The sequence below is a fragment of the Prorops nasuta genome, unplaced genomic scaffold (genome assembly GCF_024137725.1).
Source record: "Prorops nasuta isolate Cenicafe-Biocafe unplaced genomic scaffold, Cenicafe_Pnas_1.2 PNAS00005, whole genome shotgun sequence".
In the NCBI taxonomy this organism is placed as follows: Eukaryota; Metazoa; Arthropoda; class Insecta; order Hymenoptera; family Bethylidae; genus Prorops; species Prorops nasuta.
Window position 1 is genome coordinate 6,720,065 of NW_027116802.1, and position 144,179 is coordinate 6,864,243.

At 40.0% G+C, this 144,179-nt stretch overlaps 5 protein-coding genes across 11 annotated transcripts in view; 3 read left to right on the plus strand and 2 right to left on the minus strand.

The window, feature by feature from the left end:
• The first annotated feature begins 35,244 nt into the window (after window positions 1-35,244).
• Fas2 (fasciclin 2) lies at window positions 35,245-108,561 on the plus strand. Of its 4 annotated transcripts, XM_066726807.1 has the most exons (11): window positions 35,245-35,517; window positions 95,532-95,697; window positions 96,273-96,296; window positions 97,805-97,977; window positions 98,079-98,344; window positions 98,611-99,670; window positions 99,904-100,359; window positions 106,428-106,559; window positions 106,804-106,873; window positions 107,405-107,530; window positions 108,420-108,561. In XM_066726807.1, the coding sequence occupies exons 1-11, from the start codon at window positions 35,460-35,462 to the stop codon at window positions 108,559-108,561; spliced, it is 2,673 nt and encodes an 890-aa protein (XP_066582904.1). In that variant the 5' UTR covers window positions 35,245-35,459. The 4 variants fall into 4 exon arrangements, with proteins under 4 accessions (XP_066582904.1, XP_066582906.1, XP_066582905.1 ...); XM_066726809.1 differs by lacking the exon at window positions 107,405-107,530; XM_066726808.1 differs by lacking the exon at window positions 96,273-96,296.
• A 2,824-nt stretch (window positions 108,562-111,385) lies between these two features.
• On the minus strand, window positions 111,386-115,016 carry GlcAT-I (Glucuronyltransferase I). 3 transcript variants are annotated; one of them, XM_066726812.1, is made up of 4 exons: window positions 114,554-115,016; window positions 111,971-112,497; window positions 111,609-111,905; window positions 111,386-111,525 (listed from the first exon to the last, which is right to left on the minus strand). In XM_066726812.1, the coding sequence occupies exons 1-4, from the start codon at window positions 114,561-114,563 to the stop codon at window positions 111,427-111,429; spliced, it is 933 nt and encodes a 310-aa protein (XP_066582909.1). In that variant the 5' UTR covers window positions 114,564-115,016; the 3' UTR covers window positions 111,386-111,426. The 3 variants fall into 3 exon arrangements, with proteins under 3 accessions (XP_066582909.1, XP_066582908.1, XP_066582910.1); XM_066726811.1 differs by lacking the exon at window positions 114,554-115,016 and adding an exon at window positions 112,844-112,985; XM_066726813.1 differs by lacking the exon at window positions 114,554-115,016 and adding an exon at window positions 112,629-112,709.
• Window positions 115,017-127,311: 12,295 nt separating this feature from the next.
• On the plus strand, window positions 127,312-138,595 carry LOC136773477 (protein FAM135A). Of its 2 annotated transcripts, none has more exons than XM_066727185.1 (15): window positions 127,312-127,437; window positions 128,130-128,206; window positions 128,332-128,545; window positions 129,220-129,354; window positions 129,536-129,565; window positions 129,773-129,854; window positions 130,577-130,774; window positions 130,855-130,992; window positions 131,123-131,363; window positions 131,622-132,317; window positions 132,397-134,107; window positions 134,274-134,580; window positions 134,780-135,029; window positions 135,136-135,363; window positions 135,433-138,595. In XM_066727185.1, exons 1-15 carry the CDS (start codon window positions 127,361-127,363, stop codon window positions 135,636-135,638), a joined length of 4,590 nt encoding a protein of 1,529 aa, XP_066583282.1. In that variant the 5' UTR covers window positions 127,312-127,360; the 3' UTR covers window positions 135,639-138,595. The 2 variants fall into 2 exon arrangements, with proteins under 2 accessions (XP_066583282.1, XP_066583283.1); XM_066727186.1 differs by having other exon boundaries at window positions 130,577-130,771; window positions 134,379-134,580; window positions 135,433-138,594.
• A 21-nt stretch (window positions 138,596-138,616) lies between these two features.
• LOC136773821 (kelch-like protein 10) lies at window positions 138,617-142,029 on the minus strand. The gene is made up of 9 exons (XM_066727732.1): window positions 141,851-142,029; window positions 141,425-141,762; window positions 140,961-141,292; window positions 140,664-140,842; window positions 140,294-140,505; window positions 139,703-140,038; window positions 139,465-139,587; window positions 139,232-139,399; window positions 138,617-139,142 (listed from the first exon to the last, which is right to left on the minus strand). The coding sequence occupies exons 1-9, from the start codon at window positions 142,027-142,029 to the stop codon at window positions 138,922-138,924; spliced, it is 2,088 nt and encodes a 695-aa protein (XP_066583829.1). The 3' UTR covers window positions 138,617-138,921.
• Window positions 142,030-142,663: 634 nt separating this feature from the next.
• Window positions 142,664-144,179, plus strand: part of LOC136773866 (15-hydroxyprostaglandin dehydrogenase [NAD(+)]-like) — a 3,656-nt gene continuing 2,140 nt past the window's right edge. The window contains exons 1-2 of the mRNA XM_066727794.1: window positions 142,664-142,980; window positions 143,674-143,798. Coding sequence (XP_066583891.1) covers window positions 143,706-143,798 — 93 coding nt within the window. The 5' untranslated portion in view covers window positions 142,664-142,980; window positions 143,674-143,705. The remainder of the gene's footprint in view (window positions 142,981-143,673; window positions 143,799-144,179) is intronic.

The window sequence follows — 144,179 nt, forward strand, 5'->3', positions numbered from 1 at the left end:
CGGTTTCTAGGGGTTGAAGGAGGAGGAGGAGGAGGAGGGGGGGGGGGTTATCGCACGCACGAAGGTCGTAACGACCAAGTCGACCGACGCGAGCAACGCGACGACTCGGAGTGGCTCGGTAGAATTCAGAGGCGAGGCGAGCCAAAGCACCAAAGCAGCTAGGAGTGTGCTAGGACCACCAGGAGGCAGCAGAAGGCTCCTCGGTTAAATGAGGCTAACACGCTCCGTGTCCCGTTTCGCCTTTATACAACCTATCCCTATATCCTCCTGGCCTCTCTGCGACTCTGCGAGTCGAACTCTGCTGGGCGCGGCCCAAAATCGATTTTGGAAAGACGAGGAACGACGAACGCTGCTCGACGCTCGGATGGAGAAAGATGCGATACAGATTACGAACGATGCTCGCTCTCCCTTCTGTTTGAGGGGGGGGGGGGTGGAAGGTAAAGACCTCTCTGTCTTTCTCTCTCCTATATATTATATATATATATATATACCTATCTCACTCGGCGTCCACGCGCTTCCCGCGGGACTCTACAGAACCCCCCCCCCCCCCCAGAAATCGAACGTACGTGGGATATACGCGATCCTCGATAAGTCCTCATAATTGCCTCTTTCTTAACGAAATTTCATCTCCAGACTTTCTCCAGAAAATTATGATTTATTAACTTCCGGCAAGAGAATTATGGACTCTTCGGATCTTTTTTCACGTCGCTCCGTCACCCTAATTTATTATTATCCCGAGCCTTGACAAATATACGTTTAATCCTTATACAAGTTTTTTTATTTCCAACCTACGGCGAGTTTTTAAAAGTTTTTATCGAAACTTTTAGTTTTCCAATATTTAAGAATTTTAATGATGTTACTAAATCGCTCGATCGGGAGAAAAGCGTGCATGGTGTATATTGATTTATGTGGAAATGGAAAAATGGATGTAACTTTTGCTTCCCTTGCAACTTGAAGCTGAAAGTAGATGACTCGACGCACCGGGACGAATTCTCTTGTGCGGTTAAAAGATAAAGGGGTGGGAGAATATAGGTACTGCTCTCGTATATTCCCCTGAGAGAAGAAGGCTTACGCGTGTTTACTCGAAAGCATCGAGCACCGGCGGTACTGAATGAATGCAATGAGCGGTTAGGCGATTCAATTATTTCCAAACATGCTTCGCTCACTGAATACCGCAATCATCGAACCATCATTGAACCACCAATCAGCCAACTCTATACCCCACTTTACCCAAATTCAATGTTTTTCTTTCCATCTCTCTCCACTCAAAGCTACGAATAATCAACGAAGGAGCTATCTCCACCAAAATCGTATAGGATAATGTACAAGCATTCGATTCTTCGATCCTGTGCAAACAAGAACATTGAACTAACTTTTTCCACAAAAATCTGTTCGTCTTTGGTTCGTGCAAACCTTGATGGAGGACTGTGATTTATTTCGAAGGAAGAATGGTAGGAAGGAAGGAAGGAAGACAAAAGGAAACGAAATAACTGTTAAGTCAGTATATGAAAGCTGTAGCTTAACTGTTAATCCTAAAATGAATGGCCATCCTTTCGACAAAATTCAATCGTTCGAATAGGAAAATCCATGTATAGTATACGAAAGTCGTGCACTTTCGCACAAGAGAGATTTCCTTTATTCGAGCTTAAAGGGAAATCTTTTTTCTCTGATTTACTCATATAGCACGTCCCACCGTCCCAGCATAAGCTCAGAGAGAGAGAGAGAGAGAGAGAGAGAGCACGACGCACCAGCTGTAATCTGTATCCACTGCGCCCACCACCCAGCGAAAAAAAAACTTCAATCAAAGGACTCATATTACTCGTACAAAAACACAGTCGAATTAAAAACCTCTCCATTTAATTGAAAACACGAGCAGTTTTCGTATCTGAAAGTATTATTTTCTAACAAATGTCCTGTTGGCGTCTAGTATCAACAGGATAATAAGAATAACGTTATAATCTGTCAAAAGTTACTTATAGAAATGTATCTAAAACGTGTTTATACGAATAATGTATTGTATATATAAAATGTAATATCATAAAGGAAATATAACGCGCGCGTTGATGGTTTAATGACATTCCTTTGAAGTTTGAGGCCTGAAAAGTTGGTTTTTGACATGGCGCGCGTCCTTCTTCCTATCTTTCCGCTACCTATCCACCGACCCTCTTATGAGAAACGTGTCTAGCATGGTATATTTCCGGTGGTAATTAGATTGTCGCGCCTATACATCCGGCTGACGCGGTGAGCAAGGCGACGTTGGATTACGCAGGATACCCCGTCTCATTTGAAATCAATTCACGTGGCAGTACCCTTATTTGAACTCGATTCGTTACCAGATACCCCCTAATTGAGCTGCCTCTCATCGCCATCTAATTCGCTCTTTAACATTATATCGACCCTTTTCTATTATGACCAAAAGACCATTTTCCTTTTAAGCAAAAACTCATCTCTAGCGCTAATTATGCACAACACACGAAGAGAATAACAGAAGAATTAAATTAGTATGACATAATGGGATGGAAATTCTTCAAGAAAAATATTATTATTATTGAAAGAGGTCGTTGAGACCGAATTCTCGTATAGAGTAAAATATTCACGTGACTCGACCCCTAGACTCTCGGTATACTATAAGCGAGTGAGGCTCGGTCCGTACAGAAAGGTTGTTTTTTTAGGAACGTTGACCCTTCGTTAATTATTAGCAAGCATCGTCAGACCCAGCTTATTCGGGACGGAGGCTTTTTATCGGATGTGTTTTTCCCTTTTTTTTTCGTTGAATAATATTGCACAGGAAGAGAGCAATCGATTGGGTCTGAGGAGGACGAACTCGGCCAGTCGACAATTCGCATTACGTCCCTGACACTTTACGCTCCTTTGTTGGTCCGCGTCCAAAGGAAGCATAGGATCGATAGTCTCTCGCTCGCAATTTTCGCCTCTTTCCCAGAATTCTCGAGCGCGAGCCTGGCTCACGTTGTAATTCGACATGTTTTAGGATCAGGGGTCAGCCGTAAAGCGTATACAGGGACAGCCATAAAATCAGCCGCAAAACCGCCGACCCACCTCCGCCTTTTAAAACCTTCACCTATCCTCCCCCCTCCCCTTGCAACACCATGCAACAACCACCACCGCGCTCGCCTCGTCGCTCTCTCACTCGCTGCCTGGATGGTCCGTTCACTCTCCATCGACGATCGTTCTCTAATTTCATATACGCCCTTTTTATAGTCAACCTACGTGCTCCCGTTAACGCGGCTTATTACGCCCTATACATAAATTATATTCTCGCACTTAATTTGTTGAGCTCCGTTCGAGCGGAAATTCCATAATTGGCTTTGCGGCCCGGTTCACTCGGCTAGAAATTATTCTTCCGACAGTTTTCCCAACAGAATCGTCGAAAACGTTCGATGAGCTTTAGGTTCTTTTTATCGCTAAGTCAATTATACGAGTTGTCTTCTCTGTTGTTTTTGTATAAACGTACTCGAGCAGTGGTATTGTATGTTATGTATATGTATAAGAAGAAAATTATGCAATACTGATTGTTTACGTGAAAATTTATAGGAAATTTCGAGGTAAGTATATTCTAATGTAACATATGGAACAGCTGCTTTTTAAAAAAGTATCATATGGGTTTCTTTATTGGAATAAACATAATAATACTGAGACGCACCTTATCCTGTATAATAATAATGTTCGTATAAGAAAATACGCCAAATGCAAAAAATTCTAAAGTTAGGGTTTATTACTATATTGGTTGGACGAATGTTTAATATTCCGTGGCAGTAAATTATCGAAATGCTCCTGCGCTGGTGTGTCACGTCCCAGATCGACTGGATCCGTTGAAAAGGGGATGACGCCACGCAGTCCGTTGTATTAGGGAATTCCTGTAATTACGTCAAGGCCGATCGATATTCGAGATTCCTGGATCTCGCCTGACAGTGATCGCGACTCGAAAATCTTCATATCTGCAAGTAGTACCTCTATATATTGTCTTCTGTATGTGCCTGTGTGACATAATTTATTACATAATCCGTTATACGCGAAGGCGTCTTAAAGCTACGACACGCGATGATCTAGCTTATCATAGGAAAACATCTCTTGAGAATATTAATTTGCGAAGCTTCCCTAATTATATGCCTCGTCCAAAATTTATGCCCATCCCGGAAAATTTGGCTCTATCGTGTACAAGGTGTATAGGGAAAATTCTGCAAATATAAAGTGAAAATAAACGAGGAAAGATTAATTGGGATAATAGTAAAGAAAAAAAACTTTGCCGAGGAATTTGCTGGCTGTTGCTGGCTTATGGTGAATTTTTGAAAGCTTTGAAATTTATTGGGACAAAAGGGAGCTGCGGCAGGGACAGAGGCGTGACGTAATTTATTCTGTAGCATCGCTAACAGAATGTTCCTGCAGTTGCTTTTTACGAGGGCAATGTAGCATAGCTCTCGAAACGAGATCGACACTTCGTCGACGCCACTTCATTAATCATCCGTTCTGTTGTTACTGAGCCGTTGTGTATATCTTTCTACAAGATTCTCCGCACGATATCACCGTAAACCATAAGCTAGCAACGTGGACGTAAAGATCATCTCGTACAAAAGGTCATGAATATTTAAAAAGCTACCAAAGTGCTGAAACCTATAACCGAGCCTTTGCTTAAAACTAATAGTCATCAATCAAGTCTATATATATATATATATAATCGACGATTATTCTTCTCTAATGTAACTGTCCAACGTAGCTACGCCACTGGAATTTTTAATTCGGTTTCATTATTCTTCCATTTCAATTTCCTCGTTATGCATTCTAGTATTTTTATATATATACGTTATACTCTCAGGAGTATAAGTTTGATCAAAAGTATAGAAAGCAAATAATTCGCTAGTGATTTGCAAGAAAAGATGTTTTCGCAGGAGGAAACGTGACGAAGGTTCCATAGACTCCGGGGGATTGCAGAGATGTTTTCTACGAAGGGCTTTGTCGAACGATAATTAGATCACCCTGCGGAGAGAATTCGCGAGTGGGGAGGTCGAGTGCGCATAATTAGGTAATTGGACCGATAACCCCTTGTATCGATCTGTTCTTCAGACACTTGGACTCTAATTTTCTTTTCATCCAACAATTGGCATGCAAAACTTTCTCTATTTCAAAACTTACAATTTCATTAACAGCTTCTTTCTCTCTCTAAAAACAACGTAGATTAGTAAACTAAATTTCATTCTATCCTCGAATTATCTCTACAAAATATTTGCTTTTGTCTTTTCATGTTATAGTCTGTGGTATTCGCATGGAGACTTAACTGATTAAGAGATAACTTATGGAAGAATGATGCTATATAAGTACATAACATATCTTTCAGGAATATTTCTGAATAATATTTCCGCATGAAAAGGTATATTTCACTGGAGCACAATGCTATTTTACGTGCCGCATTACCGTGCATTGTTATGACATTCCAGTGGAGGATTTACCGGGGATGTACGGAGTTTCCGGTGATATTGGAGGGTATGCGTCACGTACAAATAATGAAAAAAAAAAGGAGGAAGGGAAGAAAATGGAGAAGAAACAGGCGCAAATATGATTTGAAGCTACAGCGAGGTGAAATTTTCGTGAAAAATTTGATGGGAAGAAAAATAGATTCGGTGAAGAACAGTGGCTTATTGGCTGTACATATATATCAGTATGTGGATTTTGGCTATATATTCATAAATGCATTGACCGTAGTAGGGGCTTCATTTAATCCAGGGTTTAACGTACGAGATTGGTCCTGCTTAGTCCTGCTAATGGAAGGTTAAGCCAGCTGATCCTGATCTTACTCCGAACACGTATAGGAACAAGGAAAATCGAACATCTTCCCTCTCTACTGTATATCCCTTTGGCGTTCTTCTAGATCAAACAGGTGTTTGTCTTTGTGAAATCTTCGGTAAACCATCGATCCAATCTTTCCTATACATGCGCAAACTTCTCAACATTCAACTTGACTTTCCATCGAATAATTTTCTATTTAAACGAACAGAAAAAAGGGTTCTCGATAAACGTGCAATCGAATCTTTGCCGTATAATCGTAGTTTCTCGGGTTTCGCAGAGTATTATTAAGTAGAACGATCGGGACTATATATATATATATAGTCCCGATCGTATAGTGTGGAAAAAAGTTTAATCGAGGTCTGAAACAAGTTAATGTGTAATCGGGAGGATTCCGGCCGATTGAATTCTGCAAGAGGAGAAGAAGAATATAGCCAGAATGGCTTACTTTCTGATATACGAGACTAGTGCCGGTGATAAATTTCTCTTAGGTGCAGGTGTACCCAAGCAGTTCTTGACGTTGCCAGGGTAATTTGCGAAATAAATGTACGTATCCGAGTTTCGCCCTTTTCGCGTACCTTATGGCCACGAGCTTTCGACTTTCTAGCAATTTAAGTCCTCCCGATTTAACGCTGCCGAGGAGGAGGCCGCGAGTCGACTACCATACAACAGAGGAGAGGAGGCCTGTACGAGGGTAAACTTGCTATTCGTGATCAACGGTCCGCGAAAATTTCTGAGCCTAATCGCTCGAACAACCATGAGTTTCGTTTCATTCGCTTTCTGCCCTCTTTCGACTCACTTTCGGTGATCATCCTCAAAATCTGACGGTCCAACCGGAAGCTCCTCGAGATCTTATCGAATCCACCACATTTTTATTTCGCTGATATTACACACCCTCCTGTGACAACTCGTATATAAATCCAGGAAGATTGTATCCCCGTATACCGGCAAATTGTTATTATCTGCAATCGTCAAAAAACGATTTTTTCGTCGGTATCCAAGGGACATCTTGAAACAATCAACGAAAAATTTATGGCTATAACGCAGAGCCAAAATCCAGAAGATCTATATTTTCGTTTTAGAATATATACGCCTTTAAGATTTTATCGAACGTGGAAGGGACCTTTTCTGTTAATAATGCATAGGCTCCATACAAGTTTCGTGAACATAGCTCTATACCATATGTGTGTCGTGCGTCAGTTACGTCATATCGAGAGTTCAATGCTCGTCTATTTTCTAGGTTTCTGGTGCATCTATAAGCAACCGCATATAATAGTTGATTTATGCAGTGCGCGATAATATAGATGAAGAATCTTTGATTTCCATCTATTATTCATGCCATGTCTATCGATGCTCGAAATATTATTATAATTATGTACTCTCGCCGAATCACGGCAAATCATCGCCAGGAGGCCATCGCATCACCGCCGCAGCGCATGACGTATCGTGTGAAAATTATACCATGAAATCCTATCTATCTATGTATCGCTGCCAATGATTATATAAACTGTATATGTTGGATAGGGCAATCTATCGATGGTAATCCTGCAATAACAGCTCTATCAACTTTCGAGTAATGCTCGCAACGCGTTTTTCCTATGAATTATATGTTTCCAGCAGAGTTCCGGATGGTTTCCTGCAGAGGCACTGACCCTTTTAGGGGGCTGATGATTTTTGTTCGGTCGTTGTCACTGTTTAATTTGTTTGTAGTGACAAGAGGGTCGGGGGGGGGGGGGGGATGGCATTAGGCGAGAATGGTCCAATGTGCCATCGGTGAGATTTATTTCGCGTGCGATTATCCGGAAGATAAAAATGGCGTTGGATCACACAGCGTTGTAATATCACTGGGGTGAGAAGGGGTGGGAGGTGGTCTATGGGGGATGCATGAAATTTATCACCCATCGGCCCGTGCTTAAGTATCACAAGGACCATGCAAGGTTAGGAAAGTTTTGTAATTGTTCCGTTGCAGGCTTCGAGGCAAACCACGTCACCTCCGTCCTTTTTCCACCCCTGCTTTCTTGGCCACCCTGGCCAAATAAACACCGATGGGAACGTCCCGGCCTCGCAGCTTCACGAAATTAAACGGTCAGGAGAGGCCGGAGGTTCGTGTCGCTAGTTAAGACTAATGGAACCCTCGCCGCCCTCTCTCTCTCTCTCTCCCTCTCTCCACTAAATTTCCTAAGATGGAATTAAAAGCTCTCGACTCTCTCTCTCTCTCTCTCTGTGCGTTGCTCCCGCCGACGGAAAGCGCCAAAAACAGTGCTTCTCCTCGCTTGAAAACCTTAATCTACTTACAATAGACCAAGCTTCGTTTCTTTCTCCTCTGCACACTATTATTTCCTTTTTTACTTCTCAGTACAGACGTTTGTTACTTTAATTAGACTCGTACGCTTCTCTTTCAAGTCTCACTGATTGGTTTAGCCACGAGAGTGCATTAATATTCCAGGACAGCTCCTGATCTTAAAATTAAGCGTCTAGGCGTTTCCAAAAACTTCTCAGTCCGCTTAAGAATAATGGAAGCTGTAGTGAAACTATAAAGTACATCGAAACTTCGTTCGGTACAAGCGGCATCGAAGCAACTTTGGTGAGTGCAACGAAACTCGGTTTTCCTTTAAAGGTTGAATTAAGACGGTGAAACTCGTAAAAAAATAAGAGGGAGAGGAGGGGGAGGGGGGGGGGGGAGGATATAAAGCAAGAGTCTGATATTTTCATTAATGCGCGTTGTGGAAGCAGAAAATTTGACAGGCTCTTTGATGAAAATTGAAAAAGTTTCGTTGCCCTTGATGAATTGATAGGAAACACAAGGTGAAGTTTTATCTAATTGTTTTGTGTGCGAAACATTGAATATTTTTTTAAGAAGACGGAATTTTTTCGGAGAAACGGCGCGTCAGAAGATTCGCTGAAATTTGTATAATCGTCGCATTGCGACTATCTCGCTGACTCTCACCCCTGTTATTCCAACCCTCGGCAAATAAATAGCCGTGTGCGGAAAGAGCGATCGACCTCGTTGCAGCTTCCCATAATTAAAAGGTTAGGCGTGCCCGTGCTGTTCTCGTCGCTAAAGCTCGAGTACAGCTCGAGTGGATGCTGTATAACAATAGCAAAACGAAAGCCTTAAATTATCTTTTCATAGCGTAAACAAAGCTGCCCCGGTTAAATGATAAATTAACAATGACGAAACTCATTAAATAATAACATTAAAATTACATAATTATACTTTTCTCACGATTAAAATGGTACTATGGGGATCAATGATAATAATATATAGTAAAAGAAGAAAAAGTGATAACAATTTTTCTAATTTATCCTATGAAATAATTTTACTTAACCTTGGTAGAAATTTAATGGAAATTTCTAATTTACTAAACAGAGAGCCACTTTGTTTATATAAATCAATATAGTAAATTGGTTTTTTAATTTTTGTATCTCCATTATAATTCGATATTGCGTATTAAAAATAATTGATATTATTTTGCACGGTAATTTATATAGGAAAAAAGGAGGTTTAAACAAGTCGAATATTCGAGAGAGACTCCGTAGTTTTTCTCCGGTGGCGGTTCGTAGCTACGAATTGAGCGAGCAAGGTGATACCAGGCCAACTCCCAAAAGTCGTAATCGCTTCTTCGATTGATCGCACGGTGGAGTAAGGCGAGCGTTTACGCACGTGCCACGTAAAAATTACCCCCTCCCACGCACACAACAGCTGTAATTCGAGAACAAGGCATAAGTGCAAGGGAAGAAGAGAGAGGGTCTTGCAAGAAAACTGCGAGTTCTTATAATGTTTTTCCAGAATAAATGGGCTTTCGACGGTGCTCCGGTGGCGCTGCTGCCGACTGTCTATGGGGTTTAGTTTCCATGGCAACCCCGTAACGCCATTAAGCGGGCACGCCGAGGGTTTCCAGGAGCCCGTTCGAATCCTGCCGCTGCTGGATGGGGCGCGAGGGGGAGGCTGTGGAGTAACGAGAGAAACCCCATAAAAATAAATAACTCGCTCCTAGGAGTATAAAGGTGATACGTGTGGCGTGTTACCCCATGGCCCACCTACCCCCTCCCCTCCTCTCGCTCTCTGAACCCGCCGCGCGTCACGAGCTTTCGCGAAACTTTTCCTCGAGGAAACATACCATACTTAAGCTCGAAACGAGAAAAATAAAATCAAATTGCTTCCTTGACATTTATCGTTCGAATGAATTTCAAACAATTCGTTCATAAAGTCTTTAATATACCTTCGGTTTTACACAGACGATAATAAGCCTTTTTCTCCAATTATCGCGATCACTCTTCTTCTTCCTTTCCATTTCAATAAGCACAAGTCTCACAATTGCACGATTCTATCTTCTTGATTTAATTGTCAAAGAAAGGGAAATCTGTGAGATTAAAGCTTCAAGGCTCTTCTACATTGCAGCGTCGACACCGTTGGTTGGTTATTTACCTGTAAGTGAGGTATTGGAGCTTTGGCTGCTGTGGACGTGTCATTTGTAGGAAGATAAAAAGAGTACGACGAGAGAGCGAGACTCGTTACTCAGCAACTTGTTCAGGAAAAAAGCGAAGCTTTGGCGCGCATACAGATGCTGCCAAGTGTCTATTTGACGCGTACACATGGGGAAAGTGGCGCATGTGCATTTTATATTCAGCGAGTGTGCGGGTATCGGTCAATGTGTTTTTTCGATGACGACGTCGCGACGAGGAGCGACGCGTTGCAGGAAAAGCTATAGACCCGCGGAGCTTGCGCGCTGGGAAAAGCACCCACGTGAAGCGAGGATTCGCGAGAGATTCTACAAGTCTCTCCTGTAGGATCGATACGCTCTATTATCATATGCCCGCTAGAATAGTGCACTATCTTGTTTCCTTGAAATAAAAATGCCTCCTTGTATATACTCGTGAACCCACCATGTCGATATTACACAGCAAAGTATATACATGATAAACTATATATGTTAAACTATAAATGGTTTATGCACTGTTTATTTATAAACAATATTTTTCTTAAATATATATATATATATATTTGAAATTTGCATTGATTGTTCAGAAAAATTACGCTTGATGATTATATTAAAATGACATGCGTAGTTTGAGAAATAAAATGTTTATTTATCAAAAAGTATATATTTTGGTCGTTGAGAGCTTCATACCCTCGCGAATCGATGAGCTTTTATTAGCATTGGTCCGAAGGACGTGCAATATATGCTAAATATTTTGTTCGGTTGTGAATTACCGCTCTGTACATTTGAACCGTATCGTGGTGGGCTGTAAATGTTTTTTCAGTGGTAAATCACGAGGAATCGCGAGATGATTTAAGATAAACTTCGTAACGAATATAACAGCAGAGCGCTCGGAATCGTAACGGGAATAGTACAAAAATTTGTTCGTGATTTACAGTTGACCGTTTCATTAAAACGTATCTCTTGGGATTAATTTTTTTTTCTACGGACGAGAAAATATTTCGGCGAGCCAGTAATTAACGAATAATTATGCGGGAATTATACGGATAAAATTTATACTGAAAACATATATCGGAATTTGACGAATTGCACCGTTCATTTTCCGAATAATATGAATTACTTGGCTCTCTCTGTACAGTATTATATATACATATATATATAGTATACAATACTTTTACATCTATGAGTGCATAACCGTGGCTTTTCCAAAATTTTCCTTTATTCCCTTTTAACGCCATTTTACTTTAAACAAATGTTCTATTGATATGATGAAATTCATTCAAAATAACTGTGCTTCACCCCTACTCCAAGCCACTACCTAATTACTCGTTCACGCATCATCTTATTAAAGCTGGTTAATAAAGTGGACGCTATAAAACCGTGTATAGTACACCGTTACGCACGGAAATATATATATATATGTACTCTTTAGGGAATTGTTGAACGCTGTTCTAATAAGGAAAAAAGTGATAAAAACGGAGGATGTTGTAAAAACGAGAGTAACAGTGAGATGGATAGAGAGAAAGAGACGAGGGGGAGGGGGGATAGGGGGGCCATTGGGTGTGAAAAAAGTGAAATTTTGCAAGAGTACGTCGTTGCGGGAGTCCGCAAAAACCCCTTGCGGATAACTGGCGCGTCAAAACACCGGGCAATTAACCCTCGAGGGGATTTAAAAGCGGGGACCACAGAACGAGAGCCGCATATATGTCCCGTAGGAGTTCCCGTGGGGTACTAGCAGAGTCCCCATCGCAGGCTCCTACGCGACCACAAGGGAATTACTAAGGATTACATGAAAATTCTATTACCATCTTGCGCTGCCACCTCGTGTACGTCTCCACATACTCTGCGAACCCACGAGGATGAACCAAGAGCTAATGTCACGTTCCGATCCTTCTTTTCTCTGCCATGCCCTTTTTCTTCCCTCATCCTCTACCCTTCCATCTCCCACTCTCGCCAACACCCCGTGTCGCTCGCCAATGCAGAAACGCGAAAGAACAGCTGCGCTGAGTATGCATAAATCAAGCCGATTCACGTAACGCCGCGAGCCTCGCAATCCCCCACACGATACAATTTTTCATAAACAATTTGAGCAACGCTGTCACCTTGTCCCAAAATTCTCATTAATTCCCTTCAGAGACATCCCTTGCGAAATTTCGATCCAGACTGCCTCAAATAATCTCCGACGGTATATATCACCCAGTTATTTCTTTGTTTACAGTGAGAAGAGCTTTTCAAACACGTCAGTTTTTATTAAAACATTTGCAAGCTTGAATATTCGCGTTGAAGCAGTGATAAATTTTGCAGAAAGTTCACCCGAGTGCTTATCCTAGGAGTATTCCTGGAATTCCTGAGGAGAAGCTGGAAAATGGTCGGGGTATTTTAAATAAATTAATTCGTGGAATAAGGGGGTGGGGGCTGGGACAAAGGTATTTTAAGAAGTGCTATTTTTCGTGTTAATTTTGCAAAATAACTCTCAAATTTGTTTCAGGTAAATAAGATAAAAATATGTAAGTGAAGGGGGGGGGGGGGTGGAGCAATTAAAGATAGAAGAGGAGAGTAAAGCAATAAGAGAATGCGTGAGAGAGAAAAAGAGATGAGGAGGAAGCAAAAATTAGGAACTTGTTGAAAAAGCAGAGTTGGGGAATAAATGACTATAGTGGAGGGAGACGCATATATGCATTTGCTGGGCATATGCGTCGCTATGTATCCGGCTTTATAAGGGCGCGTGCGGTACAGAATTGGAGAGCAAGCTGAGTGGTCGAAGCCACAGCCAATTACCATTCCCTCATTAATCCTGTTAATTGAGGATTACACGGAAAGTCTATTATCGCCTTACTACGTCCAACGGTCAAGTTTACGAAATTATTCGACGGTTCATCCACCAATTAGTTTTCTTTCTCGAAAAATCAGAAGAACAAAAAATCTCTTATTTATTATTCGTATAATCCTTCGATCGTGCATTGACCTTAAAAGTCTCGGTTCCATAGCGATTGCTTTCTCCTCCAAGTGAAATTTATTATTGGCTACCAGCCAATATAGTATATATACGTATAATAAACAGAACTCATATATATATATAATGGAACGTCTAGCGAGAATCAATCTTGAGCCAGTCTTATCGTAAAATGCGTAAACTGAGTAAGCAGCTTAGTAAGTATGAAACACGATCAAATAAGAATACGTATTTCATGGAAGCAAAATAAAGCGAATAAGCTCGGTAATTTGAATGAGGTCAGCGTTTATTAAAACAATGTTTAGAAAGAGTTTAATTATGCGCGCTTGTTTATTGAGAACACAGTTAAAGATCGAGTCACAGCTATAATTACCAACCAGTATACTTAGTTATTTCTGAACAATTTCTGATGCATATATATATATATATAGCCAACGTATCAAAGTACTCTCGATCTATATCGAATCATGTTCGAGAGATCCAATTAAAGGCAATCTTATTAACTTCGTTAATGCAAAGGCTTCGATGGAAACAGTGAAGAAAATATCATCATTTAATAATTTGAAACTGTGCAAAATAATGTACGAGATAAACAAGCGTGGTGTAACTACCTGTTTATTAAAGAGTTATCACGACACCAACCAGCTCTTTCTTATACTTGTACTAAAAGAGTATTATGCATCTCGCTAATTAATGCTTGTATCAAAGAAATAATTAACACGTAGGTTGCTCTCAAGTACAGCAATTAACATTCACGGATCGTTTGTTCGGACAGCGGAGCTCCACGCTAATTACAATAAGTATAATTAACTGTAATATTTGGCAATGTGTTGCAACCGAAGTAAGACTCGAGTGATAATAATTCAGATGGGACGAAAGTGTGATTGCAAGGTGTGCTCAAAGTGCCCAGGGCTGCTTTTCCACGACGAGCAACACAAGTGTACGACTGGTTAGCCAGCGTATTTTCCGACAATTAACTCCAGTGATGCAGTCTCTCCTCTGGCTTTTGCCTTGTAGCGCACAGCAGCTACGACTATACAGCTGGTATCGCAACGCTCCACAGCCCCAATTGATTGGCCACAGCCAATTACCTCGCTCTCGTTAACCCTGCAGGTAATAATCGTCCGCCACGTTCCTCCCCACCATCACTTCACAGACTCATCTTTTCATCTCTCCATCCAGTTCTTGCCTGGCCCTGGCTTCATCATTGCATATGTTTAATATAACCAGTCTCGCTTTTCATCAGCGGCGCACGACCGTGAAAAAGGACAGTGGCCATTGGCGAAACATGTGTACGCAACACAAGTTGAAAGCCTGGATGAATCATGGCATCAGAGAGAAAGGAGGGGGGGGGGGAGAGGCTTTATCCGCTTTTTCCAACAGCTTTATATCCACCATAAAGCATTTACATGCAAAAACCTTCTCAATTGGACTCGAAGCTTAACCGTTCATCGATCAATTATGCAGGTATTTGTGCATGTACAATTGTACATGGATATTTTGTAATTGAAACGAGCAACGAAAGCTTTTCAGCGATTTTCAATTCATTTTGAACAGCTGTGAATATATAACACGAGCTTTGCTGTGTATTGTTATAAACTTATGATCCTCGTTGCAGTAAGGGAAGATTGCTCGAAAGCATTAAGCTACACACTAATTCAGCTTATACACAGGTGAAGCGCGTAATTAATTAAAGCTCCTTTTAACGTACGAAGCCGAGGTTGATCGATTTAATTACATTTTAATGATTAACAAGAGCGGAGGCTCCGCGGTGTATAACAAATGAATTAACGGGAGTAATCAACGAGGAGAGGTTATTAAGGTTGTTATTATTGGAGGCATTAGCGCTAATTAGGAGGCCGAGGCGATAAATCGATAAATCTGCCGGCATATCCGTGTGTGATCAGAGCCACGCTATAGACGGAGGAGAGCGCGGTCTGGCATGACAGTGGGCACAGGGCAGGCGAGGGCAGACAGGAACATTCGGTTTACCCTTCTCCCAATCGGGATGATGATCAGAGGTGGATCAGGCATTGCAGGGCTTCGCTCTGTTCTCGACAACCGCGATTGGTCAGCACCCAAACAGGAAACTGACAATCCCAGCTAACATTGTCTGCGAAGCGAGTCGAGAGAGCCGACTGTTCGAGCTAATTTTCATTAAGAAAATTAAGCTATTTATTGGCAAATTAACTTGACTCATTCAACCAGACGTCTTATTCTCCTCTTCTCTCATCCTCGATGCACTTGGAGCCCTGGCACCCCGATAAATAAATTCCTCCTCGACTCTCGCGCACAAAGCCTGACCCTGGAGGACCCTCTCACCGACAAAGATCCGATCTAATTGCAAAGGGAACTTTATTAACGCGAGACGAAAACGTCGATACAAAGAGCGACCGAATTGCCCATTGCGATAGGACTCGGACTCGACCTGATATATATATATATATAGTAGACTTGGAGAGCATTTTATCCAATGTACTGCAGTATACTATGTATTCGAAAGTAATAGAAGTACTTTAATCCGTAGTTTATCTCTTTTCTTATATATAATAATAATAATATGAAATATATACTGATTTTTTATGTGTACGTCTATATCTGTATATAGAAATTAACATAACCGATCGATCGTGTTCATCTCTATGCTATAATACCGACCAAGCGGAAGTTATACCATAATAGAGTCAGGACGTTTGCCGAGTCAAGGATAATTCAGGGTTTCTTGAAAACGAGACTCGCGTGACTCTCTTCGGCCAGCTAAATCGATTTGTACCCCACCCCGGTCTACTCGCAGCTAACTTCATCTCGAGGATCTAGCGCGTCAAGTAAATGTAATTGAAAAGTTTGCGGCTTGGAATTTCAGGGGACACGTATATACTTCGTGGACACGCCGCATAGGTTTTTCATCGAAAGTTTTCTTCCCTATTGTGGGACTTCCGGTCCTGTGGGATATTGAAATTTTTCCGCCCGTGCCTATCTTGGCGTCAAGGACACGGACCTTATTGCGTGAAAGGGGAGAGGAAAGTAAGGGAAGAGTGGAGGGGGGGGGGGGGGGGAGAGATGGTTGTTTTCCTTTTTATGGGGTGCGTGCAACTGTGAATGGAATATACATGAGGAGTCGCTTGGAATGCGAGGGGTGGTCTATACTATATGCCCTTAGCGAGAGAGACGTTGATAATAGCGATGGTGGCTGGAAGCCAAGACTGCGTTGGAGCTGAGCAAAGTTGGAGAAGCACCGAGCAAGGACGCAAGGACCTTTTGGCAGATGCGACCCTCGAGGATGAGAAGCCAACCCAGGACGGCCCTTAATTTCGTACTTACGCCCGTTTGCCTACTCCCGACCGACTTTCCATCGAGAAATCTCTCGCGGGACTCCTGTGGAAAAGCAGTTAAGCTTTCTCCGAAAAAAATCCTCGTGTCACTGACTCGGTCAGTCAGCCGCATGAACAAATAAATCTCCCGCATGGCCCGTGGGGATCTTCCCAAAACTTATTTCGCAAATTTCATACATGCCAAAACCCTGAGAAACGTTTCTTCCTATAGATTTTTATTGAAAAAACAAAATATCTTACGTGTTCAAAATCTATACGCTTTGTTTAATAATCGTGATATTATTTAACATATTAAATTAAAAACATAACGTATATATAATTGTTTTGGTCAAACCGTTTCGTCTTGTAGATATGTTACGAGCTGAGTATGACGTAATTAGAGCTAATTGCAATATCGAGTTTCGTGTTTATCGACCAACTGCCAGTTATTCGAGGCGTAGGATTTTTATCGCACCTTGAGAGGCCGCTTGGTAAGCCTCCGGTTTGTTTCTTATTTCTTTCAAGGGCTTTGCGATAAGGGGAGTAGTGGGGTGGGGAGGGATGGGTGTGATGCCCGAGAAAGAATATTTACAAGTTATCGAAGTTGGCGAGACTGCACAAGGGTTTCCTCGTCAAGGTTGACGTCATCAGTTTTGTTGCAGGGAACGAAGCCAAAGTACCTCATAAGTGGTTTCCGTTTAATGTTTAGGCTTCGAAAGGAGAAGCCGGTCACGTTCCTGATATCGTAGGCGCGACTCCATCCAAACTTTCTCTATACACAGACGTGACCTCCCCCTTTTCAACGAGAAAAAAATTATTGGCCCAACCAGTCATTTGGGCTAACGCTCCAGTAGTTCCTTTGTACCAGAGAACACTCTTATATTATATATGTTATTTATATCTGTTTATACATATGTCTGTTTATATATACACACTCTCATAATACCACAGCCATCAAATGTTCATTCACCAACAATATATTACGTCCTCTTATCAAAACCAGCTTAGAAATTTATAAATCTGTCAAAAGCCACTTGATTGAAATACTTAGTTTCTCGCTTACACAGTAAACACCATCGAGGCCTCTTTTTCCATTTATAACCAGCGATATAAATTCTCTTTAACTGCCTCGAAATACCTCTTATACATTCTCCGTAATATTTGTTATTGTTTCCCCTAAAAAAACTGCAGCTTTATTAAAACGTATATTATCGTGCATTGCAGAAGAAATTTCCTTCTCGACGATCGAGCAATGCTCTCAATAAGGAATAAATTTGCGAGGATATGATCAGAGCTTGAATGTTAATCCGCAGTATACTCCAGTGTTTAAAAATAGATCTCCTCGAGATATATGCATCTCTACGCGAGAATGTGCTTTGGAATGTGGAAAAAATTTGCCCTAAGTACATATATTTTATATTGGTATATATAGGAGCTGGCTTCGAATGTAATAGCCACGGACAATAAACGTCAGTCATAAGGGGAAATAAAGAAATATTTTAGGCGTCCGATGACGCGCGTTTCCCCATTTCTGTTTATAGCTGATATATCAGGCAGCGTTGCGGTGCGTCGTGGCATATGGATATAGGCGCATCTAAAATATTCAAATAAACCGCCCTCGGTTCTCCCGTGCGGAATTTCATCGCGACTCCCTTTAGCAGGGAGATTTCCACGCTCGTCAGCGAGAAATCGGTTGTTCCATCGACTGGTTGGCTGGCGTTTTTCCCGAATCGCGAGAGGACCCGCGATCCACCTATATAGAACGCGGGCCAGGCAGAGCCCAGCCCCAAAAGCCGCAGATTGATGCGTCGAATTATATTTGTCGCACGACGCAGCTGCTGTCTAAATTATACGCTACATTTAGCCAGGCAAGCCCTAACACTCGCCCGCTCACCCGTTCCAGCCCCTGCTGTACCTTCGATCCCGATGGTAGCTGCTGCCCCTCTTCCCCTCATTGGCTTTGATGTACTTGGAGACTCCAGGGAGTTGATGAATTTTATTCCACCTTTGCGGTTGTCAAGAGCCATAGGGATCCGCGTATTATTAAGTGCATTGTAACGACAGAAATATTCAAGCCCCAGCCCTATCCTGTCCCTATTCATTGCCAGCCTCTTCTTCCAACCCTTTAGCTTCACCTTAAATTTCCTCTTCTTCCAACTTTAATTGCTTCAATCGACTCGAATCACCTCTTTGGCACGGCACCGCTCAAACTTCCCAAAGCCATCGCGCAAACTCTTCCAATCGAGTGAAATAAAATTGCAAGCACGCGTTACTTTCATTTTCCTCGTGCGCGGTATTTACACAGTACAGGCTCTTTATTCCCTCTGGAGCTCGACTCGCTCAAAAGGAGCAAACAGTCGATTTATGCCAATTCCAATCTCATTTACTTATTTTCCCGTCCAGATGTACAAACAGCCATCGAGCTATATATACATATATGCATTTATCTAAATCACCTGCGATTGTCAGGTTAATTAAATTGATGAAGCCGCAGGGTATATCACTCTGATTAGATTGTCGCTATAGAGAGATGTCAATGGGAAAGATAAATCTTTCAGATGTAGTATATTATTAACAGAGATTCAAGTTAATCCCTTAGGAATAATTATCAATTCTTGCAGTTTATTCGAGCACAGTTTATTTTTATTTTTAGTCCAGAGAGAATAAATTAAGCATTTACAGCTTCCAGAACAAAGTACAAATTTATTCATGGTTTTTCATGGAATATTCAAAAGGTTCTTAGAAGGGATAAATATCAAAGTCTAATATCGTATCTGAAACGAATAAAGCGTTCTCCATATGTTCCGGTCGTTTATCTTGACACTTGCAATAGCTGGGAGCTTTCACACATATCAGCAGTGAAACTTTGAGAATCAGTAACAGTCGCAATGCCACAGTTATTGGCACGCGGTGGCTCGCGCGAAAACTTGGCAGGGCCATTTTCAATGCATTCCAGAGGTCTTTTGTGGAACCCCCCCCATTTTTCAGATGACCCGAGGAGAGAAGGCCAATGCTGTGAGATCCCAGTGACACAATTCGAAAGATACAAAGGTTTCGAAGCTGAAATAATATCAGAGATATCATTTGAAAGTCAAAAAGGACCACGAGGGTCAGCCCCCTGTGACTTGGACTTTAAGATGATTTTTCAGTGACGCGTGTGATGAAACTTGAGCCAGATTGATACGATCAGAGATTTTTCTTTGCTTCGATTTGCCTACGAAAGACTCGAGTTGATCGATAAATATAATAAAGTGTATCTCACGAATATTTACAAAAAGACAAATAAACAGTGCTATATATAAATATTGATATAGATATAAAAATATATTGGATCAATTAAAGCATGAGCGGAAAAAAGATGTGGAGCAAGTATCTCGTGGTAGCGGGTGCTTGTTATAGGAGAGGTCAACGAATTTTCCATGGTAGCGAGAGAGAGAGAGAGAGAGAGAGAGAGCGTGGCGGGGATTCCATGGGGAAATGCGCCAAGCCAAACTGCACAGACCGCCACGCCACGGTTCGATACGGGACGGGACGGGACCCTCCGTCAGACCGACTAGCGAGTATAGCGTCTACACGTTTCACGCGCGTCTGCCTGCTTCGTCTTTCTCCTCTTTTCTCTGCTCCCCCCTTCCTCCCTCGCAACGCAATTCTGCTCCTCTCTCATTCCTTCCACCACTACGTAAACAACGTGTCAGTGGAGTACCCTCCTCATCACTGGCCGCGCCGCCCGTTATCAGCAGCTACGAGAAAATCGAGTCACGTCGTCTCCTCTTCAAGCTCGGCCTAATCGTTCGTGATGCTAACGAAAATCATCTTCTTTTCTCCCCCAATGACGTCATGAAATCATTTTAAAATCCCAAATGGCATCTCTTTGCCATTCGAGCACCACTTTTAACGCACTCCTTTCCCATGAAAACCTTTTACCATCTTATCACCAGCACTCGAGAGAATCCAATTTTATAATAGTGTATATATAATACTATAGAGATTTCGATTAACTGCAATATTCTCGTCAAGTTTCATTCGCAGTGCGATTGTATTATTCCTGATGCATATATATAGTTTTCGATATATTGCCGATATAATTACCTTCAAAAGCACATGCTTGCACGCATAACAAAAATTTCTATACGAACAATACAAACCTGTAATTTCTCATTGGTTAATATAATGTATTATTCAATAACAAATAAATTGAATTACCACGCAATTAAAGGAGAACGAAATTTGTCGAATGCGTGCAGATCGTATATTAGTTATATCGAATCGATGAGAACGAAAAATGCAGATTTTTTATAAAATTGGAAAGAATATAGTGTCTCACAAAGAATACGTGGGATGTTGAGAGTGTGTGTACAAATAAGCGAATTTTATCGGTACTGTTAAAATACGTTTGTCGTACGTATATTATCTTCAGATTAGATACATTTTACTAGCTATTTTTATTACACACATCTGGAGGTAGAGGTGCAAGTTTTCCTACTAACCACATTAACTACGTTTCTGACTGAGTTCGTAATAGCCGCTCGGACTTTAGCAAATAAACTTTCTTCCGTTCAAAGCTCTCTCGAAAAAGCGCTTCGCGTATGTACCTCTGGTGCTTCGCCAGTCAGACAAGAAAAATTCAATAGCTCTTCTAATTTGTAGTTTTAAAAAGAATATAAAAAAATAAGAATGAGTGGGAGAAAAGAGTTGGGTAGAATTTCGAAAGAATTCGAGAGTTTTCAGGATAAAAGACTCGTTCTCTCTGTATAGTTGCAGCTTATCGCTAAATTATAGCCGTCCTTTTGCTCACATATACGCGAAGAAGGAAGCATGTGTACCACAAATCCTAGAGTATACGGTAAAAAGCTCGAAGAAGGAAGGTGCTATTGCCAAGGTGGCTTGTAAATCTAGATTTTTACGGGATCGTCCTGCACTTTCGCGTGCTGGCTATCGATTAGAAAAATCCTGATGGAAAGCGCCGAATTTTTCCCATCTAATTTACAGCCTGTCAAAGCTACGCGCCACCCCATCACTCAACCACTCATATCGCGGAAAATATAAATAATTCATAGACCTCCCTATACCACCTCCCCTCCCCCCTCCTCCCCCTCTCTCGCCTACCCCTAACACTTCCCGCGCGTGTACGTTGCACTATATAATATTCGATCGAGGTCGAACGAAACGCTCTTCAGTTCCGCGATCGCCCACTTGAAAATTCGCTTCTCGTCCGATTCACTCGTCGATTCGAGCCTCATGAAACGGAAATTACCACGTGATGAATTTCATACAGACAACTTTTACTTTATTCATTTCAAATATATAGTTTTTATATACATACATATATTTATTTATTTGATTATTTTTAGACTCACACTCAATGTATTGCAACACTCTTATTTACTGATTTATAAACTTATATATATATATATATATATGATTTACATATATCGCTTGAAAGGGTTTTTCGGTAAGTTACTGGAAAAATCATTTTTCGCGAGCCAATAATAATGCTTTGTTGAATGGAAGGAGTAATGCGTTCGCTGGGAGAGACGGTTTTTCAAGATTTTTTAGGGAAATTCGAGGTTCGAGGAGAGAAAAGAATCTTTTGGGTGAGATGCTGCGACAGGTTGCAGCTCGATGCGTCCCAGAAGCAGCAGATCGCCCGGGAAATGGCAAGCGGCAAGGCGTATGAAGGAAAAATCGCACGTCAAATCTCACGATAACAACTTCCGTATGTAGCAGCGCAGCCTCGTGCATGTATACGGGTTAGGTATACACGCATGGGAACACGTATGGGACACGTTCAGTTCACGCACGTGTGCACCTCTACGCGTCGCCAACCAATAAGCGTAAGGCGTGAAATATTGCTGATCTGCTTTTACTAGAAAACCTGGCAAACGAAAATATGTAATATTCCAGTAGTGCAATTTTATAAAAGCAACACTCGCATGCACTGCTTATATTTGAATAACTTCTTCGATGATAGATCTGTATATATATGAATTTGCACGATTAAAATATCAAATAATTGTATAAATTATAAAATCATATGGGAATAAAATGTACGTTTTTAACCTTTTAAACACGAGTCAGATTTTTCGTGTAAAATTTCTTTTTTCTATATAGAAATTTCAATTTGATTGATATTTAATATATGGAAATGTGGCTTTGATGAACTATACGTGTGGAGAATAGATGCTTATGGAGATTCCTCCTAGCAGGTCAGAGGAGTCGTTTCTCCTGTGACAATGGCCGCTTCACTGTGGAGCTCGTATAGGCTTTCAGAAATACGCTTTGGAACTTTGACCCTGCTCCGAAAGGACGAGTGGACAATACACGGCAATACGTACTCAATAGCTCGGATGTGCTGTTCATGAAAGTGAATTACCCAAGATTACCCCGAGCTACAACAAACCCGAATATTCCACAATAGTGCACGTACGATTTAGCCAGAATTGCTGGTGACATATAGCCAATGGACTGCTCGGTTTCAGCTATAATTCTCCTCTACACTCTTCGATAGTCCCAGTCTTTTTTTAACCTATACGACTGATTAATTTCGACATAATTATCGGTATAATTAAATAATTTTCTTTTTAGAAATTCCTGTGTACATATATGTTTTGAAATAAATAATTAGTATTTTTTGTTTCTAAATTGTTCAATTTATTCAAGTTTCACTCGGTTGATACATTATCTGCGTTTGAAGGGAAAATGGTGATCTCACTAATTGAAATGTTAGCCGTGGAAAATTATCGAAACCCAATACCCTCGGATAAAGTACTCCTTGACGATAAGGGCAGTCATAACACGTGGGTTTTGATGGATCGATATTGCCGAGCTGCATCTGTCAAGTGTACCCTACCGCGAGTGGGGCTTATCGTAATTGTAGCTCGTCACCAGTCGACGAGATTACACCCTTTGTCCCTCTCTTTTACGATTCACGTTGAACAATATGCGAAACGTTATTACCACGTATCACAAATTATTACGCTAAACTAAGTTAAACTACTCGCCATTCATCTAACCCACATGACGCCTATATAGTCGTTCTGACCCAGACGAAATGTTTCACGCTCTTCGAAAACTCACTGATAATAAAAATCTTGTAAAGTATGGAGTATATACAATTTTTTTTTCTTTAAAATAGAAAGTATGTCGAGTAGAAATTTCTTTCAAATATTTAATACGATTTTAAGAGTCGATTGACAATAACAAAAATCAGTTTTTCTTTTTATAAACACGAAATATATTTTTATTCTTGTATATTTTGGCAACTACTATGCTCCGTGAAGCTAAATACGAGATGGCCGTCTGTAAATATAATAAATATTCGAATGCGAGGTACATGAGTCGAGCTGAAAGTAGAAATGGCGCAAGCGCGCCTTATGGTACGGAAACTGACGTTTACGCAACAGTTTGTGTCCCTTTAATTATAACTACATATATGTCTGCTAAATGTATTAACTGGATGCATGTATTTCGGAAATGGTATACCTTCAAGTGTGCCACGGCTAAATGGAACGCTCTATGTCTACATTGAGAGATAAGACGAGCAAAGATACTTAATTGGTGGAAATTTCAGTAAGTTGCATCATCAAAAGATATTGTAATCGACCTCAACACGACAAAAATATTACGTTCAGAATATCATGGAGTATGTATACGTACAATATAATTCTCTCCATAATCTTCCTCGGAGCTATTCCACTTGATAGAAAAACACGAGAAATTTTTATAAATATATATATACTCTGTTAAAGAATTTTTCATCAAATAAAATTTCATAACTGAAATGCATCATGCAATATTTTTAATATAACAGTATTAAAAAGATTTCTTTCCTATACCCTGTAAGCTATGGACGACGAATTTTTCCTATTTTTTCAGATTTTTTGTTGTTGTTTTACTAAAATATATACATAAATCACTGTCATATATTTCCTCGTAATGCAGTTGAATAAATCTTACTCAAAATCCATGCAGCGTACTATTTTCAGCTAAACTAAATCCAGCAATCCATTTATGATGGTTAACGCAAGACTACACATTTTTGTACTTGAAGCGATACGTGACCCGCTTAATAACGAAATTTTTGCATGGATCGGATTAGACGGGAGATAAAATTTCGACTACCAAAAATACCCATATAGCATTCCTTTTTTTAGCGCTTTGACTATCATAAATGTAAAAAAAGTAAATGCCAACCTACCGATTGCGTGGACTCGTTATTCCCGATAAAATGCGGCGGCAAGTCGTATCGATTTTAATGACACCGTTTGTTTTTTCTCTTGAAATTCACAGCGATGCATTGTTCGCGAGAGACTCGGAGTGCCTAAAAATTATGCACAAGCGCATTGAAAAAAAAAATGAAAGTTTGTGGGAAAATGGAGGCGTTGTGAGAGAGCACGACGAGGAAACGTGAGAATTTTTGCTGAGTCGGTGTATTGTAGGAAAGTTTTCGCTGGGAATAAATAGTATCGATTTGAGATTGTGTAAGCTTTGAAGCCAATTGGTTAGAGTTAAGGAGATGTGGCGACGACACGGTTTCACGACGTTAACCCAGATCGTCCTTGGAGATCGTCCAGACGTCGGGGTCGCCGTTGCCAGGAGACCAGACCAGGAGTCGCTTTCTCGCGCGAACACCGTAGCTATGTAAAGGGAACGCGAAGCTTTTTGCTGGGAGACTCGTGAAGACTCCGCTCTGAAACATCCAGTCCTTGCATCCGTAAAAGGGATCAGTCTGATTTTCGCACGCTGCACAGGACACGTCCTAACGATCCCCTTATTTCCCCTCGCTCCCCCCACTTCCTCCCAGATGCCCATCTACCGAATTGATCTTTGACCAACTATAATATAAATAGAGGACCCTTCGCGTCTTGGAATAACTTTACCCTAAACCACTTATCGCGTGACTCACACTTGTTACTTTCTGCCATGAAGCGATTAAAAAAGGACGTGTACACTCTCTTGCTATTATATACATATATATATATATAGAGGAGGAGGGAACGGTCGAGTATGCAGAATCTCTTTTGAACAAGTTGCTACTTACAGGGATTAAACTCAGTTTAATAAAAGAGAGAGAGAGAGGGGGGGGGGGGAGTGCGCTAAACGGACCACCCGTCACGAAGAGGAAACTAAAATTTAATACGCAAATGGAGGTAATATTGTAAGAGCAATAATTGCATTAGAGCAGCAGTCGATATGTGTGCGCTCATAATTCAAGAACCCATTGGCCATCTATTTAGGCGTCCGTGAACGACGGGTTGGCCCTTTATTTAAGTGGCAGTCGCCCCTGGCACTTTGTGTTCTTCCATCCGCGACCGATCGAGAGCATTCGACGAACAAACGACGGACATTCGGAGAAATATTTATCTCGCCAACTTCCCACGAGCCTTAAGCTTCGACAAAATCAATGCTTTGTCACAATCCTGCAAAAATAACGAGACTTTCAACAAACATCTTTCTCACTACTCCCATTAATCTCTCAAACTTTTCTTCCTTGTCGAGAAATAACAGGAACGCTCTTACGTTGCAAACTCGAAGGTACATTGTTAAATTTCAAAATAAATGTTTCGAGAAACCAAAAAGCTCGTAAAGTATATAACCTCTCCTAGGAATATTGAAAAAAAGTGATAACAAAAAAAAAAGAAGCAGATATTATATGGCTAGGATCGAAGCTGATTCAGCAATTTCTCCGAAGCTCTTCGGGCAGACCAGCGTTGATTTAACGAGAGGGTACGAGGAAAAGGAAAAGTTTACCAAATCTTATTTAAACCGTAAATCACCATGATCAAAGATAATGAAACGTTCCCCTCGTGCAGTCAGGAACAAGCATTTTCGCAGTCGAGAGAAATTCGTAGAAAATAATTGTTAGCAATATTGATACGTTTTAAAATGGGATTTGCATTGGGAAACGAGTAATTTAATAGAAAACGGTGATTAAGAAGCAAAGAGTGTGAGAGAGAGAGAGAGAGAGTTTTATCGCTGCGCAGCTTCGTGCTAAAGCCGCTTTTCACGGATAAGCCACTTAGAATCTGGCGGTGGATGGGAGCTTGGAACAATTACGTCTCGTTTAACGGTGATTTATGGCTGCTCTAGGCCAGATAGAGCCGTGATTATTTCGATCACGGAAACGCGACGTATGTTTCGCAACGTGCCGTCATAGTCCTGATGCTCGAAACGGGGTTGGGAAGGGGGGGTGGCCAGTGATCACCCGTGCAATCGCCGTTCTGCCGGATGAAAAATACGTTTGGCGTTCGTTATCGATGAGGAGGAAGAAAAGAGTGGAGGGAAAAATGGCAAGGACTGGTGGAAGATAAGGGAATTGTTTGAATCGGTTGATGGGAGGATGCGAGGCTAAACTGGACAAGTCGTAGGCTGGTAGCGGAGATAACGGCCCAGGACAAATTCCTGCAATTCCGGGTTACGACGAGACAGTCCTACCTATATATCTATATGTATACAATATACGCGTGTGCGAGCTTTGCTACCTATATATACCTACTATATATACAGAGAAGGGTAGACGAGCTATCGAGAGATACATGCTTCTGTTGGATAATCTGACAGAGAGTATACACATGCACATATATATAGTAGAAGGTACAGCTGAAGAGGGTTTCACCCCGCGGAAAATATCGATCTAGCAAAGTCTCTGGGCAACGTTTAACAAGCGCATTACGCTAGCCCCTTTTAAAAGATCGCACTTCTAACTTCAATGGGCTATGTAATCCGATTAGGATCTCGCGGTACAATGCGTCCACGTTGCAAATGTGTTGCGTTCGTTGCTATATAGACTCCATCTGGCGATGCCTCTGGCCTTGGCGCATATGTCCACTCTCTCCTATCGATACATGCACACACCGAGAGATCTTGTTACAGGCGTGTAAACGCCGCAACAAACGTATTTGGTTTCCCAGCAAGATAATCTTTCGAATGCAATCAGAATCTTTATTGGACGATTATTGTTTTAGACCTGATGCATGCTTCGCTCTTCGGAGCCCCCACCCTACCCCCAGCTCCTCTACACCTCTTATCCTCGTTCGCCAAATTGGAATTTACCCCGATTTCAATTCAGTTCGCCAAGGATTGAAAGCCACTCGTGCTAAAAATTCGCCTCGGCCTGCTGAATACCGCTGCTGCTTCACGTGCTACCAGCTCTTTCATGCTATATTTATAGTATATGTGTGTATATACCATAACCACACTGGCTATATCGAGTTACCACAGCGACGTATCAATTAATGAATTTTCCTGCGTGTGTCCCTGTGTTCTTGTGTGTTTGCGCGTGTGCCATCCGTTAAGATCCATTTGCATTACCCACACACACATGCACACATCATATACATAGGTATATAGCCTCCCGCATCAGTCCCTGTACGAAACTCTACCATACATATACGGCATAATGCATAGCGTGCTGAAGTTGTCCAAATGCGGAAGGGTACTGAGCGAAATGCTACCGGTCTTCATCAGTCATTGTCAATTCAACGAGGAACGCACGATTCGTCCTGGGTGGTCGCTAATTATCACAAGAATCTCGTATGTCTTCACTCTCTTTCTTTCTCCATTCCCTATACCCTCTCGACTTATTTTATATATATACGTACCTCTTATTCCTTAAACGCTGCTTTATTATTTTTCACTCGATTCCTTCAGTTTCAGACTACAATTTCTCTCTTTTATCCTCTCGAATTATTCGCTATATTATTATCATGCAGAGAAAATTACCCGTGCGAGGATTCTTTTTATGAAAAACAATATTATGTTTGTACACTATTGTCGAGCTTTTTGCTGGAAACTACGCTTGGTAATGTAAATTGTAGGATCGAGCTGCGCAAGGCGATCGGTTTGTGTCACAGAGCAAAGTTTCTTCGAACGTTTTGCTCCTTGCAACTTGGGTATACACGTATAATTCCTAGTGGTAGTTATATCATTGAGTATTGACGAGGATGGCTGGGCAGCATACTACGAATGGGTTGGAATTCTCATACATTGGTTATATTACCGAGACGAGTTGGAGGACGGTTTTGGTCCAACTTTCGTTTGCTGGTATATTAGCGTGGAAAGTTTCGTCAGAATGCTTAGTGCGAGGGGAGGAGGAGAGGGAGGATCCGCACAGTGGCTATTCGTCAATCAGAGGTGAAATACGAAGGCGGGTCTGCACGCTCATCTGCATCTTGAGGTAGGAGGCAAACGGTGTAGGGTAAATCCCTGGTCTTTGAAGGGAACTTCCGACTTCCGGAAGTCACCGAGTGTTTATGCTCGGAAGTGAGCAAGAAGCGGGGACTAAGATAGCGCAAAAAGCCCATGGCGACATAACCGCAAGCCCCGCAACACTGTGCCGACCTTTTGCGATAAAAACCAGTTACCGTCCGTGCGTTTCAAAGTTTTCTTCTTAGAAAGATGCCAGCACCTTCCTGTTAGGGAATAAATGTAACCGCAAGCTCGTTTCTCTCTTTTCTTCTCCTCCTCTACTATTTTCTCTTTCTCTGCACAGAGTTCGCTCTGTCCTAGCTGCCATCCCAGAATCGCTTTCCTGCTTTCTTCAAAAGTTGCACCAGCGATATTTCGCGACTCGACTGTCCCGAGCGGAACCAACCATATCGATCTGACTTCCGCTTTACTATTATTCCAATATATCCACCATGTCGTCTCGGCCACGACGATTTATTCGCATCCTATATATTTATATCTTTGTATATATATATATATATATAGGATTCATCCAAGCTCGTCCATCATAAATACAACGAAGCACCCCGCGTACAACTCTCAAATTACACTTATATATATATATATCCACCTGTCCTTTTCGCTCCATCCCTCGATATGCCACCTACCATCCGCTGAAAATGCCAAAAATCCACGAGCAAAGACCGATCTCTCCTGTATTATCGACTTTTCCACTCAGCCTCTCCCCCATGAATCAATTACAATGCATATTCGCAACTTTGTCAAAAATTTTCACAGAAACTACACGATTATTAGAGGTGTGTTATAAATTTTTATAAAATTACAAGGTCATTCGTGCAGGGTAACTTTATTATATATCGCTAATCCCCCACTGCTGCTATGTAAATTTACATTTGTAATTTTATAAAATTCATACTCGTAGTAATAATTACCAAGTTGATCCTTTGTGTAGTCCAATGTAAATTTACAAAAAAGAAATGTAGGTTATTAAATAATGTAAATTTATATTTGTAATTTTATAAAACACAGCCTTCTAGTATTAACTATTAAGTTGCTGCTTTGTACACAGCCCAATGTAAATTTACAACAAAAACTGTTACAAAGCTGTCCGCGATTATCGTCCTAATTTTAAAATAATTTTCACAATCAATGTATCTCATCGTTCGTAAAAGAAAACATTATCCTCCCAGCGCAAAAATAAAATTAGTTGGTTTGATTTTTTTGTCACTTATCAGTCTGCGAATTTACGAGATAATAACCATTCCACGTAGCTATCGTATAAAAGTTTGGCGAGTGAGAGACGAAGAGATTTTGCAACTCTCCTGCACTTACTTTGAGAGAATTTAACGAGTTCTCGGCAGGTAGCGGTGATTCCCCGTATATATATATAAGTCCTCGTTCCCATCGCATTGAAAAACATTGGAAAGAGTCTCCCGATTGGTTTTTCTTCCCATGAAATATTGTCATCGCGTTAAGATTTGACTCGGTATTTCGTGAACTTTCGGGCATATTTATATCGATTATCTCGCAATCGGCTCTCCACACACTCTTGCAGACTCGCTCCTCGCATTTCTCTTGTGTATATACATATATAAAAATGTTCTGCTATTTTTCCTGTCGCGTCCCGAAGCTCGTCGCATTTGACTGGAAAGCGTTTGAAATCGCACAGGCCGCTCTCGTTTCTCATGGTTTGTCGTCGAGTAAGTCGCGTGGAAAGAGCATTTTCTTCGATGTCTATCATCGGATTCTCGCGCTACCGTCCAAAGGCTTTCTTTCTCTGACATTTGGAAAAGCTGCCAGAGTATTCCAGAAGCACGTTCCATCTCCATCAGAATGCACTTTGGTCCCCGCGGCGAGTCCCTCTGGACCTTCTCCTCTATTCCGTAAGTGGGACCCAAAAGGCATGAACGCGCATCCTTGTAACTCTGGATTTAGGCCGATGCTTAATATTTCCGTGCATTTCGAGAGAACGTTCGAGATTATTCCGGCGTGGATGCGTTGCTCTGTTTTTCGCAATTGGAGCATTGGAGGGAGGCGGTGGAGGCAAACGAGGATGCGCAACGCCGACGCTTTCCTCGGATGCTGTTGTCCTCGTTCGGTCAACGTAAAACCCTTTCAGTGTCGGCGCCCGCCTGGCTGCCTGCTGCTGGCTGCCTCTGCCTTCTTCCAGGCGCCGGCGAACCTGCTCCAATACACACAGACGCTCTCTCACTTGCGTGCTTGTCGCGAGAAGAGAGACGGGGGCAGATTTAGAGATGGATGGATAAATTGAGAGAGGGAGAGAGCAACTAATACCTTCAACAGCATCATTCATTTTTCTCACATATTCAGCCACCCCAACACTATACCATCTTCTTAAACTTATCCCTCTTATTCTTTATCTATACTCTATTTCTACAACTGCCTCTACTTTTTCTCTCTCACTAATCACTCGCTCGTTTTCCACCTCCTCCCCACATCAACTTTTCACTAGCATAAATATTTTCTCAACTCTAACTCCACTTCCGCGCTTCGTATATATATATCTATTCTTTTCTCAGCCCTGACCTTTTCCTCGTTGCTAACGCTCCTTGCAACGAACCACGCGAAACTATAAGATTTTCGTTTTTTCGTGATATATATATATATATATATACATATATATATAGATAAGGTACAAGTACAAGCGAGGCTCTCTGTCTCATGGGGTTATTGAATTTTTCTCTCCACCGCAATTTTTCTTAGCATTCCCGATATGTGCTTGAATATTTTATCAATCACACTATATGCATATATAGTATAGTTATCTTGCATTTTTAGGATATTTCAATATATATATTTTGTCTGCTGCTTCTCGATATTCCGAGTCGTCTTTTCCAAGCCGCATTTTTTTTCCAACCACCTTCTCTTAGCTTTCACCCCTCCTCGCTGAATCTCGAAAATGATTTATCAGGCCAGCTCGGCCATCCATTTTCCCGTCGACCGTTTCCCCAGCATCAACTTATTTGCCTTTTTTCTTTTAATTTCGCCAGACGAATTTTACGTAGTAACTTTAAACCGTAAAAGAATTTCAGTAGAGGAGAGAAGAAAGCGAAAGTGCACTATTACATATATATATATATATATATCTTGCTATTGAGATTACAAATGGATATTAAATGTTTTGAACTTTATTTACGTACATCGACACTTATACATTTATATAGAAAGCAGTTTGATTGAATTATCATCTTAATACTAATAGCCTTCGTCTCGCCTCTCTCGAATAAAATATTTCGTTGGAGGAGCAGACAGCGCTGCTAGCGATATCGTTCACGACTCGTAAATTTATTTACTTGCCACTTGGCAGTCACTCTAGTCGAGTAAAGATCGCTTTCTTTCCTAGTTGTATTTATTTCATCGTAAAAAGCTCTCTCGGCGGTGCTTTTTTATGCACCGAGCAAGATTTAAGTATTTAATAACGAAGACCTCCAGGGTCCGACGCCGATAGTCGCTCCCACGACGAGTGCTCTTTACGGGTTTTCATCTTTTCAACCCCACCCTATTCCGCATGCTTTTCAGCTTTTCCGTGAATCGAAGCTGCAGGAACTCGAGGGCGAGAAGGGTTGGGGTAGAGAAAGAGAGAAAGAGAGAGAGAGAGCTTATTAATCATATAGTCCTGCGTCTGTGGAAGTCGCGCCATTGGAAATCGACAGGCAAAAGAGAGCAAATAAGAGTCAACGATCTCGATAGCTACGTGAGTGGAGATAACACGGTTTATCCGAAAAGAAAGAAAAGCTCGAAAAGCTGCAGTGAGAAAGAGTGGACAAGCCTGCAGAATCGAGATCCACTTTTGCTGTTTGCAAACATCTCGCGAACTCTGCTAACTGGCAGGATATCCTCTCTGATTTTGAACCGCTGCTGCTGCGACGAGAATTCCCTCTCGCGCTCTTCTCGTCAAGCAAAGTACCTATAAGTCGTTCTTAGCGAAGATCAGACGAAAAGCGCTTCGAGCCACCGAAAGAAAACTAAAAAAACCCTTGCAGCAACCGTCTCGTCGGTATAAAGAATGTGGGGGCTTGGCAAACTAAATTCTTCTCACGCATCCAAACCAACTCTTTTCCCTCACTTTTTTCTCCTTAATTTTACCAACTATTATTTATCTGGCTAATTGAAAATATTATTATAAAGAAAATTCTTCTTTGAGAGCATTTTTTATTATTCCTAGCTAGGGCCATGGCAGAATTTTTCACTTAAAAACTAAATTTTTTTACAGAATCTTAATTTTCTTTCAAACTCACAGATTCTTAATAATAATCAGTCAATTATATTTTATAGTAATATCAGTAGAATTGTGCCTTTTATAGTGGTCACAGTAGATTGCTGTGTATAATTTAATTTCTCAATATATGGAAGAAATGAAAGAAAATTATCTATATGCTACGTATACGTAGCAAAAGTATATACGCATAAAAGGTAATAAACCAAGTCAATGTCTGGGGCGAAGAGAGATGTTACCACCCAACGGGGAGGACTCATCTCGGTGTAAACAGTCGAATGACAAATGACAAACAAGAGCCCTCGTTCATCACAAGTGGTTTCGACGAGAGAAGGTACACGCCAAGGCACGTTGCGTCGCGAAACGTAGGTCGGTGGGATAGGAGAGGGGGGGGGGGGGGTGAGCAACGAAACAGTGGATAAACCACGCGGAGAAGTTTATTTGAAGAAGAGAGTCGAGCGCCGGAGGAAGGCGAGAGGGCCGAAAGGGGGTGACTCGAGGATCCTGCACAATGGTCTGTTATTCTACGCAAAACAGCGAAGGAGCCATTTTGCGGATAACCTATACATGCAATATTATATATACTACAAAATACATGTGTGAGAAACGTTTCTGCAACGTGGCAACGTGTCAAATTGATACCTGGAACGTTTTAGGAACGTTCCTGACACTATACATACGTGCTACATCGTACAAATTTATACAGAGGACTCTCCGTGTGTCGCTCTGATACCTGCGAGCCAATAATCCCTGAAGTATCGTCGAAGAATTCAGCCGTGAACCAGCACTATACCCTTTCCAATTTATCGAATCCAGTTCACATACGCGACTGCTCCATTCCAACAGTATATTGCATTTAATATTTAGATTGGCAAGTAGAGTGAAACGAAGAGGGCCTTTGTCGAGAGAAATTTGAACTGTGGCTAAGTTGAAGCAGGGCGTAGAGCGATTAGTCTCGCAGTTACGATCGGCAAATCCAACCGGTAAACACAAAGTTGGCGTCTAGCAGAATTGTACTTGCCACGTTAGGTAGTCAGGCAGGCAGACGAGCCGAGTCTTATCTGCTGGTGGTTAATTACGCATCGAGCTGTATCATGGGAATATTTGCTTTGGTCCGAAACGACCTCATCAATCTTCGCTGTGCTGCGATTCGCGCGACCAAAGGAAAAGGCTCGAGGATCGGCTTTGCCACATAAACGTCAATGTCTCTCTCCCTCTCTGGATAGGTATATGTATATATAACGTGGTACGCGGTGAGCACCCGAGCGAAAATGTGGCCAGGATGCCCTCGTAGTTTTCAAACTGAAAATTCTAAAATGCGCATCGCTGCCTTCCCGGTCACGGATGCGCGCTTGTTACAGATTTTTTTCACAGTTGTACAATGGCCCAACTATATATATATATATATATGCTTTACGTTGCATAAGTCCGCGCCCGAGCACGCTTACCTTATCTCCGGGCCCATCGCAGATGATAATCGCACTACCTGCGATATCAGGTACTCCTCATACCGACCCGTGTACAACCCATTGTTGCGCAAGCTTTCCTCATAATCCAACCTTTTTTTTCCATAAACATGCTTATTAATAATCCATTTTTTTATTTCTATCCTATTATTTTCCAATGGTTTCTATATACAAGCTATAAATCGCAATCGCCTTTAGAATTCGAAATTAGCAATCGTGCGAAGAGATTTATAAACGCGCTATACTGTATCATTACTATCGATCGCTATTCTACAAGTATAATACTTCTTACTCTAGTTATCTTTCAGGACAGGATAGTTTATTTTTCTATTTCAATAATTTATTTGCGAGCTCCTGCAGGCTGTGACGCTGCTTATTTGAAAAATCTTTTTTAATGAATTGTATAATGAGAGAGAGAGAGAGAGAGAGAGAGAGAGGTAGATCATTTATGAACGCAAGGGGTTAAATAAAAAAGTTACGAGTTATGGTAAGAAGGAAGAATGAATAAGGGAGATTATATAGAAGAAAAAGGAAGATTTGCGTAGAGTCAGAGTGGAATTGAATTGTTGAATGGATGAGAATCGAGAGAGAAATGGCTAGATGCTAGATTTAGCCTTATAGCTATAGCCACTTAGCTAGGCATATAGCTATATAGTTCTGTAGCAGCAGCTCGAGCTAGGCCAGTCTGGGTGTAATATACCTGTGTGGCTGTGTGTTTTATCGTATCGTGACGTGCCGACTGTCGACATCGAGTGCCGACGTGGGGACCGAAAGGAACCGAGCTCGGCCGAGCTCGGCCGAAGGTCGAGCCGAATGAGTACGACCGACTCCCCGCCACAGTCTGAAATCGGCCTGCGTGACGATAGGAACGGACCTTACAGCGCACTCGGTACTACACCCAATGCTTTATCACGCCTAGATCCACGATCTAGATCGTTGAAATCGCGGTCGCGCCTGGTGTTAGTGATCTTTACCGCGTGTGACTCTTTAGTGCAATTAATAGAACGCTAACAACGGTTAATTAGATCATCGCACCGGTGATAGTTGATCGACGCATCCTTGGACACAATGGCAGTCCATCGTTTTACAGCTTTCGCTGTTATTTTCCTTCTGTCATTCGCCAAAGGTGAGTCTCCTACGTACATATATATATATATAGCATACCGATAACCAGCCGAACGAACGATCGGCTTTGGCAGAAAGGCGCGAGGCGCGACTCGTTGCATTGCAAGCGGCCTTGCTTTCCTCGATGCACGTGGATCTTTCCCACGGACCTTTCTGCAATGGGACGGGCGGTACTGCACTCGCTGCAGCAGGTGGTTTCCTGTGCAGCGTGTGCCGGTCAATTCAACCATTGCACACAAGTCATTTCGAATCGCCCGCTATAAAATTTAACCGCGTTCCAATTCTACAAACGCTTTATTCTCTCTTCTCTCTCTCTCTCTCTCTCTCTCTCTCTCTCTCTCTCTCTATACTCGCTAATCCGCTAGAATTGTGCGATTGGAAAACGAACGTTTGCACTCGGGAAATTTCGTCGAGACGCAGCGTGCCGTGGCGCGTTAAAGCGAAACTCGAACGGATCGCTGAAACGCGCGAAGAGTCAAAACCCGTTTTAGTTTGTGCCAACCGTCGAGCGTTCGAAAATATCGGCGCGTTGGAGAGGTTAGCAGGAGGCGAGCATCGTACGCACGAGGCGCTCTTACGATTTTAGCGTAAGGTGTATATAGATTTTTGCGAGGGGATAGGAGTGAAAAATTGTCGAGCACGCGCAACCGATCGCGTGTTTAGACATCGCGTGATTCCGTGACTGGAACTGTCCCCAACGAACCAACCGCTGGACTTTCGCTTGCACCTGCGATGCAAGTTCAACTGCTAGAGGGCATGGGAAAGGGACTTCATTAACGTTCCGTCGGAGCGTATACGGTGTCAAAATACCCGCGACAACCGGCCGTGCCGGTAGATCTACGATGCTGAAACTCTCCCCTCCCTCTCCCCCCTACCCGCCACTCTTTATTGCTCCTCGGAACGCTTTATCACCGCTGACTCATTCGCGAAGAATTATACGATGCTGAGAGAAGGAAATGCGAATTCCCATCCTGTCATACGATACCTCTTTCCATCTCGCTATCTCCCTCTCACCTTTCACAACTCTTTCTCGTTCAAACGGCACGTATATACACCTGATACTCGTCCCAACCGTGTTTAGACAAAAATACGACGGTTGAACGTACGAGAAACGGGATACACTCCAACAGTATAATTTCTCATAGTTATCTACACCCTGCTACCGAATATTATTTTTCTCTCCTTTTCCAATCGGTAGATACTCGGCTCCGCCACTGGTATGCAATTTTTATTTTAAAATAGGAGAGGAATTCTCTCGGCTCTTCTCCATGAGAATCCGCAGGTGCGAACGCTTCGTTACCTCGAGTTAAGATATTCTCGAAGATTTCTTCATAAAATCTTGAAGAGAGCGTAGTTTCTGGATGAGATGGGGAAAAGATAGAGGCACCTGTGAAAAGTGTCCTACACCTGTTTCAAGGTTTTCAATAGGGTACGAGAAGCAACAAAGACCTGACTTTTAGGGGCCAGTGAATCCATCTGGCTTAAAGAAAGCAAGGATGGTCTCTTCTTGCGCCGGGTAGGCAGGTAAAAAGGGGGGAGGGGGGGGGGGAAGTTTACCCGAGGTTTCTGGCTACGGTACAGGCAAATGTAGTCTCTAATGTGCTTATGCGAGAGAGAGAGAGAGAGAGAGAGAGAGAGTGACATCGTCGTAATTGGCGATTTGCCGTGACACTGCAGGTTAGCCAACGCTGCGCGAGAATTACACAGGTCATCGGATATTTCTGTCAAAAAATGTTTCCTGGATCCCCGCTTGGTTTACGACGATCCGCATTCTGGATGCTCGAGGACGCGCGGTCAATGTTTTTCTCCTCATCTCCCTTATATTTCTTACTCGACTCCTTCTCACGCCTTTTCTCAGGCTTCTCCCGGTCCGGTTTTTCGACGAGCGAGCGAGCGACGTTTCCTTTCTTTTTCTCACTTTGTCCCTTGGTCTCTTAACCGTGCTCGACTACTCGGCGGCAGCGAGCTATAGCTATAAGCGAGTGGCGCGCGCGGCCGCGTCCGCGCTCGCAGGCGAGAAAGGGAGACGGAGAAATACCGTTGGCTGGACCGTTTCACTTTCGAACGTTCCTTCGGGGATACCGTTCGACTCTCGGATGACTAAACGCCTGAGATTCTTTGTTAGCCACTTTACGAGCGCCACTTAATATTTCTCACCGGCGAAAAAAGGGCTAATATAACTTTTATTCCTTTCGTCGCTATTTTTTCTTCTGTTTTTTAGCTCTTTAAAAGCCAAAGACGACGGCGACGACGACTCGTTTGGCGCGAAGTGTTAAGAATCCACGGGGGTATCGGTATGTGGCTCTGAATGCGCCAGTTATTCGTTCCGCTGATGAGTTCTTCGAAGCTTTAACAAAGGAGGAGGAAAGGTGGTAAGAAAAAAGTTACGCGATGCCACCGAGATAAAAGCTTGCCTCAACGTGAACTCTCTCTCTCTCTCTCTCTCTCTCTCTCGCAAGCCGGGTCTTTTCACTCGGACACAGCGTCACGAATAACGAGTGTACGTCGATCCATCTTTTTTTCTAACCCCCCCCCCCCCCTTAGTTATTCTATTTCCTCTTTTTTCCTATTGTTGCACGCCGAGCTCTGTGCTTACACCCACACAACTGGACCGCTTCTAAAATCTACGCTCTGCGCACATACACACGTAAGTGTACTGGTGTGCGAGCGCAACTTCTCCCGTTCTCCAGTCGTTGCGCAAAACCCTTTTAAATCACACACAGATTTAAATAGACGCGTGATATTTGAACGGAGATACACACGCGTGATGTTTGCGATCGTAGATACAACTCTTTTGTATTTGGCGATACAGAAACTGGCAATAAAAAGCTGATAAGTTGGCGTTTATTGCCAAGGCATTTTCTTGCTTTGAAATTTTCCATTATTGCTCCGGCGCCGCTGTTGTATTTTAGTTTGCACCGGCATTTTCTGCTCTTTTTACATTTATCGTATACCGGCGCTGTCTTCCATAGCGTATTCTTGCTTGGATGCAGCTGTGGATCGTGGTAGGCGTGCACCCCTCCTCTCTATATGAATTGATATCGGCCACCACGTTGTAAAGTAGCATGGATTATTGTTGAAAGATTATTGCTATTTGGAATACTGTTATTCTTGGATGGAGCGTTTCTCGCGGAGGAAAATACGAGGAAGGAAAAGAAAGAGTGGAGAGGAAACGGATCGCGCGCCGCGCCGGGCCCCCGGGCCGCTTCGGGGCCCTCGCGAGGATACGATACTTTAGTATGATTAGCTGCGAGAAACCTTTGATTATGGGCGCATTGTAGCTTGGTAAAAAAATATATATATATATATACCGGGAAAAGCTTATAAGGAGTGAACCGACTGGCGCCGTTTAACGAGCCGTAGCGCAGAGGCCCTGTAACTAATACAACTATGCGCACATCGTAAAAAAAGAGAGAGAAAAACCCGACCCCCATATTTTTCTATTTTTCCCTTATTACAACTCTATTCATCCAACGCTCGAAACTCTCGAAATGATTTATAGAGGCAACGCGCCGCGCCGTGCCGGCCGTTCGGTTAACTAGAGTCAACACACTGCACTGCGTTACGCAGCAGAAAATACTATAAGACAGAGAATTTTATGGTGGAATTTTTGTCTGCTTTAGAATTTATTCATAAGACGATCGAAGCACGCTTGGCTTTTAGCCGTGTGAATACACTCGGTGCCCCTCTGCAGATGCATATTGCATAAATATAGAATGTTTCTTCTGCTTATATCGAAATGATAAAGCGGAAAATAAAATCACGAACATCTGGCAGATTTTAACGGTCTCGGATGTAGGTAAAAGCGCTGCAACTCTCCGGTTTGTTTAGCCAGCTCTCTTCTCTCAGCCTTCTTATCCATGATTTCTTCGCGGAATACCTCAATAATGGCATTGTATTCACGATAGGGGACTGTGAATTTATTGTATATATCCTGCAGCGATATCCGCATATATTTCCGGGGATTTGTGTAAATATACGGATATATCCATTTCCAGTGAACCGATAGAGCTGGACGCCAGACACATTTTCGGTATAAACGTCGGAAAATTTGTGGAAAAAAAGTAGATAGAAAAAAGAGAAATTGAGGCGGTTAAATATTTATTTATTTCAGTAGAAATGTTAGAGCTATATATGCCTTTTATTTTGAGCTAATTTTCTTCTTGGATGTATATTGAATATTACACAGTTGGTATAATTATTACTAGTCATCTTCTTAGAATAAACTGTTGAATAAATATTTCAGGCTAATGAAACCTTGGCGTACGAAAAAAAAAAATGTTATTTTCGTACGTCTATTGTTCTTAGTGTCAAATTTGCTGGCAGTGTTTAAATATCGTAGCGGGTGTGTTACAGAGCTTATACAGTGTGCTGTAATTAAGAGTGGGAAACGTTATACCGTGTCATCTAATTTAGCCTTCGAGAATGATTAAGTCACAAGCTTGTTTGAGCTCGAATTTGCATAGGTTTGAAAAATAAAGATAGGAAGCTGATGTAAACTTACTATCAGTTGTGTGCGTGTGTTTGGATAAGGCGATGTGTGAGAGGAGTGTGGTGGGATGGACAAAAGATTTTTATTAGCAGGGTTTTTAGAAAAGAAAGAACGATTCGCAGATTACGTGAATGCCCTCGGTACGTGTTGGGAGAACACAGGGCTATAGCACAATGGGAAACCGTAACTGTCGCCTTCGTTTATTGTTGCGAAAAGCGCTCGTACTTTACGCTTTACTGCAATCTACGCTATTACGTCCTTCATGACATAATGTTATTTTCCCAAGGATCCTTCATCATTTATGGACACGCTGACATCTATATTTACTGCTCTAATTTAAATGATACTCTCTAAGAAAATTAAACATTTGCGCAACGAATAATAGCTTGTTTAATGTGATAGGTTTCCAGGAAAATTACCGACATCGAAATTTTTAGGTCGCAATCACGTGGTTTATTATAATAATCAAACACTGCTCGCTCTGTCAAAAACACGCTGCTCGGAGGATCCGAATACGTGAGAGGAATTAGGAAACTCCAAGTGTTAATTAAAACAGAGGCGTTTAGATGCTTCCCTGGCACGTGTTGCTTTCGTGCACGATAATTGGCCCACCTGCTTTCGTTCTTGCGGAAACCAATACAGTAATATATACGATATACAGTAAGCCAAGCGTACTCGTATCTTATCTTACGTATCTCCTCCTCTCTCACCGAATGTAACTGCACCGATAACCGAAATCGATGAATTGCGTTGATTTGACGGGACATTGGCGGATCTCCTCTCGTTCGAATCTCAAATAAATTCACAGGGATACAGCAATTTGGTCTCGCTATTCAACATTTTATTTTTATCATCCTGTCCAAATTAAACCGTCGATTCTGATAATGCTCGATTTTGGTACAAGAGCATTTTATCGCTGTGTACAATTTTTGTTAAAGCTAATGAAATAAAAATAAAAATAAAATACTCAATGGAAGAGAAATTGTAGGAATGTTTAAACCAAGTCGAAGATTCGTCGAGTGGGTGTTGTGGATGGATTAATTTAGCCCTTATGGGCAAGTTCTTACGTGGGTGTAAATTTAGTCGAAGCGTCACAAGAATATTTAATCGGTTAATCCTATGGGTAGCCTAGGTGACGTCATCGAATCCTTCAGGTCATTAAGCAGTCTGACAGAGCGATTGTCGAGGCAACCGGGAGAAAGCGCGTGTTGCATCCTCCCCACAGAAGATTCCGTTCATTCATCTTAAGCCACTATATACGGACTTGACAAAGAGGCACCACTCGTTCTGCTTTATCTGTCAATGCAAGCGCGACTTGGAAAAAACCAATGGCGTCTCTGATCTTTTAAGCCGGGTGCTTTCTTCCTATCTGACTTGCACAAACATCAAACGGTTTCACTGCCAATAAAAAAAAAAAAAAAAAAAAAAAAAAACTCGTTCACTCGGAGAAATGCCTCAACAAGTATAAGCGCCCTTAATATGCACACAGATCCGACAGGAATTTCTTCCACGAACATTTCAAGTACTTTATGAAAATGCTCTTATCAAGACATTTTCTCGTATTCCCCTTTGCTTCTGATAATCTAATAATATTTAACGTCATCGAGTGTTTTACTCATTTTTTGTCTCTTAGTATCTGTACAAATAGAAATTTTATGAAAGAGAAACGTTTCTGATAATGAGCTATTACGGTAATGCGTAAAGGATCGTTAAAGTTTAGGGTAATTTGAGTTATTCTCGCATTTGGATAGAATTTATTATAGACACGGGTAGATATAGCGATCTTGCGATAATTGAAGAAAAGCAAAGAAACTTTGAACAATCTTTATTAAGTATAGATTAGGCGAAATGAATGATCGCTATCATTCACGCGGTCCTATATATTACATGATCCGATTGGCACAGCACATATTTGCTATATACAGGAGCACGTGCCTTTAATTGGAAGAGCGTTAAACTTGGACACGCGATTCGTTCGGAAGTCGAGATTAGAGTAGACGGACGCAGCGAAATCGATTTCGGAAGTTTTAATTAAAGTGAATTTCGTCGATAGTAATATTTTTGTAAAAAAGTCTCTCTCCAAGTCCCTGCGGCGTGGCGTGGCGTGGCGTTTTATGGCACTCGGAGAGAGTAGATGGAGAGATGAGAGAGAGAGAGAGAGAGAGAGAGAGAGAGAGAGAGAGAGAGAGAGAGAATCGTATAATGCCGTGAGCGTCCGGAGGGATCGTAATTTGTCTCCTTTATGAATGCACGATCGTAAAATGGATCGCGAGGCACATTTTGAAATCACCTTTTTTTCTTCCTTCCTCCATCCAAACTTTCGTCCACCCCTCGCGGCCACCCCACATTGACTTTTTATGGGAAAAAGCGAAGAGGACGTGTCATCTCTCTATGAACACGAACCTTTATTATGCTACGAGTAACGCGAGCAATTGGAAGCTGATTAAAAATTGTTAATAAATACGAATGAGGATAGCGGCGAGATTTAATGAAAATTTTAAAACCTCCATCAAAGAGTGATCTAATGAGATATACTATAGAGTAAATAGTGCAACAAAAAGTGGAAGGATCGTTAAATACCAGCAGTTATGATTCGTTACACATTTTTAATAACGACTTTGTTTCCGTATAGCATCTGCAATGGGTAGGGAGGAGGGGGGGGGGGGCGCAGTAGACACAGTACCGTTTTTAATTAACTTTTAGTCCGTCGGAAATTTAGTTGAAAATGGATTTTTGATATTTTATCGAGGGTGTATCCAAAGTGTGATGAATCGTATGGAAGGATCGGATTCAGTATGGATGGACAACAAATTTGAAACGCACGTGTGGTTCACGATTTTTAGGACTCGTCAAAGTGACAAGAGTGTATACGAACGGTCATTCCGCATTGAAAGGGCCTCTGAAGGTAGAAAAAAGACTAATGCGAGAGAGAGAGAGAGAGAGAGGCGAGGTAAATCTGATTGTTGTTCATCGCACGAATACGTTTTTTTCTTAGAGTTAGCCAAAGGGAGAATAATGGGGGGGGGGGGGGGTGGTATGCGCGTAAGAAAAGGGTCTTACGTTTCGTTGAAACCTGTTCGCGACTGGCAGGAGCCTACCGCGCTCGCGCGCACCTGTACAGACAAAGAAGTTCTTTTTCGAGCGCAAGCAGAGACTTCTCTTTGAGCTGATATGCCCAACTACCGTTACGACGACTCGCTCGTGCACTTTTTCCACCCTGCAAACCACAGCATCCCGCTAATAAACGCCAATCATATTTGCCCTGCAACTTCCATATATGCGTATATACACACACATACACGTACTGTATTATAGAAAGGTCGAATAAAAATCACAAAGCCACTATTATCCGTGCAGGAACTAATGTCAATTTAACAAGCATCGACATGTATTAATTCACGTCTCTCCGTGCCGTATATATATATATATATATATATTTGTAAATGGTCTGCGTGATTGGAAGGATCATCAGTCATTCTCCTAATCCTATTTATTTTCCATCTCGTTTCATCACTCACCTGCATATATATATATATATGAATGTAGAAGGGATGCGATATCGAAGGTTTGATTGGATAAAAAGGTCAATGGTGGAGGCTTTCCTGGGGTTAGGTTATTTTAATGGTCGATGGAGGTTCATCAGAATTCGATTTAATTGGTCTTTGTTGAAGTGGCTGATAGTCCAATTCCCACGGAAAGTTGCGCGCTCGTAGGGTCGGTGGCCAACTTCGTTCTAATCCAGTTGACGCGAAAACGAACCTAACGGAAGTTGCCGCCCGGATGGGGGGAGTTACGGCTGACCTACCGTCTTAATGACGGACCCTGCGTTAAGCTTCTTCTCTATTAGGGTTGGCCAAGGTGAATCTTGAAGGACCAAGTCAGCGTTCCTCCGTTTACGACGTCCCGCAAAGGACGTGGTCCACCAACCGTTCTTTTTTTCCCTTTTTTTTTCTACGGAAAATTAAACCTGGACAAGAAATCTACCCTATATATATATATATATATATATATATATATACAGACACACTTACACGTACATGCCACTATATCAACGAACAGAGCAGCTTAAGGGAAAAGTCGATAAAGATTTTCTCTCCAGCTCTCTCGCTCTCTCACTTTCTTATTGACGATAAAATTTTACCAGCGTTAAATTAAAGCAACAGCTTTGCTTCGTATTAAGCGGAAAATATCCCTCGGGCATATGATTATAAGCCGAATATTTGCTTTTAAATGGAAAAAATATGGGAGAAATGTTGCTAGACCAACTTTGTTAACTTATTAAGCGATGCGTTATAAAAGGAAACAACAAAAGCACAGGTGGTGCAGGAAACAACATTCGGAGAGAAATTGCGCGCAGATTTCGATCGATTGTAGCGCGAAAACCCCTGTTTTATGCAAATTTCACAGACGCCGGTATAAATTATTCGTTGGCCCGTCCCTGTTACAGGTATACTACTTGTTGTATTCCGTCTCCTTCTGTCCTCTTTTATCCAACCCTTCCCTTCCTTCTCCTCCTCCTCTGTCCTCTATCGACGATATTATTTTCCAAATATTTGCTATCGAGCGTCCAGATGCCGAGATAAAGTATTTATCAATCGCGTCTTATGGGTCTTCGCCACGGCGATCGATAGATATCGAGGAAATAAAGTCCCTTAAAATATTTTCTTGCCTTTTCACCGCGTAATCCCTCGTCGAGTCGAAATAAAAAGAGATTCGCTCGTACAGTTTTCAGTAAAAAGTACTCTCGAGCTTTTTCTGGATATTCCACGAGTAAAGTTGCGACTGGAACACAAAGTGCTTCGTACAGCAGCAGCTTTGTACGGTGTATGTGTGTTTGTGTGTGTGTATAGGCCTCTGTGCATCAGTGTTAGGATTTGTTGTGCCACTGAAAGTGCGCGGAGCATCGAATAGTAAAATTTTGAACAGCGTTCGAAGAGTCAGCGAGGTGTCTAAATGGAAAGTGAAATTCGCTCGAATGCGAAATTTGCAATAGGCAAGGTGTTTTGCCCGATTGGGTTGGTAGCGCAAGAGGGAGTGAGAGTCACGTGACTTTGTCATTATCGATGAAAAAACAAACAGCGATAACTGGATCGCGAGCTATAATCTCCGGAGGATTTTTCCGCGACGCGCCGTCGCGACCGAGCAAAATTTGTTAAAAGAGAGAGAATTATTTTGCGAGTTTTCCCGTCACTAATAATCGTACGTATACCTACATATATACACTGCACGATTAAACACATCGAGTAGTGCAACGTAAGCTGATTTGGCCCAAACGCTTGAATTAGCCGGTATAAATAAAACGTGCTTGGTTATTCTTGCGGAATTAGCGGTCTGTTTTAATGGCTGAAAAACTCAGACTGTATTAATTGCTCTGCCAGTGACAGGTAAAAAGTTCTCATTTTAGCTGAAATTCCACGAATTTCTTGACGCGTAACTAATCTTTGATTGCCGCTCTCCATCTTGCAATTATCCCATTGTTTTTCACATTCCTCCATTGCGTTATTTATTTTATTGTATAAAGGCACTAATGAAATAAATATTTAACCCTTTCACTCTCACCCATGGAATAATTTAAATTTATCTAGAATTATGATCGGTTTATTTCGAACGGTGCGTGTGTAAACGCTTCCTGACCCTGGCATCTATTAATAAATTAACGTCCGTGCGGTTCGCGATTATTGCGAAATTTAGCGATGTTCGAGCTCATAGTGCATTCGCCAGGGTACACGTTGGTTGGATCACGCATTTGTCAGGACTTGTAACAAAATTTGCAGACTTTGTTCCGCTACTGTACGAATAGTCCAATTGGATAATTAGATTCTAGAAATAAAATCGTAATTGCCCGTGTCTCTGTGTTTAGCCATAAACCGAGTGATTTGTGGCTGTTGCACATACACAGTGGTCAATCAAAGGAAGAGAGAGAAATTGCAATGCTATTATTAAAAAAGTTGTTTGCGAATTTTCAATGGAAATAATTAAATTGCAATTATTACGAGGAATTACAGTATTTGCAGCTCGAGGATAAAGAATAAATATTGTTTATTTATTGATCGAATAATCTTGATTGATATGTAACAATTAGTCGTAGGACAGCTACATGGCCTACGCATACGCAATGCCAAATTTTCGCAGAGAAAATAAAATCAGCAATTCGTGCAGTCCAATTTTCTCGCGTCGAATAAGCTCATTCACGAAAAAAGTTGATGGGAAATCCTGTTTACGTTCCATTCGGCAAGCTAACGCGTTCAATCCTGTTATATATATATATATACCAGAGGCGTAGTTTATTATAAAATATTAAATACTTCCATCGTCGTACCTCGCACGAATGGTACAATTAAGCCCATAGGCATGCAAGCAGATTAATAAATCAGCAGCACTCGTTGACCATGGTTACATTACGTGTAATTATTATCGGGCATCAATCCACGTCCAGATTGCATTACACGGATGTGTAAAAGCAAATCCCAGAGAAATAAATATGACAATCGATGTACAAATCGTGCAGGAAAAAGTTGAGTACACACTCGTACAGCTGAAATAACCAACTAACGTTATTGCAAATGGAAATGTATTTGGCAAAAAACAAAAAAGAAAAATATGCAAAAAAGGGATTTAAAAGTGTAAGGGAGGATCGATTGATTGTGGTTGAACCAAATGAAAAAATCTGGTATCATTCGGAATGTAGGAGAGGCTTTTAAGAAGAGTGCACTTGACTGTTTGGGATGTAATCGAAAATGGACTAGTTGTTGCGCGGGAGAGTTGTTATTCTGACATCGCAACAATGGATGAGGCCAAATGGATAGAAATCGAAAAAAAAGCTTAACTCGATAACGTTTCTCGGGATTGATCGATACGTTCTGATTATTTCTAACCGGTCGACGAGAATCGGGCCGTAGCGGGGAAAGGAATAAAAATCCGAGCAAACGGGACCTGAATATTTTATATAATAAGCCTATGTCGAAGTCAGCGAAATAGGCAATCAAGAACGGACACACCATTCGATATATAATGGATTTTTTCACGTGTCCACTAGCGAAACGTTCCAGATGCAAGGACTGATGATTTTAGCTATCCAACTGGAAATATCGGAGGAAAAACGGAATAAACTCTCAATGTGCTACATCAAGCGAGATGTTTGTGTGCTCTCTTTAAATACTACTCTACTCTAGAGTACATGTATACAGCTATTTATATATATATATATATATATATATATATATATATATAAAGATACACTGACTTTAAACGAATTCTCGGAGACCCGAGCGACTCCCGATAACCAAAGATCGCAAACTCCTCTCTCTCTCTCTCTCTCTCTCTCTCTCTCTCACACAATGTTTATTTTTCTTTTACCAGAAGCCCCGAACGCCAGTTTTTACTGGCTGAAAACTTTCCTTCCTTCGTTTCGTTTCTAGAGAATATCCACTCGAATGACGCGATATTCCATCAAAGCAACTTGTTCAAGTTTATACTTTGATTTTTAATTCTCCTTTGTATTATCATTATTATTAATCTATTCGATGTAATTCCACAAACGTATTTTCATTAAAGCCTTTTCTCGTCTGTCGCAATGGCAATGGGCACTAATGAAAAGTGGAAAAAAGCAATCTCGGCATCTGCTTTAAGCGCAATAAGTAGCCAAGTCAACTGCCGGACTCTTAGGATCTGACCCCGTGGTCCCGGTGCTGCCATGCCTCCTGTGAAGAGGCTGCAGATTCTTCCACGGTTCGGGATAAACGATTCTCGAGATATCCCACAGCCTTTAACCGCGAGGGACATTAATTCAATTGAATCGAGCGCAGCAATTAACCGACGATTGGAATCACACGCGCGCAAATGGCAATTCACAGCATTTTCTCTCTTTCCCTATACATATATATATATATATATATTACTATTTACAGTCACGGCTCTGCATAATGAAACTTGGCAAAGCGCGTGTCGAACAAAGGATATCGAAACAATGCAAAATTATCCGACAGTGTTTTTCCAGCGAAGACTTACAAGGGATGAGCAGGGAGGGGGCCCCCCGTTGGATGGAACTGCACACTGAGTTAGGGGAGGGGGGAGGGGGGGATGAAGCCTGACAAATTAATTGAGAAACCGGCCTCCAGACGGCTACAACCCTTCAATCTAAATTCAATTATTTGCCGTTGAAGCATCGGAATCTCCCAACGTAAATATTCTTCCTGGCTGCACGCTCTTGCTCCCAAGCCTATATATGTATACATTAATCGCCGCAGGGGAATTGCAAGATTTCGCACAACTCCTAGTATTACCGGCTAAGAATCACGGATTAAATACGGGGTTCGTTAATACGTTTAGCAGGCAAAGTGCCTCAACTTTCAAGAATGAGAAAAGCACTCTACAATAAAATAACTCGAGTCAACCACCAAACTTTCGTCAACTAGCAGGATCTAATTAGCGTTAATGAGAATACTCGTCGCCTACCACGCCAATTTAGCTGTGTGTGTGTGTGTGTGTGTGTGTGTGCTTTTTCGAATGGCGAGTCTGCTGTTTCAAGTATATTTCCAACAATACTGTCGTTCGAACCTGCGTATATTTCTACAGTGATAACGAGTTGTTCAATTATAAGATAAATTATTATTCTTTGTGTGTGTGCGTGTGTTTTTAAAGACGCACGAGTGGTAAAATTAAACGCTCGCTGCTTTGATGCTTTCAGACTCTCTGTTTACTTATACGGGGAGATTTATGAAACGCGTTGAAATCCAAGCTTGAATCAAGTGTATTTCCGTGTTCCTTGTTCACGCTCCACGTCGACTTCCCACGTAACGCCACTTGAATACATTACAACACACATCATATGGTCCGATCGCCATGAATAGTATAATTCTGGTACGAAAGACGGATTGGAAAATGCTGAAAAATAATAGGGCTCTCGACGCACTGCCAGGAGAAACCGTGCGGTGGGTGCGGCACACACAAACACGTATTTTAATTCATACAAATTCATTGGCTTTCCACTTTCACCGGGTGCACGTGAATAATCGTAAAGTTAGTGGTATCTCTTGGATATAGCGGGACTTTCATTATTAAGAAGAACCATCCGAAAGCTGACGACGAGTAATGCAAAAGTTAAATCTACATTATTCTGGATATAATTTTTCAAGGCTTTTCACAAAACTCTCATTGCTTAATCCTCGCTTAAAAGTGCACTTTTACCACTTTACAACCTTCCGCGGCTTATACTTTAACAGTGCTTAACTCTTTTGCAGAAATTATTCAGTTTTCAATTGGTCTTTACGGTAGATTTCATAGCTTTTGTTTAGACAAAGTTATGGATGGTCTTTTCAAGTCTTTTACAGAGGCTGTGACTATAGACATGAAAGGGTAGAGGTGGAGCGAAGGGGGAGAGGGTGGTCATAAGCGACCAGCGAGCTTAAATCGATCGGACGTAATTTCCTCGTATGGATTTCGATGTTTGCTCTCGCCGGTGGACCACCCCTGTTTACCAGTATTGGTATACATTTATCCTGCGCGCAAAGTAGATAAATAGATGATGCGTTTGCCCGCGCGTGATGACGCAACTCTGACGATCCCAAACTCTCGTTTCAATTGACAGCCTATGTAAATTGTGCCGCTCGCGTTTTTTGTTCTTCCACCTCGACGATCCCTGAACACCACACAATCCTCATTATTCGCCAGGACCCTGAAATACCTCGTTTATTAGCTCGTCCCTGCAGACCTCCTCTTTTCTCGATATTATTCAAACGAGAAGGAAGCATGAAACTGAACATAATTAAGAAAAATTTGCCACTTGCAATTATTTCGTGCAATAATTAAGCTTAACGCGTAACCAAGTCTGATCGACTAATTAAAATTTACAACGATTAAAAAGCTTAGAATTCATAACTGTGTCATTTCATTTATCACAATATAATTATAATATTAGAAAGCAGATATATATATATATATATATATATATATATATATATATAAAGAGAAATATTAACTCGTTGACAAAATTGAAGATTCTTTTTGCAGACAAGAATCGTGTAAATTTGTCAAAGTGAACGGATACATGGAAACGTATGCGATTAATGAGAAATTGCCCTGAGATAAGAGTAAAGTCCTACACGTTCCGCGTAATCGTTGAAACGTAAAGTTTTTAAGAAGCAGAGAGCCGCTCGACTAAGACTTAATTGATGACGGCGTTGGTGAATATTCCGGGAACGATAAGTAGTAATCGTTGAAGACTGCTAATGCGACTCGATCTTACACGTAGGGGAAAAAGATGGAATAGGCGGGGGGAGGATAGGGAGACACGCGATAAGTTGAGTGCGTTTCTCTGTTGTTGGTAAATATAAACGGAAGCGGGCGGGCTCGTTGCGGACGAATCCCACGGGAGGTCAGACAGAGATTCGTCGAAATTCCCGGCTGGCCCACGTTTGGTGATCCATCAAAAGGTGCTCCGCGCGCTCTCCTCGCCCCATTCCCCTCCGGCCTCAGTATCTTTACCGTGTAATCCCCCCACCCACTACCTAATTATCCCACGCCGGACCCGTCTCCTCATATACTCGGACTACCGCGAGCGGTACACCGCAACTCCGGATGATCCCCGGGAATCAAGGAATCGCAATACCGGTGAGGGTAGCTAGTCCCAAAAAAGGGACGATTGACCTGCACGATAAATTAACGGAAACCTCTACTATATATATATCTATTCAATTATATAGGGATCCTTGAAGAGGGACAAATGAATTTTTCATTGGGAAACTCGAGGAACGATCGAATTGACGAAATGCAAAGGATTCTCGAGGGATTTCTATAAATTCGATTGGTATAATTGGCGTATTATAAATGACTTTGTAGAAGGAAATCGACACGCTTGGCAAAAGCTTGTGTGTGTGTGCTTCGAGCGCAGGAAGAAATAATATATATCATACGTGTATACGGAAGGGGAAATGGTGCAAGCTTCGTTAAGGATAGCGGGACGGTTTTTTTTCAAGGTTGTGGTAGCACGTACCCTCCCTTATACGGCTTTCGTCATCCCACGCAATCCATTTCTGACTATCGTGGTGCACCGCGACGCAAGATGACCGTGCGTCACACGAGCCAGGAATTAAGCTCTATTCACAAGGAACTGCCCCACCTGAATTACTGTCCATTCACCCAAATCACTGCCGACTTTTTGTCGCCTCGCCAGAGCTATTAATTATAATAAGCTCCTCTCAAGCAACTCCCCCCACCTATTCGAATCCCTACTCCCAGAGCCCGTCGTCGTCCCACTGTCTCACCAACCCTTTTACTTTTCTATAAATATTTATTATACGATGTCAATGCTCGCAGTAAAAAAGCTAGTGAACGATTATACCTGAAGAAACTCTTGATTGTTCGGTGTAGTTTAATTATTTTCTAGCAATTTAAAGTCGAAAGTTTAGAAAGCTGCAATATTTCTTTCGACGATAAATTCAATCATTGAATCAGTGATTAAAAATTTAGGATTTTCGTAATAGTACGTATTATACGAAACAAGTTTACTAAATAATCGTGGGATTATTGTTCAATGATCCAAATTATTTACTCAGTTTTCAAAATGTTTTCACATCAGAGCTTGTTTGAAATAATTTGGAGATTTTATTAATGTTAAATTCTGATGATAAATGCAGTAGATTCTAATGGAATTCAAAACCTTATCAGTTGTGTTATGTTTTAGAAAATAAAGCACCAAACATATTCGGAACGTTAATCGAAACCATCGAAACTTTGGTCGTGTAATGTTTATGTATAATAACTTAAATACTGTGTGTTTATATCGAAAGACTGACAATTATGTATATTCATATTTGCGAATGTGTAGGTGCATAGGTCGAATTATTCTGCACAAAGATAAACGCGAATGAAGTTCATTAAACGAAATTTAATCCCCAATCGTGTACGCGCAGGGTGACGCAATTAATACGATAAGCCTCGAAAATAACGTTGTAAAATTAACGAGCTACTGTGCTTCCAGATGAATATGCAATACAAATTTTCCAATGTTTCTGCCGGCCTCCACTTAATAAAGGATATCATTTTGCCCTCGTATATTGGGAGGAGGCAGATGTGGTCATTAGATAAAACATCGAGGAATGCACCGGGTCGACTTTGAATAGAACCCGTGTTATACAAGTTGAAATTGTATTAAATAAGTAACAGAAAAGTTAGATTTTTGCAGTGTGTGCAAGAAATAACGGTTGATTGACGGTGTTAAAAATGGTATCGTTTTAAAAATTAAGAGAATTCGAGTAAAAAGGCAGGTCGATAAATCTGGACAGAAGTGCTAAAATTGAAAAGTAGCGCAGTTTGATTTAATCTAGCAAGTTGGAGAGGAAAGAGAAGATAGTTTGTGTGTTGCTTCCTGCAGGCTGCAGATGGCACGAGTCGATATGCCCCGGCGACTTTAATATGTAACCCGTCCAACTGTAGCAGCTTGTTTATATTGCTAATCTCATATGGTACGTACGGTTATAGAAAAATGCTTCAAGAATGCAATCTAGGATTGCTGCTTGAATCCTTTTCTCATTCGCTCTTCGTGTATCCAATGTTTTGTTAATCCGGTTTGCTCGGTGCAGCTGTACTCGATGACGCGCACTAATTGCGGTAAATGAAGATATTCTGACGGATTGCAAATTTAATGCTTTTATTAAAATTTACTTCTCCTTCGTTCCGACCACTTTTTCCCAGACTTTTTCATTGACCTTATCTATGCGGTCGTTATCAAACGTATTCTCTCTGAACTGCTTTATTAATTTTCTTACAGAGCATTTTTCCTCATACAAAAATCTTCGCTGCCAAGATAAATCTATCCACCCTACACGAAACTACCCCATTATCTTGTTCGTGAAAAACTCGGCTCCTGTATTTCATCTAATATATATATATATATATATATTTATCATAAAGCTTTCATGAGAACTTGTAAACAAACTGCTTCATTTACCGTAGATTTTTCCATGTCTCGTGTGTCTCTTTTACAATACAACTCCCAACTCGTTATACAACACTAACGAGAAATGTTCGTTCTTACTTTTCGTGCTCTCCGCAAGCCTACGTTTTAATTCAATTTGCAAGTTGACGTAGGAAAATTGGATCTAGCTTTCTTCCGGATAACCAGTGTCGCTGTGGTTTATCGAGAATAATTTTCGATTGAACGTTTAACGTAAAATAAACTTTTTCTCGAGGTCGTTCCGAGTGAAGGAAGTTCTTCCCTGTCGGGTAGACAAGTTTATTTCCTGTTGGGATGCTTTTTCTTTTGGCAATTTCCTGCGTAGCGTTGCAAAAATCGTAACGCGAGCATTTTCTCGCGCGAAGGAGAAGAGACGGTCGTTCCGCGTTTAAAATTGCGAGCTGCGTTTGTCACCGAGCGTGACGTGGTATTTCGCAAAACTCGATACGCTTGCTGAATTACTAATAACTGCAGCCACCATCGTCAATCCAATGCGCTTATGCTAAATCTCACATACGAGTTTAAACAACGATCAAAATAAAGAGATAAAGACACAAATTTGTCATTATAAATCCATAACTATTAGCTCCCCTCTTCCTTCTCTTTCTCTCTGACAACCCCCCCCCCCCCCCTCCTGCCCCTTAATCCCATCCCCGAGCCAAAGACCAATGTTTTAGCAAGAATTCCTTCCACAAAATCGATTAGTCTCCTCTCATTTCTTCCGAGGTAACGGTGAATTAAATTCTCGCGTTTCCTTTTTGCTGGCGAGAGATCAGCTCTTATACACGCTTAACAGCAGGTATTTTCCCAAGTTAATTTAATCTACGATTTTCCGCTTGGATCGTTGCGCCGCATTTTCCAAATGTATTATTTTTCTACCAAAGGAAAGTCAGTGTTGCGTTATTGTAGAAATCTTTGGTGGTGTAGATAATTATTTGGAAGATATGAGTGTGGGTATACATATACATGTATATATATATATATATATATATATATACAGTGTAGGGAGTTGGTTGCACGGATCGTCGAGATACTCGCGGAATGCAAGCCGCAAGAAGAACGCAATTAAAGCAAGTTGACTGTTTATTCCGGTGAGTACACCGCGAAAGGGGTATAAGGGGGCAAGGGGCGGGGAGGAAGAGGAGGAGGATTGTATCCCGCGGCGTTTTTCACCCTCTCAGGCTCCGCGTATGTGAACGAGCGAACGAACGAACGTCAATTAAAGAGTCGAAGCAAGCTCGCTCTAACCGGCGTTAATCACTTAGCCGAGCACAAAGGGAAAAGTAATGCAACGAAATCCGTGGTTGGCTATGCTGGCTATCCAAGGCCATTAGGAAGCTGGATGCAAAATTTATGAATTTCCCTCGTTAGACGGCCACTCTGGCCAGAGTTTTTCCATAATGCCTGCTCTCTACGTTAATATAAGAGTCCTATATTGATTCTCGATAATGTATTCTTGGCAGGTGTGCGTGAGACAATTTGTTATTCATGTGCGACATCCTGCGAGGCAACGATACACACTATTTCTTCCTCCTCGCTATGTCCATGGAAATGACGGAAGAAAATAATTGCACTCGTCTATAGTAATGGGAATATCAATTGAAAACAAATGCAATTAAAATTTTCGTTCCAGCTGATCCTGCACGATTTATTTTCCAGTCGCGCCGCTCGACCAACGAGCAAAAGAACCTAAAGTTGAATTAGTATTATTTTAATTGTTCTCCAATTACAGGATCGGTATATATATAGGTACAAGGACTGTGCATATAGTGTGCGGTATCGTTTATCCTGCGATGAGGATGAAAAGTCTGATGAAAAGGTACAAAGAAATGTGATTCGCGAGATATCGTACGAGAGAAGAAGGAGCAAATGTGATAAAGAGCGATGCAGCCAATGGGGATTCGAGTTTTCGCGAGGAGCATATATATCGTTTAGCAATCGAATTTTTCAACCTGGATCGTTAATTAATGAGAGTTTATTTACGAGGGTCGCTCTATAAGCGGAGTCGAAGAAGCAAACGGTGAGTCGGTAATTTCTGCAAGATTAATGACGATCCCTTTAATGGATCGCGGTATTGTTCGGGAATCGAGAGGCCTGGGAGTCCTGGCCGTTTGTCGCAGGTGTCGGTGCCGTTGGCCACCCACTCACACGCGTACACTCACGATTCTACAACCTATGTATATATATATGTAGTAACTATATGTATACATCTCTTGATATAGTTCTCTCTCTCTCTCTCTCTCTCTCTCTCTCTCTCTCTCTCTCTCTCTCTGCCTCCCCGCCTGCAAGCAAAGCTGCTGCAAACTGAAACATAAAAGACGCCAGTTGGTGGTTGGCGCAGCCTAGCACGATAGTTTGCAGAAATCACAGTTGGCTGGTCCAGGACAGCTTCCATAACACGACACTAACTACTTGGATGTACAAGCAGACAAAGGCCTAGTGTAACTCGAGCTTCGGGAAATCTCGCAATTCTGCGAGTATATCGTTGTTCTCCCCCCTCCACGTAACCTCTGCACACTCTCACACTTGAACCCTCTCTCTCTCTCTTTCTCTCTCGAGGCCTCTAGTTCCCGTTTGCGTGAGCGCCTTTTGCCCCCCTACTCTTTTCCCGCGCCACTGAGACACTACACTGTGCGTGTCAAAAGCATCGTTGGGGACGAGGGCTTCGAAGTAGCCGGAAAAAAGAATTTCAACTTCCTTGCAAAGCATATTTCTATATATATATATATATATATATATATATATATATATATATATACCCACTAGCAGGTTCTTTGCTCCCTTGTACAACGACAACCCAGCAACGCTCTCTACCCCCCACCGGCACACTCATTCTGCCACCTGACAATAGCCTACGAGAGCTGAATATAATTGCCTTCCGGACAGCATTCCTCTCAATATCAATTATATCGGCTTGGCGGAAGCTTTTATGTTTATAGAAATGCAGATTTTGCAAGGCGATTCTCTCTCTCTCTTGTACCTCTTCCCTCTCTCCAAGATTTTTCTTCTTCTTGATTCTCCACGACACTATACTAAAAGTCTCGCCACTCGACAACGAGAAATACGAGACTCTCTCTCTCTCTCTCTCTCTCTCTCTCTCTTTAGCTAAAACAGAATTTCTTTCATCCAAGGCAATATTCAGGCGGAATAGGGGCTTTAAACGATTATTGCCGCAGGACCGTTCCATTTACCAAAGGAATTTCTCAACTCAAATGTAATACAATTTTATTCTTTCGTTGCTTCCCTAATTGAAGTAGTGGAAAGCCATTTTACGAGATCGACGTATTTATTACAGTTTTAAAAATAAACCTTATTTAAAAAAATTTAACGTTATAAATTCTTTCAAAGAGGCTGAGTCGCTGCAATTATTTCCAAGTAAATGAGATAGATTCGTTCCCGAGGCTTTTTTTTCAGAGGCAAAGTAGCGCTTCGGTTTCCTTTCAAGGTGCGCGCGCGGTGTACGTCAAAAGTCAAGGAAATACAGTTTGACGCGTTCCTGCAACGCTTTCTCGCTGCAAAGTTCTTCTGATGAAACGTGAGTGCGTCTCGGAAGCATCGTCGGAGGGTTTCCAAGTGGCCGGCCAGCCAAGAAGGCAGAATTAAATTTTTTCCCGTCGGATCCTTTTTGCCGCCACACACCTCTCGCAATCTCTATTCCCATCCCGCACACCATCGCCCGTTTTCAACGAGGAGCTGGGATTCACTTGGCAAGATCCATAACTTTCGATATTTCACCAACTTTCTGTCCTCTCGTGAAACTGAAAAACTTTCAATGCTATACCCATCCATCGAGCAGCCGCCTTATTCGGTTGAGATTTTCCTCCGAAACTTTATCCTTCTTCGATTTAATACAGCCATTTATCGATTATTTAATTGGACCAACCGCTGCTTACCGGAAACTAATAAAAAAAAACATTCTCTCTCCAATACCTTCACTTTTCTTTACCGGGCAGGCTCGGGGCCGGCCGCCCCTAGTCGCACACATCTATTTTATAAAAGATGATCGAGTTCTGAAAAGCCGGAAGCTACCGAGTTTCATATATCACACGAGATTTTTTCTCAACTTGTGTGAAGTCTCGGAAGTCTCTGTTATGGAGGAGATAAACGATTTTTTAGTCGAGCTTCGAAAGGAAAAACCTGCTTTTTCATCGACGATAACTTCTCGCGAAGAACTTTTTGCATCTTTGTATATAAACTTTACCTAGTGTATTTCTCTCCTCTGTACTAGCTGTTCAAGTAAAGCTTTTTACGATCCTTTTATATATACGTTGCTCTTTGATTTTTTATTTTCTTCGTTGTTATCAAAAGGGTTTTTTTTCTTGGGAGAAAAAGCAATTATAGCCCCCCCCCCTCCTCCTTGCATCGTTATATTTGGGAAGAGAAGCGATATTTCGAATTCCCAGCGTGAATCGTCGTTATAACTACAGGACCCTTGAGAAGCTTTCGAAGGAGACTCCTTGATGATGCCGAGAAGTCTTCTCGAATCCTACAAAAGCTCTTTGCAGATTTTAGCAAAGAAAAGTACTGGATATTTGCCAGAGGCTAAAACAAGCGTTTACGAAATTCTCGAAGAAAGAAGCGCGCAGGAGCAAACTGCAGGTTAAAGTAACAAGCGGTATTCTTGCAGCTGCAATTTGCTAATGATAAATCGAGTTACTCCTTGATCGAATTCGAGGCAAACTGGCTCAACGGTTATCCTTTCGGGCTACCTTATAGAATTCTCGTAAAAAAAAAAAAACAGAAATAACGACCTTGGGTCTTTAAATCGGATATGCCGTAAATGAAATTTCGGTAAGGATCACAATTCGTGTTTGCTCGGAGTGCAAATAACAAGGAAAATGTTCATTTTATTGAAATAAATTTTTTCGTCATAGACGAATGAAATATAGATCGATGTTTGGGAGCCAAATTGAAACTACGGTATCGAAGAATCGGACGTATAAATACGATACTCTGGGTGGTAATGAAAAATGGGAAAAATAAGAGTGATGAATGGTCCGGAAGACTGAAAATAAAAAACACGAGAGAACTGATATTTAATTATAATCTTCTGGGAGGAAATTGTACCGAAGAAACTATGTGGTTTAGATCGGAGATAGGACACTGAGTTTGTATATGTATATATATACTTAACGAAAATCGATAAGGAGAGATACATGACTCGATTTATTTTGGTAGCTGTCGATGATAGAATGGAGATAATCGGTCCATCATCAATCGTCCAACTATCTACGATTACAACAACCACTGTTCAATGGAAACTTGTCCGTTTGTCATCGTCACGTCCTAATTGGATCGAGTCCCGTGGCTAAAAGCTGCTGCTGCCGCTGTTGCTGTCTATCTCTACTCTAACGTACAAGCACTGATTCAAGTGTAAAGCACCTCTGGGTCTCGAATGTTAAACTTAATAATTCAGTTTAATTGCTTTGCTCTCCAATAATCACCCATAAACCCCACAGAATTGATTCCCCATTAATTCATCAGTTTGGATATGAAAATAATTTACGAGCTGAATTATTATAGTATATACGAATTGTTTATCTCCCCGCACGAATATTCATAATTATACATTAATTACAGAATCACTTAATTTATAATTGGCGTTTGCAGAAGGCTATATACATATATACCCATGTGAAAAGTAAATAATGTTAAATGAAATAAGTGAGTGTTCGTAAGGCGAGTTCTTCTTCTGCGTCTCTCGACCACTGCAGTGTGTGGTTTTATGCGAACTTGGCACATGGCCGGGGAAAGATAGCAAGCGAGGCGTCTTATCTGTCTGGACGTGTGGCAAAAAGAAAAAGGTGCACGGCTGGCGGTCGTCGGGAGCCCTCGCACACACGTGCTTCCTGTGGAAAGATCGCCCTCTCTTGGTCGCTCGAAATTCTCTCGTGTGAACGAAACTTCCGTGGTTTCCCAAACTCTGTTCGACCACCGATTAAGCTCGCACACGGTACCGCTTGTTACTGACAAATTGTCTCTCGCTCTCTCCCAAAAAACATCGTGTCAAAATCTCTGCGGCATTCGGTGATTCGTGTCCAGCAAAAAAAAAATCGTGACTCTGATAAATAAGGATGGGAAAGAGCGACAAATTCGTGCTATATGTACAAATCCAATGATCATTCGTTGCGTTGGTAAAGCTCTTAAATAATACATATCGGCTTATCGGGGACAGTATAGAATAGGGAATATATATATATATGTGTGTGTGTGTGTGTGTGTGCGTGTATACGTTTCGAAGGCTTTGGACTCGACACAGACAAAGCGCGGAAATACCTCTCTCAGCATGAAACCCAAAAAAAGCCCGTATTCTTGAGCCCCAACAAGAACCACCACTTGATTCCGTTTGATGCTTCAGGATCGACAGATGTCCTTTCCGAAGAGACTTAGCACACGATCCCTCAGTCTAAAGCTTCGGGGAAATTGGCCACTTTCTTTTATACCTACAGGCATCCCTAATTCTTAATTCGCGAGCGTTGTCAAGGATACGCTGGCTTTCCAATCGGAATAGTCTCGATGAGAGCGCCGGATTATCCAGATATAATTAACGGTGGCGTTCATCTGCGAATAGAAGACGAGCCCACTGTGCTCGATAATTCGCTTAATCGACCAATAAACCGTAAAAAAGTATTATTGTTCCAGGCTTTTCGTCCAAACTTTTTTTCCACGAAGGAAAGATCATGTTAATTGATATATTATATATATATATAGATACATAATTATTATAATTTGCAAATTGCAGGGTTTCGCCATAGCAAGGAGCAATTTGTAATTTGATATGTTTCTATCATCGGGAATAGAGAAGAAAAAGAAGAAGATGCTCATCGACAATTGGAATTCTCGCTTTGCAGTAGCAAATGGCAGGTTCCTAGACGAATGCCCTTGGCTGGAATAGAGTGATCCCCCCCCCTTCTCTCTCTCTTTCTCTCGCATTCGGAATGTACGAGGAAGAGGACTCTCCGAATCAAATCAGATATCCGGCAGGGGAAAAATTACAGCAATTTTCACTTCGTTAGAAGACCAAGGGCCTTCCACCCCCTTTTTGTGCTCGGCTCGTCCTACGTGCGCCGCGAATCCCCCGGGGAAAGGGCAAGCCAGTTTCACCCCGTCCTTGTCGCTCTTTCGAATTATATCCTTTGAATCTACAATTATGGAACGGCGCATGCATGCGGGACACGTTTTCGCGAAAGTTTGCGCGCCGAATACTAAAGCCACGTGGCAAACAGGATCAATACCGAAGCGTGTAAGAAAGCAACCCCCGATATTCTACGTGTCCTTAGCCAGGATAGGATGGAAACCAAGCGCTGCTGGGAATTTCACGAGCATCTTCCGAGGTCGCAACTTTGCCAAATGCCACCGGAAACCGCTACAGAGGAATTACCAAACGCAACATCCATGTCGCGTGTTATAAACTAAGTCACTCCACCCCCCACCCCATCACCCCTCGCCAATCGCACTGGCCTCAATTTCCACCAAGATCGTAGATTAATGACCTACTTTACCTCGTACCATTTCTACTCCCCCTACTCTCTAATAACCCTCTTGAAACTAGAATTTTCATTTAAAACAGAAATTACTCCATGATTGCTCTTATTTCCACTTGGAATTATTTCATTTCTTTTTTGCTTCTTTTTGCACGTGCTCGTTTAACTTTGGGTGCTGAAAGTGTTAAATCGATAGATTTGACGTTGAAATGTACAGCAAAGCGAATTTTGTTTATTTAGATCGTTGTGATTGGCGTAAAAATGATAAACAGGAGGTGGTGGGTAAGTCAGGGATGAGCGGTTATTTAGAAAATTCAATTTCGTCCTTACACATCGTACGAGGATTGAATTTTTCGTCTCTCGAGAAAACGGATGAGATGTCTTCAGGTACTGCATTCGATCTGTTCCTAAGCGGGTGACGTTCCATATCCTCACCAGGTGCCTTTGTCCAATCCTTGAAACGTGCCTCGGCTCCTGATGCACCGCTTGTTCTCAAATTGTCGTGAAATCGCATGTCGTACCGAGTTTTAGAAAAATCTTCGATGAACTCGTAATAACGCGCTGCTTATATATATATATACTTCGTATGTTGTTAAAATTGTGCGAAACTCGAATCTCGTCTCTATGTCTCTCGGTTCAATTGCTTTACGAAAATATCTACAATAATATTTAGCTTCTCAATATTATTGCTTTTTCAATTTCTCGCTGGTATTTTTATTCCTAAAATTTATCGCTTCCTATATATTTATCTATTTATATACTTCAGTGCTGAGATAGTTTTCATGGAAAACATATATAGTATAAGGTGACCGAAAGTTTCAAAATAATAAACAAGAGAGAGTTACGAGCGTCTCTCGAAAATGTGGCAGGACTCGAAATAAGAACAGGCGTCCTTTTGTCTCTCCAGTCTTTTTTTTTGACTTTTTATCATAAAACGTATCTCATTTACACGTTCTTAAGTTTCGCCACGAGACTTTTTATGGTAATGAAGTTATGATATACAGCAGAAGCCGATTAGCCGTTACACCCGGATGAAAATAAAGAAATACTATTATGGTTAAAAAAAATCTTCTCACAGTGGGGCTTTATTCGATGCGGGCACGCTAGCCTCGTGATTTAGTGTGCGTGAAACTTGCAGTAGGAGCGAGTAGCGCGCGTGAAGCGCGTTCTGCTTTTTTCTTCTTCTTACGTATAAGGCCAAGTCGCCGAATCGCGATTAGGGCTCGGCTTGCTTCGAAAATAACCGTCCTTGCTCCCAAAACACTTGCCTCCCCGAGAAGATTCTTTATCAACAAAACTTTTATCGAGAAAACCTCGTCGAGAAAACTTTACAATTTTCCAAAAAATTTTACAGCCATGCTGCATCTGTGCACTGCATAAAATATTTACAGAGACGCGCAAGATCGGGAGTTTTCCTCCAAGATGCTTCTTCACGACTTCAAGGCGAAATAATCTTAACCTTGAAATTGCCCGCTCGGTTGAGTGATATTGGATGCTTTCTGGTGTAAAAAGAACGATTGTAAAAACGAAACCCTTCACGGTCGTACCACGAATCCTCCAGAATCCATTTCCAGAAACTGCTTTTTTCGAGTGGTGTACCACACCGCAACCTAATCTCGCTATCGACGATCAAACTAAAGGTTTCAGTAAATATAAACAGTTTTTCTTTTTTTCCACTCTCAAGTGCAAGATCAATATAGACTTTTCGCCTATAACACAGTAATGAAAAATAAAATAAAATAAAAAGATAGAATCAAGATGAACCACGTGATAATCAGAATAAAATGCACCATTGGAAGATTATGTAATATTAGACGCAAAAAATAACTCTGATAAACACGATAGTCGTATAAAAATACGTTCGCGCGTAATTACGACGGTTTCTCGGAGATCGGTCGATCGACCTCTGAAATCGTAGATCGCATCGAAAGGAAAGCTTATATCGCGTAAAAAGGAAAGAAGAAGGATAGGCTTCCCCGAACGCATCGGTCGAAATTCGATATTGCTAACGTTCGACCTAGTTCCTCGCGAAACAAGAGGACGCATAACTGTGAGTCCTGAAGAAGGACGCAAATATCCGAAAGAGAGAGAGAGAGAGACGTGCGGAAACGTTGTATGTAAAAGAAGAAGCAGGATAGAAGAAAGAAGGACCTACGACAGAGTTAGAGAGGTTTCGAATTTCTCGATAAATTCTCTCTCCCCCATTGCTCTTCCCACGTGAAACAATGGCAGAGTGGCGTAGAAAGACGTCTCGAATTTCGCTGAATCAAAGGTGATGGGTCGGTGTTGGTGGCGGTAAGGGAGGGGGCAGGAGGGTGGTAGTTGTTGGGTGGTAGTTGTTGGGTCTGTATGGCCAGGGGTGAAATCGATTTTGTCTAGGGTCTTGCGTATGGGCCATATTATCCCTGCGGTTTTCTATAGTGTCATTGTTGTCGGGGCGAAAAAGAGAGCAAAGAGGAGAGATAAAGAGAGCGGTAGGTAACCAAGCAGTGGCGGAGGTCGGAAGGAGGTGGGGGGGGGGGGGTGGTCCGCTGTCTGAGTAGCACCGGCACAAAGCCGCTATATTACGTTTCCACTCTACTTTTCTAGTGTCTCTTCCTTGCCATAGCTAGTCCGGCCACGCGCTCGCGGCTACACGCCCCTTTTTTGCCTCGAAAACCCTCTTCCTATAGTAGTATACTATATACTACCCCCACACGGTGTTCCTTCCACCGTGCGACTCCCCCCTCTTACTTCCTCTCCAAAAATAACTCGATTCTTCTTTCAAACGCCTGTTTCGTAGCTACGAACTGCTGAATTGGCTGAAAAGGGGATGGATAGGAGACCACTTGCGAAAACGCTCTCTCTCCTCTTTTTTCTCCACCCGCAAAAGCCTTGTTATTGTTTTCTGGACACGTAAAAAAATAAAAGCACTGGGTTCTTCCCGTTATAAGCAACAGTCGTATAATTGGCCGATGAAGGAATTATATACCGATGTACGCGTATTCGTGTATTAATGTGAAAAATTTCATAATTCTTTTACGAAGCAAATTGAATTTTGCTGTTTCAAAGGAGAACCAAAGCTAATTCGAGTGGTTGAGTATAGTAAACGACGTTGAGAGTGCTTCCTCTCTCTCTCTCTCGCTTTGTGCTTTATTTCATGCTCATTGCTCGAAATGACGTGCTTCAGGCTGGCTTTTTCATCGACTGTTATTTCTTTCAGTGATTATACGCGAGGAAGGAACCGCGCGACGCGACGGGCCAATGAACCTCGTAACCCACGCTCGTTATTACCATATAATTCATCTACATGTATACCGTAATCACGTTTGTGTAGTACCGTAACATCGAGTTGACTGAAAGGTCAGTGCGCGCGCGCGCGCGCGCGAGAGAGAGAGAGAGAGAGAGAGAGAGAGAGAGAGAGATATGGCCCGAAGAAACACGAAATTTGCGGCTACCTTGAAAATTTAATTTTAAAACTTGGGATGCAGCGGAACAGGTGTGCGTTGACGTGCGTGTGCGAGCATCGCAAAGGATTAAAGGCATGGCCCGTCAGAAATTGGATTAGCGTCGCATCTCCCATACCACGTTTATACAGTTCGTTTTAAATTAAAGCGGCCTTGGCCAGCGCTTACGTCGATCTCCGCTATCTCTTTACGGTCACGCCGAAGGTGGAGCTAATTTTTTAATTAAACCCTCGGCGCAGATTCTCCGAGCCTTTGATCTTCGACTTGCCACCTTCCTGGTCCTCCACCCGATATTCCCGCCTCAATTCCGTCACCACGAGTCTCGCGACTACAGATCCTGACACTACCTGCTGCTCTATATCTCCTTTCGCTCATTATTTCGTCGATAAACACATCCATCATTCCCCTTCTCCATTTTCAATCTTATTATAACGATAATTCAATTTTTCCTCCTCGATTTCGTTACTTTACTCGTCGTTCTGCAAAATACAACGAGAAAACCGTGCTTTTCCTGCGATAATATATATATATATATGTATATGACCAGCTGACCCCTGGCGCGCACAAAGACCTGGATGGAGAAGGTTCCTCTGCAGAAATTTCTGACGCTTCGATCGTAAATAAGTATAGTAGCAGCTACAGAGGCACGACCAGAAAGAATTATAGGACCACAGGAACGTGAAACTGAGGAAGAAGAAGGATAATAATGCATGTGCTGGTCGAACGCCGGGGTATGCAATTAAGATGCAGAAGAGGAAATTAAAGGTCGAGGGAAGGTCAAAGTTCAATCCTAACCAACGTTTCTTCAAGCAGAGCTCCTCTATGCTCAAGAATTAGAGGGTTGCTGGTAGGCCTCTTTAAATGACAGAGGAAGCAGAAGCGAGACGAGCAAAAGGACCAATATTCCTCTCTTGTATATATATATATACGGTTTTTGTCTGAGTCAGAGGTCAGTGACCCCGAGACAGTATCGGGCAAGTGGCGCAGTTGCAGCTGCATCTGCAGGCTATATGCCACAAACCGTGCCTCAAGGTCGATCCAAATTAAGCGGTCAAAGTTCCTATAGATCCCTCCATGCGGAGCCAGTTGCTCGCAGAGTCTACAGAATCCTCGTTAACCCTTGTCGCTTCAGCAGGAATCTTGAAGCTGAACCGTTCTCTTAATTACCGTTATCGTTCGTAACCGTTTCGAAATTCTCGAGATGACCGTTAAACACGAGAGACCACTACTTTAGCCAAACTTTCCTAATTAGGCTAATCAACGCTTTTCACCATGGCTGAAATACCTAATGTTTCCACATCAGTCGTGAGACCGGAAAGGGCCACCACGCGCCATCGCCGGGTCAAAATGTAATTTAGCGACGAAGGTTAACACGGGTCCTAGTGCAGGCAATATCGAGGAGTGCAATAGCATCGTGCGCAAAACGTGGCTGCATTTTCTGTGAATAATGACCCGTACGCGCTTACGCCGCAATATCCACAGTCCACCAAACTGCCTCTGTGAATCACGATTACCGTCAATGTGGAAACAATGCTTTCAGCACTCGCTTTACCTCTCTCTCTCTCTCTCTCTCTCTATATATATATATATATATATATATATATATATATCGACCTGTATATATCTGGTACATCTTCCCAATCCTGTATGACGTATTCCGTTCGAGTCCGTGTAAACCCTGGCTGTGCCATTGCTTTATGACGATGACGTCACATACGCACGAGAAACTCGGACCAAACTACTGTGTTTTTTTCAACCACCAGAAAAGAAACTCTCTGCAGAGGAAAAAGTGGATTTGGACGAATATTTTTATTCCGTAAACTGTCGCGCTAAAACCGTCGATCCTCTATATCCAGAGGGACCAATTTAGCAGAGTTCTGGTTCACCGGTACAAATATCGTCCATCGCTTCTTTATAATTTACGTCGTATTCGAGATTCTGGTATTTTATAACACCTCGAAAATGTTTACCACAAAAATACCTCCGGTACGTACATCGCTGTACCGATTTGACGCGAAGAATCGATCGACGAATGGTGGCTGCCAGACGAGTCTGGAATTTGATGTATATTTCATTCCAGTGTGTTAGGGTTAACTGTGTGCTGGGTTTGTGATAATAAAATAATTTTATAGCTGACTGGTTCAAACTTCTTAAAGTAACTACATAAGTTTATATATGGTATATGTACCGGGGTGTAAGTTGGGTGTGCACCTGCGACGCCAGATAACCGTTATAAGCACGTGTAATATATCCTGCTCGAAGGAACAAAATGTCCGAAGCATTGTACCAAGTCGTAAAATGCGATTATGAGACTGATTATTACACGAGTCGATGGAGAATCGCAAGGATTAAATTATTTAGCCTGATAATCGACGTATGATTACTTCACATTTATAGACACTTGAAATGGTTGAAATTAAAGGAGGCGGGGGGCGTTGGAAGATAGCAAAGCTTTGCTGGTAATTGGACGTTGAGGCATAAGCTCGTCTGTCTTGTTTCTAGCTGCAATCAAGTTCACCATTCGTTTGAAGTTTTAACTATGCGAGTACCGGCCATAAAGTCCTGTTAAGATAAACTGTCAGCTGGCCCATACTTTAATCACCACGCACCCACACATCTCCACAAATTAACCAAGTGAAACGTGCGCCTCGGCGAAAGCTCTTGCGTCATTTCCGCTAATTTAAAATTTCACTGAAGAAAAAAAAAGACGAACGTTCCCTGAAAGCGAACGTAGGTTTGTGTAAAAAAGGGGATGAATGTGCAAGAAGCGTGAAAAGATCGTCTTTATGAAAAGGAGAGTGTGATATTTTAGCACCAGGCTCCCTGAAAGAGGGAAACTTTAATCGAATGAAAGGGACAAGGTCAGGGTAAGCAGGATAATAAAATTCCTTTCCCTTAACCGAATTGTTTGCAAACTTTTAGTTCAGACATTCCATAACTCCTGATATCACAAGTTGGAAATTAACTTTACAGCCTAATGAACAAGACGCTATACATTCGTTCTTGCCGAAAAAATGCATGAAAATATTTTCCCCCGCGCATTATTTTACAGCTTTATTAAGAAATTCTTTTCACAACGACCAACTGTCATACTCTTATTAAAGCATAAACTTTTTATCCCGTAAGGAATGATTCCTACTTTTTCTCCACCCTACCTCTCGCGAGATCATCTTCTTCAAACCTTTTTTTTTTCACGAGAGAACTTTATTGCCTTGGAATATTTATACCCCAAGACACGGTATATCCTCCGGCATTTCTGAAATTTCACTATTCGTTTGTTTATTCATGGTTATCGCCTTCTGCCATTTTTTCTTCGATTGGGTTTAGCAGTAGACACGGAGTTGTTTCCTTGTTTTCTGGACACGTCGGCATATTCTTTGATAAATTTTCTGTTTACGCGTCCCATATCGTTGGATTTCAAAAGGGAAGCTAAAAGGGGGAGGAGTGAGTGGGGTGGAGACAGAGGGGGGTGGGGGGGGGGGGAGCAAAGAGCAGTGTACGGGAAAGAAAGAAAGGTGGTGAAAGAAGAAAACCGCGTAACTTGGTTGTGGAAGGCTGAGCGTGGTCGAGGCACACTTTGAAAAGATGAAAGTGATATTTTCGTGGAGGTCGGTGGAGGTCGGTGGAGGGCTGTGCCGATTGAACGAACTTGCGAGGGCGGGCTGTGTACGCAGTCCTTCCCGTACGTGTCCTCCTTCTCTTTCGGTAAGCCCGTCACGCATTTTTCCACGCATGTGCGAGGGCGTCGGGATCCTTTTACGCCAACGAACCTTCTACGTATCCTCTATAGGGGAAAAGGATTCGAACGTAATACGCTATAATACTCTATATATAGCTTCAAAATGAGAAAAAAATCATTTCATTCGAATACATTTTTATTTTAAATAGTAACCAATTCCACATTTATTTAATTTTAACAAACACAGTTCGTTAAATTAATAAACAATAAATCAAATTCATTCGATTTAAACAAACTTCACTGATATCGAATAAATATCTCATTATAAGCAAAGATTAATTTACATTAAATGATCTTTCCTCAGTATATACACACCAGGTGCTAATATTCCTTGCAGAAACTTGCGAAGATTAATTCTGCTAAAGATAAGTTTTAATATATTCATTGATGATTTATTAAAATTGCTTGGTAAGCGTAAATGGTGAAAGACCCATGTATGTTTGATGATACAGAGGACGTCTCTCCTGGTGGAAAAATCATTTATCCGAAGGTATAGCGCATGGGTTGATGCGAGTGGATAATAAGAAATTCTTCCCCAGGAAGAGTATACGTGTTGGATATTTGGCGAGGGGATCTCCCTTAGTGGGCAAAGTCGTTTTGTCACAATAGTGATAAAAGCAGCGTCGACGACGCTGATTGTGGTGGTAGTGGTGGAAGCGACCCCTCATCTATGCCGCTATGAGTCGCTCGCGCGAACGCCCCCGCAATTACGCTGTTTATGTAAGGGCGTGGTTTCCTCCGACTAATTCGGACTGTGAATTCCAGCCTCCACGGTAAATGTATACATTCTTCGTCCTTAAATAAAGGCCCACTATATATATATGTATATATATGTATACTCTTTATTCACTCGTCTCCGGATATTGTCGGATCCATCTGCACGATAAACTTTCTTTCCATGCTTCGTATATATAATTGCACGCTATATCAAAAAATCTGCTCAAACCTCCACGCGAATCCTTATTCGACCTGCGTAGGAAGCTTATTCCCCCTATCTTCCATCTAAAAAAAAACGATTATACAGACACGTGCGAGGATTTAACGAGATCTTTTTCCGATCGAACCTGCATTCGTCTTTAATCATTTTCTATATATATAGTATATATATATGTACCTGTCGAACGATAAATTGGCCTATAAAACAAAATTGCAATCTCCACTAATTCTTCGAATCGATTTTAGTACTTTTGCAATCTTTGAAGCATAAAAGTGTTTCACAGAGTCTATATTTATTTATCGAATTTTTATTGCATAGATTTTTATTGCAAACTTACATATTTCTTTATAAACCTATAAGGTTTATACGACTGTACTTGGTCAAGTAATATTTAGGTAAATCAACGATACTCTATAGTTTCCCAGTGAATTATAGTAATCGCAAGCATATATGACCGGAATAATATCGTAGCTCTGGAAAATTGCAAGGGTATAGAGGACCAAAGTTTCGAAATGGGCTCCGCGCCGTACTGCCCCTCTGATATAGTATATTGCGAAAGCTGTAAAAGTAATGCGAAGCCATGATTCATCCGTAGAATGATTAGACAACGGATTTTATGCAATATATATCGTACCTACACGTGGAGGATATTATTGAAAAAAATTGGGTTTGGTTTATTAAGCACCAAAGCATAATTATAATTGGGAATAATTAATTGTACGATGCAAAGTAAAATCGTAATGGAAATGATATATAAAGAAATATATTGCGATTTATCTTATATAAACTCGTTAGGTTAATTCGTTGAAAAAATTATGTCTTTATGGAGCGAATAATAAAATTATATATATATATATATATATATATATATATTACTATATACATCCGCACTCAGGCCTTATTTGTAAGGATTGTAAGAGATTATTACCCTCGAAGATTTCCTTAGGATAATCACAAGCCAAGATACAATGCTGCGAGGTAATTGCAGCTCATCAACAGATCCTTTCTGAGAGTAAAAGCTGCGTATTACAGACGTGGGTGGATATCGTGCATCATTATATCAGCTGGGTGATAAAAAAAAAGTCAAGGGAATTTCATTGGCGGGTGCAAGCAACGAAAGAGGGTCATAACGAACGACTTCTCACTGATGGATAGTGTCGTTCGTCATTCTCGCATGTCGCTTCCAAACTTGCAAAAAGCTTCATGGATATACAAGAAGCGCGTTTATAGCGATAACGTCCTACTTCAGTTACGTCTACCTCTAAACTCCTGATAAATTTTACTAATTACACTTTTTACGCGGAAAGAGAGACGAGCTGACTCAATGTCGAAAATCAAGAGATTTGATGGACTCTGTGTACTTTGTAGTGGGAAAATCCGGTAACCATATATAGATGGCAGGGAGAATGGGCCAAATTTTATCATCGCTATAGACTTTATTGAAGTGTGGTATACGTGAAGTCCCATAAGACGGATCAGAAAGGATTTCCCAATTGAATAATGGCTCTGTTAATTAATGTGAATTTATATTCATACGGCTTTGGAATAGAAAATAGGAACACGTATCGCTTTGATGCTGACAAATCTAAATTAATGGCGAAGGAGGATGTAATCGAGTAGGATATGTGTATATATATATGTTGTGTACACGCATTTATATATTCCTAATTACGCCTAACTCTCCTAAAGAGCCTATCTGCTGGTTGAAGAGTCGCGAGACTCAAACTTCTAGTTGGAAGGATGTTGGATGTATGAAGCCAAGTGGAGGGAAGGGGGAAGGGGCTGAGAGAAGGAGATTATAATATCACTCACCACGAGGGGCTGTGGCAATATCACAGACGAGATCAGTCCAATCGAAGCGTTCATTCATCCCGATCGATATATAGTATGCGTCATTCTAAAAGTTATTGCATTTCATACACCATGCAGCAGTAATTCAATCTTACTTTCGAACACCATGGCTCTGACTTTTCAAAACTACTTCGTATAAATTCTATCACTTTTGGTTCAACACTTCAAGCAATATATCTGAGTGAACTCTCAAATCGTAATTACGATTTTATTACTGTATATTAGATGGGAAGAGAATGTACATTTTCCAGCGAACGCTAATATCAATCGAGAAGTTTTTTAAAGCATTAAATTTACACCTCTTCTCACGATTCATTTGATTCATAGACCAGTTATATTAAAGTACCACTTAAAAAGTCCATCAATTCATAAATTTGTCAATGGAGCTTTCTTCAGCTACTATACCATTAGGTGTTATGGCTTTCTGATTAAAATCACTTCTTCTTGATGAAACTTTTATGAATTCATTGCGATAGGAGGGAGAGGAACGAAACGGATATAATAGTTATATTGTAGCAAAGTTAAAGGGACGCGTAGCATTCGTTACTACTACGACCGGCTGTTATGCCGTATATAGATATATATAATACTCTGTGGCTAAATGACATCGGCCAAATCGATCTATGCGTCATCCCAGAGTTCATTATTCCGATGCATCAGCGAAGCTCGAATATCGCTTTTAAGGCCTACGACCTCGTAAATCTGTCGCTAAATGTCTTATCGAGTCGTACAACTGATAAACCTTGCAGTATATATCAGGACATTTCTATGGAAATCATGTACTTTGCAGACATTTTAACCGCGACAGACGTATCTGTGTGAAAAAGCATAAGCGTATATACTTCTGAAACTACATCCGCTTTCTCAAACATAATTTCAACGGAATCATATTGCAAATTAAAATAAATTCGTTTGGTAAAGCGAATGGATATACTATCTTGTCTGTGTTTAATTTAATAAACTTTCTATATTATACGCAATATTATATTTTACCAAAATTGAATTTTCCGCAACCGGATGTGCTCTAATGGTTTTCAATTATGTTGCGCTAACAGCTTAACTGCAGAGATGCTAGATGAAATTTTATGCAAAGTACAAAACACTGGATGCTTCCATATATAGTTCTCTTGCTAAGTAAGTTACAAGTCGAAATATTCTGCGATATTTGATACAACGACGGTACTTGCAGTATTATACGTGTATTAACTGAAGCATGCACACAATCAAACCTGAACAAAGTTTTGTGCAAATTGCTGTACAGCGTTTCCATTGTACATGCAGGCGTTGTATTCGAGAGTTTGACTGTCAATTTATCCTTCCTTTTGGACTAATTGAATCTAACAGATTTTATTAAATTACTCGATAAATTGTTTTCATTTTCTCACAGTTAAACTATCATTTTTTAACAATATTTATGTATCTCTATAAAAACGATTAACTTGTTTCAACTTTATATACGACTAAAAAAGATTGTAAAAAATTAATTGTAATTCCTCGTAATTATACACGTGCATTCAATATAAAGGACTCTATTGCAGGACTGTTATCTGAATTTCTCAACACAGTATATATATATGTATATACAGGTAGAATCTTAGGGGACGGGATTTCTTTTGAGAAACGTACAACAATCCGCCTAAAATTTCAGCATCATTATGCAGAGAGAGCACCTTTCACTCGACAGGACTCGCAATTAAAACGAGCTTTAATAATCGGGCGGCAAAAATTGGTGCTTGCCCCAGCAGTCGACAATGGCCAACCGAAAATGAATCTACTTCATCAAATGCGAGGGTAATTAATAACCGTGCTGCTTAAATTACGTGGACGAATGTGCCGTAAAATTTCCTTGGCCGACGGAATTAATTTAATTTAATGGGAGGAGGATTCATAATAATGCTTCGTGAATTACGTGCTTGGTGGGTTCTTCTTGCCAACCACCTCAGAAAAAAGTTGGTGCTTGCAATAGTGGTTTATTGAAACAAAGAAATTGTCAATTATGGCCCCTCTGGAGGAGAATCTGCTAGTGGTCGGACCAGCCAGCTTCAACGCCCGCTGTGTAATTTGATGCGATGTGTTGTAACGAACCATAATAATGATACAACGAAATTTCATCAAATAAATATATACACGTAAAATGGCCAAGTGTATATATAGCATGAGTACTTTTCTGGACTGCTCCGATATACTCTCGGAGCGTAATCCTCTGCAAATATCGAGGGGTGGGTTTCGGAATGATGTAATTTGGAGGAAGGAATTCGTATATATATATATATATATATATATATATATATATATATATATATGTATGTCGTCGTATCGGACAAGAAAGGTGCATCGAACGATATTGGGATAAATAGCTGACAGGAATCGGAAATCTGTCGACGAATGCAATGGTCATTGTATGGGCTGGGCGCGTGTTGTGTGTCAAGGTGACGTCACTGTTTGTTCACCAATTCTCGTCCACCCCCCAACCTTCACCCGAGCTTCCTCAATTCGACCGTCTGTCGATTCTCCGTGCTCCGCAAAAACGTCAACCGTTAAAACTTCCAACGACTAATAGTCTGGGAAAAATCTTCAAAATACGAAACGAATCAACTAGATCGAGCGTTCAGATATGAGATTGTACTATATGTAAGAAAGAAGCAGACTCTGGACAGCTTAGCTGGGATGTCTGAAGGATCAAGGTCGAGTCAAGGAATTTAAAGGCCTCGAGTTTAAAGTTTTTAACAAGAAGTCTGGCGAGAGAGAAGAAGTTGGCTAAAGAACTCGACGTTTGGACTGTTAAACAACAACGAATCTTGGAAAGTGGTCTATCTTGGTATGGATTTTTTGACAGAAGGAAAAGTATATTCTTACAGAGGAATAATTCGAGGGAATGTGGTTTGGGACAAGAAGAGGGACATATATATATATATATATATATATATATATATATATATTGACCTCAGCTTGGAAAAAATTGTTATTAGGAGAAATAGTGTAGATGAGCGAGAGAGTGAGAGGGTTGAGCTTTGTCTAGGAAATGTTTTGTTGGACTCGGGTGCGGAGGCCACAAGCTGAATGAGGGGGGGGGGGGGGTGGATGAGGATCGATTGCACGCGCTTCTGTTTGCTCCGCTGATCAAATATCGTTCGGACGAATTGCTCGTGGCGTTCGACGCGATATGAATTCTCTCGCGATCTTTTTTCACCCTCTGTCTGCCTGTCTGCCTACTTGCCTGCTCGACCAGGGTCGTAGGTTCACGTGAAAATCATATTTTTTTGCTGGTGACGTGCACCGCTGGAATTCACCGTGGCACGCGTGCTCCAGTGTCAATGAAATTTTAACGAGACGCGATTTCCCAACGTATTCCCTCTGGAGGTAGGAATTATGGCCGCATCGGGTGTTGGCATACCATTAAACAGCTATGCCCGAAGAGACTACCTCGCTTTTCATCATCGATCGTTTAATCCTTCGACTGTTATTATGTATAGATTACTTTGAAACCCAAACAACATAGTACTCCTCTATAAATTATGTAATTTTCTCTCTCTCTCTCTCTCTCTCGTGCCAGACGGTATCTAATTTCTTTCTATTATAATAATAATTTAGAGGTGACTGGAAATTCGATGGTTGATTGGTTGAAATTATTTGAGAGAAAATTTACCCGTTGTAGCTCCGATCGAAATACACGCGTTTTTGCATCTGCTTCACTTTGCTTTTGATAAAGTTATGAATTATTCAAGTGCCCAATTTATTCATTCGCGATCGATGAATTTTTCTAGAAGATAGCAGAGTCAATCGCATTTTCCGATCAAAATGCAAAACAATTGATAAATCGTTATTGCACAGTGCTGAATGTAAATATAAGAGTGACTCTCCAATCATGTTCATTGTACTACATCATATACTACAAGGTACGATAGTTCAACTCTCCGAGTACCGAATTGTATTACAAAAATCTGTAGAGGCTCTTGACCCCCCACCCCTCCCCTGATTAAATCAATTAAACAAGTCAATTAATTTATACATCTCGAACTATCGATATTTTTAAATTACTCGAAAAACTTTGTAACATATCAATGTTTGGTATTTTTCACTCGTTTTAAAATCTAAAAATAAATGGTTTTTATGAAAACAGCATTTTTTAATCCGCGAATAAATCGGTTTGGTCGATTTGGTATATATAGTCGAGTGAATCGATATAATCATTTCTAAATCGTGTTCAGTTAACACGAAATCTATAATGACGTTTCAGTCAACTGCTGAGTTAGTCGGTAATTTGTCGAGCGTGATTGAAATCTTCTGAAATATGTGCGGTCAAAAATAAAAACACGGGAAAGATATGGATTAATTGGATTGATATATATATATATATATATATATCACGAAGTTTTCGATCAAACGACGTATTTCTGAACTGTGTCATAACCAGGTTTTTTCAATCCATTAGAACTCCCTCGATCCGGCCCCGTCAATCCATCGAAATTACTCACTCTCATTTAGCACCACGATAAGCCGCGTAGAATGTGTGCGGGACGTTAAATCCGTACGAAAGAATTAAACGAAAAAGTGGGTTAGTTCAGCTTGAATTATCCAAGAAATCACGTTTGCCCCCAGAACGCATTCGTTCCAATAGAAAAACGTTTGGAAACTTGGTAGAAATTTATACCGAAGCTGTTAGAAAACTTTTCAGTTTAACGTGAACAAACTTGTGGCGGATACTGTTTGATTTTGATTTACTTACAACTTTCCACTGTTACTTTGCTTATGATGTTTACCACGCCAACATTTCTCCAGCGCTACGTTTTATCCATCAAAGTTTTTTTATTGTTTCTAAAGGTACTTTCCGACGCAGAAGCTTTTCAATATGGATTTGAATGTATCCAAGAGATATACAGTAATAAGATTCGAAAAGTGTATAAATAAATATTTATATATAGAGGGTAGGGAGGGGGAGGGGAAGTTTTGTAGAAGAGAAAATCGAAGTTTACTGGTTCCATTCGGTCGTACTTAAAAGCAGTCGGGTCCCTTTTATTCGCGGAAGAGAATGAGAGTGGAGATGAAGCGAACTTTATCACACAGGAGCTTGGAAATTTCTTCTTGGTACTAATTCTTGCGACGCCCCTTGCTTAATTTCTGGCTACGGGTTTAATGTTGGTTGTGTTGCCTTTGCTAGGGTGGAGTTGCGTATAGCGGTGGCAACGTCGACGAGTAATTTTGATATATCGTCCGGGCGAGCGAGGCTGGGTCGTTTTCGTGCGGATAGAGCAGTTTTCCCGATAATATTGCTCCGCCGGGATACAAACCCTCTGTCAGCCTCCAGATAATACAACCCACCCCTCCCCCCAACGCCTACCTCTCCCTTCTCTCACACCCTCTCTTTCTCGCCAAATTCAACTCTACTCTCGCACGAATCCACGTGTATCTCGCGAAACCGACAAAAATCAACCCAAAACACCGACTAACCCGCTTTAATTACCCAGGGTATTGCCACCAAGCTCTTTTACTTTTTATTACCCATTCCCCTGACGTTTATTACCAAATATATCGCGTTAATTTTGCCCCTCATAGTTGAAAGGAATATTTTTAATCATCCCTCCCCTTTTTTCCTAACAATAATTATATTCTAGTTCAAAAATTACAGTGCTTTAATTCAAAGTTAGAAATAAGCGGTTGCAACTTAATTATCGCGAGAGATACACAGAGAGACACGTGAAAAAGTTGGAGAAACAAAAGGTGGTTGGCTGGATTAATTGCTGCAGGAGGACAAGGGCTTTTTTTGGCCGATTTTATCCGAGGACTCGTTTGTCGTTACTAATGTCCTCTGCATTTTTGTGTACCTTACTTGGAAGGAATCTAATTTTATAGCGAGTGGAAAAAGGCCCGGTTCGCATCGAGGTAATCAGAAGGGCTGAATGCGTTGCATGGTGGAATAAAGAGGAAGGATGAAAAAGCAAAGGAATACTCGCAGCATCACGCTGCTCTATTATAGCAGGGAGCCAGGATCCTCCAATCTGTCTTCTCGTGTTTCGAGACAGTTACGACAGCGTCATAACTCAAGTTAGTCTAGTATCGCAAAGCGTCATTGGGAAAAATCGGTAGTAATTCAATGTCGAGGGTTCCATGACCCCTGAAACGCGCGAGTGATATCGGGACCGTTGGAAATGGCCAGGGTCCTCCCTCCCCGTAGGAAGCTCGCCGATTCGTCACGATTTCCATGTTAATCGTTATCTGCCGTTTCAAGAGCATTCGCGAGCGATGGGGTGGATAGGCAAAATGGGAAAGTCGCAGGAATTCGTGAGAAACAACCGTTTCCACTTCTCTATCTCTCTTACACATACACACACATACGTGTAGAATGTGTCCATTTTAGTAATCGGTGTTGTGCCAACTTTCCGAAGAGCCATTGTCGCCGATTCATCAAGATTTCTGCTGTCGCTTATCTTCCCCCAGCAAGTGGACCCTTCCCCTAATACGCGGGGAGCATCGAAAAGTCACCGGACGATTTTTCATATTTCGCCTCTCTTTTTTCTTCGTGTTTATAGATATATGTATATATATATCTATATACTCTCCACGAAGAACTGGTCCCTGTCATAGACGAAGCCTAATGCAGCGCCAATGTCAGCAAGCTACCCTGACCCTTGGAATAAATTACTTATATGCTCTTCCGCTCGGATCAAATTCCAATGAAGCATATGTGAATTAGCTTCGTATATCTATATCAAGCTCACCCCAAGTCTTTGGGATTAGCTGGAGGAAAAATAATGGAATTGAATTGATATAGATCGACGGAAAACATATACGGGGTAGGCACCGCCTGTGCAATAAAACTGGCAAAACGGAAAATAGTATCATAACGCTGCTACTGTTTGTCCAATGAAATGCTGATTGATGCTTCATAGCTGATTCTGAAACGAGCTGTGCAAAGAGTTATCACAGCGTTCAAAATTTAACCTAAAAAATGGCAGGATTTGTGAAAGATTCAAAAAACAATATCATAGCAAAGCTGCGATCGATACGATGGAGCAACCAATGGAACACGAGTAATCACAGCTTTCCCTCGGAAGCTCATTGTTAAGTCTGGAAAGGAAAGGGTGAACAATTTTTTTTTTCGGCACAGTACCAAGCTCCACTGGATCGATACTGTAGAACCATTCGATGCATTCTCTTATCTCTCGTATCCTTTATCCTGAAAATATTATTCCAAACTCGTCAATTCTACACGATTTTATATAATTAAGTTGTACTAATAAAGAATGATGGATATGCAATCAATTTTAATGAGGTAAGTTTTTACGCAGAGATAATGTTTTAATATAGATATAGAATCTCAGAGATTAATATTGAGTTGATGGTAAAAGTGAGATCCGAATGACATAAATGAACGAGATCGTTGGAAGAGAAAACTTCGTGAAATTTATAGATTATCATTGATTAATTGTTGGAAAGGAGGGGGGGGGGGGATTTGAAGAACCTTGACAAGTGGCAGATAAGTGAGTTTGCAATTTACGAATAAAGCGGGTTCCATTGTCAAGTTGGAAATTGTCGAGCAGAGGAATGGTGTTCAGCTGTTAGGAAGAGTGATTTTAAAGGATGTATCGAGTTAATGACAATGATGCCATTTGCATGGCGAGGAGCAGTTGAGTGCACCGCGAAAATGAGGTCGTGGGCGTTCCTAATGCACCGGGTAGATCGTTGCCCGAGGAATAATAGAAATGACTACCCTTAAATCTCGCTCATGGATTACGCGAACGCCAGTACCGAATTAACTTTCTTCAGCGTGCAAACAGCTTTGCCTTAATGGGCGACCGAGAATAATACCACATCGTGGATGGGGGTGGTTGGAGGGGAGGGGGGGGGGGAGACGCGAGGGAATTATTCAGCACCGCGCAAACCGCAAAATTCTACTGGCGCAGATTAGTTTTCCTCCAACTTTCGATACCCCGTCCTCGCTCAGTCGTGAACTCGACAAATTATGGATCATCCAAAAAAAAACACACTTTTTCGACTTGGTCGAATAATCTCAGCAAATATGCACCGGTTTTCCAAGGATCCTTACGAATCTCCATATTTTTTCGTAATTTATAATTAAACGAGATATTGGATCCCCTTTTAACTGTGCTGCTCAATCGACAAGAAATTTCTCTCGCGAATTGGATTTTTGTAGCGGTGTTTAGATAGCGGATGCAAATTGAATAGAGGCAGTATTCATGGTCACCGAGTCGAATCGCAATTTAGGCAGGGTGCCGGCGTTTTACTTCACAGTGTGTCCTCTATGTATATATATATATATAGGGTTAAAGGAAAATGAAGATAATCACTTTTGAAACGTCGATATAATTACCAATACTACGAGAGGCGTTTGCATTATCGACGTTTCTGTCGATATAACATTTCCGCAATCGTTCCTGTAAAATATCGAATCACCTGGCAATTAGCTCTGCTTTTTAAGCTCACCCAAGTGCAATTCGTTTGTCGGACGAATTGGCTCAATTGACGGAAATAGCTCATGGGCATTTGGATTAATGCTAAAAGCGGAAATATTCCATTTCCATAAACAGTTATCAAGTGCTTTTTATCATTCTTGATTCAACTCCCCTTGACGAGGCTTGCGGAACAACAATGTATTCTTAGCAACAGGTAAATGCAATAATTTCGCAATTCCGACTGACTGTCATGTAAAAAAACAGTTACATAAATTCTGCAAGATGATAAAATTAAAGTCTCTTTAATTCAATTTGGTAAACACCAGTAGTATACGAGTCAAGCATTAGGAGAAAGAGATGAATAAATCCTGCACTCTTGCTGTATGACGGATTTAATTTGTCGAAACAACTGCATCTGGAGTGTCGTGAGTTTGGAATGTGAATGAAGATGGATTAGCGGAAGTGTGAAAGGGAAATGAGAGTGTAACGAACAAACAAAATTAATAACAATGCATTCTAATTATTCTTAAAAAACAAACTAACATAAATCCTACGACGAGATAAATGTGAAATATCACGTGAACGAAATTATAAATAGTATAGTGTCCAAGCCCAGCATCAGTGGATAGAAATGAGTAAATCCTGAACTCGTGTCGTGTGACAGATTTAATTGTCAAAGCAAGTGTCTTGAGTGTTCTTGACACTGGGAAATGAATGAAGATGGATTTGAGGAAGTGAGTAAGAGTTTAGCTATATGGGAGTGGGGGTATGTAGAGGATATCGAGGGTATAGGAGAGAAGAATCTAGGTAACAATGCGTAACGGAAAGAGGAGTATAGCGAAAGAGAGGAGAAGAGCTTGTGGTGGAAGGGTATTATGACTGATCGCGGATTAGCTTCTTTTCATTAAATATAACACGGGGGAGAGCAAAAGACGGGTTTGACGCGACCTGACGTTTCTGACAGTGGATGTGCTTTATAATTGACATTTCAGGGGTTGAGCCTGTAACTTATACGGTCTGCTTGGTGTGGGACCAAGGGGGCCCTAGTCGTTGCCGTTGCTCCAGCCAGCGAGGTCAGCGGGGAGAAATTGAGATTGACAGTTAATTTCGTCCTCCCGGCTTGTCGGGGTGTTCCGAAATTTCGAAGCGTCAGGATTGACCTTCCGCTCTACTGCAAACCGCTTCCACCAACCTCCACCATTTCCACGCATATTGCCTCGCCATCCGAGACACCGGCGAACCATGCCGTTCCAACTTCTGTTTCCTCCTCGACCGAGTCCACTCCGCCTCGTTCGCGAAATACCTCAAATTACCTGCCCGAATTCTCTTCGATCCACCCCTCTGCCAACTCTCTCCCCCCCCCCCCCCTCCTCTCCTTCGAAATACCTACCCCCACCCCCTCCTCATGGAAATCCATCCGACTCTGCATTTCCCCTTTCCGCTCGAAACGTCCTTTCTCTTCTACTCCTCGACGCGATTCTTCCGTCGTTTCTTCCTTCCAATGCTCTCACTCCTTTTGTTCCTTATTTTCACTCGCGAAGACCCTCGCCCTTTATTATTCCTTCCTCTCATTCGACTTACGGATTCTCTGTATTTAATTTCCAGATCCTTCACAGTATATCCTACTTCGATTTTCGATACCTCTGAACAGACGAGATTCAATATTTAAAATTAAGCTTTCGATCATTCTTATGTTTTCTTCTTCCTTCTTCTTCTCTGGTCTTCGTGAAATGCAATGAACCGTCGAGCAACTACGTAGGAATAGATAAAGCTTTCGATGAAATAAATTGTAATACGAATTTCGCGTGCTTTCCTATAGTAGTTGAATAGGTCGATCAAGTTCAAATGTAAGATAGTCTTTACGATCGAACTCAATGGATTATTTATGGAATATATTATTCGATACAGAGACTACATATTGTTAAAGGTATAAAAATTTTTCTTCGTATACCAAAATGAAAGAATATCGTGCATTTCTTCCTCGTAATTTCTTGTTTTCAATGAATCGTTATTACTCGTAAGAGCAGATACGGTTTATTAGCTGGCAATTGAATGAGACGATCGAACGAAATCAACTATGATTCTGATTGGAGTTTTTAGGGGGGGGGGGGGGGGTCGGACCCCTATTGAGCCGTTGCAATGTCAACTATTGAGGCTCGTCCAGTCGAGCGGACGAATTATTAATCTTCCGGCCTGCTTGGCGGTGCTCGCATCATTTCCAGCCAGGCAGCGTGCAGGGTGCTTGAACTCTTAGGAGGAAAGGAAAGGGGAGGGATAGAGAAAAGTTGGGAAGGAGAGATGGGTATGTGCCACATACATACGTGGACTTGAGTTGGAATGGGGCTTTGGGCAAGGGAGGGGAGGGGGGAGGGGTGAGCAGCATGGAGAGCTAGGAAGGCTCACGCTGTGTGAAACTACCCTTTAAAAGCGGAAGCCCCGGATTACCGGCAGAAATCGAGTTTGCAGCGTCGCTCAATTTGCGTCGTTTCCTATATGCCTCCTTACCCCATTTTCGCCCCGTTAATGGAACCATGCCATTTATGTACCGGGTGACAAACAAGCCAAGTCGATGAATCTTTCACCAATTCCCCCTTAAGCCTGTTTCCTCCTTGCTGGAATTCCCCCTTCAACGAGATATTCTACTTCCTCGTATATAATTCCAATTGTGTATATCTCATCCCGCAATTTCACTCCATCTGACAATATCGCTGGGAATCTATTGTCAATTAACCTCCGTCTCCTGTATTTTATCCAATTTTTTCTTTCTCTCGATAACAGGTTAACTCACCTATGGTAAAGGAATTCCAGTGTTTTATTGCTTCTTCGTACTTGTAAAATAAATAAGGTTGTACGATTTTATATATATATATATAGTACATACATAGTGATCAATAGGAACAAGAGCACAACTATGCACGAACGTTGGGATACAAGAAAGCGTGGGTGCATGGCTGACATTTGCAAACCAGTTAGCTCGCGCGTCCATCGACTGTTAACAATTCCACCTTCTCTTTCGAGCATTCTATATTAGCATAACAATTCGGATTATTTCCCGTGAAGTTCTGCCAAGTCGGCCAAGCAAATGAGTCGCCGCTTCGGGAATACAAGTAGATGAAATGGTGGCCATTGAAATTAGCCCAAAATACCGCCGAATATTATTGTTGGACGAGATACCAGTATTCGGATTCATCGGATGCTGAGCCCCCTATTCATTATTTCTATATCTCTCTAGTCGGGCTGATATGTGGTTTCTATTATATATATATATATATATATGTATGTATATGTATGTGTTATATGCAGGAAGCATTGAGTGTTTTCCGTTCATTCCGTTGCATATATATATACTGTATGTGAAATGGTTCTCGCTGTTCATTCGCTATAACACACTCGATTGGTATATTCTATTTTCGTGCTAATATTAGAGATCACCCCGTACCAGTATTACGTTATATCAGTCGAAGCCCCAAATGTTTTGCAATTTAAGCGAATTACTCGTGCTTCGCTGAATGGATTTTAGTCTCGCCTGAATTAACGGCCTACTCTTTTTTTTTTTGTTATTTCTATTTTTTCTAGTTATGTGAAATTTATTATTTTTCAGAGTCGCGTTGTTTTTTCCAAACATAAAAACTTTTTGCGAGCGCCGAGTTGTCGATAATTATTGACACACCCGTCTGTGCTCGATCTACTCGATACTGTTTTGGTTCCCGTTTTGTATCTCGCGCACGTTCTGCCTCGCGTATTTCGATTCGATAGATTTTAGCGAAATCAGCGAGCGATAGAAGCAAGAAGCACGCCTCGCCATATGCAAATACTCACGCTGGAACCTGCCTGGAATTTTAAACGATGCTTTCGTTATTTTCCATTTCGATTCAAGCATGCCAAAGGGATGAATTTTTCATGTGTCCATCAAAATATTAATATTTTGCTACCCTTTGAACTCTCGACAACAACAGGAAACACTCAACATTCTTAAACATTATATGCAGTAAATATTTGATTAATTTATTAGGAAATTTACATGGTTAACATGCACTGCTCGTAATAAAACGATTTAATTAATTTAAAAATATCAGAATGGATCTTTTGCACAATTTGTTTAAGGTTGTAAAATCTCGAGGGTTGGAAACAATAAAAGAAATTGCTCAACGCTATTATATGTTATAAACAGTAAATATTTTACTAATTTATTAAAAATTTCCACGGTCAACATGCCCCACTTGTTATACAAAGATTCACTTATTTTAAAAACATCAAAGAGAGGATCCTTTGAACATTTGTTTAAAGTTGTAAAAGTTCGAGCATAGGAAACTATCAGATATCTCTCAACGTTCTTATATATATAATTTATGCCGTGAATATTTCATTAATTTACTAGAAAATTTCCGCGGTTAATGCGCGGTACTTGTAATAAAACGATTTAATTATATACCAAAAATGAGAGAGTGGATCCTTTGTACATTTGTTCAAAGTTGTAAAAGCTCGTAAGCATAGGAAATGTTATGCTTAATATAATGGGAATGGGAAAAGCTGCGTTGCTTCTAAAAGCGAGAAACGTAATCTCGAATGGGAAAACTGGCGGAAAATCCATGTTCACGCGGCTGCTTTGTAAAATTCGATACGTTTTTTGTTTTAATGCCTCGCGCGTTTTATCCCCCGAAGTTGCTTGATAAAGCTTTCCATCTCCGGTATATACGTGTATTTTTCATCCGTATAGTTGCTCTCTCGATCCTACGTGCATGCTCGGTGTTCTTTTTCAAACGCGAATACGCCAAATTAATTCACCAGTCTTTCGTACAGCGGCCGCCCACCGATTTATTGCAATATCTGTTGCAGGCGCACTGACACAAAACAAATATAAAAATAACAAAAAAAAAAAGAGCGTAATACCGATATCGTCATTTTTGTTCTATTTCCGGATAAAGTTTTAAAATCTGATACGAGCAATGTGAATATTCATTCCGTTACATGGTGCAATTATTTTAATCCTTAATTAGTCACATGCGTTCGCTCATAATTTTTTTGCTTGTATACAGTCAATTTTTTCTTTGACGAAAAATTGTTTCCATAGGTGATTCGATAGACGAGATGTTATCAAAGCGAAGAAATCAGTCGGGTCGAAAATTATGGATGGAATTTAGTGAGAAAAAAAAATGAGGTAGAGCGTGCACGAGCGAAGAAGCTGGAATGTACGCGTATAGATCCGGGCCTCGGGATTGCGCGAACCGAATCAAGAGGATTTCACGAGTTAAAGTTGCGTTAAACGAAAGTGATCTCTTTTTACGATTCTCGGGTGTTTGATTAGCGAGACTTTTAACGGAAAAAGTGACTTTCCAGGTAGAAATTGCAGTTGACGCTGGAATTTGAAGTTTAATGTTCTTTGCCTTCGCAAGCTTATTGCTCTCGGATTACAAAACGCCGTGAAAGCGCGGCTTGGCGTTATAATTGGTGGCAGCGATCGCTTCTTGCCTGGCAGCTGTTACACTTTTGGAAAGAAGTTCCTTTTTAACGAGCCAATTAAATACGTCTCCGAGCAAGCAAGCCGAGTACTCGTGGCTTCACTAAACTTGCCCTTTCGTTTCGTTGGAATTTAATTTCTGTCGTATTTCCTTTACTTTTCCTTGGGAATTAAGCTTTCCCAATGGGAAAACCTGCAACAAACAAGCAAATAATGGCCAGACAATGGAAACTTGGAAGCTCTTTGCGAGAAAAACAAAATAGAGTAAAATAAGGTAAACGAGTAAAAGCGAAATAACGACTGCATTACGCCTAATAACACTTAAGTATAAATATAGCACGTTGTAAATAAACTTTGAGAGAATGGACAAAAGGATAATACAGAGGAAATACGAGATGTCGAGGTATAGGGGGAAGGAAATTAAAATGAAAGATGAGAAATGAAGGCGAAAGGGTCTTATTGCGAAATTCACGTGTCATTGTTGTCATATTTCCATGAAGATTAACTATATAGAAGCCTAGCTGCTTGTTGACTCCCTGTATAGCTGGATGAGAGAATAGAACGTTGGGGGTGGGATAGGGGGGGAGGGGGTTGAAATCAAATTTGATATTTCCGTTCGTTTTTCATCGGGGCTGTACGTGCGCCAAGGGAAAATATAAGCGAGCAACCCCTCGGTAGACTATGGGAGCGAGGATTTCTTATCTACCCCCTCTTATCCTCGGGATAAAATGGTGCGTCGTCCCGAGCGTCTCGAGAAGGAAACGCGGCGGAGAACAAGCGGAATGCGAAATGACAGTAGATCTGGAAAAGCTGGGGAGAAAGTTGTCAGAGGCTGCCCGAAGAATTCGCGACTGAATTATTTAACTTCTGGTCCTCCGTCTTAACCATCCACTACCCTAAATCTTCCACCTTCATTTCACCCCAGACTCTCCTCCTTAACTCATCCAGCTTTCCAGGTGCGACACCCCTCTCTCTGTAAAACCAACTTTCCTTCGGTCTCTCCTGACGAAAATTGCAAAATTATATTTCTCTTTTTTCTCTTCATATTTTTTATCGAAACAAGTGAACCATGTAACGAGCTCTCGCTCCACATTGATTTTCAAAAATAAAAATTACTTTTACTTCACCGAGCATTCGTTAAAAGTTATTTTCAGCGAGGTTTCCTATGTAATCGGACCCAAAAGTTCCTATGAATTTTTATCCTATTTTAATTAACAAGCTGGTGTTAAAAAGATATTTTTCTGGGTGAGTCTGAACAATTGTAACTGAACGAAAATAATTGTGTTCAACGATTCAAGCTTGGCAGGACGACAGGAATTTAATTAAGAACCTCGAAACATGGTCGAAAAGAAAACAGCATTTAACACCTATTGCTTGCTTTATTCATTTCGTATGCGTCGAGAGGTTAATTAAGCAAATTAGCGAGTTAAGTTGGAAAAGGTTGTTTCCCTTCATGAATTTCATTACGCGTGGCTGTTATCTCACTGTTTCGTTTCGAATTGGAAAATGACAAATGTTAAATAGCTATCAAAATTTCCGTTTAGCTCGGAGAATACTGCAGGACTCACTTACATTACCGGTGAATAAAATTGACCGTCGCCTCTGGGTCGTCCCGACTGTTCTCTGTTCCAGGAGGAACTCGAGCGAGACTTGAAAAACCTCTCGAAATCCGCAAACACTCTCTTCGCGAAATTCTGTCATATACTCCCACTCTCTCTCTCTCTCTCTCTCCCTCGGTCCATATTGCTGTTCGCTCGATTGCACGATATTCACCAAATTCTCTAATGGAAAACCACCTGAGGTCTGTGCTACCCAAAGCAAAAATAAGAAAAACTCCCTTCAACACTGAAATTGCTAATTTATTTTCAACTTTCCATGGAACTTTGTTAAACGCCAATTTAAAAAGTTTTTAGCAAAATAAAAAATTGAACAAACAAATGCGAGTGAGATTCGCAAATTCATTCACTCGTTTTGCCTTTGTTACTCGACTTCATTATAAACGATCCTCTTAAATTTGGACAATAGTGCTTTGAGCGAAGAATATTCTCTTAATTGTCACAAACAAACAACAGCGAGACTCCTTTAGAATTTGTTGTTCGCTTTGGCTGGACATCGTTTTACCGCGTCCCGTGGTACTCCTGCAAAGCCAGCTTTAATTCTACGATGAATTACGGATGCAGAGAAGAGTCAAGCAGCGGAGAAACGCTAAAAGTGGATAGTGGAAAAGGGAATTACTTCATATCGCTGCAAAACGCTGCAAGGTTTTGTACATGGGGTGAGATTCGAGAATATGGAGAGACGAGGGGATAACACAGAGGCATGCAGCGGAAAATTGATGAAAGCCTCGTTGTATATGGGTCTGGCTTGGGCGGTTGGGCCCCGGAAATACGAGGAGACAGAATCCTGAATTAGGGAGGGGGAGGGGGTGTGGTGGTGGGATGAAATAGCTTTTAGTTGAGGCTCCGTCACCAGGTGCGCAGCTGACTTCAAGCCGAAGCCATATATAGCTAAACCCTTTTACCGAAATTGCCGAATCGCCTTCCCATACTGGCCTGTAACTGCGTATACTCTATACTCCCCCACCTCGCTTCCTCCTCCCCTTACCAATCCAACGCGGCGTCGTTTTCACTCCTGTCTAGTCGCTCGCTAAACAGCCAACAGCAAATGCACCGAGCCACATTCCCCAGGGAAATGCTTCTAACGATTATTCGCACTTGTGCTCACGCGTCAGCCTGTACAATATGTTGTAAAATAGCAATTTTTTTCAGAAAAAAAATTGTTTATTCTACATGTTTATGTAAGGTCCAACGATCATGAGAAAAGGGTCCAAGTCTACCTTCCCCTTTCCATTATAATGTATATATATATATATATACGTATCATCCATTTAAATCGATAAGAGTTTTCCTCCAGATTCCACACGAGCAATTTCTCTGAAATCAATTTCTAGCTCACCCAGACCAAGATATACCGAAATTATGCATTTTTCCATCACCTTGATCGAATCCCTTCGATCATCTCGTTGCTTCCCAGCCTGGTTATTTTTTATCATTTATTTCGCGCCCTTTATTCATCACGTAAAAAAAATTTGAATGCATTGATAGCTGATCAGATTGCGCGAAGGTTAGACAGAATCCAAGTCTGGACGTTGCCCCGAAGAGTCGCGAGTCTGACGGCGTTGACTTCTCGGGGATTCCCCAAGGAGTTGGTTTACCGAGAGACGAGCAGAACGACATCAATTATGTACGGCCGTTATAGTGGATTTTGTGTTCGTTGCTCTCTCCTCTCCTCGCCGATCGGATTTTATCGAGACACTTTATTACGCGCGCCATCTTCCTACCCCGAAAACCCCCTTAATGTCCGCTGGCGAATTAATCTTCCGAAAGAATTCGCCGGGAAGCCCCCGTTTCCACTAAAGACTTCCTGGAATTTTTCCAGAGCTTTTAGCACGTGTTACGTCACAGTCTCGGTCTACTTGCAGAAAACTGTCAGCGGCTTCATGTATATAAATTATATATTTGTGCCTGGCACCGTTTTTATCCCTGAACATTTGCATGTCTGCTGCTGCGTATTTATGACGTGCCATTTTCTTCTCTTCGTGGTGGACCCATGAATGTAACCAACTTTTCACATATACATGTATACAGGACTGTATTTATATACTCTCCAGAAGTACCGGATTTTACACGCATATCCGTTGTGTACAAACTCGTGCATAAATGACTAATGAGTCTCGTAACTGTGCTTTGAAGAAGCCGACCCCCCCCCCTTCCACCCTCCTTCCCTCAGGCGTTTATATATTCTTTCCATAACAAGAAAGTCTCTTTGCAGATTTGTAAGATCGATTATCTCTTCTAAGAAACTACAAAAGCGATTTTGCAAGACGCGATGGCCTACTAAATCATTCTACGATTTTTATAGTGTCCATTTTACAGAATCTGTTCGTTAAAGCTCTAATTGGTACTCTTGGATAGATAGCAGAATATTAATTATTCGGAAATTTTAATCAAATAATTGGGTTAATTAGATTTTTTTTTTTGGTACTCCTGTAATTTTATATGTTAATTAACGAAGCAGGTAATTTGAGATATTTAATGGCAAATCATCCATATTATCCTTTTATCTTTGAAGCTATAATTAAATATTAGAGCATAAGCTTCTTGACTAACGAGGTATTTACCCATCTCCCTCCCCCCTTTCCGCAGATTGTAACATATATTTCAGAAAATCACTTGTAACGAACATACGCGTGCAACCTGCTTTAACAGAAATTGCCAATTATTTTCTGCATACTTCAGCTTTTCATGGCTTTGTATCCCGGCAAATTTCCATCTTAAATTTAAATACATCGAATAAAAATGTAAATACCATTTCTTTCCCATCTTTCATTTTACATACATCAAAGTCAGTAGTGTGAATTTTTAAAAGAGCCCGAATTCTCGTTACGCATACAGTTTGTGCTTTTAATGTTTAAACTGGCTTGAAATCTGCACACTTTATGCAAATAGACATTCATGCTTAAAATTAATTAACGTCGTAATTAATACACATTTAATTCGTCCGTGATAAATTATTAGCGAGAATATCTCGTCAGCGGTAATCTAATATAAGGGATTCACCCCCCTGATCTAATATGAACGAGAGTAAATTATGTCCTGACACTTTAATCGATGCCTAATTTAATGCCGGTGCCATCGAAAGTTGATGGATTCTCCATCCAAGACCGGAACTTCAGATGGTTGAGGTCGATTTAGAATTTCCAGTAGCCCGGCCGGAATTCGGTGTCGGAAACGCCTGTTGAAAACTTTTGTTACAGCTTTATCTCTACGATATTACTGTTTATGGACCATGTAAAATTAAAGTAACTTCCTGCAAAGTTACTTGTCCGGTCATAAAGGTGTTTACACTCTTCCTGTTTATATTTCGTTGACTCTACCTCCCATAAAAGCTTCCTTCAGCTACTGTGTCAAGCGACGTTTCACCAACAAGCATGCACCTTGAGCAAAAACGATGATCGAAAAATGATAAATTTAACAAATTGCCAAGCAAATATTTGCACGGCAGAAACCAACTGGTTTAGGAAATCAACATTTTCATCTGCATAATTTTCCATGCAATCATAGTAACGTTATCCAGGTTTTGATCCATTTATGCCAATGAGCGGACCATATTTCATTTCCGTTGTGAAACGCAAATGGCGCTTTCGCCAAGAGAGCTAGGCGGTTATACAGGGACGAGGAGAGCTCTCGAAATTTGTTTGTCTCGGAATCTGCGTAGCAGCCTGGAGCACGAACCCTGTGAAGCTATCTGCTTTGACATTTGCGTTTCTGTTTATTTGCGCCACGCCACACCGTCGTTGTCGACGACGAGTCGGAGAAGGGCATCCCACGCCACGCCACGGCACGCCACGGCATACCCTCTGCTACACGCACCATCAGCTTATTTTACGAATCCAGCTAGACCGGGAAAGAGACATTTGAAGCTCAGCCATTTAATTAGAGGGTCTTATCTCCCTCGGGCCATGCTATCTGCCCTCTGAAAAAAAAACTTTTTATCTCTCCTTCCAATCCTCGAGCTTTCTCTTCCACCTACCTTGCATCCCTACCAGTGATTTATAAGACTTTGTTTAGTCGCACCTAAATACCCACGTTTTTCCACTGCTATATGTATGTATATGTATACAATAGCCGGAGCTACCAGAAAACCCCACGATTTACTACGATCATCCAATGAAATCTCAGCTGTTCCACTCTGCCTTCCGTCGGCTTTGCTCTCGTCGAGTGGCGGTCCTCCGTCTCTCGCCCAATGTTTCTCAACTTTATATTTGCGCTTCCCGCCTTTTCCTCCCCGCTCTAACCCGCGCGAAATATCCATTAACGATTATACTTTCTTTTCTCGATGAAAATTCTCAGCGAATGCGGTTTATTTGGTCCGCGGCGCAGGCCACACGATCTAATGGTTTCCTGCTCTCGTAGATTCGTTTCTCTACCGAAGAATCGAGCGCTTGATTATATTCTATATCGGTGTAATAAGTGATTTGGAATCGATTTCGCCACGACTGCCTTGTAATTAAGGTAGCAACGAGGTTAATTCACCGCTGGCTTATAATTTCCGCACCTTGTCGTGAGGAGGCGGCTAGAAAATATTCTTGTCTATAATTTTCGGTTTACGTAATAGCAACGAACACTCCGATGCTTTATTATCCGTCCACTAGACTCTCGCACGAAACCGTTTAATCGTCCGTCGAGTTCTTGGATGGAATCGCTATATATGTATATGCTGCAGGCGTAACGTTCCTTTCGGTTCATACACCGGAAAGACGCGATCGAAAAAGTTTTTGGCTCATCGGTGATAAGGGGAAGGAGTGGGGATAAAATCGTAGCTTCCCTTTTCACGCGACGACGCTTTATTGGCTCCATCGAATTTTCCCAATTTCTTTGTCTCCGGGAAGACTCTCCTCTCCCCCTCCAGCTCTCTCATCTTTTCCAATATTCCACACACTTATCTCTCCTTCCCATGAAATCCCTTCAGGCTGAAAAAATCCCAAACAATCGGTAAACATAAGGAAGGCACTGGTATGGATTTCATCACGCGGTGTATCCCAACGCACTTATCTTATCTCGCTTCAAATTGCTCCTTCAATTTCGCCCTAATGGTCGATCTTTAATTACCAACTTCTTGATTGCAATTTATATCCGCTTTAACGTGCCTACTTCGTTATTTCGTAATTCTTTTCGCTTAATTGCCAATTTCTGAGGGTCGGTAATGCAAAATATCGATCACTATAGTTTTTCGTCTCTCGATGAACGCTCCTGGGTGTAAAGATTATAAGGAGAGGAAAAAAAAGTTTTAGGGAGATGCGAAGGAGGGGGGGGGGGTGTTAAAAAGTTGGTAGGAAATGAAATTTATGGCACACTCGAGCGAATGGAATAAATCGTTGGGGGGGGGGTGTGATAGGGATAAGTAGAGAAATATTGACAATGGTAACTAGTGCGAGAAGAGAAAGAAAGAAGAGGGAGAAAGTGTCTGAGAACAGGTAGAAAGTTGGGAAAATTCCAGCCCTTCGTGTCAGCCTCTTTCGTTCTTACCCGGCCAATTCGATATCGGAATTTGATCAAATCCTCTCCGGAGCCCTTTCCCCTTCGGCCCTCCTGCCAGGAACCCTCTCGCAGATCGAATTCTTCCAGCTCGAGTGACGTGTCGCCAAGTTTACTTGGTTTCCCCCCGCGGTGTGTGTATCGACTGGTGCGTAAGCAAGCAAGGCCATCTTCTTGTATACACTCGCCTTTGAGGGTCTGTGTTGTGGGCGTAGGTGTATACGTAAGTGTAATAACAGCTTCTCCGCGACCTCTCCCTCTCCCCTTCCCTGTGAATAATACCAACTATACCACTATATGTACACATATCTGTGTATATATATATATATATATATATATATATATATACATTATACGGCTGCTTTTCAACGTGCGCAAGGGCGTAGCGTACAGCAAGCAGGACTTGCTGCTGCAGGTTGTGAGGAACGTTAAATGTGTGCGTATGTAGGAGGAGGGGTAAGTTGCAGCCTTTGAATAGCCCCTGGGGTAGCTGTGCCAACAAACCCTAACTAACGTAAATAAGATGTCCTAGGGACCCCACCCCCACCCCACCCCTCTCTACCTTCCAACCCTCCATTTCTACATCCTCTCTCCTATCCACTTTGCATCTCCGTCCAACCGTCCCTTATCTTTCTCCATCTGCCTCTGTCTATCTGGTTTATATCCTCCTTCACGAGTATCGCTCAACTTTTATACTCTTTTCCACCCCTCGCACTGTATCTCCCATCGAGAAATTCTCGTCTTCTCGATCTCTCGCTCGTCCTCCTCATATCCTACCTCAATCTTCATTCTCTTTTTCAGTCCTTCATTTGCAACATCATTTTTCATTTGCTCCCCCCTCCCCTCCTTCACTCCTTTCCTAACTTCCCAATCGAAGCAACCCCTTTTCCTCGATCCGAACGCACTCTTCCTCGACGTCTCACACAAGTTTCTCTTAGCTTCCGATCACACAAGCCTACGGGCCCAATCATAGAATTTTTCTCCCCAAGAAGAAGTTCCACCACCCACCCACCCCCTCCATGCAACCCTCGCGAGATGAATTTGCGAATTTCGACGAACGCCTCGTCGATTCTCCGCCTTTACGTTGGGGATGTAGTAATAGACGGCCAATGACTCCACCGAAATTCTAAAAGGATTATAGGCCAGTTTCGAGTGGAGTGAATCCAGCGAGGAACGGGATATGATTAGGGGAGGGGGGAGCCGAGGACCCTTTAGTCGCTTCCCTCCTTCCGTGATTCTAGCTTAATGAGTTTGATACAATATAACGGACCACATGCTCGAGCACCCTAATCCTGCTTCCTTCTCGGTACGCGCGTGTGTGTGTATAGTGCATATATTATTATTTACTCGTCTCCCACAAAGTTATCGCGATATCTCTCATCGAGTCTTCTTCATTTTCCTATCGCAAATTCCTTCGGGCTCACATAGCCTCCACGTGATGTATTCGTCATTGGATTCCAACCTGCGATAAATGGTACAACATACCAGTATATTAGACTCTCGCAAGAGCTTTGAGGCTCGAGGGTAGAATCGAAGAAAAGTGCGAGTTTTTCTCTTCGAAGCTTAGCAAAATTAATAGGGGAGTAGTGCCCTATTTTGCCTTTACGAGCTCCTCGCGTTTGATAAGAGGGCGCCAATCAGACAAGGGGGTTCGGGGATTAACGTTCCCGAAGGATAATTGTGTTCCCGAATATAAGGACTGCTTATTTGTCGCGCAGCTTTATTCCAACGATAATCTCGATAAGACGTGCAAATTCATCATTTCCGGCTGGGGTAAATTCGCCATAGGGGTGAATTAAAGATTTTCCTAAAGTCGTAAGAGGCCTCGTTATGCTCCCGAGAATTCGCAGCGCGAGTCTCTCCCTCGACCGAAATTATATCAGATATAGAGACGGCCTTTGCCAAGCATGAAATACTCCACTGTAAGATTCTAATTCCCCAAAAGCCATTATCCTTTGCTCCTCCTATCGATCGAGTATACGTATATATAGTTGTTCCAAGCAAAATACGAAAATCAATTAAAATTATCGAACCTTTTGCAAAAACTCCACATTTCTCTCGTGGTAAATTTAATAAATTTCACTTGCACATTTTCCTCGCGAGTTTATCGAACGATTAATATAATAATAATCATAATTTAAACGAGTTAAATCCCGTAGCGTGAATAATAAAGCAATTGGTCGAGCATAACCAGCTTGATATAATTCGTTTGATCGATAATCCGATTTTTGGGTTAATGGGAGGAACGAAAAATCGTTTCGGACCGATGATGAGCCGAGTCGAGTCGAGTCGAGCCCCGAGCCGAGCATCTGTGTGTAATCCCCTAATTGAGCGCGTCAACATTTCTGGATGACTCTCAGGCCAATTAAGCATCGCGGGAAGATCTTAATGGCGAAAACTGGCGGCTTCTAAATTCCCGCCAACCGAAAGCACTATGGAGTACGTATCTTCAGTTAGGAATTCCAGCGCTATGGTCCCTCATAATTACACACCTTGGCAGGATGGATCACTTGGCGTTTAGTTAGCTGGCTGGCTGAATAATTATTTTACTTCTCGCGTGTGTCACAATTCGCATTCGCTCTCCGTTGTCTGCTCCCACGTTGACAGATACGCATTCCACGTTTTGCCGCTAATTCCCGGCCGATAGTTTCAGTTTTCCTCCTGCAATTTGCGTCATGTTCAACGTCTGCTTACATTCACGCGCGTTTATATGCGAGCAGTCTGCACCATCGGTATACAGTCGATGAATAAATTTCCATTTGTATTTATTTACAATGAACCTCGCAATCTTCCAGCTTCCGTCAAACTTTATTTTGCTTCTTATTTTTGTCTACGCCTATATAATTTCAGTCGACAGGATCGATTTCTCCGGCGAACGCTTTGAAGAATTTTCTCGAAAAGCTCTTCGCCGAGAGGTAATTTAGCGAGGGAGTTCTCCTTAATGGATTTACGGATGTAATTAATATTTCGATATTAGTTTCGCGATGTAATAGGGTAAAGCCTGTTTTTCTGCTAACACGAGCGTCGACGGCAATAAGTTACATCGTATGTACGTACGTCAGCGAGGTGGATCAGTAGTGTTTCCTAGTTAGGGCAATTCCGCACTTTCGCTTGGCGCAATTAATTAGCTCAATTCCCACTTCCTGTTGTGCTGGAATCGCCTGCGGTGGAGGAGGAGAAGCGCCCAGTGCAGCGTGTCATACACGCATACCAAATTCCATTGCGCTGTTAGTCCATGCAATGGCTACGATAAGGCAACTTCGCGATATAGTTCAACGTCATCCAAAATTCCAAATAATAATAATTCAGAAGTACAACGTCACGAGATTTCCTTTCGCAACCGCAGCCTGATTTCAATTTTAATTGCACCAATTTGCAGTAAAGTCACGAATACTTCATTTATATTTTTATTTATTTTTTGCAAAATAATAAATTTTTTCTCAATTGGATAATCGCTGTTTTTTTTAGCGGGAGGCTTTTGATTATTGTGACTGATTTTTAACGTAGAAATTTTGTAGTTCAATGAGATGGAAATTAGATGATTGTTGTAGGTTTTGATGGGTATAATTTTTGTAAGAAAGTTTTTAGGAAGCATGGGGTGAAAAGTTTAGCTTTAGGAAAGCAGAGGGTAGTAAACGTAGAAGGCAATACTGGTGAAAAGTGAGTATATTGAAATGGGTGCATGGTAGTGGTGGTGGGTGAATCGGATAGCTTCTAGTATGGAAACCGCGACGATGCCAAGATGACCGCCGAGACTTCGATCTGCATCTCCATGCTATGCGTCTACGTGCTCCCAACCCCGTTAACCTCAACTCCATCATCCCCCGCAACCCCCGGTAAGCTGTCCCTCCCTCTCGAGTCACGTCTCGCGGCTTACACATATACGACACGTATTAGCTACACTCCGGTGAAAAGCAATTTCTCGACTAATCAATTTTTGCACACCGAAAGCATTTGATATATTGATTCTCATAACAGCCGTCTAACCGACCAATCAATTGCTCGTCAAAATTATTGTTACTTCTTTTTATTTTTATAGCCAGCGATCGTTGTCAAATTTTGTTTCTTTTCTTATTTTTTGTTAAATTATCATTTATTTACTGAATTTTTTTCACGAATACTCATGAGTTTCTTATTTATTGTTACAGTGCTGGCAAACGAAGCAACATTAGAAATCTTACCAAATGGAGATGTCCAAACGAAACCCATTGGATCGAGTAATATTTTTACTTGTAAACCAATTGTGGAAAATGTCAAACTCGTCACGGATATGCAGTGGCTGGACCCTCAAGGCCGACCAATCGAATCCCTGAAGTGAGTCGATATACTATTTTGTAATTTATCCATTAAAGCACTCTTTAGCAAATAATATTCTTCAATATTAAAGCTATGGATTATTAACAATATTTATTGAAAAGTACATTCGTTGAACGAAGATAATAGTATCAGCTAAATCTAGATATACAGATGAGAATTTCAATAAAGTCATACCAATAGCAATTACAATTTTTTTCTTTTTTTTTTCGTTAAAAATAAGTCTTTCAGATTTAATTGAAAATCAGAGAAAATTTTCGTTGCATCGATAAATCTGGTGCTACGCAATTGCATTTCGTTTCCTTAACAATTTAATCACCAATTAAATAGAATTGTAAATGAAACAAAGGCCCTGTTGACCAATCTCATAAATTTGATTATACTCTCTGAATGATATTAGTAAAATTGAGGAATATTCTTTCTGTATAGTACTGTACAATTCAATTGAATATAATTTGTAAACGTAAATTGACAGAAACGAAACTAATAATATTTTCTCGACAATTAAGACTATAATTATACACAATACACAAGGCACTAATTTAAACAACTTTTTTCAATTGTTCCGCACACAGACTAGTCGTCTTACCCATTGAAAGGCGAGTATACATACAAATTTATAAAGACTGAAAAACTCGTAGTGTGATTATTCCTTTCCTCGTGTTTACTATAATTTCAATAATTTATTAACAATGGAAAGGTTTCATTTCTTTTGTTTGGTCTTTCAACCTATTCATTGATGAGTAAATAATTTATTTAGTTTTATTTTTCTTTTCAAAATGTGCATAGCAACAACCTATAGTTAAAATTAGATTTTAGGCCAGCAAATTTAATGAAAGCAGTCAATTGCATTCTTTAATGACAAGGCTGATATTGGTTGGTAATCAATGGGATAAAATTGTATATGCTTGTAAGTTTGGTGGTTGTGAGAGCGCGTTAATGACCGGATATCAGATGGATAGAACAAACGTGTCAGGGTGCAATAAACTCTTTGCCATAACGTTGGGGAAGATCCGATGTAAAATTTGGCGCGTGACTCTTGGCAATGAATGTACATAATTATGTAAATCGCTCAGGGCCCGCGTAATCGAGCAAACAAGCGAGCCGACGATTCAGATAGAGTTATATGAGATTAATACTCGTTAGATAAGGTAAATACTAAATCCATTATTTAACTGTTCCATTAGTAAATACATTAAATTATTGGTTTTCCGAACTCTATCGCTACAAATTCAATACTTCCTACTGTATTCGACTGCCATCGAAATTAATTAAAGAGCTGGGTCGATAAATTGTATTATAATACGAGTTTAATAAATAACATCTGCTGAATCGAAGAATTGAATTTTTTCCTTCACTTTATTTTATTCAGTTTTTCCATGAACAATTATTTATTCTTTGCTTGCTTTTATATCAATAGATTTGAAATCTGATTTTGGTGTGATAACCGTTTTAATATGATTCCCAGCATCTTGATACTTGTCATTTCTATTTATTATAGCATAAATAATATTTTAAAGTGCAAAGCACGTCATTCACCGTGCCAATTCACGCGAAAGTACACTTGGCAGATAATATATTATTGTTTTATTCGATTCTTACAAACTTGTAAAAAAAGACGTGTAAAATCTGAAAGAGCATTAACGAAATAATACAAATTTATACAAAATAATCAATCAATATATAGACACATTACCAAGGGTACTTCATTAATCATTCAGCCCCGTCACAAACTATCACCAGCACATTATCAAACAATTCAATGTGTGTATAATTTGCGTCTCATATATATTTTATCACGCACTACAAGATGCAATTAATGCAGAAAAATTTGTGAAAATTATTTACTCATTCATGACCATTAAAAGAACATTGTCAAAGCATTCATTCAACACTCAGAGCATTAGTTCACCAAATAGAAATTTCTCAACATTTGTCACTTAAATATAATATCACCCTTTCGTCTATGCTACCTTAATTCAATGAAATATCGCCTTGCGTCGATTACCTGAATGTGTATTAGAGTCTAAAAAGCTTTTTTAGAGTTTGGAAATAAATAAGGGAAAAAATGATAAATCGCACTAAATGCATTCTCTTATTTCTACAGCAATATTCAGGGACAAACGAAACCAGCGATGTACACGGAGTACCACCATGATAGCAGTAGTTTGCTTCTCTTTTTTAACTCTCTTCAAGAGGAGCAAGCTGGCAAATATACTTGCAAGGGTACATACGCCAACACGTATTCTTTAAATAAGACTGTAATGATAGAAACCATAGGTAAGTACGTCGACAACCACAGTACATTAAACTATAGATGATAAGCTATCTTTGAATTGTCGCAAATAAATAATTTGTTTAAATGCTTTTCCAATGTATAGTTCAAATTACTTTCGACGATGCACCGACCAACCAATATCCGATCCTTGGCGATGATTTCTCCGTGAATTGCAAAGTTCGCGCCAGACCATCACCGTCCGTCGATTGGCTGTACAATGGAGAACTAATCAGGACCAATGAGCATTACGTCATCGAGACACACGCTTTGAAAATTAAAAATGTCCAGGAGTCCGACGATGGTATCTACCAATGTCGAGCTACCGTTGTGGCCACTGGTGAACTCAAGGAAAGACCCATTCGTGTCGAGGTGAGTTCAAAGAACCCTCTCTTATCAAATTTATGAAACTTCATGTATAATTCAAGAGAATTAAGTGGCCTTTTGCCTGCAAACGATTCTCACGCGTATATGCAACTCGACCTATTCGTCTTATCAAAGCGAACGAAAGCCTGATAACTCGCGGTTGGATTTACCACAGGCTTTTATAAATCGACCCTTGGCAAAAGCTATACGAGTGCTTTTATTTCGAGCGCGTTGAAACACCATCGCAAGATAATAGTTTTTCTCGCTTGCAGGTTCACACGAGACCAGAGATCGAGGGGCTGGTCTCACCGAAAGACATAATCGAGGGTGAAACTGTGAGCATCCCATGTCGCGCCAAAGGCAAACCACCGCCGAAATATTCCTGGGTAAAGTCCATCACCCAGCAGAACCTGTCCGATGCCGACCGTTTCGGTGTGGACGCCGATACAGGAATTTTAACGATAACCAATGTGAACCGCGAAGACGCTGGAGAGTACCGGTGCATAGCGTCGAATGCAGCTGGTGTCGCTAGAACGGACATCCAGATAGACGTGATCGTGAAACCTAAAATAATGGAATTCATTAATAAGACCGTGGTCCAAGGGAAAGATGTAAACCTGGAATGCAAAGCGTACGGTAGACCAGTGCCAAAAATCATCTTTAAGAAGCACACGGCTGACGCAGCCTACAAAGAAGGTGACCAACTTAAAGACGACAGGATCATAGTAACGAATGATCCTGACCCGAACACCAGCGTGACCACTGGGATTTTGACCATTCGCAACTCTACAAGATGGAACGATGGCCTTTACGAATGTATGGCGCAAAACAGTGGAGGGGTCTCCTTCAAGAATGGTCACTTGGCCGTCGAATTCCCTCCGTCCTTCAGTGCCATGCCAAATAGGACTATTTGGTCATGGGAACGCAGACCGGTCAATCTCACTTGCATCGCTGAGAGTATCCCCAACGCCACGATAACCTGGACCGTTGGAGGAAACGATAGGATAGAGACTGATCCAAATGTCAGAAAGTACGGTGATGGTCCAACGTCCACTTTAAATGTGATACCACTGGATATGAGGTACTACACCAATTACAAGTGCATCGCTCGTAACACGCACGGCACAACCGAACACATTATCGAGCTGCAAGAGGCTCAAAGACCCGGCGGTATTATTCAGGCTAAAGTGGCAGAGTTCACGGCTACTACCATTAAATTTGACCTTGTGCCGCCACCCACGCATCCAGATCTTCCTTTAAGGACTATCTCGTGTCAGTATAAAAGGGACGGTCAAATTTGGACTGCTGCCAGAAACAAGACGTGGTCTTTAAGTAAGTGCATTTGACATTCACCGTTCTACCGTACATTTGTAATTTTATGATTTAATGCATCGCAACACCAATTTTACTTGGTGCGGTTTTCCTGCTAGTCGAGATAGTTAATTAATTGTAATAATTTTTAGTTAATCGATCACGCGATTAGTGTTAAATAGTTAATTTTTTTCCATAAGAGTGTTTAAAATGTATTGGCAGTTTTGGAATAATCTAATTTGTATACTTTTCAGACTCTGTGTACGTCATTGAAAATTTGGAACCTCAGACTGTTTACGACTTCCGATTTGCAGTGAGTAACGACGTTGGGCTAGGAAACTGGGGTGAATATATTCATGAAACTACACCTGGAAAGACTTTCCCCAACGAACCAAAGATGATAGTCAAGTCTGGACAAGATTACGAAATCTCGCCATTCAACAATCAATACGAATTGGCATGGATCACGCCAGCTAATAATGGCGAACCAATTGATCTTTATCAAATCAGATATTGTCAGTTAAAACGCGTATCAGGTGACTTTAAAACCTTGGAAAATACGTGCTTGACGGAAGAATCCAGGACCCATGAAAGATCGCGGTACTTCCTCAAGCACCTCTACTCCGACACGTTTTACGTTGCAGAAGTGAGAGCGCACAACATTATGGGATACAGTAAACCAGGAGTAATTCGTTTCAAAACTGCCAGAGGTAAGTAGTAATTCTTTATCATGTACTACTCCTCTTTCAAACAGTATGTTAATGTCCGGTAGAACTTCCTACAAATAATTTTAGTGATATGACATGTGCACGGGTTTTGACGAATATACAATGCTGTAAATGTTCTCGAAACTTTTAAACTTTCTCTATAAAATATTGTAGTGTAATTACAATTCATTTATTATTAGTTCTCTTAATTGTACTCTGCCTTTTGTTATTATTTACTAAACGACTGGTCGTCAAAATTATTTATTCAATTATTCTCAAAGACAAATCAATTGTTTCTTTATTTTTATCAAAATTTTTAGTGCCACGCGTTAAGAATTCTATGGATTTTTGGTTTCATTCAATTACAGTCTTTGCGAACTTTCATTTTGAATCTGATATCTGGTTTTATTATTGTTTTTGTGCTCATAACAATTTTTGAAGCATAAATTAGCGTCGAGTATAATCTGTGATTTAAATATGATTAAATAAGTAAAAATTCTCTAAGCTAGTAACTTTTTACCATTCAGAAACCTCTGGCGACATTGTGGACTACGCAATTATTTCTGCTGCGGATTCCTCCAAGCTCTCCGTGACAGCTGTTGCCACTGCAATAATGATACTATCTTTAGCTATTTAAAATGTGTTTGCATTTTGCAATCCTTTCTCGCGTACGTTCCGGAAGTTCAAACTTCTGCCGAGTACAATAAACAATAAGATGAATGACACTCGACAACTAGCATCCGCAACTTGAGCAATTTTACAAAACAACAATTAGAGTAGGCTTGTTATGTACATTCTAAGAAACTGCTCACTTTTGTATGTACTTTTCCAAAGATTAGCCTGAGATTAGGGCCAAAAGAGTAATTGTAGGCTAGGTAAGAAGTGTTGTTCATCGAGTATAAAAAGTACTTTTACATTTACCCGGTAACATTCCATAGAAATGATCAATTTTTACCATTTATAAGGCTGGACAAATGGTAATAATGGAATCTGAAATAAAAAGAACGGTGTGTTAAAAATGTTCACACTAAACGTACTGGTACGTTTTGTATTCGCTAAGGCTATGCTTCGGTAACTTTTGCAACAATGTTCTGTAACGATGCAAATCTTAATATTAAATCTTATTGTTAAAGAAAAAGTGATGGAAGAGAGTAAACGAAACAAAAATTGTTCAGATATATGTTTTCTTTTTAAAGAGTCAATTTAATTAAGGGACTGATTAATTATCCGAAATAGCATATGTTACGGCTTAAAATATCAACGAACTTCATATATTTATATAGATGTGTTAAGAATAGGGAATTTATATGAATATTTGAGAGATTGGAGAAAATTGAAAACATTAAATATTTGATATTCGGTGCATATAATAGGTTTTATAGAAGATTTACTGCCTTATATTGCCGATTCAATGCTTGACGCTCAAAGCTAATTGAGGAAGGGGAAAAATGAAACTGCAGTTTGTATTCAGCTATTTTCTCCATGTTAATAAGTGATGTTAATTATTTATAACTCAATTATATCTTAATGGAAGTGCGAACGGTATTATTATTATTTTCTTTTTCTGCCTAAAGTCAATAAGAGATTTAGAGCTAGGTACTTTTTTTCTTTTGGGGGAGGGGTGGGAGATACCGGGCCTCTTCTCAGTAGTTAAACTTTATTAAGATAGGGAGAGAATATTACACAATATTTCCATTAGACACAATGTACTTGATTAGCAAATATATTTTTCGTACCTCCATATACAGAACCATTTTTAGTTGCAAACATTTTGGCAAAAAATCCGTTTTTATAACTTGCTGATTTGCAAAGGGCAATGTGAGGTTTTATTTCGCAAATCAAACATATCTAGAATAGACGTAAATTAAGCTTTTAATTAGTTACTTTTAATTTCGAGTAAGCGCATATACAATGTTTTTTTCTCTTCTTTTTTGGGAACTCATTCAGTCATTAGCTCTGCTTGATTAGTTTTGGAGATAAATGTTTAGTGCGCATGATATGTGTGTTAAAATTATAACATTTAAAGCTCTTATCATTATGTACTATTATTATTATTATTATTATTATTCTTAATATTATTACTATTTTATTTTTATGTTTACTATTATTATTATTATGATTATGATTACGATTATCATCTCATCATTATTATTAGTTCATAATTATTCTAATAGCTATCATTATTACATACTTTTAGTATTATTATTAACATCTTTTATCAATAACTCGAACTACGACTATTTTCATACGTTTTATTCGATTAGCATTAGATGCACGAGTTAATTACGGAAATCTAGCATTATCGAATCCAACGTTTTATTTTATTCCCTAGAGATTAATTTAGACTCAGTCGGAATGAAAAAGGCGTTGCAAGCTAGGTCTTTCGAAAATTGTATGATCTTATTATCGTGCCTGGGTTCTAAATTTTTTTTATCGAATAGCATGGCATGCGCTTTAACAGATAAACATATATTTTTTATCAATGCTAATGGCTCGCATTTCTTTAGCAATTTCATTCCATTTTAAAAGGGGAAACAACGATTTTAGCGAGGTATTTGATTATCAACAGTTAAATACACAATCTTTCGTCACAAGTGGACAAAAATTCAAGAAGCAGAATTTTTCTCAAGCGGCATTTCACATCGATAATATTTAGCTAGTCTCTTTACGTACAATTATATTTCATTAACGCGATGATCTTGCTACAAATGATATTAATCGATCAATGTACGAAAAAATATTATCCAAATTGGCCAGGTATATGTAAGGAGTGATAAATGGTGGGATCAGGAAAATAATTGCGAAAAGTAATTAGGTTAAAAGGGGGAAGAGTCGCGAAGAGCTTCCAAAAAAGCAAAAAATACTGAAACAAAAAAAAATGATAAATTCAACATCGTGGGTATAGATGATATTGTCATGCGTTTTCCATTAGGGTGTATGTTCTAGCAAGTTAGTGTATGTAAATATCACAAGTTTCACGAGTATAGGTAAACATGTAGATAGCAAATGTGTCAGGAACGACGTAAATGTTTTGAATGATGAAAATATCGAAATGTGTGGCAGACGTACGTCATGACAGTTAGGAATGTCGAGAATGATAATAATTACATTATAGTAAGAAGGGATAGAAAATGTCAGCGACAATTGTAATTTAGAGCTGCGCATAGGAATGGCAAATTTAGTCTAAAATATGGCAGCATCGCAGTCGCTGGCCCAGACAACGAGGAGACTCCCAGATAGCGGGATTTTCCGGCAAATTCTTGCAGCGACGGAAGTTCCCGCGACCAAAGGGCTTTCCGTCGCACGTTCGGTGACAATAAAACAGTGGAAAAATTCGAGTGACGTAGAAAAAGAATGGCCGTTGAGATAGAAAAACGCTCTTTTCTCCGCATGCTCGCGAATTTTTCGAAATCACTGCACGCGCGTATTTCTTTCACTCTCTTTTACAATCAATTACAAGAATCTCTCGCGTCGGTATCTCGCAAAATAAAAACTCACACAGTCGACTCTTAAAATCCGCTCGATCGTTCCACATCGCGCGTTCACCTATATACCATACGTGCATCTTATTATACTATTCGCGTTTCGCTAAATTATTGTAATTTTCGCAAAGCGAGTGTTACATGCTTGACCTGCGTGTATCCTCGGAGTAAAGGAAAAAAGTGATTTAATATTCTCGACGATAGTTTCATGTAGACTCTCTTCGGTGGTTATCTTTATGAAAGTGCGAAAAGAGGGTTTCCCGGTAAAAATGCAGGGTTCCGAGAGCTGTTTGCGCACGCGGCACTTTGGCAATTGGTGACTCTGAGAGAACGGACGAGGGCGAGAGGGGGGAAGAGGTCGTAGAGAAATACGCGCGAGCTCTTTCGCAGAACACTCGTGCAAACCGGAACAGCAGCCAGTCGTTATAAATAGTTGACCGTAGGTCGGCGAAGAGGATAAATCGCGCTTGAAACGAAAAGAAATAGCGGAGCGCCTCGCGCGATATTTGCATATGTCGAATGTATGTAACCGTGGCCTGCTACGTATGTGCGTATACATGCATGCATGTATGCACGAATACTCCGATCTGTTTTCGAAAAGGTAGCGCAGCGGCACATATGGCTTAACCAACGATTTCAACGGACAATAATAGAATCGCTAAATTCACAGCTGCAAAGAACGGACGTTATTTTCTACAAAACCGAATTGGTATCCGCAACGCTCTAATTCAATCTCTTAACGGCCGATCATTCTTTTTCCTTTCAAATATTTTTACTTTCAGTCTCCGAACTACTTATATAGTATACTATATATGTACATAAGGAGGATAATTTTATGTAACGTAAACAAAAATCTCTTATCAGTGAATCTCAACCCATTGGATATTTGAATTTCTCGAAATTAGATAGATAGAGCTCTTTGAGAAGTTGATAGAGGAAAAATTCCAAAGACACCCTTCTCCCACGTTCAACCTTCGATTGCTAATTACACGAAACGTACAGTAATACGGCATTTTCTTATACACCGATAAATAGATAAACGTGTATGTACAAACGTATATATAATTAGTATACTTCAAATAATATATACATATATTATAATAATATAAATATAGATTATTGAGTATTGAACGTATAATGAACGTGTAAGGATATGTATTGAAGAAAAAAAAAACGTCTGTTAATAACGAGAGGATAAAAACATATTGTAAATATACTACGCAACGAACGAAATACATGTGAGTGTCCAAGGAAAACTCAAGGAATATGCGCCACTAAGGGAGCCATTTTCAGATTGTCCATTTTACAATGCTTGCTGAGAGATTGCATACGATTAATTTGGTTCCATAGTTGTAATCTTTAATATTTATAATTGTTCGAAAATCGCTCCTATATATGAAAAATATAAAAGAATAAAAATATTTGATTTTGGCTATTAAAAGCATAAAACATTACTATTCGTCAAATTATTAATTTATAGAAATCATTTATTGATTTATTAATTAGATCTGTAAGCAGAATATGTAGCATTACAAGTAATACTATTTGGAATCGTTAATTTTTGTTAGATATTGATTCAAATGTAACAATCTGAGATGGTTTCTTTTTCGTGCGTGTACTTTTTTTTACACGTTTTTATTGCCTATTACTATCATAAAATTCAACGGGAACACACGCGAGCCAAAAATGGTAAATATAATTAATACGATGAACTACATTGTTAAATATACACATATATATAAATATATATAGTAGTGAACTTTGCTATGAACAAACACAGTTAAGAGGCACATTAACAATTACGCTTTTTGTGGAGGTAGTACCAAAACTATATTGTAGCACTAACATTAGGAGTGAGACATAGTTATTGAGCTATTCCCCTTCCTTTGGCTTTTAGGCAAAACTATCACTGAAAGAAAAGTCACTGAATCTATAATTGAAGTTTCGAGCATTCGATAGATTTTCTTAGCATTAGTAGAAGATGAATGAAAACTTATTGCTTTCTTATAAAAAGATTATAGATTCTTCTGTAGTTTCCCTCAGTGAGCACTAAAAACTACTTGCTTCTTTCTATTTATTACGCTATCTTTCTATTACATTAATTATCCAACTTTTCATTATTTACTTATTGGTAATTAAATGTTTATTTAACCCTTTAAAAATATATTTGCTTTGGTTTTTCATACAATGCTTCGATAAAGACGGATTTTTAGCACATTTCCGATATCTATCCTGCTGAACGTTTTTCTTTTCAGGATCTTATAGTATAACAATTCTTTATGCAACGTGTTTGGTGATTATAATGAAATTTTTCTCGCTCATCTCTCCTTTTCAATTAATTTTGCTAACATATGCCTCTATTTATTCCTATAATAAGCCATAGTACCAGTACGTTTTTGATGATGAAACATATTTTATTATATACATGCTACGTTAATATTATTGTTGCTGAAAGAGTAATGTTTGAAGAGGACTACTACAATGATCACCAAACATCGTTCAGTTGTTGCTTTTGCACTAATGGAATTATGATGATATTTTCAGGTGTATATACACTTCTCTAATAAGATTTCATTATTCTCTTTCAAGGTCTGGACACCACCGTAGTTCATCATCAGGCACCATTGATTTCCAGCGCAGCTATTATCGGTATTGTCATTGCAATACTCTTAATAATAATCGTCATCATTGACGTAGTTTGCTGTTGCGCCAATAAAACTGGTAAGTCTACTTACTTTTGTTAATCTTATTGTACGCACAATAGTTAAAATGGTACAAAAAATAATAACATAAATCGCGTTATGTATACATAGTAAATTATGAATACCACAAATGTACTCTAAATTGTAATATAATTAAAGGTTTAAGTGTAGTTTCTTCAATAGAGGGAGAGAGAAAGAGAGAGAGAGAGAGAGAGTTAACAATTTAATATTTCTTATACGAATGATGTATTGCTTAATTTCAGGAATCATCTTCTACGTTTGTGAAAGATCGCGGAGAAAACCAATGGACGAGGAAGATGCCAAGCTGGGAAGGTTAGCAACATTTTGTCTCTTGGATTTGACGATATTAAATGTCCACGAAATAGCATTTCAATATTTAGATGATTTACTTCATTATAGCGTACATATATTATACATATTCCACATTGTGCTTTGGCAAGTTTGGCGCTAATTATATATCTATATATATATATATGATATCAACAAAATTTCGCATCGTTTCCTATCCCAACGTTCGAATTCGTTTAAGAAAGCACAAATTAAACTTCCAGAAATTGTATCCTTCATCATATTCCAAACTTGTAGTACGAATCACTTTTATCATATCCAACACACAATTATACATATAGTAATGAATTTACATTTTCTTTGTCTATGAATTTTTTATTCACATTCAAAGATGCAGTTTTTTACAGTCGGATTTAATCTTTCAAAAAAAGTTGAAGAAATTGTTGAAGCATTTAATTAAAAGAGTAATATTTATCGTAATATCGTCAAATGAAAACTCGTAATCATCAGTTTTTGACCGTCTCGTATTTTCTTTTTTTTTTCTTTACCGGATAGTCTTTACGGTTGGCAGTTTCCATTGCCATATTGCGACCAAAAAATGGCCAATGTCGCCGGGGTCACGGCCATCCAAGACTCGGGTAGTGGAAAAAATACCATTAGATTGGTCAAACACACTGCCATGTAAGAGAGAATGATACATATGTGATTTTTTAGTAAGACGCATGTGTCCCTTTTTAACAGATAAGATACGACTTTTTTTATAGCATGAAGTTTTATTTTTTGTCTTTCGTATAACCATTAGTTTTGCATTATATTGATTGTTATGTCTACGTAGTATCTGTTAAGTATCCGAAAATATATCTTTGCAATTTAATCACTCCATTAATTTACTCAACCATTTTAGCATTGGATTGCAGGATTAATGAGAGAAAAAGGGCAATTAATCGATTGATTAAATTGTATTGACGTATTCAATATTAAAAAGCTACAGCACGAGATGTGTTAATTATATTTAATCATTGCTTTATTTTAGCCGTCTACCCTATTGCATTCCCATTTTTTTATTTTTTACTGAATTAGTACACAATGAAACATCCAAGTGCTAGAGCTTTGGCCATGTTGCATGAAGACACTTGATTCGTATTTTTAATACCAGAGATTTAATTATAATGTTTGTCAAAGAAAAAAGTTTTTGAGTCTAGAAGTATTATTTTCATATTTTTGTTTTGTTTTAGAAAGAGAAGCAATTATATCATTTTCTTTATATATTAAGAAAATATAGTATCTGTTTGGAGAGGAAGAACCGCAAAATGTTTATTTCCTAAAAAAAAAAAAAAGGTTATATATGGTCGGATTGATAAGACTAACAACAAGCAATAACTACTCGATAATAGCATATTTGATTTTCCTTCTACTGAAATGTATATCATGTATAATCAACAAGTGAAATTAGCATGCGATAAATATAAATATTAAATGTTGCACCCGCGCCTTAGTTAAAGATTTAAGATTCTCTTCGTTGACAGTAAGAGATTCAATGATTTAACAAGGACAATATTAATTTTTTCAGAGACGAGAAGGAACCTTTGAAGGAGGAAAAGAAAATCACTCCAATCATCGATTCGGGATTACGACGGGAAACGTCTGTGACATTCAATGGAAAACGCTCCATCTCCAAGACTGGTTTTGTTGGCAAGGATTCGGCCGTTTAGATATACTGCCGGCGTACTAGATTGTAAACCCAAGAAACATAGTTTCGTAAAAGTGTTCTCGAAAACGTTCGAAAAAAATTCGCCATTTCTTGCAGGGGACCTCCATCATTAAAATGCAAGAAGTTCTCAATCCGGTACATTTGTAATATTTTTATGAGTAAGCAGTGTACTTTCAACACTCGTTCTCTGTAAATTTACATAAATGTTTAGTAAAGGTGCGCAACATCAACACCTCACCTCTCTCCTCTCCCTCTCTCATTACTATATTATCAATCCAATTTTATGAAATTAATCTTAAAAGCGTGTAATTATTACACGCTTGAATAAACTATTTTTAATTACTTTGAACATAATTACACCGACAAATATATTTTGCGCAAATGATTAACGTCATCTGAATAAAAAAAAAAGGCAACGAATGATTGCCATTTTTGCCATTTCCATGTTATAGAGAGGCATAAAATTGAGTTGTCCATAATTGTGACATTACATGTATCATATTACATGCATTAAGTACGCGTAATTCATAAGTGCATATATCGTATTACGTGTATTAAGAGCTACACGTATCATATTATAGTACCTGTAACTGTAACAAATTCTTGCATTTTATACTTGGCTCGTGGTTCCTACAAGAGTGACTGATGAATACAGGAGTCTTGCAAACGAATCATAGTTTAACATCTACTGAAGTCATACTGGTAAAAGCCTTACAAGAATTTATCATAGGCGTCGGAATGGAATGTCAAATCAGAGATTGAGAAATGTGTGTAAAATAGAATTAATTGTGCTGCAATAACTGTAAAAGAAGCTTAAAATTCCTCTCCCTCAATTTTGTAGTTGCCAAAGAATGTAAGAGAAGAAAAGAACAAAGTATTTAAATGACAAAATTCAAATGAGTGTAATGTAAAAGATAGTAAGAGTAAAAGAAAAGTAGATAGAATGCTTTAAAAAGAGAAATGGAAAAATGTACAAAATTTATTCTGAGGTCGCTAGAAATGTAATGATAATTATTGAAGAAAGCTTCGAGAAACCCTTTAGGTTGTCAGTCTAGTACGCTGGATGGTATTTTTTCGTGTAAAGCACGAAAGTAGAAGATCTATGTTTCATTTTGTGTCAACCGCCGTAAAAGCATATTATTATTCTGAGAATAATTATCTACGTTTTATTGATAATTACAAGCCCAACAAAAAAGAAACTTGAATTGCGATGCAAAAACAGATATTCTCTGCCGCTACTCGCATATTCTCGTTTTACTCTGTATATATTTTCTTAGATTTATTGCATACTGTTCGTAGCCCAACTAATCTTACTTTAATGAAAAGCGTCGTTATAAATCTATCGATAGTTTCATCGACTTGACTTTACACAATTTGGCTGACCCAAATTTCAAGAATTTCATAATTGCATTTGTTGGAAGACTGATTTCACCGATTTTTTTTTTCATTTTTTTTCTATCATATACATATAATTAGGTCGAATCATACGAATCATAAGAACGTTCGACTATCAAATGTGATTCATATTGAACATGACGTAATTATAATAAGTACCTTTCAATAACATTAAAACGGACTCAGAAAGACTATAAAGCGAATTTAACAGGCGTGAATTTGTACTTTTTAAAAACTTGTAATTTTATCAATCGTTAAAAACTGACGCAATTATTTTCCTTGATTTTTATTTTAATATTTTTGTGATATGTTTACTATTTACTGTAGTATAATACTAGTGATAAATGATCACATTTTCAACATGTTTTGAGTATGAGAATTTAATTGTATCAGGGTGAGCTTTTTTTTTAGTTTTGAAATAATTATTGATATTGTAACTAGTATGTTTTAACATTTTAATAGTTTTGATCTCATTGTGGCGCAAAAAGTCTCTCTGAACATATGTATAGCGTAATTAAAAACTAAACTTAAAAAAAAAATTAATTTCCATAAACTCAATAAGAACAAAACATAACAAGCATACTTGCCAGCAGAAATTCATACTCTAATGTGACAAAGTCAGGAGCTGCCATATATAAATATTATATATATAAATATATATAAAGTTTGATAGTGTTATAATTACCACTTTTAATGTAATGCATAAGGCTTTTTGCAAGAACGCGATTAAAATGTGATAAGTTTTTGTAAATGCTTATAAACGTTTTCCATAAGTTTTAGGGCAATTCAAAGTAAGTTAGGTCAGTCTCTTTAGGATTAAAGTGTTCTGTACAAGTGTGGAAAGCATGTTCGCCATAGAGATTACTTAAAAATATACTTAAAAGATGAGCAGTTATCCTTGTAAATGACTTTACAGTTTTGATGTCCCAACTTTGCGAACATTCATTCCACTCAGGTAGCTTTTTTACGTAATGTGAAGACAGAAAGTTTTGCCAAATATATTATAGTACTTATTAGCTCATAAGTCTACAAGTATGTTATTTAAAGGAAAGAAGTATATTCCTTTGTATGAAAATGAATTGGCATGAAATCACCAATTCTTTAAAAAATTAAGTTCTTTAAAAACTTATCGAACCAAAATGACATATTTATCTAGCTATTTTATATCTGTTGCCAAATTCAATAACCCAAGTAGCTTCCCAAGACAAAGTATTATTGCGCATCTTACAATTTTAAGATATATTACAGACATTAAATTTCATAGATGTAAGGCATATTTTTTATGTATGCTTTTTCTGTACACAACAAAAAAAACATACTCAAATAAAGAGTAAGACATTTTCAAAATCTAACATCATATTCCTTTTTTTCCCTTTACACTGTTATTATTTCTTAAAAACACTTTTTTACAAGTATTTGAAGAATGTACAATGTTCATTAAAATGATTATTGCTACAAATAGAAGACTTTTCTAAACTTCAATACCAGCATTGGAGCGTTTGCCTTTTTTTATCAACATTTGTTCAGCATTTAATAATGGCGGTTCTGTTCTTGTGTGCCAAACATAAACCTGTAAATATTATACATCAAATAAATAATGAAGATATTTGTTTATTTCATATTGAATTTCACATGTATAGTAAAGAGAAATACTTTTGTACAGCAGTCTGCTAATGGCTCCAGTTGATCTTTGGTGATTAATTGTTGCAAAATAGCACTCTCTTGGTATCCCCCTTGTACTTCATATGAAAACCAAGCATCTCTATTTTCTAGCAATAAATTTAAACCAATTGCAAATCCTGCCATATCAACAGGAAATGGTCTGTCCGGCTTCCAAACTGAGTTAAAACCCAAAACTTTATTAGTAGCATTGTCGCAGATGGGTTTTTCTACCATAAGGCCTCCAACTAGACCAACCGGCCATACTCCAACTTTTTTAACTTTTAGCATCTAAAACAGTGAAAAATAAATTAATTGCTTGTGTTGTCAAATATGCAATTCGTTAGTAGTAATACCTCATTAAACAATTTAATGGAATAGGTATTATCATCATCAGCAAAAAATACAACTCCTTTGTCACTTGTTTTTAAATTATCTCGAATCCACCTTAGAGCAGCATTTCTTTGTTCCACCCCTCGAGGTTTCTTCCAATTTGGATCTGTTCTTCCCAATTTATAATTTTTAGGAGTTTGTGCAGCAAGCTGTGTATATGTCAAATCACTATCAGCTAAAAGTTTAGTTACTAATGGTGTCTCCAATGGCGCATCTTCTACCACAATCCAATGAAAATTAGGAATATGCATAAAAGTTTGTGACAACCTTGTTAATTCTGCTTTTTGAACTGGTCTTACAAATGTTGGTGTTATAGCATAAATTACACCACTATTTTCATCAAGATTTAATTTATCTTTATCCACTCCGGTAATTATTCTATGCAAACGTTTTAGTACACTGTGGGCTAATGTATGAGTTATGCGTTCATTTCCCATAATAATATCAATTTCCTGTTTAATCTCATCCCATTTACATATTTCCTTATAATCTGAAATAATTAATAATAATTATAAAAAGTTTAGTAATATCAAGGAATATTTTAATCAATGTATTTTTGTTTGGATGTAATATCATTCCTAATTGCACTAAGCAATTATATAGTTTGATAAATAATATTACATGTTCAGTAACGACAAAGAGTTTATCTCCTCTCAATCTAACAATTTTATTAAGCAGATAAAAGAAGAGATTTCGTTTCAAAAGACCTTGAGATTGGCGCTGGGCATGTGCAGTTAATAATCTGCGCAAAGCAAATTGAATATAGCGGCTTACAAAATGTATCATGATTATGAAGTTCAGAATAGAAAAGTAAATAAATTTAAACGATGACTTACATAAAATACTTTGTATGACGAATGCATTAATTAAAAACAATACAATCCAACTGTTTTTACATCGGAATTTACTCCACATACTGGATTTTCTATGAGATTCATGAATGAGCATTGAGCTATACGTCATCGTTCTGTCGTTTTACGCTGCCATGACAGTTTACTGGTCCTACCTAAGTACCTAACTAAGTACATACTCCCCCATCTATAATATTATATATTCCTTGGCCAGACTTTAAAATCTACAGTCTACGTAACACATCTTATTGGTTTCAAAGGGAACTTTGACGGCAGGTTACGCTTGTGATCATCAGTGGTCAGACAAATATTTATAATATTAAAATATAACTATCGTATGTTTCAACTACTTCCTCAGACGTTCAGCTGTAATCGCTATAACTTTATGAAAGAGCGGCAGAGGATCATCTCTGTTAGAAACCGGTCAAAAATAAAATGATTCTTCTCGGCAGTTCTCGACCTTCGGAATGTTACCTTAATACACATTGAATCTGCCGGTAAAATATGAAATGCACGAAAAACTTAAATTAGGAGATAGTACGTATTTAAATGGCGAAATCATGGCCTTCAGATGGAAGGGTAGTTCTAACTGGAACTGTAGGCCAAACTGTACCTTGCATTATAAACTTCTCGAAGGTCGAGAAAAAGGGTACGATATCACGGAAAAGTTCATAAATAGGAAATATTCTGTTCAAGTTAAAACAGCCGTACCAGCCGTATCATGATGAACTTACGTTTCTGTGGTATTCTCTGTGTTTTCTTTTATCTCTAGGAAGTTTAACATGTGATACAAGCTTCCTCTTTTCTCAGTTGACTATATAAAACTGTCCTTTTTACTAATTGAATATGTAACTAACTTTTAGTCATCCATCGACGCTTTTCATGATTTCCAGAAAGTTTAGCGCGGTCGAGATATATTTTGGAATTCCCTGTCGATCAAGACTACCTCATCTGCAAGATATCTTAGTTGGCTATGGATATCCTGATTAGTCTTGCGTTATTTCTACAGCCTTTTCCTGCATTTCTGGAAAATCTAATACTATAGGTATCGGTGACATTTTGCTTCACCACTTCTGCTCTGTTTCTATAAGTTAATTCTAAAGTAATAATGTCACCTTAACTTACATCTTTCTACCTTTTACAAACGGTAAATGGGTCAATTTGTGGAAAACAATAAATTCCGATAAAAAAAATGAGAACAGCCATTTTTCAGAGGACGCAACATACATACAACTCCTTTGAGTTCCTCCTCTGTCATGAAACCGAACGCGGTTCAAATGATTCAATTTACCCGACCTGAAGTTAGCGTTTTTCTGCGAAAATAGGTTTCTACGATCTGCGGGTGGACCAATCGAACGGAATAAGGGATTATCTGTTGTGAGATGAAAGAACACATGTAGTACTGAAGACTGCTGACAGATGGCGACAGTGAGCTGGAAAGAGACGAGCGAACGAAGTTCTTGCGTAATATTGCGCGTTTTGTGGGGTTAAGCTAGGGGCAGGGCAGCAGAGTCATGCAGGCAGAGTGCTGGGCAAAGAGGTAAAAGGGGCTGAAAGCTGAAGGGCGCATGCGAGCCACGCGCATCCCTCTCGCGTGGTGGCATCGTGAGTAAGCAGGCAGCTGCTTTTATGCTCTAGCCTAGGCTAGGTTCTGGCCGTTGGTGGGGTTGAACCGAGGTGGATCGGATATAGTACTAGTACACATAGGCGCGCAGCTCCCGGTGGCAGTGGCTCCCGTTCCCGTCTCGCTCCCGTTGACCGAAGTTTGAACTGGCTCTGGCTCGGTGGCTCCCACAACCCGGAGCCCAGAGGCTTTGTCAGGTTCTCCGCGACGAGGCGAGCGCGCTCAGCCGTGGTAAGCCGTGGGCTACGTTCAATCACTCAAAAATTCCACTCGACAGTCAACTATATCCGTATCAAACCGTACAGTACCTCGCGCGCGCGCGGGCTTACTTCTATAGATAGACAATTCGTGGTCCGTTAGAACCACGGCATCTCCCGTCCCGTCCATATATCAGTAATAATAATATTCGAGCGTCAGTGCGTACAAGTGCGAACGGTTCGAACCAGTCGATAAGTACGCATCAGATTCGGCACGAATCTCCGCCTCTTCACTCGAGGGGAGAGAACTCGCTGCTCTGGAGAGCTATACGTTCGCTCCGTCGATATTTTAGGTCAGTAGTAACAGACCGACACAATAGAGACGAGCGTAAATAGAGCAAAGAAATCTCGAGCTTCTGTTGTAATTGGTCGATATCGATTGAACGAGACGCGACTCTCGCTTTCTTCGCTGAACGATCCAGTAAGTTTATAATACTGGAGCGGAGCAGTCGTTGATTTCAATTGGGCAGCGAATACGATTGAAGGATTTGTATAGTGTTGAAGAGTCAGTTGTGTGCGACCGTTCCGTTTGTTGTGACGGTGACAGTGGCACTGACACTGGCTGGCTGAGTTGGCGCGGAATAGCTGAGAGGTATATTAGTGCAGAGTTAAGCAGAATTAGAGTGTTTGCGGAGCTGTCAGTCAGTCAGTAGTGCTGCGCCCTAATCGGTGACACGTTCTGACAGTGCCGAGGGAGAGAAAGAGAAAAAGTAGTCCTCGAGGTTACGAGGCCAGTCGCCAGTGTAGAGAGTGGGTGTTGCCGGAGGAGCGACGTCAGGAACCTTCGGCTCTCCATCTCTCTCTCTCTTTCTCTCTCTCTCTCCCTCTCCCTTCCTCTGACCCTCTCCACCCCTCACTCGCCCTAATATCAGCTAACGATAAACGGAAGGGATGTTATTTCGTCACAACCCTGGCCAACGCTACATCCTTGCAATTCGACTCGTTGGCTTTATGCTTCGTGAGTAAAATACGAAAGATAAGCGTACGTTCAACATTCATTGTAACATTTGACGCCTTTTCTATTCGCATACTTTTCTTCACCTTCGCTCTTAAAGCTCGACTTTAAAGAAACACCCCTTGACCTCCAAGTCCTAAAGCGTAAACCTTTGTTAAAGCGTTTGGATGAACAATGTAAACCTCGATGATCGTTATCAAAGAACTGGGTAACAGCACTTTTTTTTATTACGAATCCACCTTGATCGCTACACTAATTACCTGGATTATTATTATTAAAAAAATCCTTGGTCGTTTCACTAGTAAAAATTAATTCCAAGATTAAGATAAATATTGATGCTACACATGTGCAACAGTTCTCAATTCTACTGACATCGCGAATCATCCAGGTTTACATCCCGTTACGCCTCTCCTGTACCTTTTCACTCTGGAGAAGTTCTCCTGCAGCATCATTCGTCTGCTCGCAGCCGAATAGAATCTACTTGTGACGAAAGCTCGCTCGATTTCCTCGATGGGAAAACGCAACTGCGGCTTAAAAAACTGTCGTTTGGCTATCCATCGTCGGTAGATTCATGAAAGAGGTACGCGAGATAGCGTTACGCGTTATCGGGAGTGTAAGGAAATTGAAAGGCGAACACAATTTGCGAAAGCAAAGTGGTGTTGAAGGAGCAATTGGAACGAGGGCGTGCTAGCGAGGTATAGGGTGAAAAACGTATCAGTGTGTGTGCACAGATCCCTGTATATTCTCCATTCTTCTTTTCTCGTATTATTTTTTTCCAAACTCTCCTTTTTCTTTCGAAGGTTACTCGCTCTTTTTAGTAAACAGAAATCACTGGCACGTAAATTTCCCCCTGAGCTCAGCCAGCCTCGCCGGTTGAACTTTCAGCGTGACGACGAAAGGGGTTAGCTGGTTATTGTATACAGTATCTATATAGTGCATGTGGTGTACCGTGTACTCTTCTCTTGTATCGCTTTCTTCTCTCGCATGCACCGGGAATAACCTAAGAATACCACATCTTTTTCTCCGAACTCTTTGCTCCACTGCAGATCTTTTTAACAAAATATTCGCGGGCTTCATATTGATGAATCCTGCTCCTTTCTTTGCTCGAAGAAATCTTTCCTTCTGCACTAATTAATTTTTCATATTACACTCAATGATGTAAAGATATTTATATAAAATGTTTTCTGTACTTGCACCTATATTATCTACATTTAAACTAACATTCGATTTGAAATACCATATGCAAGAATTGTACCTTGCGAACTGTTTTGGCTGAAGTTGAGATATGATAGAAAATTCTCGAGGGTTAATGGAAGGGTTGCGCAAAGTATACGAGGGAACTTTTGTATCTTTACTTGGCAGTGGAGGATTGAATGTAACGAAGGTCTGGTCTGCTGTTGATTATGTATGCCGTGACAACGCGTTCCCTACTTCCTCCTTTTGTGCTCTTAAGAACCTCAAGAATACAGGGAATAATACCAGAAGAGTCTCGTCGACCGCTCAAAATCCTCTCTGGACAAGTCTGGCCCGATTAGTCGTTGCTTCAACAATCCCCCCGCTGAATTACTCATTTTTCCCCTATAGAAGACGACAAGCATCACAATAACGCTCGAAAAAGCTAAACTTTAAAAACAAAGAGGTTTCAAGAAATATATATATATATATATATTTCTTCAAAATCGATGTAGCTAGAATTTCACTAAAGAATGTTTCTCATAAAGGACTAAGCCAGCAATATGTGAGATTTATTAGTTTCGAGTTGCGAAGGAATTAAACAGGGATTGTTGATAAAGCAGGTTAATATTTGTGGGATGTATTTTGCAAGATGGGGGTGTAGGAGGTGATAATGGTATAGTTTGATGTAAATCAAATCAGCACGTTCCAGCTTGCCGCGGTGAGGAGGGTTTCAATATAAGAGAGCGAGGATAGAGGGATTGTAGAGAATCAATTTAGAAGCCATGACTCATTGGAAACTCGATGACGTCGTTGGAGCGTCCTCTTTCCATTCATTCCTGACTGAAAAAAAGCTCGTTCAATTTCACCGTCCATATATGTAGGTGCATGCGAACCGATCCAACGATCGTTCCCTTGTGCTAGCAAATTTCGTGTTTACGATGCCCGAAGAAATTTCTAAGATTAAGCAGCTCGTTAGTCGCTTAATCTTGAATCTTTCATAGTGATTTAGCTGTCTAGAGGTATACGTATACATATTACACACGAAATTGCTTCTGCTGTATAGGTCCGGAACCATCCGGATGTACATTTAATATGCGCTCGGACTAACTTCCAAATAATTTAATCATTTGCCTCGTCTCGTTATCTCGTTTGCTGTGTAACTTAAGCTTGTTTAAATATCTTCAAAATTACTTCGTTAAAATTAAGTAGATGGAAATTATTATGATAGTTGTTTCTCTTATATATCGTAATTGATAATAATTATTTTTGCTTTAGTCAGAATAAATCGTTTGATTCAAATCTATTTATTTTAGCTAAACGAGCTTTTTCTTAATTATAAGCACGCGTATGTAATTGGACACTATTCGCATAGATATTTATTTAAATCAACTGATTTTTTTCTCAATTATTGAAATAGTTTATAAGTGACTTTTGCCTATATACATATATATACATATCATTATATACTAGATAACATTAAGAGAGTATATCATATATAAGAATATTGCAGATAATTCGATTTGAAAGTAGCAAGTTTTGCATTTCGCCAGATGGTGTCGTCAGCATACTCGAGGTAAAAGCGGCATTAAAAAGAAAGAATATAATCCAGTCGTATTCTCTAAGCGAGGACTAATCGAGACCAAAGCTCGCGAGAGTCTCGAGCTTTCAACGAGGTACGAGCATTATTCAAGCCAAAAGTTCTGCTGCCAACGCCAAATGGTATCGTGTACGCTCTTTCAAAACAGCTTCTAATTTAACATTTTTAACGACCAACACATTTTTCTCCTAATTTTTCACGCCCTACTTTTCTTCAAAATTCTCTCTATGTATTTCTCATTGAATTGTTACACTTTTATAACTTAATATAGAGTATATAGTGCATTTTCTTCTGGAGAGCAACATTTTGATTTGAACATTTTTCAAAAACTTTGTACATATTCGATATATCAACTTTACTTTCATAATAAGAAAGTAATCGTGGATTCGGTGTAAAAACTACGTAGTTGGCCTTACTCGAATCGACACACCTGCTTCGTGCTTATGGAGCTTATAAGATAATTGCAGCTCCACAATATTTCTTCATTAATAAATTGCAGTCGAACGAGTTGTATTTTTCGTAAAAAGGGATAATCTTGCAAACAAAGTAATAGTTATGGTATAATATTACAATTATTGAGACGAAACAATCATCGATTAGGAAAGGTCAACGAGCAAGTTAGAGCTTGTGATTAAAGTATTGCGCTATGCATTTACCCGCATCTACCTCGATGTAAATCGATCGTAGGATTAATGTCTGTGACGTATAGTGAATGTGTTGATGCATCGCTTCGCTAGAGAATTATTGCTAACCAAGATAAGGTTATATTATGGTAGCAGTGTTGAAACAGCGACTACTGCAGGTATAACTATAAAATTGATCATCGAACATCTGGAGTGTCCTTTATTGATCACACAGCCAACAAAGATTGTTATCCACAATTGACTGAAATCATTTGTAAAATTGTTTTACAACGATTAGAATTATCCAAAGTGTTACACGATAAATATAATCCTTATCATTATTATTATAATCACTGTTTAAACTTATCAGTGCAATTTCACACAACACTTTGCTCGCACTATACAGGATTTCATCCAACGTTATAATACCTACCCAATATTCATTATAAAGCTCTCTTGTTAAAATTATAATATAGATTCTTCTTCTTTTTACAAAATTCTAAACATGCAGAGCCATGCATATAGATATGAATGAAGGAGCAGTCTGGTCGTTTGGAACGACGTAGGTTTGAAGTCGGCCCATGGATAAGTTTGGAGAGTTGATAAATCGGAGGAGCAAACATCGAAAGGTCGGTCCTTCCCCCTTGGGGAATCAATGGCACGTCCAGCCGAGTTGCCTGCGAGAAAAATTAACGACGCACTGGAAAATTGCCAATTTGATTACCCTTCGAATTCACCGACCGTATAACTTTTCTCCGAATCGAGTGTATAAATTTCCTTCCTCGCTTGCCCATCTTCAGAAGCAGCTAATTCAAATATTCCTGTTTTTCCTGCAGCAAATGAATCAAGATTTTTGCGCAGAAAACAACAATGTGAATAAATAAGGCTCTCAAGATAGGAAGCTTGAAGCTAGCAGTGCTACAACGGTAAATCAACCATTTCAAGCGTGTGGATTTTTCAAGATTTTCAAATCAAGAGATTGTAAATAGTGGATTTCACGCTACGAGAGTTTTCTATCCAAGTTATTAACTTACGAACTTGGTATCGACTTGCTTGAATCAAAGATTCGAGAGAACGAAGCTCTTAAACCATGGACTTTAGAGCACTAAATATGATTTATACATTGCAGGGACTGCAAAGTTTTGCCAGAGTCATGGCAATTTGCTCTAGGTACTATTTTATATATATATATATATATATATATATATATATATATATATATATATATATATTACATGTAGTATCGAAGTTTCATTGGACAATCGGGAGCAGTAAAGTATTTCAGACTTGCCTTCTCGTAGGGGATAGAGGAAGGGTTGGGGTGGATTATCCCGTACGGAAAAAGTTTCCTGCTTTTACGAGATTACGAGTTAAGGGCTGAAACCAATCCCATTGCAGCGCCAAGTAAGCTGAACGATTAGGCTATGTATTTTTCAAACTGATGACCAGCGTGGTCAGTGAACCTCCTAGGACTATACCGGGTTGCAACGCTGCTGCTCGCGGCGTCACTTGGCTCACCGGTTCAATGCTACGACTCTGAACAATACAAGCCAAGACAGATTTACGCAAGCAAGCCTCGCAGAGGCGACCACTGCCAATAAAATCTGCTTACGACAAATATTCCTAGTGTAAAATACTTGGCTACGATCCGAAGACTCTCTTTCAAGGACACTCGTTCTCGCGTGGCCTCGAGCTAATCATAACGCGTACGAACATTTCAATTGCTGCTACTTCCATAATAATATCTGCAAACTCGATCGAAATCTCTAAAAAAATGTTAAAAAGCAACGTAGACATGCAAATATATATTGAAATAGGAAAAGAAGAAGAAAGTTTGAAGAAACGACAGGCAGCATAAATTTTTTAGAGGGATTTCAAGGAAGATCCATTAAACGAGATAAACCATAGCGCGTTAAAACAGTCTATATTTGATGGACAATTTGGAAAGTTTCGAGTTGGAATACTCGAAACTGCATGCAGCGCTTGTGAAATGTGCGAGACATTTATCGGTGAAGTATGGAAAGAGGCGATGGATTGGACGAAAAAGGAAGTTTAGTGCACTTTTATTTTGCCCTCGCGTCGTGGTTAGTGGAAGCCGGCCGCAGCACCACGCCGTCGGTAAATTGAAGACCGTGCATTTGGCCGAAAGAATTTATTAAGGGTAGGTTAAGCGCCGCTATACACACACCGACAAGTTGCGAGGGCTTTTTAACGCTAAAGGGGAAGGTTTGTGACTGGGAATTCGTGTCGATAAACTTTGAAAAAAGTTGGAGTCTTAAAGGCGATAAAACTCGTTTATGGCTGCGAGTAGGCTCGTTTTTCCCTGGAAAACCCCCTTTAAGCCCTTCCTCGCGCCAGCCAAACGTGATAACGTAGCAAATGCTCCGATAAGAATCTTGTACGTTGCCCTTTCGCGAACCTCCTCACTCTAGCACCGTATTAAGCCTTTATCGCTTTTTCTTACCTTCGCGATACCCTAATACTCTTTCTCCATGCAATTCTCGTGATAATCGCCTCACTCTTATATTTCAACCCTTCTCCCATTTTGCTTATTACGTAAAATCGTATTACTTAATTGCGATCGCCTTTAGAATCGCTATTCGCTACCCCAAGGCTTCCTTCCAGTTTATCAAATTTACGCCACGAACCCATTGAACATTCTCGTTCATTCAACCCTCCCAGAGCGCGAGTGCCTATACGTTAATTATTATACACTTAGCCCTGAATAGTTTCATAAAATCACTCTCTATAATACAACTGCGAATGCAAAATTTTTTAAAATCCTTCCAGCTCTTTCATTTCTCACAGAGTGAAATAAATTTTTTATTTATATATATATATATAAGTATATGTATATACGTAAAATCGTATGAGAGGTTATTTTCCACATCGGATGTAAGTTAAAAGGAAAACGATTAAAGGTGATTCGGGGAACGATTCTGGCAATAGGATTTTCGCGTGAAATAATGTGGAAGAGATCCGGTAAATCCGTACTGATCGGACCGTGGCAAGCATCGAAATCCAGTTTATACGGCGCGGTCGTTTAGCCGATTAACCTTGAAAGCCGAATAACGCGAGACGCGTTTAGGCGTTACATGGCTGCTTACTATATAGGTACACGTTGCTCGAAAGAGCAAATCGATTTTCAACGTGCCGCGCGTCTCACCGGAAACGTGAATCAGCCTCGAACCCGGGGCGAACGCACGTGGAAGCAGCTTAATCGAACAGCGTAAATTGAAATCTCCAACCCACTCTCCCGTCACTCTTCTTTCCTTCTCTTCTCCAGGTCCCTCCAATTTATTCGCCTCCCTCCCAAAAATTACCATTCCCAATATCCTTTTTCATAATAACATCCAACCCGAAACCCACCAATACGCCTCTGACTCTCTCCAATAACAGCTAGCCTAATGTTCAATTGGCCAAAAACCCACCCCCGACTCTTCCTATTTCTCTTTTAAAATTATTATCCTTTCATCCATGGATTCACCTTACTTTTTAATTCGACTATTTTTAATCGGTTCTTTAATGGTGTTTGTGGCTGCTGCTGCCACTTGTAGTTTTTATGCGTCGACTAAATAAATCCTTCTCGCTTAGCGTAAATTTTAGTGGAAAGGACAAAAAGGAAATGAAAGAGTTACTGCAGCAGTGTGGAAAAATAGACGAAAATTACGTATCGATTTTCTCGCTCAAAATTTGTTACTCGTTTCAAAGCTTTAGCATTTGTGTGCATATATTTACGGTCGCCTTGTCACTTTTATGTGTTTCATGCTTCTCTATACGTTTTTACTGATCGTATCGCAAGGAAATAAAAACGCTTCGTTTATCGACAACATTTTTATAAATATAAGCTATTCGTTTCAAGTTCGCAATCAATTATTTTCATAATTTGCCAATAAATTCGCTCGGAATTGCATAATATGCTACACATAATAATTCTAAACTTCCTGTGATTATATATTAGGCTCATGCTGCAGGTGCTCTTAATTCGTTTCTGATTATCTTGATAGTTTAGCAGTAGTCTCTTTCAGAGTAAAACGTTTAAATTGACCATGCATGACGAAACTTTTGTTGGCAATTTCTGCCAATAATATTAAATTGCATTAAGCGTTTGCTCTCACAGAATGTACCTACAATTTTATCATATGTGTTAAATTAAACGTGCAGCCGACCTATATCAACCTCAAAAAAATACTTCATCTAGATAGAAAAAAGCGAATAGCAATTTCATGGTTTTATAATAATTTTACTAATTGATTCACTTCGGTTCATTTGCGCTTCTAATTAATATAATTTTCGCTCGAGCATTCTCGTCATCATTTATTCGCCATTCAGAAGCAAAATGGATCGATTTGCTCGTGTTGTATGAGTGTTCGCAATTCTTAATATCGTGAGTTAATATTTTGGATTCGGAAAGTTTAAGCTGGCATTAGGAGAAACGACCGTATTTGGTCAGACGTCTAGACGCTTCTATCCGATGAAGGAAGAAGGGGGCTTTTCCCCCTATTTTCCATAAACGAGCAGTGGGAAGATTTGACGCTCTGATTTGTCCAGACTGAGAACTGGAAACGCTCGCTCGTCACGAGCCTGCGAGGTTCGCTCAGTTGCGCTTATTACAGCGATAAATATGACGAAAATGAAAACTTCCATTGCAACAGCCAGAGTGATAGCAAGAAACGAAAAAAAAAACAATGGGGAAATATGCAAAGCATTTCACGAGTTTAAAATGATTTATAATAAGTCTCATTTGTAATTAATATCATGTGAAAATTTTGATTAGGCCTTTTTCTTATATAATCAAATAATTAACCAAGACAGATAACAATACTTAAAATCAATGTAAAAACCCATCATCGATTACATCGTCTACGAACGTAGTATATTACGTTTAAAACAATTAAAACATTACGTCCAGTGATTGGATGGAGGAGTAATAATTGATCGATAACGGTCTAATAAAATTGTCTCTGGCAAACTAGAAACTGCGAAGTTGATTGAAAATTAATTTTCAATTTCTGTAGACTTAGAAGACCGCCGGCTCTGTTGTAAATTAACAGAATTGCTGTAGGCAAATTGATAGGGAGGGCCTAAATTTTATTTAACAAGATTTCTTGAGATATCGTGTTAACAATTACGAGTAAATATTTAGAAATTGGGTTTGTTACTTCACCGAAGCTAGAACCAATAAATCAATACAATTCTAGTTAACGAATCATCGAATAAGGCGATTTGACTTATTGGAAAAAGTATATACGTAACGTGGTCTTAGCTACCAAGTTATTTTCGCGTGTAATTAATTTATATAATACAACTATTAAACGAAGCAAAAACTTTTGGAAACTTCAAGTGATTTTGGAAGCATGTCAGTAATTTTTCTATAATCAGCTAAAGTAGTATATATGTATATACATATACATAATGCATATATTATTACAATTGGAATTAATGAAATAATTAAAATTGGAGCAAGGGTGATATTCGTTTGTTAATTTCTTTGACAAAGAGACTTTCTATATTTTGACGTTTATATAGTTAGATGGTTGGGTATAAACACATTGAAGCTACCAGGATAAAAGAGAATCGCGTGTATCGTTGTGAAGGTCGTCGTGCAAAGTCTGACTACACATGGCCTTCTCTCACTCTTCTCTCTTTCACTTTTACACGTAAGCAAAGATCAACGACCCGCTTTCATGAATGCATGAAAAAGGGGACCCGGGTGAATGACAGTTACGTGCAGATAGCAAAGGACAACCAATTCAATTATTATAATAACATTGAATAATTAAAAACACGCAAATATCGCATGAGAAACGTACGTTTGCATAATTAGAATGATTGCATCTAATCTTACCTTTTGTTTACAGTGCTTCTCTTAGTTAATACGTGTATATATAGTATACATATACTATATACTTGCTGTGCTATACTTGTTACTCGATCGTAATAAAAAAGTTGTCCACCATTTACATTCACGAAGAATATATAGCATCATACCTGCATAATTTATTACTTGCTGTATACATCTCTCTCTCTCTCTCTCTCTCTCTCTCTCACTCATCAAGTATATTCTTATATCTTAAATAAAAATTACTTTTTCTACTTGTAATACAAACAACAGTTCAAGTTGGTTTATAAGAAAGATTATGTAAGAAGATTGTAAAGAATTTTTAACTAAGCATTTGATCAAAAGTTGTATAATTTATTCATTCTCCCCCTCCACCCTCTAGATTTTCATGAACGTGGTCATAATATTTCTGGCTACGAGGCCAACGTACCACCACACGACCCCCCCCCCCCCCCCACTTTAGTTTCTCACTACTTACCAATTGGATATTCCCACCCTACTTACTGCAAAAGTATAACACGTCTACAAAGTTATATACAAACTTTTGATCATTTCCAATTAGAAACTATCTTCAAGATTTTGGGAGGAAGGATCAAGAGACACGGTAGTGTCTCGACGGCAAGTACATATATATATATATATATATATATGTATAGTCGAGCGCTACCGTGTAACTTATACAGCAAGTTTAGCCGTTCTAATTTTTCAATCGACATATCTCTGTGAATTATACATTGTCATGATTTAACCGTAGCTTATCTTAAGAAGGTTTTCAAAGAGATTTCGAATGAGACCTCGAACATTAAAAACGGCTCACGCAATCCAGAGATCTCATACTCTATGTTGTCTATATATATATACCGAAATATTACGATTCTTCTCCTTCTCCTTCAATCCTCGGCGGATGTCTTCGCCCTGAAGTTAGTTGCTTTAACTTCCTTTTTCTACTACTGCACTACCAACCCATTTCTGATTTTGACAGATTGCTCACTGATATTAATAATGAAGGTATACGTATTTAGTATTGTCTTTAATTATAATAATGAAGCATGAATGATCATTATGCCAAGTAAACTTTTATAACACCATATGTATATAATTTGTTAAAAACGCGCGACATTAATAAAATAATTATTTTTTATTATTAAACGTAATATTTTACAGTTACAATGATCTATTGCGTTGATACAATACAAACATATCCCACAAAAAACAAGCTTCGCCTATAAAAAAAGGCGGCAAGTGTATATAAAACGTCTAGCGTAATTATTATAGTAAAATAAAAGATTTGAATAAAAAAAATTAGTGAAACTAGAATTTTAGGCAAGTATTTACTTTTACACTGATAAAAGTTAAAATTTCGAAAAAAAAATTAGTAAGACAAAAAGTTACTTGCCAGACCCATAATATTCATACCTAAGGCGCTATCTTACAATACAAGCTTTGCTTCTCGAAATTTCAAAATGTTGCTATTTTATGTCATTTCATACAATGGACTCGGCAAATAACTTTTGTATTACTATTTTTTTTCGAAATTTTAACTTTTGCCACAGTAAAAAAAAATAAATACTTGTCTAAAATTTGGAATTCATTAATTTTTTTAATTCGAATAGTTTATTTTACTATATTATTTACGCTAGACGAATTATGTACTTGCCGCATTTTTTTATAGGCGAAGCATATTTTTTGTGGGATTGATATTAACTTGTGTCGTATGTAGATCAGATTTTAATTATAAGTGGGAAACCAGACGTATGATATAGTAGTCTTGAAAGCCCTTGTTCATAAAGATATTAATATCGTAACAGCTCGTGTACACACTTTTGTTCATGTATTTCAATATATTAGTAGTCTTTCCATCATAAAAGCCACCTTTAACACTTGTACCTTTTTTCATGTCTTTACCGTTGGAAAGCTTCGCGTAATATTTCTGTCGGATAGAAAAAAATATCGATCGAGGACGGAGAAGCCGACGATATTTATATAAAAAAACGCATCGTTTGATTTTGTATTGGATGCAATTCTTTAATGTGATTAAAAATTTAAACCTTTTTTAATATAATTATTTCTGGAATTATCTCAGTGGCAATATAATATTAAAGAATTATATATATATGTATAAGCAATTTTGAGATAACAAAACTAATTGCGAATGGAGATTGGTAGTATACAAATAGAAAAGAGAGAGATAGAGAAGGAGAGAAGTAAAGGAAGGTCGAATTTTGATTTTAGGAGATACACGACAGGCAGCAGAGGTTTCTCCTGCAGGATGGGAAAGCGTAGTGGGACGAAAAGGACAAATTGCAAGGACATAGAGACAGAGCAGAGAAGAGTTAGCGTCGGGGAAGGACGAAGCTGGTCTTCGTACGATTAGGGGGGTGGGGGGTGCTCGACAAGGGGGAGGGTGGTTCTTCCTTCGCGAAGAGAGATGAGCGATCTACAGGCCACCCTCGAGTTCTCCCTCGAGCTCTGCAAATTCTATAATGTTGACCTCTTCCAACGTGGGTAAGTAACATTTCATTATATTTCCCTTCGTCATCATCTTCTTCCGGGCAGTGAGAAAAAAACACTTCTTGGAAAACAACCTGACTCAATATAAATTTACCGAATGCAGGAACTAGCTTATTCGTCCAATATTTAATTTTTATAAACTCATCGCCTCTTTTATCTCTACTCCAATGTCACTCGCTGCATATAATTATTCCCAAGCCGTGGCAAACTTCGGTCGACCGGAAATAATTTTCCTTCAATATTTTTTATTTATATCTTACGTTTCTTCATAACGAGCCCCTGGGAGAAAAGCCAATACCAGGAAATGGCTCGATGAATAATATGGATTTACCGGCTGTGCTACACCGCTTTTTTCTACTCGATGTTCTTAAAACGCATAATAATTTGCTCCGTTTCTTCGCTTTCCCTTCACTGCGCGCCAAATGCTCCAGTTCGATTCAATTGTGAATATTTTAATCTATATTTATACATCTTACGACTCTTCATTGTCCCGTAGTAAAGGGAAACAATATCGAGATAAAATACGAGGATCTAAATCAGAAAAGGAGAGTAACGGAATTAGATGATGGAGTATAAAGCAAAAGATGAGACGTTGCAACTATAATATCAGGATATAATATATATAGTGTATAGCAACCACGTTATCTTTGTGAATTACGGCAGCACGAAACTTATCCTTCTTGCAGGTACTATCAAATTCGGACAGCACTCAGGGTGTCCCCAAAATTGCCAGTTAAAGTTGAGGTTAATCAGCTGCGAAATCGTGAGTGCTTATATAATTAAACGTTAATAATTTGGCTCTGTATTTCTAAAAGATTTTTAGGAAACATATATATATATATACATATAAGAATAAAATGAGTATTTATTTTATCGGGGGTGGCACAGATTCACTGGAGGCACCAGGTACGAGTAAGCGCTTTCAGATCTTGTATAGAAACGAGGAGGTGACATTAGGTACTTCCGTGCTGTTCCGGGCGCACGTGCTGGTGCACAGTCATAAGATCGAGGAGGCCCTCTCGCGCACCCACTTCAATCTCGGCGTGGAATTATGGTTCAGTGAGCCAACGCAGCCTGGAAATATGGCCTGCGTCTCTTCTAGGTAAGACTCTCTTGCAACTTCTCATCCATCTCGGCCAAGTGTCAATCAATAGTCTACCCGAGAATCTTCACTGTATACACCTAACTTTATTCTATAACCGTTTTACAAATTCTTTCAAGCAAATCTACCTAAATATCGAACACTTTTAATCAATCGATTTCATATTTGATCGTTCGTTGAGCAAAACTATCAAGCTTCACAGTAATTTGTCGAGAACATAAAGAGTTAAAGTTGTTAAGAATCAGACAAGTGCAACCATTAATGCAAAACTAAAAAACAAAACAAATTCTTTGATGACTCGGTTGTATCTTGAGTTAGTGAAACTACCGCGTATTTAGCAGTAAAGACGTGTGTATAAGTAGTTAAAGCTGTCAAGAGAATCAGACCAGTGGGGTTTATTGCAAAACTATAAAAAAACAAGCTCTTTGATCAATTAGTTATAACTTTGATCGTCCTTTGTGTCGAGCTTCGCGTTTAGCAGTAATAAGGAAAATTAAGGGGTTAAAGTAAATAAGAATCAGACAAGTGGCAATCAGTGCTTATGGGTAAAAGTCGGGCAAGTGGCTGGGTGGGTTATCAGAGTGGAGAGAGAAGGTGAGAAGAGCGTAATGCGGTGTTCAGATGATCGGGAAGGATAATCTGTAGTGCGGTCAATAAAATTGTATTGTTGTTAGGGCACTGCAGCTGAACTTCGCACCCACCAAGGGTCTCCATTATCATCTACCGGTGCTCTTCGATTATTTTCATCTCGCCGCTGTATCCATTACGATCCACGCCTGCCTCGTTGCTCTTCATCAGCCTTACATCAAGTCAGTATCGTTCCGCATCCACTAATACCACCCCCCCCCCCCTCTCAGTCATTATCGATGTTATCAACATTCTTCTTTTTGTTTTATGCCTCGTTGCTGCTGTTGCTGCTTCTGCTGTCGTCGCTGCTAACGCTGCTACTCTTTCCCATCCACCATCCCTTCCACCTCTCACTCTCTCCAGAAAGAGCATTCTGCACTATGTACAGAGCTGGTGAGTCCATCTTTCTCTAGATCTCTGCTTAATTCTTCATCAACGCATCGAACCAAAAATCCTGCTAATTTTGGTAGAAATCTGCTATAAAATACGATACACATCGATGCATCGTTGACGTAGTGAAATATAATTTTATCAGTCTTATTCATTTTCTATGGATCTCGATGGTTTATTAACACATGCTTAAAACTATAAATATTGCAGTGCTCCAAGGGGTGGAAAACCTTGGTTGCAAACCAAGCAGAATGCAGCTAATGGGGACAGTAATACTACATTTGGAAATATTGTAAGTCTATATACGTTTTTTTATATAATTGGATTTTTCTAATTCATTCATACATATGTAGGATGTCTCAGAATTTATGGTCAAGCAGCAAATACTAGACAGATGAGCCAATGTCGAGAGGAAAATTCTTGTAAAGCTTTTTCATATTGTTAAAATTATGATCGAATTGTATTACAATATGTTTAGGCCATTATTACTGTACATAAATGTTTATGTATGTTGGTACATATTGATAATATTAAAAAGATTTATAAGATTTTTTATACATGTGATAATAACGATAAAGCAACGTTAATAATTTGTTTTCTTATTGCTAATATATATTTCATGTTATATTAAAGTCTATCTTGTGGCGTAATTTTATTAAGTCGTAACGTACAGAAGATATTATTTAACTATAGTTAAATACGAACAATATTCGAAATAGCGTAGAATAACTTTTTATGGTCACATGATAATTAGGCAATAAAAACTATAATGAATTTTTTCGTACTATTGCTATTTATCATGCAGCAAAACAATTTATGTAGTCTTTCGGTCTAAACATATCGTTATGTAACTCTGAACCAATTAACAATATTATAAAAAATTGTAGAAGAATTTTCTTCTGAAAATCAGACCTTCCATGTAGGATTTGCGGCTTGGTCATCAATGTTGAGACACTCTGAATAAACTGTACTTATAACGTGTTTGATAATATTTTTCTTTTGATCACTTATAAGGAGAGTACAACAAGATGTGTGGGCTCTGCAACCAGAATACAGCATGCCAGATTGGTGCAGCAGGAAGTGACGAGGTTACTTTTAACTGCCAGGGAATCATTGCTGAGTGATTTGGCTGATTTAGCTAGACTGCTACCTTCCTGGCAGCAGAGAGCACTGGAACTTGCTCAGAACACGCACAAGGACATCACCAAGGTGGTGCCTGCAATCGTACATCATTTTAGCTTCATTTATCCTAAAAGAAATGTTGTCAATTGACTACTTCTTTTATTCTCCAGAAAATGATGGACAACGAAGAAGCGGACATAGCTCAGCTTTGCGCACAAAACATCGTTCTCTGGCAGCATTTCCTCGAAGCTTTTTCAGGTCGCGAAGCGGTTCATCAGCATCTCGCGAGGATTCATCACCAGCTGCGGGTATGATTAAATTTTAAGCTATAACGATATAATGGACATAAATTCTGATAGACGAATGTCGAAGGATTGGGTAAGCTCGCTTGAGAATAACGATCGAATGATAAATATGATTTTGGCGATGATGTATCAGGTTAAACGGTTCGCCGAGGGCTTCTTCGTGCTGGAGAACCCTCGAATGTCGGCAGCCGGTTGTTACGATGCAAATTATCAATCGTATCAAGCGGTGAGCGAGGCGGCAAGACGATCGCGTTATCTGGCTTCGTTACCACCATTACCTGTCCATTGTCCCGAGCTGGACGGTGACCTGCATTCGTTGCCTTTGATCTTCGAGGATCAATACGCCGACATGCAGCAGAGGCACAGAAACAGTGGTAAGAGCCAATCCGAGAGTGGAATGCTTAATTATACAGACTTGATATTCCTGCCTCATTAATTTCTCTTATCGAGAGATAATTGCGATTATCGACAAGGCCAATGGGCCAGTATTAGTTGGATAGACCCTACGTCGTATAGAAGCGAGACAACGCGGAGCAACGTTCTCCAGCTTAGTGGCCAGTAAACGGAATATCAATCGTAACGCCGGTTAATTAAGCATCTGACTTAAGTAAGCTTGTTTATTTATACGATAGTTCCCAGTATGGATGACTGCAGTTGTGGTATCGCAGCTATTCTGGAATCCCGTTCGTTGGGCATCTGGTCACCGAGGAGCGAAGGAGCCGCGCAGGACTTGGCCACGGCACAGGCACGTTTCATAATGACGCAATCGACGCTTCCGGCGAGACACAGCAAATCTTTGGACCAATTGGGGCCAGATTTGATGCCCCAGCAACCGAGGACGTCACCGAAGACACTGCCAAGGTCAGTGTCGACTCAGCTCTTCCCTCGACAACGCGGAGGATTGAAGAACTTGACGCCACCAGCAACCGTGCCAACCAGGGGAAAGCACAGATCAGCCATACCGTCCAGTACAACCCTCTTCCCTCCCACGGACCAGCAACAAGCTTGCTCCGCACCCAATCCATCCCTTGCCTCCACCCCCGTCGCCACCTTGCCACGTGCCAAGTCCACGCAGATGCTCTTACCCAATCATCATCATCAGCAGCAGCAACAGCACGATCATCAAAATTCCTCCATAGGATCCCTGCTAGCCGCCATTTTCCCCGATATACCATCCACCGACCATTTACCTGGCTATCGACCTTCTTCAAACTCCTGCGATCAAAACCTTACAGTCCCTGGGGCCACCTGCATAGGGACCTTCAACCTAGCACAATTAGCCGATTGCCTCACGACTGAAAGTAAATCAACTGCCAATACTGTGGAAGGTATACCGAGTTCTCTTCTTAGAGTGTACTATAATCAGGTAATAATTATTTAATACTTATATATTATATCCTTTTCTAGATTACTACTCCCTGGACACGAGAAAAATTCGACTGGAACCGAGAAGTCATCGACTACCACCGAGGCAATTGCACAATACTTTGAGCAACGATCGAAATCATTTTTTAGCTGGCAAGATGACTTCCGGTAGCAAACTCCTACAGGATAATCAGCCGTTGCACACAGCGACTTTGGACAGGGTTACTTATAAAGGAAATGCTAAGAAGCATCAGTCCAGTCAAGGTGGCAAAAGTCATCAGCAGAATGGGCTGGAAAACCGTAAATTTAACAGTTTGGGCAAGAATACGAGTCCAGGTCGTAATGGTGAGTCCCACGAGACTAATGGAAGCGTATCTTCCTTGTTGTTGGCTCCTGCCAATAGAAAGTCAAATTGTGGAACGATGGACACGTACGCGTGTAAGACGAACGGTACCAGCAGGAGTCACGTTGAAGCTGATAGGCTGAAGAGACCAAAGAGTACGGAGAGATTGATCAACGAGGAGAGAAGCGATTGCTGTGATTTTAAAGAGAGATCTTCGTCCACTAATCGTAGGAAACGAAGAGATGAGAGATCCAGCAGATCTCCGCGTAAGGACACGACGTCTTACCTCGACGAGAAGAATTCTCAGTCCGATAAGAGAACTCGTGAGATACAAGAACCGGTGTACGAAGTGATAGCACCGGTAGCAGAAACCAAGAGGGAGAATCGTGTGGAAAGAAGGAGGGATAAACATGGGAGGAGACCCCATTCTGCACCGATCCTTGACACTGACAATGTTCAGGATGAGGGGAAAAAGTGTGGACATAAGAACAGAAAACTTGCACCCCCACCCCCAGGATATCAGGATCCAGCCGTGTCCTCTTTACCAAAGAATCGTCACACGTCAACTGGGAATTCGAATAGTGTTTTAGAGGTGGAGAATAATAATAAGATAATTTTAAGGGTGGATCCTATAAAATCCCCAGGAGAAACTCCCATGACCAACGGGACAACGTCGAATGGAACTTCGGCTGGGGCATCGGTACCGTTGAACAACAAAAGACTGAGGTGTGCCAGTGTCCCAGTGGCACAGAACAAAATTGTCGTGCCTCGCAGTGCGGTGTCCTTACCTTGCATGCCAATTCGTGATAGCAAAGATAGTCTCAGCAATAATCTTCCTGTCATTCCAAACCCTTCGAGTCCACCGTCCACGAGGCCCAGCAGTCCCACTACCAGCTCCAGCTCCAGCAATCTCACATCCGAGTGCTCTGGATGGGTCAGCAGTGGTGACACCTCCAGCTCGGAGTATCGCAAAAATGCCAAGCTCTCGAACGAGCAGCTGCGTCAAAAACTCTCGAAGATCGTTCCGAAGAAGGAGAAAGTTCAGAACGACAGCATTGCCGAGCACTCGTACGAGGAAGTACGTCTGCCACCGCCAAAAATGTTCCAGGATGAACCACCGCCTCCCGAAGAATTTCGGGATCCACCCCAGCCAATCGATAATCCTCTTTATCACATTTACGAATCTGTAAAAAAATCCAGGAGTCCGAAACAGAACAAAACTGCACCCTGCAGTCCTCAGAGGAACAGAGATAAGGAGAGGGATCTTGTTTACTTATCCAGAGACATATGTCTGGATTGTTATCAAGAAGGGAAAGAACTTTTGCAATCCACGCAGGATGATTTTATCAATTTCAAAAAGTGCAAAGAAGAATTCAAGAGGCAAATGAATTTCACTGGCAGGATTTACAGGTATGCTATGATGCTCTCCAGCATGACTCCTTTTATTTGTAAAATCCAAATTTCTTTCGTTTTTCTCTTTTTCTTTTGTTTCTTTCTTTTTTTTTTAGGTCTCTTTCATTCTATTAATTGGCATTAGATGTTTTAAGTTGTCTGTGTTGTCTACCTGACCCTTTAGAGAACGCAAGGATACCCAGTTGCGTTTCCATAAACGTGCCCAATCCTTTGGATATGGCGATATTCCGATGCAGTCATCCATTCTAAGATCGAATGTGCCTCTTAGCGATTATCCAAATCTGGCCTCGACCCTGCCATACTTCCATATCAGCGACGAGTTTCGACTCTTCTCGCCGGAAGGGGCTCACCTCATCATTTGCGTTCACGGATTGGACGGAAACGCGGCTGATCTTCGTCTAGTTAAAACATACCTGGAATTGGGTCTTCCCGGGGCTCACCTCGACTTCCTCATGTCCGAGAGAAATCAGGTATAATCATCGATTGATCATCGATTTTTCCCAAACTCTTTCAAATTGACGCATTATATAAGTATACAAACACGTTTGTCCTCCGAATATATACATGGAACGTCGGTAGTACATTCTTACACGACATTTTTAAGAATAAACTTGTACAGAATTGCAAGTATACGGATGATTTACTGATGATCATGATGTTTGCACAAAGGGCGATACGTTCTCCGACTTCGAGACCATGACTGATCGCTTGGTAGGCGAGATTCTTCATCACATTGAAACTTCTGGTTTGAACCCGACTAAAGTGAGCTTCATCGGGCATTCCTTGGGGACCATCATCATTCGGAGCGCTCTCACGCGACCAGAGTTATGGCCGCTTCTTCCTCGATTACACACTTTTCTTAGCTTGAGTGGACCGCATCTAGGTACTCTTTACAATACCAGCGGATTGGTCAACGCAGGCGAGTCCTTCACTTTCATTCTTCAATTTTTTTGTATATAGCTACATATATATATATATATATACCAATTATTCTCTGATAATGTGTATGTATATACAACAAACAGGAATGTGGTTCATGCAAAAATGGAAGAAATCCGGATCGTTGCTGCAGCTGGCAATGAAGGATTCATCCGATGTGAGGCGCTCCTTCATGTTTCGTCTGAGTCAAAAGAGCAATCTTCAAAAATTTAAACACGTCCTGCTCTGTGGAAGCGCGCAGGATCGATACGTACCGCTACACTCGGCCCGAATAGAGCTTTGCAAAGCTGCCGTTCGTGATCCGACCGATCAAGGTACATCTCAAAGTTCATTCGGAAGGGATTGATCAATAAAAAATGACTACTTTTTACGAAATCTTTCAGGCGCAGCGTATCGTGAAATGGTACAGAATATTTTGTATCCGGTGATGTCAGCACCAGGAGTTAGCCTGGTGAGGTACGACGTGCACCACGCTTTGCCACCAACTGCAAACGCCCTGATCGGTCGTGCAGCTCATATCGCCGTCCTCGACTCCGAGCTTTTCATCGAGAAGTTCCTCCTCGTTGCAGGTCTCAAGTACTTCAGATAAGGAACGGACTGCTTAGATCCATAATTCAAGAAATAATCTTTAATCTCGATTAGTACCAATGAAACCTGTGGACGCAATCGGTCGCTAGAGACTATTAACGTCATTACGTAAATTAGGCCAAATTAGTGTCCATTCCATCGATAATTATCACGTTATGTAAATTAAAAGTCGAATCTTCGTAGTCGGGTCTCGTAATGAAATATTCTTCGTTATACAGAGAATATTATATATATATATATCGATCGGTGATTCTATACAGCTTTTTGATCAGCGTCGTTGCTCTTCTCTCTTAAAGATAAAAGAGGATAGAAGAGAATAAAAACCAATACATTTTTCGTCTCGCATAAATTTAACTTTGTGACCCGACCATGCATCGAGGGGCTACGAAAATTCATCCGGGTGATTCTACGACGTTTTACACAAAATGCGCGATCGGTACAATGTTAATAAAAAAATTCGTAAGAAATAATACGTGTTGTCTGATAAAGATAATTGGTGAAAGATAGATAATGCTTTAGGTGAAATTTCATGATGAATATGGAATTGTTTATCGTCGAGTATTCGCAGGTGTTTATCCTTCAGCTCATAATGAGAATAATAAGAGTAAGAATATTCATATATTAATATCAATAAGTAAGAAGAATAATAATAGTACCTACTAATGATAATACTGATAATAATAATGTCGTGAAGGTTCGAAGATCCTGACGATTCATCGAAAGTTCAAGGGCGAATATCGAATCGGATGGACCTAAAACATAGAGGGGCCTATTCTCGTCGTGTTAGCAAATAGTCCTCTCTAGTCGTTTGTATAGTCTTTGAAAAGGCGCGCGGATTAGATCGACGCGATGCTTACACAGTCCCCTGTGCAGTAGAGGAACGTAAACTTTCAATTACAATAGACTTTTGAGTGAATTATTTTCTCCTACTGCACGGTAAGTTCTATCCTATTTATTTGAAAGAAGAAATTCAGTTGTATATCGTATATTGCCACGTTCGCACTCGACGAAATACCAGTTCGGCCTAATTTATCCCAAAAGATAACGGTTAAACAATTCATCCTTACATTGTTCAAAGACACGCAAAAACTCGACACAACCGCCTTACGACTGGCGCAGAACGATTCGAAAGAGTCCTCATTTATATAAAACTGCAGTCTTGGAATTTCTGTCACAAAAAAAAATGTCGTTGTGCGGTTTCCTCATCAATGTCGCTATAATTAATGAAAAGTTAATCGCTATATGTTCGACCTTAACTTATATTATTCTCGAAAGATTTCAATCGATCAATGAACGCACACTGATTTGTCGGATTGGTCGCGTAATCAATGGCCATTCCGAATGAAGAGTTTTCTTGAGGAAAATGGTCGTCGCATTTATCGTCGTGCACTTCCGGTGCGAATTTTCGAAATGTACAAGCGAGCGAAATGCGAGATAATGTCTAACCGCCAGGAAAGTTACGAAACGTATGTCAATTGCTATCCTCAGATAAGTATGAATGAGTGTTGAGTGTTATTGAGAGCGTGGACGAAATCGAGAAGGAGAATATATTAAAAAGCGAGAAAAGACCGTTGAATTTTAAAGAGAGAAATATTCGAAACCTAAGAAGGCGTCGTGTCGACGATTATCTTATATCTCTGTCTTGATAAAATATCCATTCGACGAATCGATAAAAAAATATTTGAAAATATTGTCAAGAGATTTGACGAGAAAATTTTGAGGAAACTGGTCTATTAATGGAATTTTCAAAACGTACGTAGGTATAACAAGCGAGAACTGTTTCGAGTGAATGAAGTCCCTCCACTGATTCTCAATTGCTCAGAATCTTTCTTATATGAATCTTATTGCTTATCGTGTCGCTGCAATGTTTTCAAAGTTTAAAACATCTTTTTTCTTCGTCCCTCTCATGATTGTTTAATATTTCAGCATTTAATAATACGTCATCGATAAAATCTTTGGAATAAATATGTGTTTACGATTGTCATGAATCAATGAAATTTATTAACAGAAATAGTGATATTCGCAAAAATAAAATCTATTGAATTTTTTCTTGTTAGTTAATAAATTTCACCTTCGTCTGGATAATTATAAACGTTTGATAATCGTCCGCAATATTTGAAAGCTTGCTCGAAAAATCCCTTAATTTCAAATAGGAGGATTAAGAAATGCATGAAGGAATTTGTCCTTTTTGCGATATGAATACCGTGCCATGTGAAATTGTTCTATTATAATATTAGAAGAACGGAGATGAAAAGAAGAGATTCGATTTGCTTTTACAAAGAATTTATAATATGGGGTTTTTATTGCAGTCCAATTGTTTGCTCAACTATATAATTATTAATTTCGCAGTTGTACAGTTTACACTGGTCGCGAATCCATGTCAGATTCGAAGACTTTTATTTACCTCTTTAAGATTATGATTTTTTAGAAATTTATGGTAACGCTGGAACGACTGCGACTGATGAGCGTCTATTAATGAAAACGTCTATTTCAACCGAAATAATACGCTTATTATACGAACTTGACGTTTCCTTTTGTAGTCGTAGAATTCTTTCTTTTTCAACTTATTATTATAAATGTACAATTTATAAGTGCGAATGTAATCAATGTTTTCTTGCATATGAAAGATTGAATTACAAGGACTGTTGAAATTTACTTACGCTTTTCCATTATTCCTATACATTATTTTAATTTTAGTTAATATCTACAGTCGAAGGATTATTTTATGAATATGCACAAAGGTTGTATAAAAAACGCTGACGATATCTAATAATTGTGTATCTCTGGCAATGTCGATACTCAAATCGGTTACTGATTTCCGAATCACGAGTCAATAATCCAGAGCTATTTATAAATAATTTATTGGGTTAAAACCACGGGAAGGGCATAAAAATTGCAACAGCACCCAGTCAAGATGAAGTCATACAAGCAAAATTAAATCAATTTTCTCAATCGTTAAAAAGTAATTTCTAATATTCTACTCTAAAATTACAATGGCGAGAAGGATGGGTAAAAGTGTCTTACGTATATATAAAAATTCTAATTTATAACCATAATTAGGCCTATTAAACAAATATAAATAGATCACAACAATAACAAAAAATAAAATTGAATCAAATAGAGAAATATATCACAGCTCGCCTGTAAATTTTCTAAAATCTCGATAAAAATAATATACATAAAACATTGCTTCGTACAAAAAGTTATTAAAAATTTTAGCATTTAAAAAGAAGAGGTAAAAGGAGGGCCTCCCTCCTGACATTCAAACTTGATTTCATAGCGTTTCAATCCACGTCTAAAGGATCTTCTTGATGAAAATTTTCTGCATTTTCCTCATAGTCGTTAGGAAAAAAGTTTTCGACGCCCTCGGCAATTCCATCCATGAATTCCTCGACCGAAAACGGAGCCGCTCTGCTGAAATTGTGTTCATCAGGGACAACAAAATTAATGTCGACTCCTTCACCTGCATTATTCGGCTTATTTTGATTCATCGACAAAGCTTGTCCTAAAATTGATTTAAAACATCACCTCGTACATTGTACAGCAAAATATTTTCTACCAATCAATTAAAATATAAAAAAAATGCTATTTCACCCTGTCCTATATTTTCAGCCTTGCTCAGGTACGAGTATTCCCTCGCATTAGGCAGACCAGCGATTACACAAGCACTGAGGCCACTTCGAGTTAAATTCATTGGGGCAGCATCGTACCATTCGTTGCTGTCCACATCAAAACACTCTACGGAGGCTATTGTAGTAGTGCCTAGATATATAAAGCACAAGTGCCAGGTGGATAAGTAGACTCGATGAATTAGGCATAAGAGTTACCATTGAAACCACCAATCACAAAAATCATATCATCCAAAATGACAGCGGCAAAGTTGCTTCGCGGAGTGCACATTTCAGCTATTTCGTACCAAGAGTCGTTCTGTCTAGGATTGTAACACTCGACTGAAAATGGGGATAAACGTCTGTCTTATCAGCTGCCTTGTCGTTTAAACGACGATGAGATATTACAGATTTAAAAATAAATGAAGAATATTAAGCGGAGAGATAACTTTGGTACCAGAACTGAGTCTAAAGGCTCCATTGTATCCACCAAGCGCATATAGGGTGTCGCGATATGTCACCAGAGAGACGCCGGATCTAGGATGGATCATGGATCGTATGAAACTCCACTGATTGGTTTCGACGTCGAAAACTTCGGCGGTATTGAAAATTTCCAGCCCATTAAAGCCACCGACGATATAAATTTTGTCCTCCAGAGCAGCTGCGCTTGCATCAGAGCGTTGCATATACATGGATGGTATCAATTCCCATTGGTTCTTTACTGGATCGTATCTCTCTGCTGAATTCATTCTGGTATAACCGTTGTATCCTCCCAATGCGTAGATTTTTCCACCTAAAAATCCTCTAATCGCTACACCATTTCCCATTATGCTATTTACGCTCCTTACAGTTTTTTCATCACTAAACTAATTGTAATTGTTTATGTATATTATATTTAGATATAGGAAAACTCATTCTTGTGACGCATTTTCATTATATTAATCGATAATAGGACTTTTCCTAAAAATCTATTGATTTTTTTTTTTTGTAATTTCAATCTTTTTAATTATTTAGGTTACGTTTATCCATATATAGAAAATTTTATTACCATGAGTGCAGAGACTGACGTAACATCTTGCGTTATACATGCAAGCACGTTCTCGCCATTCCTTTGTGATTGGATCGAAACATCTGACAGTGTTGAAGTGTTTCTTGCCATCGTAGCCACCGATCATGTAAATCAGGTTGTCCAATACGCAAAGCCTGTGATAAGCCCTCGGCGTTACATCGGTGTTCACCGATAAGAACCATCTGTCAGCTCTAAAATTATAATAATTAAAGATTCAGTTAGAATAATAAATTAGCAGCTTGGCAATACCACGGGAAATAACGTATAATTATTATTCTGTTAAAAATTTTAAATTAGTATCAGAGAGATGAAATATGTAAATAATGGACTTTCACGGCGAAATAATGACCTAGTATCATAGGTTTCGATGAAATTAGTCGGTGACCCAGCACTCCAGCCTCCAATCGCGAAAAGTATTTCGTAAGGTATTCTTGGTTTCGAAAGTGGATGATGAAGATCAATTTCACCATATTTGGCCTCCTGCTCATTCAGGCAATCGCTCGCCAGTGCCAGAATTTTTTTACACTTCTGCATCAAAAAGCCGTTCAAATAAATGTTTACAAAAATATAAATAGAGTGGTGTGTACATATATATATATATACAGTCGCGCACACACAATGTTACAGAAAATTCAAAGAAACTCACTTTATTACCAACGACGAATTTCCATCTAAGAACGGTATTATTAAAATAATTGTAATTTAAAAAACCAAATCTAATGCAGGATAGCAAAGTTGGTAAGAAACTCTTTCTTTTTTCACTGTTAAATTCGACCCAAGACTTCATAGCTTCGAAAACCAACTCTTCGTTTCTCACATTCAAATCGTCATCCTGTAATATCGCTACAAGCTCTTCGTGGGTGAGATCTTTGAACTCGGGACTTTGCGTGAATATACTTTTAAATCGATAGCGAATAAATTTTCGACCTTTTTCCTCAAGGCTGTTGCAAAAGTAATACCGAGCAAATTTAACGATACCTGGAGGAGGAAGAAACGAAGAAACGTCAACTTTCGGTGCAATAACGATATATCGAGGTAAGCGTCGTACACACTCGGATCGAGACGCTTATCTCAGAGAAAGAAGGGAATTTTATGAAATATAATAAGAACCTAAGCAATTTTCAGGTCTTAGCTCTTGCAGGAGGAACTGACAGCAGAGCTGAACTATTCCAAGGACCTCAAATTGATCGGCCAATGGGAGTAGCTGCTCGACATTATCCGCGGTAACGTTGCAGGTACCAGTGTAGGCATAATCCAAAATTAATCTAAAAATATCAGGTGACGCAAAGTCGATGGACACTTCGTTGGTTTCGTTCTTTCCACTTTTCAGACTGTTGACGAAGAGGGCCTTGAAGTAGGGACTGACAGCCGACAAGATAGCACGGTGGATCGGAAAGGAACGATCCCTGGCACAATTGATCAATCCATCGCACAATTGTTCATTGCTCCTGCACCATTTGGGATTCCATACGGCATATAGGAATAGTTTATTTACGTGAAAAAAGAGTGAAAAAGAAGCTTAACGCGATTCCCCACCTGAGCTCGGACCATACAATAGGGAAATGTACAACTGTGTGATTGACTGGTGAACATATGCATCTCCTGATCTCACTGGACTGATGTTGTTTCTTGGATAACTTGCCATTGGACCCTCCACTGGAACGTACCGTCCGCCCGCGTGACCACTTCCGGGATTTGAATCTGCCGCCGTCCATCGATCCCGCCGACGGCGACCTTCCTCTGACCAACGTCCCAAGGTCACACGTCGTCCTTGACCCCAGATCCTCAAAATTCCCTCTTTCAAAAAATCACAAAGCGTCTCGTCCTTGTCTGGCGCACACGAAACTCGCGGCCATGACAGACGAACGACGATAAAATCTTCAGCGTGAAATTCACCATTTCGAGATCTATCGATTTTTCTTCGGCAATTTCAATAAGGTGCGAGAGGTGCACGCTAGTATGTGTGAGTCGTGGAGGTGGTGCTGTGGAAGTGGGGAAAGGGCGGGGTCAAAGTCGGTCGAACGATCGAATTTTGTGAGTTCGTAAGTAAGGGGTAAAATGAGGAGGGAGGGGGGGGGGGTGAGTGTAGCGATGGAAAAGATTTGAGTGATAAGGAGAGGGAAGGAGGAGACCCGAAGGTTAAGGGCCGCTGACTGAGAGGGCGCAGTGGCACCACGCCACGCGTTCTACGCAACGCCGCCAATCAATATATCGAGCTATATATGTGTGTGTGTAGTAGAGGGTGTGTGCATCGGTTGCCGGCTCAACTCACGGCCCACGGCGCTCACGACTGAAGCAGCGAGCGACGTCCTAGGACGACGACGGTCGACGAGTCTCCCGCAACGCTATCTCTCTCTCTCTCTCTCTCTCTCTCTCTCTCTGTTGTTGGATCGGGTCTTGCTAGTGTTGCTGCTCTGCTCAGTCAACTCAGTGTTGTGCTGCCTGAGGCAGCCGCTACGCCACACTCTGCCAATCGTAAACTCGATACTCTTCAAAAACTACAAATTCAAATAATATTACACTAATAAAATTAAATATATATATATATATATATAAAAAGTGTGCCAGTTTGACCTCGACCATCAACCACGACGCATCTTCCTGAAGAAGAACTTCGCTCCTCCAAAAACTGCCAAAGAATTCCGTCTGTGTCTTCTTGTCGAAAGGTACCAGATTTAACATTGAATTTATCTTCCAAAAACTCGAGGGAATTTTAAAAGTATTTCGAACTTAAAATTTTTAATTTATAATTATTGAAAAATTACAGTGATTTGTATGAATATATACTGAACTTCGGTAGATTTATTTATCAAGTATAGGAAGAAATGGAGGATTTGTAAAATAAATGTACAATGTCTTTTGAATATTTTCATGCTACAAATTTTGGTAACTTTCAAAAATGGTGCGTACGATGTAGTATGCGTTTGTACGTTCATTGAGCAGGAAGAGAGGGAGAGAGTAGATAGAAAGTGAAGCAGAAGCCACAGAACTCGTGTATCGAGCGACTGTGCGTACAGTCGAAGATGCTTCTTTTTGCGAATTTTATCTATAGATAACTCTGGTATAGCATTATAAGATTTGCTGCTGGGTATATACGTGGTGTACAATTGATACATCTAAAAACTGTCAAAAATGAATGAAATTTTATAAATATTTGATTTTCATGTTTACGTGCTCCCCTATGCATTATATAGCGTGCGGTTATCTGCTACAGACATTTGGCAATGAAATCTTATAATTTTATAAATAGTAATAGAAATTAAATAATTTTATTAGAAAATGAAAAATTCTTGTATTTAATTAAATTATAAATGAATTGACGAATACTTTTTGTAAAATTTATTAACATTTATGTTTAGGTGAGAGAACGACTGATTTCTAACCATCGAGAATGGAGTTGAAGGGGAGAGTTGCCCTTGTGACGGGGGCTGCTTCTGGTATTGGCAAGAGTTACGCTATAGAATTATTGAACCAAGGTGCAAAGGTAAGAATGATTTTTTTTTTAAGTAAAATTCTTTAAATAATCGTATTTAAATAGAAACTTGAAGTAAAATGATTTTCTTTTAATCTATTATTAATAATTGATTACTAGTTTAAAAGTATAATCGATTCAATTTTTAGCAACACTTGGTTCTTCAGAAGGACCATGAAAATGTAAAATACGCACGATTCCATTACTGGTGAAACTTCTTTTACGCAAAAATAGACAACCTAAATTTAGACTCCCTTGTGGCGCAGAAAGAAAGCTTGGTCTCTGCTATATAATCCTTATCGAGTATCATTCGACAAAAATAAAATCACCCAAAGATAACGATATTATATTGAATTAAGCCTTATCTGAAAGCTACATTAAGAGCAGAAACTT

Excerpts from the sequence above, each read along its gene's own strand:
- Fas2 (XM_066726807.1), top strand. The coding sequence starts at position 35,460 with ATGGCAGTCCATCGTTTTACAGCTTTCGCTGTTATTTTCCTTCTGTCA. Across the intron at positions 96,297-97,804 it reads GTCGTCTTACCCATTGAAAG|CAATATTCAGGGACAAACGA; the intron begins GCGAGTATACAT and ends TTATTTCTACAG. Across the intron at positions 97,978-98,078 it reads TGTAATGATAGAAACCATAG|TTCAAATTACTTTCGACGAT; the intron begins GTAAGTACGTCG and ends TCCAATGTATAG.
- LOC136773477 (XM_066727185.1), top strand. The coding sequence starts at position 127,361 with ATGAGCGATCTACAGGCCACCCTCGAGTTCTCCCTCGAGCTCTGCAAA. Across the intron at positions 129,566-129,772 it reads CTGCACTATGTACAGAGCTG|TGCTCCAAGGGGTGGAAAAC; the intron begins GTGAGTCCATCT and ends TAAATATTGCAG. Across the intron at positions 130,993-131,122 it reads GGATTCATCACCAGCTGCGG|GTTAAACGGTTCGCCGAGGG; the intron begins GTATGATTAAAT and ends ATGATGTATCAG.
- GlcAT-I (XM_066726811.1), bottom strand. The coding sequence starts at position 112,970 with ATGACGTATAGCTCAATGCTCATTCATGAATCTCATAGAAAATCCAGT. Across the intron at positions 112,498-112,843 it reads CGTCATACAAAGTATTTTAT|ATTATAAGGAAATATGTAAA; the intron begins GTAAGTCATCGT and ends TAATTATTTCAG. Across the intron at positions 111,526-111,608 it reads TAGCAGACTGCTGTACAAAA|GTTTATGTTTGGCACACAAG; the intron begins GTATTTCTCTTT and ends TAATATTTACAG.
- LOC136773821 (XM_066727732.1), bottom strand. The coding sequence starts at position 142,029 with ATGGACGGCGGCAGATTCAAATCCCGGAAGTGGTCACGCGGGCGGACG. Across the intron at positions 141,763-141,850 it reads ATTGTATGGTCCGAGCTCAG|GAGCAATGAACAATTGTGCG; the intron begins GTGGGGAATCGC and ends CAAATGGTGCAG. Across the intron at positions 139,400-139,464 it reads TGTGATTGGTGGTTTCAATG|GCACTACTACAATAGCCTCC; the intron begins GTAACTCTTATG and ends TTATATATCTAG.